Raw genomic sequence first — 144,179 nt, 5'->3', positions numbered from 1 at the left:
GTCAGCAATGTGTCTCGTGGTCTTAGCGTAGCGTGTCTATCTTCTGCCGTTAGGTCAGACGATAGAAATGCCACTTGCACACGTAGAGTAGCAGATTGACGGTGACCAACTTTAAATAGAACTTGATGAATTTTCACACAATATTTATTAAAATAATAGAGAGCATACACATTACGTAACTTGATTCTGGATGCTATTTACAATTGACAATCTGATATTCCTTTAGTCTTGGTACGTTGATCTTATTCTCACATATCTCTGATACTTGACAAAGTGTCTATACATTTATCTTTATGGCCATGTACAGGAATATGATAATATTGTTAGGCGCAGACTGAAACTTGACTATAGACTGGTACAGACTAATGCAGACTCGTACAGAGTTATGCAGACTGACTAATCGGAGGTCTGTACACTTGTTATAGTACCTCACGCGTTCAGGTATCACTGCGCGAGTGTGATCCGCAAGGAGAAAATGTTCTACGTTAGCAGCAATCTCATTGGCTGCGAACAAATTAATTCGCAAATCGGCGGAAGCAGACTTTGATCCGTCTCTAAGGCAGCGCCATCTCGTAGTGCGGAGACGGACGAGCGCAGCGCCTGCGCTGTTGTGCTTAGCGTGGCGCGTTCTAGTGGGAAAGTTTTGTACGCGCTGACTACGCGGAAGTATGTACACAACATCCCTCCCTTCCGGGGCAAGAAAGAAAGCTTTTGAAGTATGCTTGAAAATCCTTTTTTTTCTGCTTCATTGCTTTCCGGCGCGCGTATGTCTGTCGGTGCACACATGTTGTTCCCAGTGGCATTCGCCCGCGGTCTGCTAGGAAAACCCACTCAAAACCTGCGGAACAGGGAACTGGAGAAGCAAAAATTTTGTTACATAATTGCATTTCAACATCGGTACATTGGTAATAGCGTAAATCTAATTCTTCTTCGACGTCCATCTTCTCTGGGGATGTCGGCTGTGGACGGCTGGCGTAGTCGGCTGCCCATGAAGGTGCTGCGGCGGCGTCGGCTGCGGTGTCTGCGTTGGCTGCGGCGGCGGCGGCTGCCGGTGACGGCGTCTGGTATCCCTCGAGATGCTCGGGGTTGACGTCTGATTCTGAGTGTGCAAAATGAAACAGCCTAGGAGTTCTGCCTATATGTGGCTGCTGTCTTTGCTGCCGTAATTGATTAGTATGGCGAATAACTCTGCCGCTTTTCGTTCTTATTCTATGTATGACATTTCCATTGCATTCTACAATGATTCCTTGTGTCCAAGTACGCTTTCCTCGACGGTAGACAGTTACGAGGACTTTGTCGTTTACGTGGAATCGTTGTCCTTTCGACGTTCGTTGATCATTTTCTGGATGCATTGTGGGTTTTAGGATAGACATCAAAGTCCTGTGTTGTCGCCCATGCAGTTTTTCTGCTGGTGACTGTGCCTCGTGTGGAGTAGCTCTGTATTGTGACCGAAAAATTAATAAGGAAGTCTCTTTTTTTTGTACTGTTGCACCAACTTTGTCATGTGTGCCTTGAACGTTCGTACGAATCGTTTGGCGAGTCCATTAGCCTCAGGGTGAAATTGTGCCGTCCTGTAATGTGCAATTCCGTTCATCTGTCAGAATGACTGTAATTCTTGCGACGTAAATTGTGTGCCGTTATCGTTCACTATGATTTGAGGCAATCCTTCAATGGAAAACATCTTTGACAACGCTTGAATTGTTGTCGCTGAAGAAGTTGTACGCATTTGTAGCACAAAAGGGAATTTTGAAAATGCATCAATGACAATTAACCAAGAAGTTCCAAGAAAAGGACCTGCATAGTCAATATGCAATCTTGACCAAGGTTCTGTTGCCTGTGGCCACGGAAAATATTGTCTTGGTGGAGCTGATTGATGTGTCTGACATAATTTACAGTTAAAAAGCACTGTTTCAATATCTTTATCAATGTTCTTCCAGTAGCAATGTTCTCTGGCCATGCGTTTTGTGCGTACTATGCCCCAATGACATAGGTGTAACATTGTTAGCACTTTAGTCCTGAGAGCTTTGGGTATAACTACTCTTGTTTTTCCTGTTTCACTGTGAACTAATATGACGCCTTTGTGCACTGTGAGAGCATGTCTCATGTTCCAATAAGATTTCACTTCTGGCTGAGCGAACATGTTCTTATCGGTTGGCCATTCCTTAAGAATATGCTGCTTTATCTTTGGTAACACTGGATCTTTGGTCACTAACTTAGGTATTAAGGTGGCATTGACGGGGAAATTTTCCACTACGACCACACTGATTACGTCTATCTGAAAACATACGTTCTCTGATTTGTCAAAACGTTCATTTTGACCCGCCGGTAGACGTGAAAGAACATCGGCGTTGGCATGTTTTGCCGTCGATCTATATAAGATCTCGTAGTTGTAATTACACAGTAGCAATGCCCGACGTCGTAAACGCTTTGCTGTCGTAGTGGATACACTATTATGTGGTCCGAATATTGTCATCAATGGCTTATGGTCTGTGAGCAGAATAAATTTTCTTCCGTATATGTAGTCGTAAAACTTCTTCACTGCAAAGATAATTGCTAGAGCCTCTTTTTCTATAGTTTCGTTGACTTGAGTTTAAAGTTTTCGACGCGTGTGCAATCGGTCGTTCAATTACTTGATGTTTATGGGACATGACTGCACCGATCCAGTAATCTGACGAGTGCGCCGCAATAGTGATCAACTTTTGCGGGTCATATGTCGTAAGACATTTTGCGTCTACTAAACTTTGTTTCAGTTTTTCGAATGCGAGCTGGCATTCTTTGAACCAATTCCGTGTGACTCTTTTGCGAAGCAATCTGTGCAACGGTTCGGAAATTGCAGCTGCTTTTGGTATGAATTTCCGGTAATAATTAATTTGGCCTAATAAAGCTCTTAGTTGCTTTAAGTCTTTCGGAGCTGGTAATTTCTGTATTGCTTCTTTATGCTGTGGTGTCGGACTGATTCCGTTATTTGACAATATATGTCGTAAATACTGAATTTCTTTGACAAAAAATATACATTTGCCCTTGTTGCACCTGAGATTGTCCTTTCTGAGAACCTTGAACAGTTCATCCAGGTTATCTAGTAAATCTTGTGGAGATTTTGCCGAGACGATTATGTCATCGAGATAGTTAACTGCGTTAGGACAGTTTCTCATTAATTGTTCCAAGTAACGTTGAAAGATGCTTGGTGTGCTAGCGATACCAAATGGTAAGCGCTTGTATCTGTACAATCCAAACGGAGTATTTATTACCATAAACTTTTGTGTATCTTTGTCTAAAGGGATCTGCGGATATGCTTCCTTTAAATCCAGTTTGGCAAAATACACCCCTCCCTGCTAATTTATACATCAGTTCTTCCGGTTTCGGAACCGCGGGACTGCTACGGTCGCAGGTTAGAATCCTGCCTCGGGCATGGGTGTGTGTGGTGTCCTTAGGTTAGTTAGGTTTAAGTAGTTCTAAGTTCTAGGGGACTTATGACCTAAGATGTTGAGTCCCATAGTGCTCACAGCCATTTTTTTCTTCCGGTTTCGGAATCAGGTATGTATCTATAATGCACTGTGAATTGAAAGTATTCTTGAATTCTCCACAGATACGTAATGATTCATTGGGCTTTTCTATTACAACGATTGGTGTTGCCCAGGCGCTACATGTGACAGATTCGATAATACCATTGCCTTCTAAACGGTCACCTCGTCGCCAATGTGGTGTGCGCACTGTAAGGCCTTAGGTACACACACCATCAGATTATTGGACTTGTCGCTGTAACGAAGTAGGCGAGTGTCATCAAAGTGTCTCGTGGTCTTGTCGTGGCGTGTTTATCTTCTGCCGTTAAGTCAGACGCTAGAAATGCCACTTGCACGCTTAGAGTAGCAGATTGACGGTGACCAACTTTAAACAGAACTTGGTTAATTTTCACACACATTTATTAAAATAATAAAAAGATTATACATTACGTAACTTGATTCTGGATGCTGTTTACAACTGACATTCAGAAGTTCCTTTGGTCTTGGTACGTTAATCTTATTCACACATATCTCTGATACTTGACAAAGTGTCTACACATTTATCTTCATGGCTATGTACAGGAATATGATAATCTTATTAGGCGCAGACTGAAACTTGCTATAGATTGGTACCGACTAATGCAGACTCGTACAGACTAATGCAGACTGACTAATCGGAGGTCTGTACACTCGTTATAATACCTCATGCATTCAAGTATCACTGCGCAAGTGTCATGCGCGAGGAGAAAATGTTCTACATTAGCAGCAATCTCATTGGCTGCGTTACACATTAATACGCGGATCGACGGAAGTAGAATTTGGTCCGTCTCTAAGGCAGCGCCAAATCGTAGTGCAGAGAAGGACGAGCGCTGCGCCTGCGCTGTTGTGCTTAGTGGGGCGCGCTCTAGTGGGAAAATTGTGTACGAGCTGACTATGCGGAACTATGTACACAACACTGGCCTACCAACGCCTTTCTGCTGCATCGTCATTATGGCGGTGCCAGCCCCTTTCCTGGAGCACAATGTGGAAATCTGACAGTGGCATTGCTGCATCTGACGGAATGGTGTTTGGTCGGCTCTGAGCTGGCCCACTCCTAAGATCTTTTGCAACAGCCATGGCAAAATCACAATTTTACTCAGTAGCGCTGAAAAATAGTGGTGGCACTGAAGATCGAATAACTGATAAGAAGATACTGTGTCGAACTGGGGAAAACAACGGATGTATGGCACAACTTCGTTTCATAGGGCATATCCTGAGGCATCAAAGAATTGATAGTTTGGTAATGGAGAAAAGTGTGTATATGTGGGTGTTGGGGAGGGGAGGGGTGTTAAAATTGTAGAGGGAGACAAAGTCATGAATACAGTTAGCAGGTCCACAATAATGTACATTGCATTAGCTGTGCAGTGCTGAAGAGGCTTGCACATAATAGACTAGCTTGGGCAGCTGCATCAAACCAGTCTTCAGGCTGAAGACCACAACAACAACATTTGGGAAGGGAGGGGAGAGAGATGTACGCTTCTGTTTCACAATTTTGCAAGTTCTTTACTGGGAGAACTCACGAGTAAGGTAGATCTCGTGTAATTCAGCGCCCTCGGCTGTAGACATGGCAAAAGACGTTTCTATATTGCTCTAAATTAACGGCGCTGCTTATTCTGGTATGAGAAAAGCTATTTATCTCATACTGTTGGCCGATACAACCAACCGATGTAGCGGTTCTTGTATTATTTTGTTGTTGTAAACAGAAGTGTCACTGGTATGACGTTAAACTGCAACCACACGTGGAGTACCCAGAGTATAAGTGGTCCCCGTCCAACAATAGCAACAACGTCTCAGGAAGGTGGATGAGCGAATGGAAGTTGTGACCTGTAACTGTTACCTTGCCTGCTTGCGAAGGTGGAAGGAAGATAGAGACTACAAAGAAAATAGTCGTGATCACCTACCACTTTCCAGCAGGTAGTCAGCTCAGTAACGTCTATTCCTATTACCCAGATTGGTGTTCGAGAGAAACGCAAAGTTACAAGTATGGCTCGAATGTAATTATCATAAGGGAAGTGCATAACATGATCGGTCAGTCGCATTATGCTGTATAGTTAATTGAGTATCGGACTTCGTTTCTGAAAGACTGCAGGTTCGTTGGAGCACCATAAAAGACCTGATAAATTGCTAATCTGAATTTGGATCACACTAATTGCGGACGGGCTCCACGTCATCACATTTGCATTTCTTTCACGAATAGCTGTACACAAAGCTGATAAAGACATTAATACAAAGAGATATGTTTAGTTTGTTAAATTAATGCATCTGGAAAGTATTAATTAAAATATACTTAAATATATTCATGGCTCTTAAGAGCAAACAAAATAGATGCTTACATAGCGAAAGCTGAAGAACAAAGGACGATACGAAACAGAAAGGCATCTCCTAGCTTGTCACAGACAGAATGTGAAGGCTTCTCTGTTCTTTATTATCATAGAAAATATTACATGTACTTATTAACATTTTTGGACTCTCTGGTAAACACATATTTCATAATCATAAAGAAAGAAAAATTTTCTTGGTGTCTTACGTTTGTCTACGATACATTTGACTACGACACTGGCCGTTACAAAAGTAGTCATTCAAGTCGTAAGTACAACAAAACCACAAGATTGGGGCATACAAGGAAAAAGAATACACAATTTCACATGTTTTAAATGAACTGTTTGACAAATCATTTTCATTGGCATGGGAGATATTTGTACAAGAGACACTAACTGAAAATTTGAGAGTTATCATTGTTCTGAGTATAAGAGGGTAAGTCAGTTCCGGGACGTGTCTGCCCATGGGAATTGATGCAGCCAATGCCGCAGTGGCATCGCAGTTGGGTTGTATGATGTCAATCGGTCGGTGACAACAGGCTGAGAGCGAGCTCTGGTTGCGCACTTTGTAGCAGAGGTGGGCATCGAGGTCGGCCCGTCCAGGAGCGCAGCCATGTCAGTCGTGCTTGCCTTGTCTCGCGCTACCGGTTCAACCGGAACAGCCGTATTGAGGTCCGATGGGCCGCAAAGTGCAGAGTCGTGCACAGAGGCCCGGCCCACGAGCTGCGGCCGCACTGGATACCAACACTCTCGGGCCGAGCGAGTCCCTGACGTCACCCCAAGGGTCGAGCTGTGCAGTTTCGAAAGCACCTGTATGTCACAGGCTCAGCAGAGTTGCAAATGGAGACGCAGCCCACGGACCGCGGCCTCAATGCTCCATACTGAGCGAGCCCTTGACGTCACTGTACCAGTGCTGGGGCCTACGGCCTGTTGGTAGTGTTGACCGCAGTTGCAAGATATTGGCTACGAGCGGTGAGTAGAGCAGTGTTTAGTGGGGTGGTGGGATGATGATCGATGGCTGCTCATAGAAACTTCACTATTTGTCATACATTTTATTGTACTACAAACTAGAACATTCTGTGGTCTCAAACAACTGCCTTCTATGGCCAAAGGCTGGTTGCAACTGGTAGTTGGCGCACAGGCTGGAAGATGCGAAGCTCACAGCACTCATCTTAAAACCAGCAGCAAGGGCCTACAGTTTGTGGAGCCAAATCCCATGGTAGCTGCTTGCAGCCTCATGTCGCCTCGTGGAGTGGCAACACCGCTCCCCTTAAATAATAGCTACCAGACTGGGACAACTTTGACTGAAAATAATGGTAATTTATGTTGCGACTGAGCATTCTTGCTTTGAAAATCTCAGCTTGTATCCATGTAGACCATAAGTAGTCTTCTCGCTTCCCTCGCCCGGGTTCCCGAGTTCAATTTCCGGCGGGGTCAGGGATTTTCTCTGCCTCGTGATGACTGGGTGTTGTGTGCTGTCCTTAGGTTAGTTAGGTTTAAGTAGTTGTAAGTTCTAGGGGACTGATGACCATAGATGTTAAGTCCCATAGTGCTCAGAGCCATTTGAACCATAAGAAGTCTGTTGCTTGGATGTGTAGTTACTGGCGTACCAACGCCTTTCTGCTGTGTCGTCGTTATGGCGCTGCCAGCCCCTTTCCTGGAGCACAATGTGGGAATCTGTGGCCACATGGGCACAAGTGATGCTGAACGTTCTGGACGCCCTGTGAATGTTACAACTCCAGAAATCATTGATAAAATCCATGATATGGTGATGGATGACAGAAGAGTTGATGTGCGTGGGATTGCTAGTGCTGTGGGCATCTCGAATGAACGGGTACATAATATTGTGCATCAACATTTGGACACGAGAAAGCTATCCGCAAGTTGCGTTCCGCGATTGCTCACGCTTGACCAAAAACGGAATTGTGCGAAGTGTTGTAAGGATGGTTTTGCAGCTGTTCAGCAGAATCCGCAGGACTTTGAGCGTCGTTTCGTCACTGTGGATGAAACATGGATACATTTCTATACTCCTGAGACCAAACAACAATCTACACAATAGGTTACCAAAGGAGAATCTGCACCAAAAAAAGGGAAGACCATTCCTTCGGTCGGAAAGGTTATGGAGACTGTCTTTTGAGATTCGCAAGGGATAATCCTTATCTACTATCTGGAAAAGGGTAAAACTATTACAGGTGAATATTATTCATCGATATTGGACCGTCCTTTCCCATCTCGACAATGCATCAGCACACATATCAGCAGTTGTGGTCACAAAATTAATGGAAATAGGATTCCAACTCGATTCACATCCCCCACCCCCCATATTCTCGAGTCCAGGCTCCCTCAGACTACTTTTTGTTCCCCAATTTGAAGAAATGGCTGTTGGGACAAAGATTTTATTCAAAAAGACGATACGAAACAGGAAGGCATCTTCTACCTGATTGCAGAAAAAATGTGAAGGCATTTCTGTTCTTCATTATCGGTCCGTATTACATGTACTTATTAACATTTGTGGACTTCCTGGTACACACATATTTCATTAACATAAAGATAAAAAAAATTTATTGGTGCCTAACGTTTTCCTACGATATATTTGAATACGATTCTGGCAGTTACATGAGCAGGCATTCAAGTTGTGTACAACAAGGATAAGTCACTTCAGGGACGTGTCCGCCCTAGGGAATTGATGTAACCACTGCTGGAGTGACGTTGCAGTTGGCTTGTATGATGCCAATCGGACGGTGACAACCGACTGCGAGCAAGCTCTGGTTGTGCAGATTGTAGCAGAGGTAGGCATCGAGGCGCAGCCTGTCCAGTAGCGTAGTCATGACAGCCGTGCGAACCTTGCGTAGCACTGTCAGTTCAGCCAGAGCAGTCGCATGGAGGTCCGACAGGCTGCACGGTGCAGAGTCGTGCGGCCACACTCGGCTACAGCAGTCTCCGGCCGAGCATGTCCCTGACATCACCCCAAGGGCCGAGCAGTGCTGTTGCGAAACAACTTGTATGCCAGGGGCTAGGCAGAGTCGCGCATGGAGATGCAGCCCACATGCCGATGCCTCACTGCTCCACACTGAGTGAGCCCGTGACGTCACTGCACCGGTGCCGTGCGCAAGCGCTGGCGTGCTGCAGCCTACAGGCTGTTGGTAGCACTGAGCACAGTTGTGAGCTACGGTCTGCGAGCGGTGAGTAGAGCAGAGTTTAGTTCACATGTGTGTGAAATGTTATGGGACTTAACTGCTAAGGACATCAGACCCTAAGCTTACACACTACTTTACCTAAATTATCTGAAGGACAAACACACACCCATGCCTGAGGGAGGACTCGAACCTCTACTGGGGCCAGCAGCACAGTCCATGACTGCAGCAACTTAGACCGCCAGAGTTTACTGGAGTGGTGGGATTTCTTCATTTTTTTTCGTAGCGAACAAAATGAGCGCGGTCACTAAACGTGGTTTGCAGAAGAAGGTGCGCATGCCAATAAAAAGGGAAGTAAAAGGAAAACTAATCAGTGGTGAGTGGAGCCTGAAGCGAATTTTAAAGGTTCACTTTGGACCGTGTTAAAACCTGTCGTGGATGACGTTACGAAATGCGTTCATTTTGTTTGCTGTTCGCTGTGCGGTGAAATTTACTCTCTTGCTGAAGGGTCAAGTGGCACTTCGCACATTTCTCGCCATCCATGCGTGTCTAATAAAAAAGGGTCTTATGTGGACGAGAAAGGACATTCTAAACCAACTGAGGAGATGACTGTCGATAAATGCGTGGCTATGTGTGCACGAGACGTAAGGTCGTACGGGACTATAAGAGGTGAAGGTCTTATGGATCTTGTTCAGACGTTAATCGACACTGAAAAGGCCAATATGTCTCTCCCCACAAATGTGTCGCGATACATGGCAGAAGGTGCTAAAAGCCACGACATATATTTATGCCTGAGGTAATTGCTCATATAACAGAAGATTAATACTCAACAACTACAGACATGTGCGCATCCAGCGCGAGACGAAACAATTATCTGACATGTACTGTCTCCTGTTTCATTGACTGGACTCTCAGATCTTGCATTTTGCTTACAACTTAGTTTCCAGATGAGCCAAAAACGGGCAGTAACATTCTAAGAGAATTGTTTAGACGATTTATGTCTCTTGGTATCCACCACTCTACTTTGAAGGAAATGCAGCACACGACTGATCAAGGTACCAACTCAGTCGTTGCACTGCATGATTATTCACGATTGAATTGCTCCAGCCATATGCTAAATACAGGGCTACGAAGAAAATTTAATGCGGACTATCTATGCGTCAATTGTCCATAAGGTCATGGTCTTTTGACTGTGGCGAAAGAACGCGTCACCTACGAAAAGAAAAGTCGTCTTTTTAATTCTCTTTATAGATACTCGCTGGAATAAGCAGCTGACAACGTTAGAATGTCTTTGTGCAAAACGCTCTCTGAGAAGGGAGAAATAGCCCAAAATGAAGGAACTGATAATACGCTGATGAAAGAACTTTTTACGTTATGTATGCTATTCGATTACCGTAGCTCTTTTCCGCAATCGTTTATTTTATAGCTTTTGAAACATTAGGGCTTTTGTAGCTGTCCAAAGCGGCGTCCAAGGGATTAGAACTGGGGAAATCACCTACACTGCACCTTCTTTAGATATTCAAAATGACAGTATTAAAGCATTTGAGTCAGGCGTCCCAGGACAGAGAAGCTTCTGAAATGGGAGATGCTGTGAGGTAGGAACTTTCCTCTGGCCACCATTCGTCATTTAATAATGATATCCGAAGATAAGAGGCGTAAAGTCATGAAAAGGATACATTAGTTTTCCTTCCTCATCCTTCTCGAATCCCACAATACACTCTAACGACATTTCCCTTTACTGCATCTCCAACCGTTTTTTCTCTTTGTTCTCGCTAGTGTGTTCGAACGGAACTGACTTACCTTTCGATCTAGAAATAGTTATCTCAATGTACTCTGCTCTTCTGCAAGTTACAAAAATAACATTTTGTGTTCGGAAATAGAAGAAACGCTCATTCCTACATGTTCCTCTACAATTGGTAACACGTGGATTCTTGGGAATCAGTGTTGTCCTAAATGAAAGTTTGTATTTTTGCTGTACATGTACTGAAATACGAATTTTGCTGTTCTCCCGTAAAGAGAAGAGAGGAGTAAGGAGACTGGACATGTATTTCAGAGGCCCACCCCATAAAAGAACCAATCTTGTAGAAGTACATAAATTCTGCTACTCCATCTGCTGGATTCCTAGTTGTGGAATTTGAAGATGAGAGTGAGACATTGGGGCAACCATTTTGAAGTTTACCGGTGACACTGCAATTCTGTCAGAGACAGTAAAGAACTTGGAATAACAGTTGAATGGAATAGATAGTGCCTTGGAAAGGGATTATAAAATAACCCTAAATGGAACTAAATAAAAAGTAATGGAACGTATTCAGATTAAACCTACTACAAAAGGAGGGCGTAATATATGACCAACACAAAGATATACGGATTTCGTTAATTTTCGTTGTCTTTATCGCACAACATGCTGTTTAAAGATATATTTATGCGTAAGAAGAGTTCTAAACCTGAAAATATGTATATGGCATATGTTCTGAATATTCACATCTCTTATAAGAGCCAACTTTTTGCTTTACGGAAAAATTTGAAACAATTACGGAATCTGGTAGAAGAAATCATTAAAAATCACAAATATATTTTTTTCAAAATTTTAAAATATAATGTACATGACTAGATTACAGTGTTCTGAAAAGGTAGGCATACAGCTCCCCTTCTCTCCCCATTTGTATTGTGAGGGTTAAATCAGGTAGTGTTAAGGGAATCTGATTACGAAATGAGACACTAAAAGGACTATTGGGTAGCAAAATATCTGATGATGGCCGAAGTAGAGAGGATATAAAATGAAGACTGACTATAGCAAGAAAAGTATTAATGAAAAAGAGGGATTGCTAGAATAGAATATAAATTTAAGTTTCGGAAGTATTTCTTGGTGGTATTTGTATGGTTTCCAAGATGCTACTCTAGGCGGGTTCTCGCGTCCATCGGCCGTCGTAATTTAATATGTTATTTACCACAAAAATTTGTTGGTGATTTTATTGTTGTTGACTTACGTGGTGGGCGTTAATAGAAAGGATATTTCTTTTTATTTTGATTTACCATAAAATACTTTTGTGAAGTTCTCTTTTTTAACAATATTAATCTTCAGTATAAACTATTTGTTACGTTAATGAACGTTCGACTCGCTGAGTCTTAAAACATGAGCATATAAGTTGAACAATGGAATAAACTTTTCATATTAATTTCCTCGGCTACTCAGTTCACTTTAAATCAAAAAATCTTTAGTTATTAATCACAATTGCGGCCCACACACGCACGACAGTATTTTTTCTTACCTCCGTTAACCATTGCATTGTAGACGGAGTCCTCGCTCTGGCCCTCGGCTGTTGTACTGAAAATAAGAATCTTAAAGCTGCGGATTTTCTGCAGCGTCGGTCGGCTGTGGAGAATAATGTATATTATGTCAATAGCGGGCGAGTTTTTCGCTTCCGCTAAAATTTTATTAGTTAATATTGCCACGTAATGACGTCGTTGGCTGCATCGGCCGCTGCGATTGTTGCACTGTAAATTACTCAAATGCAGGCTAATTTAAGGAAGGCTGACATGAAATCGGGATCACCTCTTACAAATTAAAAGCGAACAGTAATATTAAATCAATATATTATTTGCTTAATTAATACAAATATGCTTACATTTTCCAGCACTTGCAACATGTCCATCTACACGCAACCAAAACAAGAGAAGAAATGAAGACGACTAAAAAATTAACAAAAGATAACAAAAGAGCGTATCTTGTCGTCTCCTTAGATTATTACTTTGCCATCAAAACATACACAGAGAAATTATTATAATCCCGGTTCATGATAAAAATGTATATTATTCAATTTTTAAATGTCTCTCCTTTATAAATACCGTTTTTAAGTCTTTTCATATTATTTCACTGGGGACGCTATAGGGTATAAAAATGAATGTGCGCAATGGAAAATACTGAACGCGAAAATGAAGATTTGGCTCCTGAATCAGATCTTAGGATCTCTTAACGGTGATATTGTTTCCTCCTTGCTGCTCTTTAACATATAAATTACAACATAAAAATAAATCAAAGATTAAGGGAACTAGTAAGTACTAAATATTAATGTTGTTTCTGCTTATACATTTATTGCAGATTAAAAGTTCTTTGTCCTCAGCTCGTGGTCGTGCGGTAGCGTTCTCACTTCCCACAACCGGGTTCCCGGGTCCGATTCCCGGGGGGTCAGGAATTTTCTCTGCCTCGTGATGACTGGGTGTTGTGTGATGTCCTTAGGTTAGTTAGGTTTAAGTAGTTCTAAGTTCTAGGGGACTGATGACCATAGATATTAAGTCCCATAATGCTCAAAGCCATTAAAAGTTCTTTATACATTTCAAATGTTTATATGTCGATGTGCAATGGACATAAAGAGATACAAATGAATTTCCTGACTAATATTGTTGATCAACTGCTCAAATGTGCCCCTTATGGTGGCTACGTGTTCTAATATAAATAATACGAGATGACTGATATCATCTACATCCCAAACACTAGAAGACACTACTTTCAAAGGTGACCTCCAGTGGTGTGAAACGTCAGTGGAAATGAAACTTAAATGATCACAGCCGTTTAGCTTTATAGCCCTAATAAGCCGAAGGAATTACCAATATCAGAGTATGTACTTCTTCCAGTGCGTCGGAGTGATGGTTCTCGTGCACGTCTACGACGATGGAAGAACACCAGCCACAAAATAAAAAACTCGTTCAAACACTAGGAAGGCAGAAGGCGGTCCTCTGACTAGTTTAATCTAATACCATCTTCTCATCTCTGTATTCTACAGATAAGAAACGCGAACTCACATTCACAAACGGAATTTAGATGTCTCAACGTGAGTATAGACAGAAGAAGTGCTCTCAAACACAGAACGTTGCGTACTCAACGATGACTCCGTACCCGGAGGCGAAGGCCAGAATAGTGTAAATTAGCAACGCCTTCGGTCACCTAAAGCAACTTCCTAGTGCCTTGCGGCACTATATCATGCAAATTAAGGCTTAGTGATTTTGCCGCATTTGTCGTATCATGTTAAACGAAGAAAGAAACAAAGCCAAACAGATAATTGCAGCATCCAAGAAGAAATCGTGGGAAAACTTTGGAAACAGGTTGGAGACTATGGGTCAAGCTGCTGGAAAACCATTCTGGAGTGTAATTAGCAGTCTTCGGAAGGGAGGTAAGAAGGAAATAACAAGTATTTTGGACAGGTCAGGAAAACTGCTGGTGAATCCTGTGGATGCCTTGGGCAGATGGAGGGAATATTTTGAAGAGTTGCTCAATGTAGGTGAAAATGCGATCAGTAATGTTTCAGATTTCGAGGTAGAATGGGATAGGAATGATGATGGAAATAGGATCACATTTGAGGAAGTGGAAAAAATGGTCAATAGATTGCAGTGCAATAAAGCGGCTGGGGTGGATGAAATTAAGTCGGAACCCATCAAATACAGTGGAATGTCAGGTCTTAAATGGCTACACAGGATAATTGAAATGGCCTGGGAGTCGGGACAGGTTCCATCAGACTGGAAAAAAGCAGTAATCACACCAATCTTTAAACATGGAAACAGAAAAGATTGTAACAACTACAGAGGTATCTCTTTAATCAGCGTTGTGGGTAAAATCTTCTCAGGTATTGTTGAAAGGAAAGTGCGAGTATTAGTTGAGGACCAATTGGATGAAAATCAGTGTGGATTTAGGCCTCTTAGAGGTTGTCAGGACCAGATCTTTAGCTTACGGCAAATAATGGAGAAGTGCTATGAGTGGAACAGGTAATTGTATCTATGCTTTATAGATCTAGAAAAGGCATATGACCGGGTTCCTAGGAGGAAGTTATTGTCTGTTCTACAAGATTATGGAATAGGAGGCAAACTTTTGCAAGCAATTAAAGGTCTTTACATGGATAGTCAGGCAGCAGTTAGAGTTGACGGTAAATTGAGTTCATGGTTCAGAGTAGTTTCAGGGGTAAGACAAGGCTGCAACCTGACTCCACTGTTGTTCATATTATTTATGGATCATATGTTGAAAACAATAGACTGGCTGGGTGAGATTAAGATATGTGAACACAAAATAAGCAGTCTTGCATATGCGGATGACTTAGTTGTGATGGCAGATTCGATTGAAAGTTTGCAAAGTAATATTTCAGAGCTAGATCAGAAATGTAAGGACTATGGTATGAAGATTATTATCTCCAAAACGAAAGTAATGTCAGTGGGAAAGAAATATAAACGGATTGAATGCCAAATAGGAGGAACAAAGTTAGAACAGGTGGACAGTTTCAAGTACTTAGGATGCATATTCTCACAGGACAGCAACATAGTGAAAGAACTGGAAGCGAGGTGCAGCAAAGCTAATGCAGTGAGCGCTCAGCTACGATCTACTCTCTTCTGCAAGAAGGAAGTCAGTACCAAGACTAAGTTATCTGTGCACCGTTCAATCTTTCGACCAACTTTGTTGTATGGGAGCGAAAGCTGGGTGGATTCAGGTTACCTTATCAACAAGGTTGAGGTTACGGATATGAAAGTAGCTAGGATGATTGCAGGTACTAGTAGATGGGAACAATGGCAGGAGGGTGTCCACAATGAGGAAATCAAAGAAAAACTGGGAATGAACTCTATAGATGTAGCAGTCAGGGCGAACAGACTTAGATGGTGTTGTCATGTTACACGCATGGGAGAAGCAAGGTTACCCAAGAGACTCATGGATTCAGCAGTAGAGGGTAGGAGGAGTCGGGGCAGACCGAGGAGTAGGTACCTGGTTTCGGTTAAGAATGATTTTGAAGTAATAGGTTTAACATCAGAAGAGGCACCAATGGTAGCACTGAATAGGGGATCATGGAGAAACTGTATAAGGGGGGCTATGCTCCAGACTGAACGCTGAAAGGCATAATCAGTCTTAAATGATGATGATGATGATGTTAAACGAACCATGCGACAGTATTTCACTGGTGACACCTTCCCCGAGCTTGAACATTATCCTCTGAGTCCCACCGCGAGTCATCGGATGTCGGTTTCGGCATGATGCTTGATGAGAAAGTCTAGCCCTGGGATTGCACAGCATCCTTCGCCTGCATCACGCATTACGCTTTTGTCAATCTCCTGATCCACTGGCACAAGCCTTGTCGGACTGATCATATACCTTACAAACACATTTCCTCTTTCTTCTCCTCCCACCTTCTGAGGAGGCAGGGCTGTCACAATGGAGGCGAATCTGCGTCCTTAGGAAATACTAAATGTGTCTGTAACATTTTAGTGCCCAAAACATCTGCGATACAATCATCCTTATCGATAGCTTTCTGTGTCACCTCCTAAGTATCTGCAATAAAATTACTGCCATCAGTTGCACTCTGCAAGACACAAAAATCATCGTCACATGCACTTCCCTGCACATCTGGTCCAGGCTGCAAAAATTCGCAACCTCTCCGCCATGGTATATCTCACTAATTATGCAAACAACAAACGAGGAGAACAAAACAGTACGACGAAAAGGATACTTAATCTAATTCTCTCCTAACACTTACTGTATCTTAACTTCACCACTTAAGCGGCTACTCATGACTACTACTTTAAGCGCTTAAACGCAGTGAGCCACATTTATTGCTCAAAATGAAATACATTGCTCATTGAAAACTGCGAAAACTACCACAAAACTCCGACTTCTCGACAAAACTCATCTTCTCTCCTTGGAAAGCTACGCATGATTAACACCTTACACACTTCCAGACAATGAGCAACACCCATTCATGATAGACAAAAATAACGTTCATATTTACACATACTTTGAACACAGTCTGAGTTTACTTGCCACATGTCACACAAGGAAGCAGAACTGAAAAGCTGCTAAAAGGTGCAATGACTCGACAAGATAGTCGCATGGGAAAAAAAGTACAGTCATTCCACTCACCCACTGCACATTGATGTTGTGTGTCGACGAAACTGCAACACTGAGGTAGTCGAGAGTCATAGTCTCCAGGGAGAGTGGCTGGTAAGGTTCCCTTGTCACTGAAATTTAGACATAACTCACACTTCTGACATCAAAATGTAGAGGTCCAGGATGGATGACCTCTACATGCGGGGGTCTGAGTTGTGGTGGTGGATTGTTGTCGGGATGATGAACGATGGCTGCTCACAAAAACTTCACTATTAGTCATACATTTTACTGAAGAACAAACTAGAACATTCTGTGGTGCAAGTCCTCCATAGTGTGTGCTGAAGACATCTAGTGTTAAGGAACTGACTCAACAGCTGGGCATGGCCTCAAACCCTAGCGGTCACGCGGTTCCAGACTGAAGCGCCTAGAACCGCACAGCCACATCGGTCAGCATAAAAGATCTGACAAATTGCTAATCAATATTTGGATCACACCAGTGTCAGACGGGCACCATGTAAACAGTTTTGCATTTCTTTCACGAGTAGCTGATCACAAAACTGAAAGGTGTTATTTTAAATATCATCATTATCATCATCAGCCAATTCAATCATTAGATGATGTGGCCTCTTCGAGTCGTGGATTCAGGTAGGCTTTCAGCAGTCTTCTCCAAGTGGGACGGTCTTGGGCAGTTCTCTGCCAGGTGTTACCAGCGATCTTCTTGATGTCTTTGTCCCATCTGTCTGGTGGTCTTCCTCTAGGCCTCCGGTGCTCTCTCGGACTCCACTCCAGTACTAGCTTCGTCCACCTGTTGTCTTTTCTTCTTGCGACGTGGCCAGCCCACTGCCATTTCAAGGAACCTACTCTCTCTAAGATGTCATTAACCTTCATCCCAGACCGGAAGTCATCTGCCCTTTTCCTGTCCTTTCTTGTATAGCCCAGCATTGATCTCTCCATGGCTCTCTGTGCTGTCCTAAGTTTCCCTTTTGTGAATGAGTTCAGTGTCCATGTCTCGCATCCGTACGTCATCACAGGAAGAATGCATTGATCAAATACTGCTTTCTTCAGATTTACTGGCATTTTTGATCTGAATACTTTTGAATTCTTCCCAAATGCTTGCCAACCAAGCTTGATGCGTCGATAGATTTCTGGTCTTATGTCTCCCTTCATATTTATAATCTGGCCAAGGTAGACATATTCACTGTCCTTGACTTTCACATCTCCAGCTGGGACCCATTTGTTGGATATTACTTTTGTTTTGGAAAGGTTCAAGTTATGTTGTGTGACATTTTAAATATACTTAAATATATTCATTATTTTTAAGAGCTAACAAGATAGATTCAAACATAGCAAAAGCTGAAGAATAAAGGACGATACGAAACAGGAAGGCTTCTCCTAGTTGATGGCAGAAAAAAATGTGAAGGCTTCTCCATTCTTTATCATCATACAAAGTATTTCATGTAGTAATTAACATTTGTGGACTCTCTGCTACAAACACATTTTATTAACATAAAGAAAGAAAAATATCCTGGTGTCTTACGTTTGTCTACGATACATTTGACTACGATACTGGCTGTTATTTGAGGACTTATTCATGTCCTGTACAACAAAATTACAAGATTGGTGTTAACAAGAAAAAACAATAAATTACTGGACATGTTTTAAGTAAAGAGTTTGAAAAATCATTTGCAATGGCATGGGAGATATGTGTAGAAGATACACTAACTAAAAGTTTGAGAGGTATCAATGTTCTGCGGATAAGAGGTTAAGTCAGTTCAGTCATGTGTCTGCCTGTGGGAATTGATGCAGCCACTGCTGGAGTGACGTCGCAGTTTTCTTCTATGATGTCAATCGGTCGGTGACAATAGGCTGAGTGTGGGCTCTGGTTGAGCACTTCGCAGCGGAGGTGGGCACCGAGGCGCGGCCCCATCCAGGACCGTAGCTTATGACAACCGTGCGAGCCTTGCCTCGCACTGCCAGTTCAGGCGGGGCAGTCACATCGAGATCCGACGGGCCACACAGTGCAGAGTCGTGCGGCCGCACTCGACCACAGTGGTCTTGGGCCGAGCGAGTCCTTGACGTCACCCCAAGAGCCGAGCAGAGCTGTTGCGAAAGCACCTGTATGTCACGGGCTCAGCAGAGTTGGGCATGGAGATGAAGCCCACGGGCCATGGTCTCACTGCTCCGCACTGAGCGAGACTGTGACGTCACTGCACCAGTCCCTTGCGCAAGCACTGGAGTGCTGTCGCCTACTGGCTGTTGGTAGCACTGACCGCAATTGTGAGCTACGGGCTACGAGTGGTGGGTAGAACTATGAAACTGATATGCTGTGTTGGTGTACGTTTCATTTCCACTGAGGTTGCACACCACTGTAGATCATCTTTGAAAGAGTGTCTTCTAGTGTTTGGGACGTAGATGATAATAGTCATCTCCCGTTATTCATATGAGACCACGTAGCCGTAAAAAGCCGCACATTTGGGCACTTTATCAATAATATTAGTCGGGAAATTCATTTGTATCTCTCTGTGTCCATTGCACATCGACTTAAAACATTTCTAATATATAAATGGGTTTTAATCTACAACAAAGGCGTAAGCAGAAACAACATTAATATTTAGTAGATACTAGTTCCCTTAATCAATCATTTATTTTTATGTTTTAATTTATATGTTAAAGAGCAAGAAGGAGGAAATAATATCACCATTAAGAAATACTAAGATGTGCTTCAGAGGGTAGTAAGACAGAGCCAAATCTTTATATTTGCGTTCAGTATTTTCCATTGCGCACATTCATTTTTACACCCACCTGGAGCAGCATCTTGGAAACCATACAAATACCTTCCAGTATTCCTTCCTAACACTTAAATTTATATTCGATGTTAGCAAATACCTCTTTTTATTAATACTTTTCTTGCTATAGTTAGTCTTCATTTTATATCCTCTCTACTTCGGCCATCATCCTTTAGTTTGCTGCCCAATAATCCTTTTAGTGTCTTATTTTGTAATCAGATTCCATTAATACTACCTGATTTAACCCTCGCAATACCAAGGGAGAGGGAAGGGGTTCTTTATGCCTACCTTCTCAGAATACTGTAATCTAGTCATGGCCGGCCAGGGTGGCCTAGCGGTTCTAGGCGCTACAGTCTGGAACTGCGTGACCGCTACGGTTGCAGGTTCGAATCCTGCCTCGGGCATGGATGTGTGTGATGTCCTTAGGTTAGTTCGGTTTAAGTAGTTGTAAGTTCTAGGGTACTGATGACATCAGATGTTAAGTCCCATAGTGCTCAGAGTCATTTGAACCATTTAATCTAGTCATGTACATTATATTTTTAAAATATTGATAACAATATATTTGTGATTTTTATGATTTCTTCTACCAGATTACGTTGTTGTTTTTCATTTTTCACTAATGTTTAGCGCAAAAATTTAGGTCTTGTCTGTGGATGTGAGTTTTCATATTTACTGCTTGTTAGGAGTAGATGTTGAATGACATCGAGTGTTGGCTACCGGAATGTGTTACTCCCATCTTCAAATTGCACAACTAGAAATCCAGCAGATGGAGTAGTAGAAATTATGTGCTTCAACAAGTTTTGTTGTTTGATGGGGTGGGACTGTGAAATACATGTCCAGCCTCATTACTCCTCTCTTCAATCTACCACACGAAAGCAAAATTCGTACTTCAGTGCATATACGGCAAAAATTCAGACTCTGATTTAGGACAACATGAACTCCCAAGGATCCACATGTTACGAGTATTGGAGAAACATGTAGGAATGAGCGTCTCTAATATTTCTGATTATTAAATGTTATTTTTGTAAGTTCCAGAAGAGTAGAGTACATTGAGTTAACTATTTCTAGATCGAAAGGTAACCGAGTTCCGTTGTAACCCACTAGCGAGTATACATCGAAAAGACGGTTGGAGGTGCAGTAATGGGAAATGTCGTTAGAGTGCTTTGTGGGATTGGAGAAGTATGAAGAAGGAAAACTATTGTATCCATTTCATGTCTTTACGCCTCTTATCTTCAGATATCATTTATAAATGACGAATGGAGGCCAGAGGAAAGTTGCTACCTAACAGTATCTATGGACAGTTAGCTTTTCATCTTAGTATAATTTGAAGCGTAAATGTAAAAGCCCGATATCAGAAACTTCTCTGTCCTGGGGCGCCTGACTCAAATGCTTTAACATTGTCATTGTCCATGTCAACAGAATGAGCAGTGTAGCTGATTTCTCCAGTTCTAATTGCTTGGACGCCGCTTTCAAGAGCTACAGAAACTCTTATCTTATTTAAAGCATAAAATAAACGATTACGTATAAGAATTACAGTAATGGAATAGCAAACATACCGTGAAAAGTTCTTTCATCAGCGTGATATCAGTTCCTTCATTTCGAGGTATTTCTCCCTTCTCAGAGAGCTTCTCGCACAAAGACATTCTAAGATTGTCAGCTGCTTATTCCAGCGACTATCGTTAGACTAGCTCATTTATCTAACAAGAGCATTAAGAAGACCACTTTTCTATAGGTAAGTACCGCGTTCTTTCACCGCAACCAAAAGACCATGACTTATGGACCAATAACGCATATATACTCCGCATTAAAATTATTTCGTAGCCCTGTATTTGACTTATGGCAGGAACAGTTCAATATATCGCGCATTGCAACGACAATGTTGGTATCTTGATCAGTCGTGTGCTGCATGTCTTTCAAAGTACTGTGGTGGATACCAAGAGACATAAATCGTCGAAACATTTCTCTTAGAATGTTACCGCCCGTTTTTGGTTGTTGTTGTAAACAAAATGCGAGATCTGAGAGTCCAGTCAATGAAACAGGAGACAGTACATGTCAGATAATTGTTTCTTCTCTCGCTGGATGTCCACATTTCTGTAGTTGCTGAGTATTCACCTTCTGTTACATGAGCTATTACCTCAGGCATAAATATATGTCGTAGGCTTTTAGCACTTTTTGCCATGTACCTCGACACAGTTGTGTGGTTAAATATAACGGCCATTACAATGTCAACTAACGTATGAACAAGATCCCTAAGACCTTCATCTCTCATAGTTCCATACGACCTTACGTCTCGTGCACACATAGCCACACTTTTACCGACAGTTATCTCCTGAGCAAGTTTAGGAAGTCGTTTCTGCTCCACATAAGACCCTTGTTTATTATACACGCATGGATGGCGAGAAATGTGCGTAGTGCCACTTGGGCCTTCAGCATGAGAGTAAATGCCATTGAACAGCGAATAGCAAACAAAATGAACGCTTATCCTAACGCCATCCACAATAGGCTTTAACAGAGTCCCAACTAAACTTTTAAGATTCGATTTACGCTGTGTGGTTCTCTGCTCACCACTGATTCGTTTTTCTTTTACATCCCTTTTTCGTGACATGTGCTCCTTCCTCTGCAAGCCATTTTTAGTTTCCACCCTCATTTTTGAATAGCCGAAGTAATTAGCAATATCACCGAATGTACTGCGTCCCGTTCGTCGCAGTGATGGTTCTAGTGCACGTCTGCCTCAATGGAAGAACTCCAGCCACAAAATAAAAAACTCATTAAACACTAGGATGGCAGAAGGCGGTCCTCTGACTAGTACAATCTATTAATATCTTCTCCTCTCTGTATTCTACAGACAAGAAACGCGAACTCCCAGCCGCAAAGATGGAATTCAGACAACGTTTCAACGTGAATATAGACAGGAGAAGTGCTCCCAATCACTGAACGCTGGGTACCCAACGACGATTCCCTACCCGGAGGCGAAGTCCAGAATCGTATAAATTAGTAACACCTTCGGTCACATAACGCAACTTCCCAGCGCCTTGTGCCCATATATCACGCAAATTAGCGATACTGTGAAGTAGCAACATTCTTTTGGCCACCATTCGTCATTAAAAAATGTTATCTGAAGATAAGCGGCGTAGCGTCATGAAAAGGACACAATAGTTTCCCTTCCTCATACTCCTCCAATCCCACAATACACTCTAACGACATTTCTATTCACTGCATTTCCAACCGTTCTTTCTCTTTGTTCTCGCTATTGGGTTTGAAAGGAACTTTCTTACCTTTTGATCTAGAAATACTTATCTCAATGTAATCTTCTCTTCCGGAAGTTGCAAAAATAACATTTAATGTTCGGAAATGGGAGAGACGCCGATTCCGACATGTTCCTCCACAACTGGTAACATGTGAATGCTTGGGAATCCATGTTGTCCTATATCAAAGTCTGAATTTTTGCCGTATATGCACTGAAATATGAATTTTGCTGTCCTCAGGTAAAAAGAAGATAGGAGTAATGAGGCTGGACATATATTTCACAGCCCCGCCCCATCAAAGAACAAATCTTGTTGATGCACATAAATTCTGCTACTCCATCTGCTGGATATTTAGTTGTGCAATTTGAAGATGGGACTGAGACATTCGGTTAGCCTACACTCGATGTCATTCAATATCTATACTGAACAAGCAGTAAAGCATACAAGGATAAATTTGTAAACAGAATTGAATATCAGGGAGAGGCAATAAACATTTTGAAGTTTAGCAGTGACACTGAAATTCAGTCAGAGACAGCAAAGAACTTGCAATAACAGTTGAATGGAATAGATAGTGCCCTGAAAAGGGATTGTAAGATAACCCTCAAAGGAACTAAATGAAAGGTAATGGAACGTAATCAAATTAAACCTAGCAGTAACAACGGATTTTTTATAACCTGTACTACAAAAGGGAGCGTAATATATGACCAACACAAAGATATACGGATTTCGTTAATATTCGTTGTCTTTTACGGACAACACACTGCATCCTGTGCGTCGGAAAGATGGTTCTCGTACACGTCTACGACGATGGAAGAACTCCAGCCACAATATAAAGAAATCATTAAACACTAAGATAGCAGAATGCGGTCCGCCGGCCGCAGTGGCCGTGCGCTTGTAGGCGCTTCAGTCCGGAACCGCGCGACTGCTAGGGTCGCAGGTTCGAATCCTGTGTGGAGCATCGATGTGTGTGATGTCCTTAGGTTAGTTAGGTTTAAGTAGTTCTAAGTTCAAGGGGACTGATGACCTAAGATGTTAAGTCCCATAGTGCTCAGTGCAATTTTTTGAAGAATGCGGTCCTCTGACGAGTATAAACGAATACTATCTTATCCTCTCTGTATTCTACAGACAAGAAACGTGAACTCCCAGCCACAGGGACGGAATTCAGATATTGTCTCAATGTGATTATAGACAGGAGAAGCGCTCTCAATCACTGAACGCTGCGTACTCAACGCCGTCCAGAATCGTGTAAGTTAGCAACATCTTCGGTCACCTAAAGCAACTTCCCAGTGACTTGTGGCACTATATCATGCCAGTTAAGCCTTAGTGATGTATCCCGCATTTGTCTTATCATTATATACAAACCCTGGGACAGTATTTCACTGGTGACAGCTTCCCCCAGCTTGAACATTATATACCTGGTATCCACCGTGCGTCATCGAAAGTCAGTTTCGGCATGATGCTTGATGACAATGTCTAGCCCTGGGATTGCACAGCAGCCTTCGCCTGCATCACGCATTACACTGCAAGTGTTGTCACTTCTGCCAATCTCCTGATCCACTGGCACAAGCCTTGTCGGCCCGATCAAAAACACAGATGGTGCTGAATCTGCGGCCTTCGAAAACACTAAATGCGTGAGGTACCATTTCAGTACCCAAAACATCTGCAATTCAATCAGCATTATTTATAGCTTTCTGTGTCACTTCCTAAGTACCTACAACAAAATTACTGTCGAAAGTTGCAATCTGCAAGACACAAAAATCATCGGCACCTGCATTCCCTCCACATCTGGTCCAGTCTGCAGAAATTCGCAACCTCTCTGCCAGGATATACCTCATTAATTATGCAAACAAAGAACGAGGAGAACAAAACAGTATGACGACAGGGGCACTTAATCTAATTCTATCCAAACAATAACCCTGAGGTTCCCTTATCACTGAAATTTATACGTGACACACACCTCTGACATCAAAATGTGGAGTTCCAGGATGGATGACCTCTACACGTGGATGTTTGAGTTGAGGTGGTGGATTGTTGACAGTATGATGATAGATGGCTGCTCATAAAAACTTCACTATTAGCACCTGGTAGTTGGCCCACAGGGTGCAAGATGCTAAGCTCACAACACTGATCTTAAAACCAGCACCGGGGGCCCACAGTTAGTGGAGGTCAAATCCCACGGTGGCTGCTGGTAGCCTCATCTCGCCTCGTGGAGCGGCAGCACCTCTCCTCTTAAATAGTAGCTACCAGACTGAGACACCTTTGACGGAAAATATTGGTAATTTATGTTGGGACAGAACGTTCTTGCTTTGCAAATCACAGCTTGTACAGTTACCGGCGTACCAACGCCTTTCTACTGTGTCGTCGTTATGGCGGTGCCAGCCCTCTTCCTGGAGCACAATGTGGGAATCTTCCAGTGGCATTGCTGCATCTGACGTAATGGTGTTTTGTCGGCTGTCAGCTGGCGCACTCCCAAGATCTTTTCCAACAGCCATGGCAACATCTCAATTTTACTCAGCAGCGCCAAAAATAGTGGTGGCACTGCACATCGAATAACTGAATATAAGATACTGGGTCGATCTGGGGAAATCAAGAATTTTATGCCACAAATTCGTTTCACAAGGTAAATCCTGAGGCCTCAAGGACTTGTCAGTTTGGTAATGGAGAGAAGTATGTATATGTGGGTGCAGGTGGGGGGAGGGGTGATAAAATTGCAGAGGGAGGCAAACTCTTGAATACTAATTGCAGGTTCAAACTGATGCACATTGCATTATCTGAGCAGCGCTGAAGAGGCTTGCACAGAATAGGCTAGCTTGGGCAGCTGCATCAAACCAATCTTCAGACTAAAGACTACAACAACAACATTGAGGAAGTGGGCAGGAGGAAGAGGTAGGCTTCTGATCCACAATTTTGCAAGTTATTTACTGGCAGAACTCGCGAGTAAGGTAGATCTCGTGTGATTCAGCGCCCTCGGTAGTTGACATGGCAAAAGACGTATCTATATTGCTCTAAATTAACGGCGGTGCTCATTCTGGTATGAGAAAAGGTATTTATCTCACACTATTTTCCGATGCAATGAACTGATGTAGCGGTTTTTGTATATTTTATAGTTGTGGACCTATGGTGGACTTCCTCCACGTCAGCAGTTTTGCATTTCTTTTACGAATAACTGTATACAAAGCTGATAAAGACATTAATACAAAGACGTATGTTTAGTTTGTTAAATTAATACATATGAAAGTTATTAATTTAAATATACGTAAATACGAGGATCGTTTGAAAAATTGGTGCGAAGTCCGAGAGGTGCCACCACCGGCGCCTAACGAGGTCATGTTTAGTTAGTAGCATGTTTGGAAAGAACGCACACCAAGTTTCAGTAATATTGGTCTATTTCTGTGTGTTATGCATTCGTGTGAGTCAAGGAAGTAGAGTGATTGTCAAAAAATGGACGAAAAAGAATCTCGTGTGGTGATCAAACTTTACTTCATGAAAGGCAAAACGCCTCAGGAGACTAAACAGAAGCATAATAAACATTACGGTGACTATGAGCCTTCGATTAGAACACTTTATTAGTGATTTCAAAATTTTAGGAGCGGCCATATGGACACAAGTGATGGTGAACAGGCAGGCCGAGTGGTTCTAGGCCCTACAGTCTGGATCCGCGCGACCGTTACGGTCCTGGTTCGAATCCTGCTTTGGGCATGGATGTGTGTGATGTCCTTAGGTTAGTTATGTTTAAGTAGTTGTAAGTTCTAGGGGACTGATGACCTCAGATGTTAAGTCCCATAGTGCTGAGAGCCATTTGATGCTTAAAGTTCACGATACCCTGTTGAGGTTACGACTCCAGAAATCATTGATAAAACCCATGATATGGTGATGGATGACAGAAGAGTTAATGTGCGTTAGATTGCTAATGCTGCGGGCATCTCGAATGAACGGGTGCATAATATTTTGCTTGAACATTTGTAGATGAGAAAGCTATCAGCATGATGCGTTCTGCGATTGCTCACGCTTGACTAGAAACGGAATTGCGCGAAATGTTGCAAGGATGGTTTGCAGCTGTTCAGAAGAATCCGTAGGACTTTGAGCGTCGTTTCGTCACTGTGGATGAACCATGGATACATTACTATACTACTGAGACGAAACAACAATCTAAACAATGGGTTACCAAGGGAGAATCTGCACCTAAAAAGCATTCCTTCCGCCAGAGAGCTTATGGCGATTGTCTTTTGGGATGCGCAAGGGATAATCCTCATCGACTATTTGAAAAAGGGGAAAACTATTACAGATGAATATTATTCATCGTTATTTGACCGTCCTTTTCCATCACGACAATGCACCAGCACACATCTCAGCAGCTGTGGTCGTAAAATTAATGGAAATAGGATTCCAACTCGTTTCACATCCCCTTCCCCCCTATTCTCAAGACTTGGCTCCCTCAGACTACTGTTTGTTCCCCGATTTGAAGAAATGGCTGGTGGGACAAATATTTTATTCAAACAAGGAGCTCATTGCAGCAACTATTAGCTATTTTGCAGACTTTGACAATTCCTATTATTTGGAAGGGATCAACAAATTAGAACAGCGTTGGACGAAGTTTAGAAGTTTATAACGAGACTTTGTTGAAAAATAAAAAAGTTTTACCCCAAATACATAAGCAATTTTTTTTGCACGGACTTTTTAAACGCCCCTCGTATATTCATTGTTCTAAATAGCTAACAAGATGGATGCATACATAGCGAAAGCTGAAGAACAAAGGACGATACGAAACTGGAAGGCGTTTCCTAGCTGATCGCAGAAAAAAATGTGAATGCTTCTCTGTTCTTCATTATCGTAGAAAGTATTGCATGTACTTATTAACATTTGTGGTCTTTCTTGTACACAGATATTTCATAAATATAGAGAAAGAAAATTTTTTTGGTGTCTTACATTTTCCTACGATATATTTGAATACGATACTGGCTGTTACATGAGTAGTCATTCAAGTAGTGTACAACAAGGTTAAGTCAGTCATCAGTACAACAAAATTACAAGATTGGTGTACACAAGAATAAACAATACACAATTTGACATGTTTTAAATAAACAGTTTGACAAATCATTTTCATTGACTCAGGAGATATTTGTACAAGAGTAGCTTAAAATTTCAGAGGAATCATTGTTCTGAGGATAAGAGGTTAAGTAATTTCAGGAACGTTTTTGCCCATGGGAATTGATGCTGCCACTTCTGAAGTGACGTCGCGGTTGGCTTGAATGATGTCAATCGGTCGGTGATGACCGGATCAGTGTGAGCTCTGGTTGTGCACTTTGTAGCAGAGGTGCGGCCGCACTGGACTACAGCAGTCTCGGGCCGAGCGAGTACCTGACGTCACCCCAAGGGCCGTGCAGTGCTGTTGCGAAAGAACCTGTATGCCTCGGGCTCAGCAGAGTTGCGTATGGAGACGCAACCCACGGGCCGCGCCCCCACTGCTCCGCACTAAGAGAGCCCGTGACGTCACTGTACCAATGCTGTTGGTAGTACTGACCGCAGTTGCGAGCAACGGGCTACGAGCCTTGAGTAGAGCAGTGGTTAGTGGGATGGTGGGATTTCTATATTTCCGTCGTAACGCAATAAAAGAGCTCGGAAAATAACCGGGGTCTACAGTGTAAGGAGCGTATGGTAGTAAAAGAAAAGTTAATCAGTAATGAGTAGAGAACCACACAGCTTGAAGCGAATCTTAAAAGTTCAGTTTGGACTGTGTTAAAGCCAATTTAAGATGGCGTTAGGATAATTGTTCATTTTGTTTGCAGTTCGCTATGCTGTGAAATTTACTCTCATGCTGAAGGGTCAAGTGGCACTTCGCACATTTCTCGCTATCCATGCGTGTCTAATAAGTAAGGGTGTCGTGTGGACGAGGAACGACTTCCTAAACCTGCTCAGGAGGTAATTGTTGATAAATGGGTGGCTATGTGTGTACGAGATGTCAGGTCATTTAGAACTACAAGAGGTGAAGGTCTTAGGGATCTCGTTCAGACGTTAATTGACACTGCAAAGTCCCTTATGTCTCACCCCACAGCTGTGTCGCGGTACATGGCAGAAAGTGCTAAAAGCCTGCGACATATATTTATGCCTGAGGTAATTGCTCATATAACAGAAGGTGAATACTCAGCAGCTACAGACATGTGGACATCCAGTGCGCGAAGAAACAAATGTCTGACGCATACTGTCTCCTGTTTCATTGACTGGACTCTCGGATCTCGCATTTTGTTTGCAACTCCGTTTCCAGATGAATCAAAAACAGGCGGTAACATTTTAATAGAAATGTTTCAACGATTTATGTCTCTTGGTATCCACGACTCTATTTTGAAAAAGATGCAGCATACAATTGATCAAGATACCAACATCGTCGTTGCACTGCGTGATTATTCACGATTGAATTGTTCCTGCCATATCAGAAATAAAAGGCTACGAAATAATTTTGATGCGGAGAATATATGCGTCATTTGTCCATAAGTTCATGGTCATTTGATTGTGTCTAAAGTACGCGTCAATAACGTAAACAAAACTAATCTTCTTAATTCTGTTGTTAGGTCACTGAGCAAGTCTAACGATACTCGCTGGAATAAGACGCTGATAATGTTAGAATGTTTTTGTGCTAAAAACTCTCTGAGAAGAGAGGAAGAGCATGATATTAAGGAACTGATATCACGCTGATGAAAGAACTTTTCATTATATTTATGCTATCTTATTGCTGTAATTCTTATACGCAATGGTTAATTTTAAAGCTTTTAAAATTATGGGTTTTTGTAGCTCTTCAAAGCAGCGTCCAAGGAATTAGAACTGGAGGAATCACTTACACTGCACCTTCTGTTGACATGGACAATGACAATGTTGAAGCATTTGAGACAGGCGCCCCAGGGCAGAGAAACTTCTGACATCGAACTTTCACATAAACGCCTCAAATTACACTTAGATGAAAAGCTATTTGTCCAGATATACTGTGAGGTAGCAAATTTCCTCTGGCTACCATTCGTCATTTAAAAATGATATCTGAAGATAACAGGCGTAAATTCATGAAAAGGATGCAATAGTTTTTCTTCCTCATACTTCTCCAATCCCAGAATACACTCTAACGACATTTCCCATTACTGCATCTCCAACCGTCTTTTCTTTTTGTTCTCTTTTGTGGGTTTTAACGGAACTGGTTTACCTTTCGATCTATAAATAGTTATCTCAATGTACTCTGCTCTTCTGGAAGTTACAAAAATAACATTTAATTTTCAGAAATAGGATAAACGCTCATTCCTACAAGTTCCTCCACAACTGGTAACACGTGAATTCTTGGGAATCCATGTTGTCCTAAATGAAATTTTGAATTTTTGCCATATACTCATTGAAATATGAATTTTGCTGTCCTCAGGTATAAGGAAGAGAGGTATAAAGTCGCTGGACATGTATCTCAGATTCCACCCCACCCCCCCCCCCAAAAAAAAAAATCAAGTTGAAGCCCATAAATTCTGCTACACACATATTTCATAAACATGATGAAAGAAAAATTTCTTGATGTCTTACATTTGTCTACGATACATTTGACTACGATACTGGCTGTTACATGAGAACTCATTCATGTCGTGTACAAGAAAATTACAAGATTGGTGTATACAGGAAAAACAATACATTGTTTGACATATTTTAAATAAACATTTTGACAAATCATTTTCATTGTCACGTGACATATTTGTACAAGATACACTAACTTAAAATTTGAAAGGTATCAATGTTCTGAGGATTAGAGGTTAAGTCAGTTCATGGACGTGTCTGCCCCTGGTAATTGATGCAGCCACTGCTGGAGTGACTTCGAAGTTGGCTTTTATGATGTCAATCGGTCGGTGACGACCGGCTGAGTGTGAGCTCTGTTTGTGCAGTTTGCCGCAGAGGAGATCATCGCAGTACGGCCCGTCCAGGACCGTGGCCATGACAGCCGTGCGAGCCTCGTCTCTTGCTACCGGTTCGGGCAGGGCAGCAGCATTGAGGTCCGATGGGCAGCACGGTGCAGAGTCGTGCACAGAGGACCAGCCCGCGAGCTGCGGCCGCAATTGACTACAGCAGTCTCGGGCCGAGCGTGTCCCTGACGTCACCTCAAGGGCCGAGCAGTGCTGTTGCGAAAGAACCTGTATGTAACGGCCTCAGCCGAGTTGCAAATAAAGACACAGCCCAAGGGCCGCGGCCTCACTGCTGCGCACTGACCGAGACTGTGACGTCACTGCACCAGTGCCGTGCGCAAACACTGGTGTGCTGCACCTACGAACTGTTGGTAGCACTCACCGCAGTTGCGAGCTCCGCGCTACGAGCGGTGAAAAGAGCAGTGTTTAGTGGGGTTATGGGATTTCTTCACTTTTTTGGTTCAAATGGCTCTGAGCACTATGGGACTCAACATCTTAGGTCATAAGTCCCCTAGAACTTAGAACTACTTAACCCTAACTAACCTAAGGACATCACACACACCCATGCCCGAGGCAGGATTCGAACCTGCGACTGTAGCAGTCCCGCGGTTCCGGACTGCAGCGCCAGAACCGCTAGACCACCGCGGCCGGCACTTTTTTCGTAACACTCAAAATGAGAGCGTGAATCTAAACGTGGTTTGCAGAAGAAGGAGCACACGTCAAGAAAAAGGAAAGTAAAAGAAAGACTAATCAGTAGTGAGTAGAGAACCACACAGCCTGGAGCGAATTTTATAAGTTGTGTTTGGACCTTGTTAAGGTCTATTGTGGATGGCGTTAGGAAAGGTGTTCATTTTGTTTGCTGTTCGCTGTGCTGTGAAATTTACTCTCATGCTGAAGGGTAAAGTGGCACTTCGTACATTTCTCGCCATCCATGTGTGTCTAATAAACAAAGGTCTTATGTGGACGAGAAACGACTTCCAAAACCATCTCAGGAGCTATCTGTCGATAAATGCGTTGCTATGTGTGCACAAGACATAAGGTCGTACGGAACTGTAAGAGATGAGGACTTATGGATCTTTTTCAGACATCATTCGGCACCGCAAAGGCCAATATATCTCACCCCCCAAACTGTGTCGCGGTACATGGCAGAAAGAGCTAAAACATAATTATGCCTGAGGTAATTGCTCATGTAACAGAAGGTACATATTCAGCAAATACGGACATGTGCACGTCCAGTGCAAGAACAAACCATTAGCTGACATGTACTGTCTCCTGTTTCATTGACTGGACTCTCAGATTTCGCATATTGTTTACAACCCAATTTCCTGAAGAACCACAAACGGTCGCTAATATTCTAAGATAATTGTTTAGACGATTAATGTCTCTTGGTATCCACGATTCTACTTTGAAAGACATACAGCACATGCCGGCCAGTGTGGCCGAGCGGTTCTTGACGCTTCAGTCTGGAACCACGCTACTGCTACAGTTGCAGGTTCGAATCCCGCCTGAGACATGGATGTGTGAGATGTCCTTAGGTTAGTTAGGTTTAAGTAGTTCTACGTTCTAGGGGACTGATGACCTCAGAAGTTAAGTCCCATAATGCTCAGAGCCATTTGAACCACGCAGCACACGGCTGATCAAGGTACCAACGTGGTCGTGGCACTGCGCGATTATTCACGATTGAATTGTTCCTGCCATACGTTAAATACAGGGCTATGAAATAATTTTGATGCCGAGTATATATGCGTTAATTGTCCGCACGTTCATGGTCTTTTGACTGCGGCGAAAGAACACATCACTTACGTAAAGAAAAGTGGTCTTCTTAATGCTCTTGGTAGATCACTGAGCCAGGCTTACGATACTCGCTGGAATAAGCAGCTGACAATGTTAGAATGTATTCGTGCAAGAAGCTCTGTGAGAAGGAAGAAATTACCCAAAATGAAGGAACTGATAATACGCTGTTGAAAGAACTTTTTACGTTATGTATGCTATTCGATTACTGTAATTCTTATACGCAATCGTTTATTTTACAGCTTCAAAAACATTTTGTGCGAAAAGCTCACTGAGAAGGGAGAAATATCCCGAACTAAAGGAACTGATACCATGCTGATGAAAGAACTTTTTACGGTATGTATGCTATTCTATTACTGTAATTCTTATTCGCAATCATTTATTTTATAACTTTTAAAAGATAATGGTTTTTGTTGCAGTTCAATGCGGCGTCCAAGCAATTACAACTCGAGAAATTACCTACACTGCACCTTCTCTTGACATGGACGATGGCAATATTAAAGCATTTGAGTCAGGCGCCCCAGGACAGAGGAACGTCTGAAATTGGACTTTTACATAAACGTCTCAAATTGTAGTTATATGAAAGCTATTTGTCCAGAGATACTGTGAGGTGGCAACTTTCCTCTGGCCACCATTCGTCATTTAAAAATGATATCTGAAGATAAGAGGCGTAAAGTCATGAAAAGGATACAATAGTTGCCCTTCCTCATACTTCTGCAATCCCACAATACACTCTAACGACATTTCCCTTTACTGCATCTCCTACCGTCTTCTCTGTTTTTCTCGCGAGTGGGTTCGAACGGAAGTGGCTTACCTTTCGATCTAGAAATAGTTTTCTCAATGTACTCTGCTCATCTGGGAGTTACGAAAATAACGTTTCATGTCCTGAAATAGGAGAGACGCTCGTTCCTAAATGTTCCTTCACAACTGGTAACATGGGAATCCTTCGGAATCTATGTTGTCCTAAATCAGAGTTTGAATGTTGACCGTATATGCATGGGAATCCTTCGGAATCTATGTTGTCCTAAATCAGAGTTTGAATGTTGACCGTATATGCACTGAAATATGAATTTTGCTGTTCTCCCTTAAAAAGAAGTGAGGAGTAATGAGACTGGATAAGGATTTCATAGCCCCACCCCAGCAAAGAATAAATCTTGTGGAAGCACATAAATTCTGCTTCTCCATTTCCTGGATTTATAGTTGTGCGATGGGATGATGGGAGTGAGCCATTCGAGTAGCCTACACTCGATATTATTCAACATTAACACTGAACAAGCAGTGAAGCTGGCAAGGATAAATTTGTAAACAGAATTAAATATCAGGGAGAAGCAATAAACATTTTGCAGTTCTGTCAGAGACAGCAAAGAACTTGGAATAACAGTTGACTGGAATAGACAGAGCCCTGAAAAGGGATTATAAGATAACCCTCTATGGAACTAAATGTAAGGAAATGGAACGTATTTGAATTAAACCTACCAGTATCAACGGATTTTCCATAACGTGCACTACAAAAGGGGGTGTAATATATGACCAAACTAAAAAAATACGGATTTCGTTATTTTACGTTGTCTTTTACGCACAACATACTTTTTAAAGATATATTTATGCGTAAGAAGTGTCCCAAACCTGAAAATATGAATATGAGACATGTACTGAAAATTCACATCCACTGACAAGACCTAACTTTTTACGTTAAGCTTTACTGAAAAATTTAAAACAATTACGGAATCTGGTAGAAAAATTCATTAAAAATCACAAATATATTGTTCTGAGAATTTTAAAATATAACGTACATGACTAGATTACAGTATTCTGAAAAGGCAGGCATAAAGTACCCCTTCCCTCTCAGATGGTATTGCGAGGGTTAAACTAGGTAGTGCTAAGGGCATCTGATTACGAAATGCGACACTAAAATGACTATTTGGCAGCAAAATAACTAATGATGGCCGAAGTAGAGAGGATACAAAATGAAGACTGACTATAGCTAGAAAAGTATTAATGAAAAAGACGGACTTGCTAGCATCTAATATAAATTTAAGTGTTAGGAAGCATTTCTTGAAGGTATTTGTATGGTTTCCAAGCTGCTGCTCCAGGCGCGTGAAAAATTAATGTGCGCACTGGAAAATACTGAACGCGAAAATGAAGATTTGGCCTTGTCTGACTACGCACTGAAGCATATCATAGTATCTCTTAACGGTGATATTATTTCCTCCTTCTTGCTCTTTAACATATAAATTACAACATAAAAATAAATGAATGATAAACAGAACTAGTACTTACTAAATAATGAATGTTGTTTCTGCTTATACATTTATTGTAGATTAAACGCCCTATATATTGAAAGGGTTATTCCTGATGTAACAACATATTTTTTTCTAATAATAACTCAATTTCAATTAATACAGGGAAGCTGGATACCAGTGTAGGAAAGAATGACAATTTATTTATTTAATTGATTACATGTGCACTCCCACAAAATCAATACCTACATCCAATTTGGTGAGATCTGTGAAATGAATGAATGTATGGTCGTCTGCTAACCGCAGCTAGTGAATGTGAATATATGATCATCTTTGAGACGGTCCATTGGTCACCTTTGGTTGAACCAAAGAGATGAAATTTACCTGAGCTTTTAGCGCCTGAAATGTGGCTGACCAATGGGTAGCATGGTCTTCCCCCACCTCGACGGAGGTGCGAGCTGACCTGAAGAACGGCCATGTTTTGGGCATTCTGGCGCTGGATCTTGTGTTGGTAGGACCTGTCTTAGGTGTGCTTCGTAAAGACAAAAGAGTGGATAGAATGGTATGCATGTGGAATACTTAAGAGTAGTTTGGAATAATTATTTCTCTATTTCAGGAACTTTTGTGGGGAGAATTAAACGTCGGGCAGGTAATATTAAGGGGATCATAGTAATCTTCGGAAGTGACCAACGTTCTCAATGAAACCACGTGTAGCAATAAGTTGAAATACTTCCGAGTGTGTAAGTTAAGCTGAATTACTACAGTGTGTACTATGAGTTGGAAATATTTAAGAAATGGCATGTGCAGGACTTGAAATTAGAGACGAGTACTTCCACGTGGTGAATACTGTGTGAGTCTCAATCTGTGTATGAGACAAAGGATAAAGAGAAGTACTCGTCCATGGTATCAGTTGAGGACTCGCGTGTGTGATGAATATGTTCTTAGTATTACTTTGCGTGTTATGTTTCAGTGTGACGCTTGATTCAAACTATAATGCTCTGAGAGAGAAGCAAGGTGATTCAGTCGTCTATCCAGCAACGCCACTTGGCTTGCATTGCACAGGAAGACGTGCACATATCCTCCAGAGTTCATAGTAGGAAAGAAAAGTTACGAAGTGGGGCAGTGTCGTGTGAAACTGGGATAAATACTAATTGAAGTGGGAGAGCTGAAAGTGATATGATTATAACTTTGTGACTATTCTTTGTATTGTATGTTGTTATGTCTGATGTATTTCATGAAATTTAAGTATGTGTGGTTGGCATGGGGAGTAACAAGATAGTTTCAGAGGCAGTGGGTTATGCATGTTCCTTTTTGTACCACTCGGTATGGAGGATATTTTCGTGATGATGGGTGTGAGAGTCGAAGTGTGAGATACAGCACAAGATACACCATCCTATCCAGAAAGTGCGCTGTAGCGTTATATAATTACGACACCATAGGATAGAGAATCACCAATGTAAAGCCATGCCCACTGGGTGGAATTTCTAATGTGTTATTGTTGTAGGTTATAGAATTTGTGTGTTTAGGTTATAGAATTTATCGGAATAAATAAGATAGTGAAAAGAAAAAGATTGGTGGCCTTTTCCTTCGAATAGTATGTTGTCATGATACCCAGGATTTATAATGTGTGCGCCAATCATATTCAGTGCGATGGCCACGTGTTGATAAAAGCCATTAAATAAGAAAGAAAATGTGGTATTGCCAGTGCGTAGTGAACGGTCAGAGTTGTGTAAATTACTAATAGTCAGATGTGCGTTTCCGTTTCCGTTGCGTAATATTCAAACAGGAGAATAACTTGTAACTTAATTGTGAGTACTAGAGTTCATGTTACTCGATAAATAAGAATGAGTCCACTCGCTTGGCAGACCACTCATCTTGCAGCCCTGACTGCTTGATGCCACAGTATGAGCAAGGCATGTGGATGCCTCTCATGCTTTCGACCCTGCCAGGGTTGTGCTGTTAGGGTTTGGTGCTAAGATTTTTTTTATGGGATTTGTTAAGATTTTTACGTACATTGTGATAGCACTAAGAAGTAAAATTCTTTGTTTGCAGTTTCTTTCTGGATTGGTGAGGATCTTTTATTTTTTTATGTAATTCATTGCTACGTCGTCCAAGGCTGGAAGATCGTTGTATAAGTTTTTTTTGCGCAATGTCCGTAGTAACTAGGTCGCAGTCGAAAAGTGTAGTCACCATGGAGGAGAGTGATTCTGGAGTGAACATAGCAGGCGGCATAGTGGAGCAGGAAATAGATGTCGACCTTCCGTTAATTAGCGAGATTGGCAAACATTCAGAAGAGGCTGAATGGTTCGGCAGACCGCGACTTGGTGATCCGTTAGGCGGCAGGCCTTGTCCACAAACGGGGGCTTTTCCCGACGACGCGGGCGAGCCGGGACTAGGTCAGGTATGCAGTGAAAGTGTAGCTATCCTTAGCGAAGCTACGGTTTCTCAGGCGTATGAGGTAAGCGCACCGAAAGTAGCAAATGACAATGTGCTACTGCAGTTTTTACAGAGGAAGGATAGAGACAATAAGGAAAGATTGGAAGCGATGAATAGAGATAATAAGGAGAGAGATAGGGAGAATAATGGAAGATTGGAAACATATACGGAAAGATTGGAAGCATATACGGAAAGATTGGAAGTGATGGATAAAGATAATAAGGGAAGATTGGAAGTGATGGATAAAGATAATAAGGGAAGATTGGAGGCAATGGATAAAGATACTGCGGAAAGATTGAAGGCAATGGATAAGGAAATAAAGAGGCTATGAGGAAGCTACACTCAGTTATCGATGAGGCACTGTCCACAGTTAATAATCCGTTAGATTAGGGGGAGAAGAATCTGGGTGGGTTGAAGCAAGTATGTGACGCCGTGAAAGAAAAAGCCAATAATTTGGAGGTACGAATAATTGCGATAGAGAGTGATATTACAAAACCTAGGGACGTGTTGCCAGATGAGCGACTCAAAGAGGTAGTGGAGGACTTACTTGCTGATAAAAAAGGGGCATTAGACAGCGTGGAAGCTCAAGCCACCCGGCAGGAAGTGGCGCTAAATAAACACAGGGATGGAGTTGCGGAGGTGGTGGTCAGAATGAATACGATTAGCGCAGATGTAGAAAAGATCAGTATAAGAGGCGAGACAGGTTCTGACAGTACGCAGCGAGAGGTTTATGCCGACCAGGAGGAGATACAATCACTATTCCAGTTTAAAGAGCCACAATTAGAAACAAATAGGAAACATAGGGAAGAACTAGCACAGTTGCAAATAACGTGCAGTAGCGAAGGTGACACACCACCAGGTAGATTGCAGATGGAGAGTGAGATAAATTCAAAAAAGGAAAATAGGCAGAAAGAGGAAGACTAATTCCGAGAGTCAGAAGAACGGTTGTGTCGGATAAAACAGGTGGCAAACCCAACTGGGTATAGTCCAAGGCTGTCTCAATTTCAAGATTCATTACCTTCATCGTGGGGACCGCTCCTCAAAATGAAGTTTGTGTGTAACCATTTGAGGGACGAGGCTAGAGCGAAAATGCAGGAAGTTATTAAAGACTGTAGTAGCTACAAGATATTTTGTGACAAGTTTTTAAATGAATTCTGGTCGAAAAGTAAGTCGGACCAGGTTAAGCAAAGAATATTGATGATGCCAAATTGTAACGAAGGCGGTATAAGAGATCCAGTGGTGTGCTATCAGGAAATGCTGAGACGAAATAGGTATTTGGATGTGTCATACGAACCTTGGGAGCTCATTAGGATCTGTATATCGAAGTTGCCAGTGAAATTGCGCAGAGATATAGCGTTAGCAGGAGGAGGCTTAGACGATTCTGCGTCACTTAAGCACTTGTTACAGGAACTGGGTAATGAGAGCAACATAGTAAACGGAGACATGATTCATAGGTCAGACAGAGTCGAGGATAGGAACGGCAGAAACTATCAGAATGACAGGAGAGCGTGGAATCCTGGCATTTCATTCTTGTCATAATGGATTGATGGATAGGAGAAACTAATCCAACATATTAGCCCTTAGCATATTGCCATAAAACACATGCCACTGTCTATGTAGCAGACATACTCTACTGATATGTAGCAACGCAAATACCATACTTCTGATCATAGAATAAAAACACCAGTAATAGCATCGGTTAGGTAAGTAGTATGGTCAGTATTGGCTCACGTGTTCCAATATTTCTACGGAATCCAAACTGAGCTTCCCCAAGGTCGGCTTCTAACAGTTCACCCATTCGTCTGTAAAGAATTCGTGTTAGTATTTTGCAGCCGTGGTTTATTAAACTGATAGTTCGGTGATTTTCACATCTGTCAACACCTGCTTTTGTTAGGCCTGGCTCTCCCAAAGCTGTCATTAGTTCTAATTAGATGTTTTCTACTCCTGGGACTTTGTTTCGACTTAGGTCTTTCAGTGCTCTGTTAAACTCTTCAAGCACTATCATATCTGCTATTTCACCTTCATCTACATTCTCTTCCATTTCAATAAAATTGTCCTCAAGAACATCGCCCTTGTAAAGACCCTCTATATACTCCTTCCACCTTTCTGCTTTCCAATCTTTGCTTATTACTGGAATTCCATCTGAGCTTTTGATATTCATGCAAGTCGTTCTCTTTTCTCCAAAGATCTCTATAATTTTCCTGTAGGCAGTATCTAACTTACCCCTAGTCATATGCGCCTCTACATCCTTACATTTGTCCTCTAGCCATCCCTGCTTAGCCATTTTGCACTCCCTGTCGATCTCATTCTTTAGACGTATGTATTCTTTTTTGCCTGCTCCATGTAATGCGTTTTTGTATTTTCACCTGTCATCAATTAAATTACATTCAAAACAGACGAGTCCTTGATGATTCAGGATATGTCCTATTAAACGAAGTTGTGCCACATATTTCTTGTCTTCCACAGTTCGGCTCAGTATCTTATTATCAGTTATTCGATCTGCAGTGCCACCACTAATTTTCGGCCCTACTGAGTAAAATTGTGATGTTTCCATCGCTGTTGCAAAAAATCTTGTGAGTGGACCAGCTCAGAGCCGACCATACACCATTACGTCATATGCAGCAATGCCACTGGCAGATTCCCACATTGTGCGAAAGGAAAGGCCATAACAACGACGCAGCAGTAAGGCGTTGGTAAGCCAGTAACTACACATCGAATCAACAGACTTCTTATGGTCTACATGGTTACACGCTATGATTTGCAAAGCAAGAACGCTCTGTCCCAACATAAATTACCATTATTTTCAGTCAAAGGTATCTCAGTCTCGTAGTTACTATTTAAAAGGACAGGTGTATGCCGCTCCACGAGGCGACATAAGGCTACAATCAGCCACCACGACATTTGGCCTCCACTAACTGTGGGCCCCTGCTGCTGGTTTTAAGGTCAGTGCTGTGAGTTTAGCATCTTACATCCTGAGGGCCAACTACTAGGTGCAACCAGCTTCCGCCATAGAAGGCAGTCGTTTGAGGCCATGACCACCTGTTGCGTCAGTTCCGTAACACTCGCAGTCTTCAGCACACGTTATGGAGGTTGTTGCACCACAAAATGTTCTAGTTTGTTCTTCAGTAAAATGTATGACTAACAGAGAAGTTTTTATGAGCAGCCACGGATCATCATACCGGAAACAATACACCAGCTCAACTCTGACCTCCACGTGTACAGGTCATAAATCCTGGACCTCCACATTTTGATGTCAGCTTTACCAGCCACCCTCCCTGGAGACGATAACTCTCCACTACCTCAGGGCTGCAGTTTGGTCGACACACAGCATCAGTGTGCTGTAGGTGAGTGCACTGTCTGTTCTATTTTTTTCTCCTGCGAGTATCACGCCGAGTCAGTGCACTTGTAGCATCTTTTCAGTTCTGTTTCCATGTGTGACATGTGTCAAGTAAACTCAGACTATGTTCGGAGGATGTGTAAGGATGAGCGCTATTTTATCCTATTATCAATCAGTGTGGCTCATTGTCTGGAAGTGTATAAGGTGTTAGGCATGCGTAACTTCTTAGGAGGGGAAGATAAGTTTTGTCGAGAGGTCGGAGTTTTGTGGTAGTTTTTAATTGGCAACGTATTTCATTTTGAGCAATAATTGTGGCTCACTACTTTTAAGCATGACTAGCCGCTCAGGTGAAGAAGCTAAGTTACAGTAAGCGTCAGGGTGGAATTAGATTATGTGTCCTTGTTGTCGTACTGTTTTGTTCTCCTCGTTTGTTGTTTGCATAATTAGTGAGGTATACCCTGGCGGAGAGGTTGCGAATTTCTACAGCCTGGACCAGATGTGCAGGGAAGTGCATGCGCCGATGATCTTTGTGTCATGCAGAGTGCAAATGACGACAGTAATTTTGTTGTAGATATTTGAGAGGTGATGCAAAAAGCTATCAATAAGGCTGATTGTATTGCAGATGGATGCTGAAATGGTACAGATGCATTTAGTGTCTCCGAAGGCCGCAGTTTCGGCACCATATTTGACGGCACTGCCTCCTCAGAATGTAGGAGAAGAACAACAGGAAATGTGTTTGTGAGGGTTATGATCGGGCCGACAAGGCTTGTGCCAGTGAATCTGGAGATTTACGAAAGTGACAACACTTGCAGTGTACTGCGTGATGCAGGCAAACTCTGTCGTACAATCCCAGGGCTAGACATTTTCATCAAGCGTCATGCCGAAACTGACTTTCGACGACGAGCGGTGGAACCCAAGGGGATAATGTTCAAGCTGGTGGAAGCTGTCACCAGTGAAATACTGTCGCAGGGTTCGTTTATCATGATAGGACAAATGCGAGCAAAGTCACTAATGCCTAAATATCATGTTATAGGGCACAAGGCACTGGGAAGGTGCTTTAGGTGACCGAAGGTGTTGCTAACTTACAGGATTCTGGACTTCGCGTCCGAGAAGGGAATCGTCGTTGAGTACGCAGCGGGTGTGGAAGTTCGCATTTTTTGTCTGTAGAATACAGAGAGAAGAAGATAGTATTAGATTTTACTAGTCAGAGGACCGCCTTCTGCCGTCCTAGTGTTTAATGAGTTTTTTATTTTTTGGCTGGAGTTTGTATCTCTTTATGTCCATTACACATCGACATATAAAGATCTGTAATATATAAAGGGGTTAATCTACAATAAATGTATAAGCAGAAACGAGATTAATATTTAGTAGTCACTAGCTCCCTTAATCATTCATTTATTTTTATGTTGTTATTTACATGTTAAAAAGCAAGAAGGAGGAAACAATTTCACCGCCAAGAGATCCTAAGATCTGCTTCGCGGGGTAGTCAGACAGGGCAAAATCTCTATTTTCGCTTTCAGTATTTTCCATTGCGCACATTCATTTCTACACCCGCATTTCAGCACCCAAAACATCTTCAATACAATCAGCCTTATTGAAAGCTTTCTTCGTCACCTCCTAAGTATCTACAACAAAATTACAGTCGGCAGTTGCTCTCTGCTAGACACCAAAATCATCGGCACACGCACTTCCCTCCACTTCTGGTCCAGGGTGCAGAAATTCGAGACTTCTCTGCCAGGGAATCCCTCCACCAATCATGCAAACAATAAACGAGGAGAACAAAACAATACGACGACAAGGACACTTAATCTAAATCTGTCCTAACACTTACTGTTTCTTAACTTCTACACTTGACCGGTTACTCATGAGCCACATTTATTGCTCCAAATGAAATACATTGCCCATTAAAAACGGCGAAAACTACCACAAAACTCCAATTTCCCGATAACAATCACCTTCCGCTCCTAAGAAGCTATGCATGGTTAACACGTTATACACTACCAGACAATGAGCCCCACTCATTGATGATAGGCAAAAATAACGCTCATATTTACACATCCTCAGAACACAGTCTGAGTTTACTTGACACATGTCACACATGAAAACAAAACTGAAAAGCTGCTAAAAGGTGCACTGACGCGACGTGATACTCGAAGGGGAAAAAAAATAAAACAAGCAGTGTAATCACCCACTGCGCAATGATGCTGTGTGTCGAAGAAACTGCAACCATGAGAAAATCGGGAGGCATCTTCTCCACGTAGGTTGACTGGTAAGGTTCCTCTCTCACTGAAATATACAGGTGACACACACTTCTGACATCAAAATGTAGAGGTTTAGGATGGATGACCTCTACACGTGGAGGTCTGAGTTGAGGTGGTGGATTGTTGTCGCAATGATGATCCATGGCTGTTCATAAAAACTTCACTGTTTATCATACATTTTACTGAAGAACGAACTAGAACATTCTGTGGTGCAATGTCCTCCATAATGTGTGCTGAAGACGGCGGGTTTTAAGGAACTGACGCAACAGGTGGCCATGGTCGCAAACGACTGCCCTCTATAGCGGAAGGCTGGTTGCACCTGGTAGTTGGCCCACTGGCTGGAAGATGCTAGGCCCACACAACTAACCTTAAAAAAGCAGCAGGGGCCCACAGGTAGTAGAGGCCACATCCCGTGGTGGTTGCTTGAAGCATCATGTCGCCTCGAGGAGTGGCATACACATCTTTTCGTAAATAGTAGCTACTAGACTGAGACACCTTTGACTGAAAGTAATGGTAATTTATGTTGGGACAGATTGCTCTTGCTTCGCGAATCACAGCATCCAACCATGTAGACCAGAAGAAGTCTGTTGATTGGATGTGTAATAACTGGCCTAACAATGCCTTTCTGCTGTGTCGTCGGTACGGCAGTGCCACCCTCTTTCCTGGAGCACAATGTGGGAATCTGCATCGGACGAAATGGTGTTTGGTCTGATGAAGTCCCAAAAGATTTCACAAACATTTCAACATTGACTTAAACTCTACTCTAGTCACCACTCGCAGCCTGTAGCTCACAGCTGCCGTCAGTGCTACTAACAGCACATAGGCCGCAGCACGCCACCGCTTGCGCAAGGCATTGATGCAGTGACGTCAGAGCCTCGCACAGTGCGGAGCAGTGAGTCCGCGGCCCGCGGGCTGCATCTCCATACGCGACTCTGCTTAGCCCGTGGCATACAAGTTGTTTCGCAACAGCACTGCTCGGCCCTTGGGGTGACGTCAGGGACTCGCTCGGTCGGAGACTGCTGTAGCCCAGTGCGGCTGCGTGACTCTGCACCGTGCGGCGCGTCGTACCTCCATGTGACTGCCCCAGCTGAACCGGTTGCGTTAGGCAAGGCTAGCACGGCTGTGATGGCTACAATCCTGGACGGCCCGCGATTCGATGCCAACCTCTGTAGCAAACTGCACAACCAGAGCTCACTCTCAGCCGGTTGTCACCGTCCGATTGACATCATACACGCCAACTACGACGTCACTCAAGCAGTGGCTGCATCAATTCCCACAGGCACACCCATCCCTGCACTGACATAACCTTGTTCTACACGACTTGAATGACTACTCAGGTAACAGCCAGTATCGAAGTCATATATATCTCAGGAAAATATAAGACACCAAGAAAATTTTTCTTTATTTATGTTTATGAAATATGTGTGTCCCAGAAAGTCCACAAATGTTAATAAGTACATGTAATATTTTCTACGACAATGAAGAAGAGTGAAGCCTTCACTTTTTTCTGCGATCAGCTAGGAAATGCCTTCCTGTTTCGTATCGTCCTTTGTTCTTCAGCTTTCGCTATGTATGCATCCATCTTGTTAGCTCTTAAGTACCACGAATATACGAGGGGCGTTTGAAAAGTCCATGCAAAAATAAAAAGTGCTTAGATGTTAGTGGTAAACCTTTTTTTTTTCAACATAATCTCCATTTAGACTTATACACTTCGTCCAACGCTGTTCTACTTTGTAGATACCTTCCAAATAATAGCAATTGTCCAAGTCTTCAATATAGCTAATAGTTGCTGCAATCACCCCCGTGTTCGAAAAAATCTTTGTCTCGCCAGAAATTTCTTCAAATAGTGGAACAAATAGTGGTCCGAGGGAGCCAAGTCTGGAGAATAGGGTGGTATGGGCAACGAGCTGGAGTACTATTTCCATTAATTTTGCCACCAGAACTGCTTAGGTTTGTGCTGGTGCAATTTCATGATGGAAAAGGATGGTCCTATAATAATGAATAATATTCACATGCAATAGTTTTACTCTTTTCAAGATTGTCGATGAGGATTATCCCTTGCGAATCCTAAAAGACAGTCGTCATAACCTTTCTGGCCGAAGGAATGGTCTTCACCTTTTTTGGTGCAGATTCTGCCTTGGTAACCTATTGTTTAGATTATTGTTTGGTCTCAGGAGTATAGTAACGTATCCATGTTTCATCCACAGTGACGAAACGACGATCAAAGTCCTGCGGATTCTTCTGAACAGCTGCAAAACATCCTTGCAACACTTCTCACGATTACGTTTTTGGTCAAGCGCGAGCAATCGCGGAACGCATCTTGTGGATAGCTTTTTCATGTCCAAATGTTCACGCAAAATATTATGTACCCGTTCATTCGAGATGCCCACAGAACTTGCAGTCTCACGCACCTCAACCCTTCTGTCATCCATTACCATATTATGGATTTTATCAATGATTTCTAGAGTGGTAACCTAAACATGGCGTCCAGAACGTTCAACATCACTTGTGCCCATATGGCCACTCCTAAAATTTTGAAATCACTTACAAACTGTTCTAATCGAAGGCGCAGAGTCACCGCAAACTTTATTAAACTCCTCTGTAGTTTCCTAAGGCGTTTTGCCTTTCATAAAGTAATGTTTAATCAATACGCGAAATTATTTTTCGTCCATTTTTTGACAATTACTCGACTTCCTTGGTTCACACGGATGCCAAACACAGAGAAATAGACCAATATAACGGAAACTTGGTGTACGTTCTTTCCAAAGATGCTACTAACTAAACATGTCCTCTAAAGGCGACGGTGGTGAAATCTCTCGGACTTTGCACAGACTTTTCAAGTATATTTAAATTAATACCTTTCAGATGTATTAATTTAACAAACTAAACATATCTCTTTGTATTAATGTCTTTATCAGCGTCGTATATAGCTATTCGTGAAAGAAATGCAAAACTGCTGAGGCCGTCCGTGGTGGCCGAGCGTTTCTAGGCGCTTCAGTCCGGGACTGCCAGCTGCTACGGTCGCAAGTTGGAACCCTGCCTCGGGTATGGGTGTGTGTGATGTCCTTAGGGTAGTTAGGTTTAAGTAGTTCTCAGTTCTAGGGGACTGATGACCTCAGATGTTAAGTCCCATAGTGCTCAGAGCCATTTGAACCAATTTAAAACTGCTGACGTGGAGCCCGTCAGCCATTGGAGTGATCCAAATACTGATTAGTAATTTATCAAATCTTTTATGGTGCACCAAACAACCTACAGTCTTTATTAAGCGAAGTCCGATACTCATTTAACTATACAGCATAATTCGATAGACCGACCGCGTTATGCACTTGCCTTATGAAAATAACATTGGAGCCACATCTGTAGGTTTGCGTTTCTCACGGACACAAACCTGGAGTAACAGTAAATCACAACAGCAATCAACAAGCACTGCTCAGTTAATTTCAATTGACAATACTGAGCTGACTACCTGCTGGTAAGTGGTAGGTATAACGACAATTTTCTTTACATTCTCTATCTTCCTTCAACCTTCCAGCTCTTGGTAGATCGCTGAGCCAGTCTAACGATACTGCCTGGAATAAGCAGTTGACAATTTTAGAATGTCTTTGTGCAAGAAGCTCTCTGAGAAGGGAAAAATAGCATAAAATGAAAAAACTGATAATACGCTGATGAAAGAACTTCTTACGTTATGTATGCTATTCGATTACTGTAATCCTTATACCATATCGTTTCTTTTATAGCATTTAAGACATAAGGGTTTTTGTAGCTCTTCCAAGCGGTGTCCAGGGAACTAGAACTAGAGAAATCACCTACACTGCATCTTATGTTGGCATGGACAACGACTATGTTAAAGCATTTGTGTCAGGCCCACCAGGACAGAGAGGTTTGTGAAATTGGACTTTTACATAAACTCCTTCGCTTAGAACAATTTATAAGTGATTTCAAAATTTTAGTAGTGGTCACATGGGCACAAGTGATGCTGAACGTTCTGGACGCCCTGTGGATATTACCACTCCAGAAATCACTGATAAAATCCATGATATGGTGATGGATGACAGAAGAGTTAAGGTGAGTGAGATTGGTAGTGCTGTGGGCATCGCGAATGAACGGTTACATAATATTTTGCATGAACATTTGGACATCAGAAAGCTATCCGTTAGATGCGTTCCGCGATTTTTCACGTTTGACCAAAATAGAACTGTGCGAAGCGTTGCAAGGATGGTTTACAGCTGTTCTGAAGAATCCGCAGGACTTTGAGTGTCGTTTCGACACTGTGGATGAGACACGGATACATTACTATACTCCTGAGTCCAAACAAGAATCTAAACAATGGGTACCGAGGGAGAATCTGCACCAAAAAAGGCGAAGACAATTCCTTTGGCCGGAAAGGTTATGGAGACTGTCTTTGAGGAATCTCAAGGGATAATCCTCATCTACTATGTGGAAAAGGGTAAAACTATTACTGGTGAATATTATTCATCGTTATTGGTCCGTGATTTTTGATCAAGAAAATGCACCAGCACTCACCTCAGCAGTTGTGGTCGCAAAACTAATGGAAATAGGATCCCAACTCGTTTCACATCCCCCACCCCCCATACTCTCCAGACCTGGCTCGTTCGCACTACTACTTGTTCCCCAAATTGAAGAAATGGCTGGCGGGACAAAGATTTTATTTAAAAGAGGAGGTGATTGCAGCAACTATTAGCTATTTTGCAAACTTGGACAATTCCTATTATTCGGAAGGGATCAACAAATTAGAACAGCGTTGGACGAAGCGTATAAGTCTAAAAGGAGACAATGTTGAAAATAAAAATTGTTTACCCCAAACATGTAAGCAGTATTTATTTTTGCACGGATTTTTCAATGGCCCCTCGTACAATCATGATTCTTAAGAGGTAACACGACAGATGCATAGATGCTTACGTAGTGAAACTGAAGAACAAAGGACGATACGAAACAGGAAGGCATCTCCTAGATGATCGCAGAAAAAATGTGAAGACTTCTCTGTTTTTCATTATTGGCCCGTATTACACGTACATATTATCATTTCTGGACTTTCTAGTGCACACATATTTCATAAACATAAAGAAAGAACAATTTTCTTGATGTCTTATATTTTCCTACGATATATTTGACTACGATACTGTCTGATACATGAGTAGTCATTCAATTCGTGTACAACAAGGTTAATTTAGTTTAGGGACATGTCTGCCCGTGGGAACTGATGCAGCCATTGACGGAGTCACGGCGCCGTTGGCTTGTATGATGTCAATCGGTCGGTGATAACTGGCTAAGAGCGAGTTCTAGTTTTGCAGTTTGCAATAGAGGTGGGCATCGAGGCGCGGCCCGTCCAGGACCGTAACCATGACAACCGTGCGAGCCTTGCGTAGTGCTGCCCGTTCAGCAAGGGCAACCGCATGGTTGTCAGACGGGCCGCACGGTGCAGAGTCGTGCGCCCGCACTGGGGTACAGCAGTCGCGGGCCGAGCGAGTCCCTGACGTCATCCCAAGGGCCGAGCAGTGTTGTTGCGAAATCACCTGTATACCACGGGCTCAGCAGAGTCGCTTATGGAGACGCAGCCCACGGGCCGCGACCTCACTGCTACACACTGAGCGAGCCCGTGACGTCACTGCAACAGTGCCTTGCGCAAGCGCTGGCGTGCTGAGGCCTATGGTCTGTTCATACCACTGACCGCAGTTGTGAGCTACGGGCTGCGAGAGGTGAGTAGATCAGAGTTATTTCAAATGTTTAAATGTGTGTGAAATCTTATGGGACTTAACTGCTTAGGTCATCAGACAAAATGAGCGCGGAAACCAAGTGTGGTACGCAGAAGAAGGTGCACGTGTCAATAAAAAGGGAAATAAAAGAAAAACTAATGAGTGGTGAGTGGAGAACCACACGGCCTGAAGCGAATTTTAAAGGTTCAGTTTGGACCGTGGTGAAGACTGTCGTGGATGGTGCTAGGAAAACCGTTCATTTTGTTTGCTGTTCGCTGTGCAGTGAATTTTGCTCTCATGCTGAAGGGTCAAGTAGATCTTCGCACATTTCTCCCCATCCAGGCACGTCTAATAAACAATGGTCTTGTGTAGACGAGAAACGACTTCCTAAACCTGCTCAGGACATAAGTGCCGATTAATGCGTAGCTATGTGTGCACGAGATGTAAGGTCTTATGGAACTATAAGAGGTGAAGGTCTTATGGATCTTGTTCACACTTTAGTTGACATTGCAAAGGCCATTATGTCTCACCCCTAAATGTGTCGCGATACATGGCATAAAGTGCTAAAAGCCTACGACTTATAATTATGCCTTAGGTAATTGCTCATATAAGAGAAGGTGAATACTCAGCAACTACAGACTTGTGGACATCCAGTGCGAGAAGAAACAATTATCTGACATGTACTGTCTCCTGTTCTATTGACTACACTCTCAGATCTCGCATTTTATTTACAACCCAGTTTCCAGGGCCGGCCGGTGTGGCCGTGCGGTTAAAGGCGCTTCAGTCTGGAACAGCGTGACCGCTACAGTCGCTGGTTCGAATCCTGCCCCGGGCATGGATGTGTGTGATGTCCTTAGGTTAGTTAGGTTTAATTAGTTCTAAGTTCTAGGTGACTGATGACCTCAGAAGTTAAGTCGCATAGTACTCAGAGACATTTGAGAGCCCAGTTTCCACATGAACCAAAAATGGACGGTAACATTCTAAGAGAATTGCTTAGACGATTTATGTTTCTTGGGATCCACCACTCCACTTTGAAAGACATGCAGCACACTACTGATCAAGGTACCAACATTGTCGCTGCACTGCATGATAATTCACGATTGAATTGCTCCTTCCATATGCTAAATATGGGACTACGAAATAAATTTTAATGCGGAGTGCATATGCGTCAGTTGTCCATAACCTCATGGTCTTTTGACTGTGGCGAAAGAACACGTCACATACGTAAAGAAAAGTGGTCTAATTAATTATCTTGGTAGATAACTGAGCCAGTCTAACTATGCTCGCTGGAATAAGCAGCTGACAATGTTAGAATGTCTTCGTGCAAGAAGCTCTCTGGGAAGGGAGAAATAGCCCAAAATGAAGTAACTGATAATACGCTGATGAAAGAACTTTTTACGTTATGTATACTATTCGATTACTGTTATTCTTATACGTAATCATTTATTTCACAGCTTCTAAAACACTAGAGTTTCTTTAGCTCTTCAATGCGGCGTCCTAGGAATTAGAAGTGGGGATATCACCTACACTGCACCATCTGTGTACATGGACAATGACGATGTTAAAGCATTTGAGTCAGGCGCCCCTGAACAGAGAAGTTTCTGATATCGTACTTTTACATAAACGCCTCAAATATTAATTACATAAAAAGATATTTGTCCAGAGATACTGTGAGGTAGCAACTTTCCTCTGGTCACCATTCGTCATTTAATAATGATATCTGAAAATAAGATGCATAAAGTCATGAAATGGATACAATAGTTTTCCTACTTCATACTTCTCCAATCACACAATACACTCTAACGACATTTCCCATTACTGCATCTCCAACCGTCTTTCTATTTGTTCTCGCTAGTGGGTTCGAACGGAAGTGGCTTACCTTTCGATCTAGAAATAGTTATCTCAATGTAGTCTGCTCATCTGGAAGTTACAAAAACAACATTTAATGTTCGGAAATAGGAGAGATACTCATTCCTACATGTTCCTCCAGAACTGGTTACATGTGAATCCATGTTGTCCTAAATGAAAGTTTGAATTTTTGCCGTAATGCACAGAAATATGAATTCTAAAACCTCAGGTAAAAAGAAGAGAGGAGTAATAAGGCTGGACATGCAATGCACATCCCCACCCCACCAAAGAACAAATCATGTTGAAGCACATAAATTCTGCTACTCCATCTGCTGGATTTCTAGTTGTGCAATTTGAAGATGGGAGTGAGACATTCGGGTAGACTACACTCGATGTCCTCCCCCCATGAACCATCGACCTTGCAATTGGTGGGGAAGCTTGCGTGCCTCAGCAATGCAGATGGCCGTACCGTAGGAGCAACCACAACGGAGGGGTATCTGTTGAGAGGCCAGATAAACGTGTGGTTCCTGAAGAGGGGCATCAGTTTTTTCAGTATTTGCAGGGGCAACAGTCTGGATGATTGACTGATCTGGCCTTGTAACACTAACCAAAACGGCCTTGCTGTGCTGGTACTGCGAACTGCTAAAAGCAAGGGGAAACTGCAGCCGTAATTTTTCCCGAGGGCATGCAGCTTTACTGTATGGTTAAATGATGATTGCGTCCTCTTGGGTAAAATATTCCTGAGTTAAAATAGTCCCCCATTCGGATCTCCAGGCGGATAGTACTCAAGAGGACGTGGTTATCAGGGGAAAGAAAACTGGCGTTCCACGGATCTGAGTGTGGAATGTCAGATCCCTTAATCGGGCAGGTAGGTTAGAACATTTAAAAAGGGAAATGGATAGGTTAAAGTTAGATGTAGTGGGAATTAGTGAAGTTCAGTGGTAGGAGGAACAAGACTTTTGCTCAGGTGAATACAGGGTTATAAATACAAAATCAAATAGAGGTAATGCAGGAGTAGGTTTAATAATGAATAAAAACATAGGAGTGCGGGTTAGCTACTACAAACAGCATAGTGAACGCATTATTGTGGCCAAGATAGACACGAAGCCCACGCCTACTACAGTAGTACAAGTTTATATGCCAACTAGCTGTGCAGATGATGAAGAAATTGATGAAATGTATGATGAGATAATAGAAATTATTCAGGTAGTGAAGGGAGACTGGGTGACTGGAATTCGAGAGTAGGAAAAGAAAGAGAAGGAAACATAGTAGTTGAATATGGATTGGGGTAAGAAATGAAAGAGGAATCTGTCTGGTAGAATTTTGCACAGGTCATAACTTAATCATAGCTAAAACTTGGTTCAAGAATCTTAATAGAAGGTTGTAAACATGGAAGAATCCTGCAGGTACTAGAAGGTATCAGATAAATTATATAATGGTAAGACAGAGATTTAGCAACCAGGTTTTAAACTGTAATACATTTCCAGGGGCAGATGTGGACTCTGACCACTATCTATTGGTTATGAACTGTAGGTTAGAACTGAAGAAACTGCAAAAAGGTGGGAATGTAAGGAGATTGGACCAGGATAAACTGACTAAACCAGAGGTTGTACAGAGTTTCAGGGAGAGCAAAAGAGAATAATTGACAGGAATGGGGGAAAGAAATACAGTAGAAGAAGAATGAGAAGCTCTGAGGGATGAAGTAGTGTAGGCAGAAGAGGATCAAGTAGGTAAAAAGACGAGGGCTAGTGGATATCCTTGGGTAACAGAATAAATATTGAATTTAATTGATGAAAGAAGAAAATATAAAAACACAGTAAATGAAGCAGGCAAAAAGGAATACAAACGTCTCAAAAATGAGATTGACAGGAAGTGCAAAATGACTAAGCAGGGAAGGCTAGAGGACAAATGCAAGGATGTAGAGGCTTATCTCACTAGGTGTAAGACAGATACTGCCTACAAGAAAATTAAAGAGATCTTAGGAGAAAAGAGAGCCACTTGTATGAATATCAGGAGCTCAGATGGAAACAAAATTCTAAGCAAAGAAGGGAAAGCAGAAAGGTGGAATGAGTATATAGAGGGTTTATACAAGGGCGATGTACTTGGGGACAATGTTATGGAAATGGAAGAGAATGTAAATGAAGATGAAATACGTATATGATACTCCGTGAAGAGTTTGACAGAGCACTGAAACACCTGACTCGAAACAGGGCCCTGGGAGTAAACAAAATTCTATTAGAACTACTGATGGCTTTGGGAGAGCTAGTCCTGACGAAACTCTACCATCTGGTGAGTATGATGTATGAGACAGGCGAAATACCCTCAGACTTCAAGAAGAATGTAATAATTCCAATCCCAAAGAAAGCAGGTGTTGACAGATGTGAAAATTACCGAACTATCAGTTTAATAAGTCACGGCTGCAAGATACTAACACGAATTCATTACAGACGAATGGAAAAACTGGTAGAAGCCGACCTCGGGGAAGATCAGTTTGGATTGCGTAGAAATATTGGAACACGTGAGGCAATACTGACCTTACGACTTATCTTAGACGAAAGATTATGGAAAGGCAAACCTACGTTTCTAGTATGTGAAGACTTAGAGAAAGCTTTTGACAATGTTGACTGGAATACTCTCTTTCAAATTCTAAAGGTGGCAGAGGTTAAATACAAGGAGCGATAGGCTATTTACAATTTGTACAGAAACCAGATGACAGTTATAGGAGTCGAGGGACATGAAAGGGAAGCAGTGGTTGGGAAGGGAATGAGATAGGGTTGTAGCCTCTCCTCGATGTTATTCAATTTGTATATTGAGCAAGCAGTAAAGGAAACAAAAGAAAAATACGGAGTAGGTAGTAAAATCCATGGAGAAGAAATAAAAACTTTGAGGTTCGCCGATGAGATTGTAATTCTGTCAGAGACAGCAGAGGACCTGGAAGAGCAGTTGAACGTAATGGACAATGTCTTGAAAGGAGGATATAAGATGAACATCAACAAAAGCAAAATGAAGATAATGGAATGTATGGAAGTGAAACATGGACGATAAATAGTTTGGACAAGAAAATAATAGAAGCTTTCGAAATGTGGTGCTACAGAAGAATGCTGAAGATTATATGGATAGATCACATAACTAATGAGGGGGTATTGAATGAAATTGGGGAGAAGAGGAGTCTGTGGAACGACTTGACAAGAAGAAGGGACCGGTTGGTAGGACATGTTCTGAGGCATCAGGGAATCACAAATGTAGCATTGGAGGGCAGCGTGGAGGGTGAAAATCGCTGAGGGAGACTAAGAGAATAATACACTAAGCAGATTCAGATGGATGTAGGTTCCAGTAAGTACTGCGAGATGAAGAAGCTTGCACAGGATAGGGTAGCATGGAGAGCTGCATCAAACCAGTCTCAGGACTGAAGACCACAATAACAAGAACAACAATCGATCTTATTAAACATCTACTCGGAACGAGCAGTAAAATATACAAGGATAAATTTGTAAACAGACTTAAATATCAGGGAGAAGCAATAAACATATTGAAGTTAACCGGTGACACTGCAATTCTGTCAGAGACAGCAAAGAACTTGGAATAACAGTTTAATGGAATAGACAGTGGCTTGGAAAGGGATTATAGGATAACCCTCAATGCAACTAAGTGAAAGGCAATGTAACCTATTCGAAATGAACCTAGCAGTACCAACGGATTTACCATAACGTGTACTACAAAACGGGGGGTGTAATATATGGCCAACACAAAGATATACGGACTTAACCTTCGTTGTCTTTTAGGCACAGCATACTTTTGAAAGATATATTTATGTGTAAGAAGAGTCATAAACCTGAAAATATGAATATGACATATGTTCTGAAAATTCACATCCACTGACAAGACCTAAATTTTTGCGTTAATTTTTACTCAAAACTTAAAACGTAATCTGGTAGAAGAAATCATTAAAAATCACAAATACATTTTTTCAAAATTTTAAAATATAATTTACATGACTAGATTGCAGCATTCTGAAAAGGTAGGCAAAAAGTACCTTTCCCTCTCCATTGGTATTCCGAGGGTTAAATCAGTTAGTGTTAAGGGAATCTAATTACAGAATGAGATACTAAAAGCACTATTGTGCAGCAAAGTAACTGATGATGGCCGAAGTAGAGAGGATATAAATTGAATAGTGACTACATCAAGAAAAGTATTAATGAAAACGAGGGATTTGCTAACGTCGAATATAAATTTAAGTGCTAGGAAGTATTTCTGGAAGGTATTTGTATGGTTTCCAAGATGCTGCTCCAGGTGGGTGGTAAAATGAATGTGCGCAGTGGAAAATACTGGACGCAAATATACAGATTTGGCCCTGTCTGACTATCCCCTGAAAAAGATCTTAGAATCTCTTAACGGCGATATTATTTCCTGCTTCTTGCTCTTTAACATATACATTACAACATAAAAATAAATGAATGATTAAGGGAACTAGTAATTACTAAATATTAATGTTGTTTCTGATTATACATTTATTGTAGATTTAAACCTCTTTATATGTTACAAATGTCTATATGTCGATGTGCAATGGACATAAAGAGATACAAATGAATTTCCTGACTAATATTATTGATAAACTACCCAAATTTGCCCCTTCTTATGGCTACGCGATCTAAGATAAATAACACGAGATGACTGATATCATCTACGTCCCAAACACTAAAAGACACTACTTTCAAAGATGATCTATAGCGGTTTGCAACCTCATTGGAAATGAAACTTCCGTGATCACAGCTGTTCAGCTTTATAGCCCTAATAAGCCGAAGCAATTAGCAATATCAGAGAATGTACTGCGTTAGTGTCTCGGAATGATGCTTCTCGTGCACGGCTGCGACGATGGAAGAACTCCAGCCACAAAATAAAAAACTCATTAAACGCTAGGACGGCAGAAGGCGGTCCTCAGACTAGTATAATCTAATACTGTCTTCTCCTCTCTGTATTCTACAGACAACAAACGCGAAATCCCAGCCGGAAGGACGGAATTCAGATAACGTCTCAATGTGAGTATAGGCAGGAGAAGTGCTCTCAATCACTGAACGCTGCGTACTCAACGACGATTCGCTACCCGGAGGCGAAGTCCAGAATCGTGTAAGTTAGCAACACCTTCGGTCACCTAAATCAAATTCCCAGTGCCTCGGGGCAATATATCACGCAGATTAATGCTTAGTTATTTTGCCCGCATTTGTTCTATCATGAAATACGAACCTTGCGACAGTATTTCACTGTTGGCAGCTTCCACAGCTTGAACATTAACCCCCATGAGTTCCACTGCACGTCATCGAAATTCAGTTTCGGCATGATGCTTGATGAGAAAGTCTAGCCCTGGGATTGCACAGCAGCCTTCGCCTGTATCACCCATTACCCTACAAGTGTTTTCACTTTTGTCAATCTCCTGATCCACTGGCACAAGCCTTGTCGGCCCGATCATAAACCTTACAAACACATTTCCTCTTTCTTCTCCTCCCACCTTCTGAGGAGGCAGTGCCATAACAGATGGTGCTGAATATGCGTCTTCCGGAAATACTAAATGCGTCTGTACCATTTCAGTACCCAAAACACCTGCAATGCAATAAGTCCTATTAGTAGCTTTATGTGTCACTTCCCAAGTAACTACAACAAAATTACTGTCAACAGTGGCACTCTGCAAGACTCCAAAATCATAGGCACATCCACTTCGCTCCACATCTGGTCCAGGCTGCAGAAATTCGCAACCTCTCCGCCAGGGTATACCTCGAGCCAAATAATTTGCTCAAAATCAAATACATTGTTCATTAAAAACGGCAAAAACTACCACAAAACTACGACTTCTCGACAAAACTCATCTTCCCCTTCTAAGAGTCTACGTATAGTTAACACCTTATACACTTCCAGTCAAGGAGCCACACACATTCATGATAGGCAGAAATAACGTTCATCTTTACACATCCTCAGAACACAGTCGGAGTGTACTTGCCACATGTCACACATGGAAACAGAACTGAAAAGCTGCTAAAAGTTGCAATGTCTCAATATGATAGTCGCAGGGAAAAAAATACAGTCAGTCCACTAGCCCACTGCACACTGATGATGTGTGCCGACGTAACTGCAATACTGAGGTAGTCGAGAGTCATCGTCTCCCTGGCGAGTGGCTGGTAAGGTTCCCCTGTCACTGAAATTTACACGTAACACACACTTCTGACATCAAAATGTGGAGGTCCAGGATGGATGACGTCTACATGTGGAGGTCTGAGTTGAGGTGGTGGATTGTTGTCGGGATGATGATCGATGGCTGCTTATAAAAATTTCACTATTAGTCATACATTTTACTGAAGAACAAACCAGAATATTCTGTGGTGCAACGTCCTCCATAGTGCGTGCTGAAGACAGTGAGTGTTAAGGAACTGACTCAACAGGTGGGCATGGCTCAAACGACTGCCTCCTATGGCCGATTGCTGGTTGCACCTGGTAGTTGGTCCAGAGGGTATAAGATGCTAAGCTGACAGCACTGATCTTAAAACCAGCAGCAGGGGCCCACAGTTAGTAGAGGCCAAGTAACATGGTGGCTGCTTGTAGCCTCATCTCGCCTCGTAGAGCGTCACCTCTCCTCTTAAATATTAGCTACCTGACTGATACATCTTTGACTGATAATTATGGTAATTCATGTTGGGACAAAGCGCACTTGCTTTGCAAATCACAGCTTTCAACCATGTAGACGATAAGAAGTCTGCTGATTGGATGTGTAGTTATTGGCCTACCAACGCCTTTCTGCTTTGTCGTCGTTATGGCGGTGCCAGACATTTACCTGAAGCACAATGCGCCCGCATCTCGTGGTCATGCGGTAGCGTTCTCGCTTCCCACGCCCGGGTTCCCGGGTTAGATTCCCGGCGGGGTCAGGGATTTTCTCTGCCTCGTGATGGCTGGGTGTTGTGTGCTGTTCTTAGGTTAGTTAGGTTTAAGTAGTCCTAAGTTCTAGGGGACTTATGACCACAGCAGTTGAGTCCCATAGTGCTCAGAGCCATTTTTTTGAAGTACAATGAGGGAATCTGCCAGTGGTATTGCTGCATCTGACGTAATGGTGTTTGGTCGGCGCTGATCTTTTGCAACAGCCATGGCAATGTCACAATTTTACTCAGTAGCGCCGAAAAATAGTGGTGGCACTGCAGATAGAATAACTGATAAGAAGATACTGAGTCAAATTGGGGAAAACAAGAAATTTAGGGCACAACTTCGTTTCATTGGCATATCCTAAGGCATCCAGGACTTCTCAGTTTGGTAATGGAGAGGTGTGTGTATATGTGAGTGTTGGGGGGGGGGGGGGTGTTGAGATTGTAGAGGGAGACGAAGTCTTGAATACAGTTAGCAGGCTCAAACTGATGTACATTGCGTTAGCTGTGCAGCGCTGAAGAGGCTTTCACAGAATAGACTAGCTTCGGCAGCTGCATCAAACCAGTCTTCAGACTAAAGACCACAACAACAACATTGGGGAAGGAGATGGGAGGGAAAGGTAGGTTTCTGGTCCATAATTTTGCAAGTTCTTTCCTGGGAGAACTACTGGGTAATGTAAATCTCGTGTGATTCACCACCTTCGGCTGTTGACATGGCAAAAGACGTTTCTACATTACTCTAAAATAACGGTGCCATTCATTCCCGTATGTGTAAAGTTCTTTAGCTCACACTATTCACCGATGCAGCGAACTGAAGTAGCGGTTCTTGTATATTTTGTTGTTGTAAACAGAAATGTCTCTGGTATGACGTTAACCTGCAACCATACATGGAGTGACCACAGTATAAGTGGTCCCCATCCAACAACAGCAACAACCTCTCTGGTAGGTGGATGAGCGAGTAAAATTTCTGAGCTGTAACTGTTACCTTGCCTGCTTGCGAAGGTGGAAGGATGATAGAGAATGTAAAGAAAATAGTCATGATCTCCTACCACGTACCACCAGGTAGTCAGCTCAGTAATGTCAATTGAAATTAACCGAGCATTGCTTCTTGATTCCTGTTGTGATTTCCTATTACTCCAGGTTGGTGTTCGAGAGAAATGCAAAGTTACAGATGTGCCTCCAATGTAAATTTCATAAGGCAAGTGCACAACACGATCGGTTAATCGCATTATGCTGTATAATTAATAGAGTATCGGACTTCGTTTCTGAAAGACTGCAGTTTCGTTGCTGCACCATAAATATCTTATAAATTGCTAATCAGTATTTGGATCACACCAAAGGCGGACGGGCTCCAAGTCAGCAGTTTTGCATTTCTTTCACGAATAGCTGAACACAGATCTGATAAAGACATTATACTAAGGCTAGGCGCAAATTGAGACGCGTAAACCGCGTGTGACGCGGCGCAGCACAGCGCGTGTTTTTGTAACATCACAGGTTGAAATGGGACCACGCAAATTGCGACGCGACGCGACTGGGACGCGACACGCGCCTGCGCCAGGTCGCGCGGCGTTGTGGTCGCGGCACAGTTTCTCGCGCCGCGCGTCGCGCGTGCCTCGCTAGCACCGTGGGAAATTTGAGGCGGTGAGCGGAAAGTGCTCCGGCCATATGCTCACATCGGCACGGCGCATATGAGCAGTGGTAGTATTGCCCGTACGATAAATATTGCCTTACTGTATACTAAATTTTATTCCCTTTGGGTAGTGTTTCATTTTTCGCCAATTAAACGCTCCAGCTTTCTTCGTTAGTACATTATGCTTTTCTGTTATTTATATAATCTTTCTTCTAAGATAAGTCGTAATGTCAGTATTGCCTCACGTGTTCCAGTATTTCTACGGAATCCAAACTGATCTTCCCCGAGGTCGGCTTCTACTAGTTTTTCCATTCGTCTGTAAAGAATTCGTGTTACTATTTTGCAGCTGTGGCTTATTAAACTGATTGTTCGGTAATTTTCACATCTGTCAACACCTGCTTTCTTTGAGATTGGAATTATTATATTCTTCTTGAAGTCTGAGGGCACTTCGCCTGTTTCATACATCTTGCTCACCAGATGGTAGAGTTTTGTCAGGGCTGGCTCTCCCAAGGCCGTCAGTAGTTCCAATGGAATGTTGTCTACTCCGGGGGCCTTGTTTCGACTCAGGTCTTTCAGTGCTCTGTCAAACTCTTCACGCAGTATCGTATCTCCCATTTCATCTTCATCTACATCCTCTTCCATTTCCATAATATTGTCCTCAAGTACATCGCCCTTGTATAGACCCTCTATATACTCCTTCTACCTTTCTGCTTTCCCTTCTTTGCTTAGAACTGGGTTTCCCTCTGAGCTCTTGATGTTCATACAAGTGGTTCTCTTATCTCCAAAGGTGTCTTTAATTTTCCTGTAGGCAGTAACTATCTTACCCCTAGTGAGATAAGCCTCTACATCCTTACATTTGTCCTCTAGCCATCCCTGCTTAGCCATTTTGCACTTCCTGTCAATCTCATTTTTGAGACGTTTGTATTCCTTTTTGCCTGCTTCATTTACTGCATTTTTATATTTTCTCCTTTCATCAATTAAATTCATTATTTCTTCTGTTACCCAAGGATTTCTACTAGATCTCGTCTTTTTACCTACTTGATCCTCTGCTGCCTTCACTACTTCATCCCCCAAAGCTACCCATTCTTCTTCTACTGTATTTCTTTCCCCCATTCCTGTCAATTGTTCCCTTATGCTCTCCCTGAAACTCTGTACAACCTCTGGTTCTTTCAGTTTTTCCAGGTCCCATCTCCTTAAATTCCCACCTTTTTGCAGTTTCTTCAGTTTTAATCTACAGGTCATAACCAATAGATTGTGGTCAGAGTCCACATCTGCCCCTGGAAATGTCTTACAATTTAAAACCTGGTTCCTAAATCTCTGTCTTACCATTATATAATCTATCTGATACCTTTTAGTATCTCCAGGGTTCTTCCATGTATACAACCTTCTATCATGATTCTTAAACCAAGTGTTAGCTATGATTAAGTTGTGCTCTGTGCAAAATTCTACCAGGCGGCTTCCTCTTTCATTTCTTAGCCCCAATCCATATTCACCTACTACGTTTCCTTCTCTCCCTTTTCCTACACTCGAATTCCAGTCTCCCTTCACTATCTGAATAATTTCTTTTATTTCATCATACATTTCTTCAATTTCTTCATCATCTGCAGAGCTAGTTGACATATAAACTTGTACTACTGTAGTAGGTGTGGGCTTCGTATCTATCTTGGCCACAATAATGCGTTCACTATGCTGTTTGTAGTAGTTTACCCGCATTCCTATTTTCCTATTCATTATTAAACCCACTCCTGAATTACCCCTATTTGACTTTGTGTATATAACCCTGTAGTCACCTGACCAAAAGTCTTGTTCCTCCTGCCACCGAACTTCACTAATTCCCACTATATCTAACTTTAACCTATCCATTTCCCTTTTTAAATTTTCTAACCTACCTGCCCTATTAAGGGATCTGACATTCTACGCTCCGATCCGTAGAACGCCAGTTTTCTTTCTCCTGATAACGACATCCTCTTGAGTAGTCCCCGCCCGGAGATCCGAATGGGGGACTATTTTACCTCCGGAATATTTTACCCAAGAGGACGCCATCATCATTTAATCATACAGTAAAGCTGCATGCCCTCGGGAAAAATTATGGCTGTAGTTTCCCCTTGCTTTCAGCCGTTCGCAGTACCAGCACAGCAAGGCCGTTTTGGTTATTGTTACAAGGCCAGATCAGTCAATCATCCAGACTGTTGCCCTTGCAACTACTGAAAAGGCTGCTGCCCCTCTTCAGGAACCACACGTTTGTCTGGCATCTCAACAGATACCCCACCGTTGTGGTTGTACCTACGGTACGGCTATCTGTATCGCTGAGGCACGCAAGCCTCTCCACCAACGGCAAGGTCCATGGTTCATGGGGGGAAGAGTTAATACATCTGGAAGTTATTAATTTAAATACACTTAAATATATTCATGGTTCTTAAAAGCTAATAAGATACACTACTGGCCATTAAAATTGCTGCCCCAAGAATAAATGCAGATGATAAACGTGTTTCACTGGACAAGTATAGTCTACTAGAACTGACATGTGATTACATTTTCAGGTAATTTGGGTATATAGATCGCGAGAAATCAGTACCCAGAACAACCACCTCTGTCTGTAATTACGGCCTTGATACGCCTGGGCATTGAGTCAAACGGAGCTTGCACGGCGTGTACAGGTACAGCCGGCCATACAGCTTCAACACGATACCACAGTTAATCAAGAGTAGTGACTAGCGTATTGTGACGAGCCAGTTGCTCGGCCACCATTGAACATACGTTTTCAGATGGTGAGTGATCTGCATGATGTGGTGGCCAGGGCAGCAGCCGAACATTTTCTGTATCCAGAACGGCCCGTACATGTACTGCAACATGCAGTCGTGCATTATCCTGCTGAAATGCATGGGATCGAATGAAGTGTAGAGCCACGGGTCGTAACACATCTCACATGTAACGTCCACTGTTCAAAGTGCGAACAACAGGTGACTGAGACGTGTAACCAATGACACCCCATACCATCACGCCGGGTGATACGCCAGTATGGCGATGACGAATACATGCTTCCAATGTGCATTCACCGCGATGTCGCCAAACACAGATGCGACCATCACGATGCTGTAAACAGAATCTGGATTCATCGGAAAAAATTCGTGCACCCAAATTCGTCGTTGAGTTTACCATCGCAGGCGCTCCTGTCTGTGATGCAGCGTCAAGGGTAACTGCAGCCATGGTCTCCGAGCTGATGGTCTATGCTGCTGCAAACGTCGTCGAACTGTTCGTGTAGATGGTTGTTGTCTTGCAAACGTCCCCATCTGTTGACTCAGGGATCGAGACGTGACTGGACGATCCGTTACAGCCAAGCGGATAAGAGGCCTCTCATCTCGACTGCTAGTGATACGAGGCCGTTGGGATGCAGCACGGCGTTCCGTGTTACCCTCCTGAACCCAACGCTTCCATATTCTGCTAACAGTCATTAGATCTCGAACAACGCGAGCAGCAATGTCGCGATATGATAATCCGCAATCGCGATAGGCTACAATCCTACTTTTATCAAAGTCAGAAACGTGATGGTACGCATTTCTCCTCCTTACACGAGGCATCACAACAACGTTTCACCAGGCAACGCCGGTCAACAGTTGTTTGTGTATGAGATATCGGTTGGAAACCTTCCTCATGTCAGAATGTTGTAGGTGTCGCCACCGGCGGCAACATTGCGTGAATGCTCTGAAAAGCTAATCATTTGCATATCACAGCATCTTCTTCCTGTCGTTTCGCGTCTGTAGCACGTCGTATTCGTGGTGTCCTAATTTTAATAGCCTGTAGTGTAGATGCTTACACTGCAAAAGCGGAAGAACAAAGGACGGTACGAAACAGGAAGGCATCCCCTAACGGATCGCAGAAAAAATGTGGAGGCTTCTCTGTTCTTTATCATCATAGAAAGTATTACATGTACTTTTTAACACTTGTGGATTCTCTGGTAAACACATATTTCATAACCGTAAGGAAAAAAAATTTTTCTTGGTGTCTACGATACATTTGACTACGATACTGTCTGATACATGAGTACTCATTCAAGTCGTGTACAACAAAATTACGAGATTGGTGTATACAACAAAAACAATACAGTATTTGACATGTTTTAAATAAACCGTTTGACAAATCATTTACATAGACATGTGAGATATTTGTACAAGATACACTAACTTAAAATTTGAGAGGTATGAATGTTCTGAGTATAAGAGATTAAGTCAGTTCAGTGGCGTGTCTGCCCATAGGAATTGATGCAGCCACTGCAGGAGTGACTACGCAGTTGGCTTGTATGACGTCAATCGGTCGGTGACAACCGGCTGAGTGTGAGCTCTGGTTGTGCAGTTTGCAGTAGCGGTGATCATCGAAGCGCGGCCCGTCCAGGAACATAGCCATGACAGCAGTGCGAGCCTGGCCTTGCGTTGCCGGTTCAGGACGGGCACCCGCATCTTGGTCCGCTGGGAGAGTCGTGCGAAGAGTCTCGGCCCATGAGCTGCGACCGCACTGGACTACAACAGTATCGGGCTTAGCGAGACCCTGACGTCATCCTAAGGGCCGAGCAGTGCTGTTGCGAAATCACCTGTATGCCACGGGCTAAGAAGAGTTGCGCATGGAGACGCAGCCCGTGGGCTGCTCCACACTGAGCGAGCCCATGACGTCACTGTAACAGTGCCTTGCGCAAGCACTGGTGTGCTGCACCTACGAACTGTTGGTAGCACTGGCCCCAGTTGCGAGCTACGGTTTACGAGCAGTGTTTAGTGGAGTGATGGGATTTCTTCATTTTTTTCGTAACACACAAAATGAGAGCGGGAAACTAAACGTGGTTTGGAGAAGAAGGAGCACATGTCAAGACAAATGGAAGTAAAAGAAAAACTAATCAGTGGTGAGTAGGGAACCACTCTGCCTGGAGTAGTTTGAAGGTGCACTTTGGACCCTGGTAAAGTCTATTGTGGATGGATTTAGGAAAAGCGTTCTTATTCTTTGCTGTTCGCTGCACTGTCAAATTTAAGCTCATGCTGAAGGGTCAAGTGGCACTTCGTTCATTTCTCGCCATCCATGCGTGTCTAACGAACAAAGGTCTTATGTGGACAAGAATCGACTTCCTAAACCAGCTCAGGAGCTAACTGTCGATAATTGCGTTCCTATGTGTGCACGAGACGTAAGGTCGTACGGAACTATAAGAGGTGAGGGTCTTATGGATCTAGTTCAGACGTTAATCGACACTGCAAAGGCCATTATATCTCACACCACTACTGCGTCGCGGTACGTGGCAGAAAGTGTTAAAATCCGACGAATTATATTTATGCCTGAGGTAATTGCTCATATAACAAAAGGCGAATACTCAGCAACTACGGACGTGTGCACGTCCAGTGCGAGCGCGAGAAGACACCATTATCTGACGTACACTGTCTCTTGTTTTATTGACTGAACTATCAGATCTCGCGTTTTCTTTACAACCCAGTTTCCAGATGAACCAAAAACGGGCGGTAATATTCTAAGAGAATTGTTTACACGATTTAAGTCCCTTGGTATCCAATAACTTTAATGCGGAGTATATATGCGTTAGTTGTCCATAAGTTCATGGTCTTTTGATTGCGGCGAAAGAACGCTTCCTCTACGTAAAGAAAAGAGGTCTTCCTAATGCTCTTTATAGATAACTGAGCCATTTTGTGCGGGAAGTTCTCAGAGATGGGAGAAATACCCCAAGATGAAGGAACTGATATCACGCTGATGAAATAACTTTTCACGATATTTATGCTATTCTATTACTGTAATTCTTATACGCAATCGTTTATTTTATAGTTTTAAAACATATGGCTTTTTGTAGCGCTTCAAAGCGGCTTCCAAGGAATTATAACTGCAGAAATCAGCTGCACTGCACCTGCTCTTGACATGGGCAATGACAGTGTTAAAGCATTTGAGTCAGGCGCCCCAGGTCAGAGAAACTCCTCAAATTGGAGTTTTACATTTGCACCTCAAATTATACTTAGATGAAAAGCAATTTGTCCAGACATACTGTGAGGTAGCAACTTTCCTCTGGCCTCCATTCGTCATTTAAAAATGATATCTGAAGATAAGAGGCGTAAAGTCATGAATACGATACCCTCACAATTCTCCAATCTCACAGTACACTCTAACGACATTTCCCTTTACCGCATCTCCAACCGTCTTTTTTCTTTGTTCTCGCTAGTGGGTTCGAAGGGAACTGGCTTACCTTTCGATCTAGAAGTAGTTATCTCAATGTACTCTGCTCTTCTGGAAGTTACAAAAATTACATTTATTGTTCTGAAATAGGAGAGATGCTCTTTCCTACATGTTCCTCCACAACTGGTAGCACGTGAATCCTTGGGAATCCATGTTGTCCTAAAGGAAAATTTGAATGTTTGCCATATATGCATTGAAATATGAATTTTGCTGTCCTCAGGTAAAAAGAAGAGAGGTTTAATGAGGCTGGGCATGTATTTCACAGCCCCACCCCATCAAAGAACAAATCTTGTTGTAGCACATAAATTCTGCTACTCCATCTGTTAGATTTCTAGTTGTGCAATTTGAAGATGGGAGTGAGACGTTCCGGTACCCTACACTCGATGTCATTCAACATCTACACCGAACAAGCAGTAAAGCATACAAGGATAAATTTGTAAACAGAATATTAGGGAGACTATTAGGGAGAAGCTGAAAGGGTTCAGTACCGCCTGACATTGAAAATAGGTGCTAAATTCTTCGTTATTCTTTTCAGAACAACATATTTTTTTGTGGGTAATAACTCAATTTCATTTAATACACCGAAGCCGGATACCACTGTAGGAAAGAATGACAAATTATTCATTTAATTGATCACATGTCCACTCCGACAAAATAAATCCCTACATCCAATTTGGTGAGATCTGTGAACTGAATGAATGTACGGTTGTCTGCTAACCGCAGATAGTGAATGTGCAATATATGATCATCCTTGAGACGGTCCTTTGGTCACCTTCGCTTGAACCAAAGAGGAAATTTACCAGAACTTTGAGCGCCTGAAATGTGGCTGACCAATACGGTAACATGGTGCTCCCCCACCTCGACGTAGGTGCGAGCTGACCTGAAGAATGGCCATGTTTCAGCACTCTGGCGCTGGATCTTGTGTTGGTAAGATCTGTCTTAGGTGTGCTCCGTAAAAGACAAAAGAGTGGAGATATGGTATGCATGTGAAATACACTCCTGGAAATTGAAATAAGAACACCGTGAATTCATTGTCCCAGGAAGGGGAAACTTTATTGACACATTCCTGGGGTCAGATACATCACATGATCACACTGACAGAACCACAGGCACATAGACACAGGCAACAGAGCATGCACAATCTCGGCACTAGTACAGTGTATATCCACCTTTCGCAGCAATTCAGGCTGCTATTCTCCCATGGAGACGATCGTAGAGATGCTGGATGTAGTCCTGTGGAACGGCTTGCCATGCCATTTCCACCTGGCGCCTCAGTTGGACCAGCGTTCGTGCTGGACGTGCAGACCGCGTGAGACGACGCTTCATCCAGTCCCAAACATGCTCAATGGGGGACAGATCCGGAGATCTTGCTGGCCAGGGTAGTTGACTTACACCTTCTAGAGCACGTTGGGTGGCACGGGATAAATGCGGACGTGCATTGTCCTGTTGGAACAGCAAGTTCCCTTGCCGGTCTAGGAATGGTAGAACGATTGGTTCAATGACGGTTTGGATGTACCGTGCACTATTCAGTGTCCCCTCGACGATCACCAGTGGTGTACGGCCAGTGTAGGAGATCGCTCCCCACACCATGATGCCGGGTGTTGGCCCTGTGTGCCTCGGTCGTATGCAGTCCTGATTGTGGCGCTCACCTGCACGGCGCCAAACACGCATACGACCATCATTGGCACCAAGGCAGAAGCGACTCTCATCGCTGAAGACGACACGTCTCCATTCGTCCCTCCATTCACGCCTGTCGCGACACCACTGGAGGCGGGCTGCACGATGTTGGGGCGTGAGCGGAAGACGGCCTAACTGTGTGCGGGACCGTAGCCCAGCTTCATGGAGACGGTTGCGAATTGTCCTCGCCGATACCCCAGGAGCAACAGTGTCCCTAATTTGCTGGGAAGTGGCGGTGCGGTCCCCTACGGCACTGCGTAGGATCCTACGGTCTTGGCGTGCATCCGTGCGTCGCTGCGGTCCGGTCCCAGGTCGACGGGCACGTGCACCTTCCGCCGACCACTGGCGACAACATCGATGTACTGTGGGTACCTCACGCCCCACGTGTTGAGCAATTCGGCGGTACGTCCACCCGGCCTCCCGCATGCCCACTATACGCCCTCGCTCAAAGTCCGTCAACTGCACATACGGTTCACGTCCACGCTGTCGCGGCATGCTACCAGTGTTGAAGACTGCGATGGAGCTCCGTATGCCACGGCAAACTGGCTGACACTGACGGCGGCGGTGCACAAATGCTGCGCAGCTAGCGCCATTCGACGGCCAACACCGCGGTTCCTGGTGTGTCCGCTGTGCCGTGCGTGTGATCATTGCTTGTACAGTCCTCTCGCAGTGTCCGGAGCAAGTATGGTGGGTCTGACACACCGGTGTCAATGTGTTCTTTTTTCCATTTCCAGGAGTGTACTTAAGAGCAGTTTGGAATAATTATTTCTCTATTTCAGGATCTTATGTGGGGAGAATTAAATGTCAGGCAGGTAATATTAAGGGGATCGTAGTACTCTTCAGAAGTGACCAACGGTCACAATGAAACCACGTGTAGCAATAAGTTGAAATACTTCCGAGTGCTAAAGTTAAGCTGAATTATTGGCGTGTGTACTATAAGTTGGAAATATTTAAGAAATGACGTGCGCAGGACTTGAAATTAGAGACGAGTACTTCCACGTGGTGAGTACTGTGTGAGTCTCAGTCTGTGAATGACACTAAGGATAAGGAGAAGTGCTCGTCCAAGGTATCAGTTGAGGACTCGCGTGTGTGACGAATATGATCATAATATTACCTTTGTGAGCTTTGTTTCCGTGTGACGCTAGATTCAAACTCTAATACTCTGAGAGAGAAGTAAGGGGAGTCAGCCGTCTATCCAGCAACGCCACTTGGCTTGCATTGCACATAAAGGTATGCATATATCCTCCAGAGTTCATAGTAGGAAATAAAAGTTACGAAGTGGGGCAGTGTCGTGTGAAACTGGGACGAATACTAATTGAAGTGGGAAAACTGAAAGTGAAGTGATTCTAACGTTGTGACTATTCTTTGTGGTGTATTCTGTGTTGTCAGTGGGATGTATTTCATGTAATGTAAGTAAGTGTGGATTGCATGGGAGAGTAGCAAGATAGGTTCAGAGGCAGTGGGTAATTCATGTTCCTTTTTGTACCGCTCGGTCTGGAGGAAATTTTCGTGATGATGGGTGTGAGAGTTGAAGTGTGAGATATAGCAAAAGATCCACCATCCTATCCAGAAAGTGCACTGTAGCGTTAGATAATTACGAGACCATTAGATAGAGAATCACTAATGCAAAGCCATGCCCAATGGGCAGAGTTGCTCATGTGTAATTGTAGTATAAAATGTAATGGTGTGTTTAGGTTATCAGTGAATCATAATAGAATTTATCTGAATTAAAAAGATAGTTAAAAGAAAAAGATTGGTGGCCTTGTTCTTCGAATAGTGTGTAGTCATGATATCCAGAATTTATAACGTGTGCACCATTCATATTCAGTGCGATGGCTACGTGTTGTTCAAAGCCGTTGAGTGAGAAAGAAAATGTGGTATTGCCAATGCATAGTGAACAATAATGCTTTTTGTGTAAATTTTTAATAGTGAGACGTGCGTTATCCGTTTCCGTTGCGTAATATTCAAACAGGACATTAATTTGTAGCTTAATTGTGGGTACTTGAGCTCACAATCAGTCATTGATGTTTTGCGATAAATAATAAATCCACTCGCTTGGCAGACCGCTCATCTTGCAGGCCTGACTGCTTGATGCCACAGTATGAGCAAGGCATGTGGGTGCCTCTAATAATTTGGACCCTGCCAGGATTGTGCTGTTTGGGTTTGCTGTTAAGATTTTTTAAATTTTTTTTAATGGGGTTTGGCAAGATTTTTACGTATATTGTGACAGCGCTAAGAAGTAAAATTATTTGTTTGCAATTTCTTTCTGGATTGGTGAGGATCTTTTATTTTTTTATGTAATTGACTGAAGTTGGAAGATCGTTGTATAAATTTTTTTGCGAGATGTCCGTAGTAACTAGGTCGCAGTCGAAAAGTGTAGTCACCATGGAGAAGAGTGATTCTGGGGTGAACGTAGCAGTGGGGCAGGAAGTAGATGTCGACCTTGGGTTAATGAACGAGAACGGCAACATTCGGAAGGGGCTGAACTGGTCAGTGGACCGCTGCTAGGTGATCCTTTAGGCGGCGGGCTTTGTCCACAATCGGGAGCTTTTCCCGACGATGCTGGCGAACCGGTACTAGGTCAGGTATGCAGTGAAAGTGTAGCTACTCTTAGCGAAGCTACGGTTTCTCAGGCGAACGAGGTGAGCGTACCGAAAGTAGCAAATTACAATGTGCTACTGCAGTTTTTACAGAGGATGGAAGATGGAGGTAATAAGGAAAGCTTGGAAGCGATAGATAAAGATAATAAGGAAAGATGGGAAGCGTATAAGGAAAGATTGGAAGCGATGGATAAAGATAATAAGGAAAGATTGGAAGCGATGGATAAAGATAATAAGGAAAGATTGGAAACGATGGATAAAGAAGGTAAGGAAAGATTGGAGGCAGTGGATAAGGGAAATAAAGAGGCAATTAGGAAACTGCGTCTGTCCGCAGTTAATAATCGGTTAGATGAGGGGGAGAAGAATCTGGGTGCATTGAAGCAAGTATGTGACGCCGTGAAAGAAAAAGCCAATAATTTGGAGGTACGAATAATTGCAATAGCGAGTGATATTATAGAACCTAGGGGCATGTTGCCGGATGAGCGAATCAAAGAGGAAGACGAACTCAGAGAATTAGAAAAACGGTTGTGTCGGATAAAACAGGTGGCAAACCCAACTGGGTATAGTCCTAGGTCGGGAAACATAAATGCGGAAGAAGGGGCTTCGTGTCGGTACAAACGTAAACTTGTTTTCCGGATCCTAATAACTACCAACATCCATGCCTGTGGCTGTCTCAATTTCAAGATTCATTACCTTCATCGTGGGGACCACTCCTCAAAATGAAGTTTGTGTGTAACCGTTTGAGGGACGAGGCTAGAGCGAAAATCCAGAAGTTATTAAAGACAGCAGTAGCTACAAGACACTTTGTGACAAGTTTTTAAATGAATTCTGGTCGAAAAGTAAGCAGGACCAGGTTAAGCAAAGCATATTGATGATGTCAAATTGTAACGAAGGTGGTATATGAGATCCAGTGGTGTGCTACCAGGCATTGCTGAGACGAAATAGGAATTTGGATGTGCCATACTGACCTGGGGAGCTCATTAAGATCTGTATAACGAAGTTGCCAGTAAAATTGCGCAGAGATATAGCGATAGCAGGCATAGGATTAGACGATTCTGCATCACTTCAGCACTTGTTACAGGAACTGGGTTATGAGAGCAACATCGTGAACGGAGGCACGACTCATAGGTCAGACAGATTCGAGGACAGGAACGCCAGAAACTGTCATAATGACAGGAGGGCATGGAATCCTGGCATTTCATTCTCGTCATAATGGATAAATGGATAGGAGAAACTAATCCAACGTATCAGCCCTTAGCATATTGCCTTAAAACACATGTCGCTGGCACACAAAATTGTCCATGTAGCATACATACTCTACTGATATGTAGGAATGCAAATACCATACTTCTGATCATAGAATAAAACACCAGTAATGACATCTGTGAGGCTGGTCTCTCAGAGCAAATAGACAGTAAGGCTTACAAAAATTTGCAAATTTTGATTTGGAACACTAAAGTAAAAGGACTGTTTCCTCAAAAAAGAAAAAACCAGTTGCTGAAAATGTTATGTAGTAATGTCAATGAGTAAAGTTTAATTAGTGCGATTTGACTACTGCAGGTACTTAACACGTAATTTAAAAAGTCAACATTGTGATCTGAATGGCATGGGGTAGATTTAAAATGCTGTTACAGGTAACATCATCTATGTGATCGAAGTTTTTAGATTAGCTGCCATCCGATATATAGTATGTCATTGTCGTGGTGACAGTTATAATGAAGTGCTGCGTATGGTTGTTCGGAATCTGGTGTTAGGAAAAGAGGCCACTGGCACCAAAGTTTCTAGCCCTTGTGTTGTCCCTTTCTCCCAGCTTGTATATTCCCTGCACACATTTAATTTTCATGTAAGCACAGATTCCTTACTAGCAAATTCTTTACTGTGTATAGTGAACCATTCAGAGTGAGGCGGATTGTCCATGAAAATGCTGTACTGATTGAGACGATCAAGGGAAAACAATCGTGTGGTCTTCTTCACATTTCTAACATCAAATTATGCAATAGTTAAGGATAGATCGAAAGTAGGCGAGTTATTGTAGATAGTCAGTGTATTTATTTGTGGTGTGTAACGCTGTGCAGGGTCAAATCGAATATAAGAATTTTCAGGTGGGATGTCAGGAAGTATGACGGAATAGACTGGTCAAATGAGTCATGAACAGGAGTCGACAGAGTGGTGTATGTACGTATTTTTTGTCATATGAATAAGGATCAAGCAGAAACGACGTGATGATTAATGAGTGGATAAAGATGGTAGAGAGAGAGAGAAGCGACGTGATAAATAGTGGTGGATAAAGGTGATATTTAAGGAGAGAAGCGACGTGAAGCAGTGTGATTAATAAAGAGAGATTCGACGTGATGAAACAGTGGTAAATAAAGGTGAGTAGAATTGAATAATGTAGAGATGTCTTAGATGTATGTTACAGAGAGGCCTGTGTATGCTGCAATCGAGATTGATGCGAATGGAGAAGGAAGATCAGGAAATAATGATGGAGTAATGGACGGACAGAGAGCCGAAATACGAATGAAGAGATGAGGACAACTGCACAACGTGAAAGGATACAAAGGGAGTATGAGATCCAGATGGTGAACGTTGTGGAATACTGACGTAAGATGTAATACAAGTGTAAATCTAATTCTTACCATAACATTGGCAATATGGCAAAAATAATATTTTGTTGTTGTTGTTGTTGAAGCCTGGTACCAGTATAACTAATCAAAACGGTCCCAAGAATGTGTACAGTTATTTTGCAGGACGAATGATTTGTGTATTTATTGTTCTTAGATGAAATGTCGCAACTCTAAGTTGATATTTAGCAGCACGAATAATCGGTAAAGTGAATGCAGAGGTAAGCTGATGGAGAGAGGTGCCATAGTGAAAGGACGAAATCGGAGACTGTAATGCTATCTCCGAAACAACTCCATGTGTTATGTCGTTGAGTATAAGGGAGCAAAGGTATGTTATGTTGACGTGAGTGTGGTGGTGTTAAGGTTAGCTGACTGCTAGACCTATTCTGTTGCTGTATTAATGGATCGAATGAGAAGGACAATGTGATGTCAGTTGAGTGAGAGTCATAGAGTAGTGTGATCAAATGGTTCAAATGGCTCTGAGCACTATGGGTCTTAACTTCTGAGGTCATCAGTCCCTTAGAACTTAGAACTACTCTAACCTAACTAGCGTAACCAACCTAAGGACATCACACACATCCATGCCCGAGGCAGGATTCGAACCTGCGACCGTAGCGGTCACACGGTTCCAGACTGAAGCACCTAGAAACGCTCGGCCACACCGGCCGGCAGTAGTGTGATCAATGCGCACACCCCTGTTAAAGGGGATGCTACCTATAAATAAGTAAAACGTTATGTGCTTTATTGTTTGATTTGGATGAACCTCGATGGTAGGTCAGGATATGACATCATGTGGAAGGTACATACATGTCCTAGAAATGTTGCTATATATAATAAAAGGTAAAAATATGTAAAGAGATACTAATTTCTGTCTGTCACAAGCACAAAGGTGTGTTGTTCAAAATGGTTCAAATGGCTCTGAGCACTATGGGACTTAACTTCTGCGGTCATCAGTCCCCTAGAACTTAGAACTACTTAAACCTAACTAACCTAATGACGTCCCACACATCCATGTCTGAGGCAGGATTCGAACCTGCGACCGTAGCGGTCGCGCGGTTCTGGACTGAAGTGCCTAGAGCCGCTTGGCTACTCCGGCCGGCAAAGCTGTGTTGTATATTGTAGTTTTAGAATCAACAGTTTCTAATATGTTCACTGTGATAGGATGTTAAAGAAGACTACTATTTGATATTGTAATTATGAGCTGTATAGATTGTTTCTTATTCTTTTTTTTGTAACACTTTCATGTTTTGTATGAGGGACGACAGTTACAATCAATAGCACAAGTGTGGGCTGTATATAGAAAAGGGATAAATGTTGATGTTGTATGTGCATAAAACTAGGGTGTATGATTTTGTGTTTTTTAGAACAAAGATTCTTTTATTACCAATGTATCTAATAGATCATACATGTAATCAATGAGTAGTTAAATACTGTAAGAATATCCTTTTGTCTGTAATTTTGCAAGATGCACGGAAGGGTCTGACAGATTGGGTATCGTAGCGCTGAGGTGCCCATGCAGAACACGCCCGTACCTACATAAAAATGCGGGAGGCCAAGCTGACGTCGGCATGGGAGAGGCGACAGAGCTGCTGCGCTCCCCACTCCACTGTCGGTTGGGGTACACACCTCGCGCCCGCTACAACAGGTCAATGGCCTGGGGTGACACACACCTACCACTGCCATTCATAAGTTGCGCCACCCTTACGAATGGAGACAGTATTCCGCAGAGGCAACAGCGGGTGGTTCTTCTGCTCAACGGCTCTCCTGGCGGCGGCGCGACGGTGGAATGAACGACGCGCGGCAGAGTCCGGCGGGGATTTTTTAACAGCAGATATTAACTAGTACTGGACTGTGGAGCCGTGAAACAAGATGACTGCTCGTATGTCTCAATAAGTTGGGAAGTGAAGGACTAGGGTTTCCACGTTGTGAGTGGTGGAAAAGATTTTGTCTTCAGCAGACAGGACGATTGTTTTGTCTTGACCACTAAACGGTGGGATCCATAAACGTTTGGGAGTGACTTGTTAAGTGTGCTTTGTAAAATGCATGTGGGACGCTTGTTATACTTAAAGAGGACAGTTGTCGTTTGTTGACTAATTATTGTCTGAACACAAGAAACTAAAGTGGGACATTGACATTTGCATTTGTAGTAGGAGATATTCCTTTAATTGGTGCGGGAATAAGTTTTGTTTGTTGGAACATAAAGACTTTTAATCACACTATGAACTAAAAGGAAAGGACCGTTTGTAATAGTAGTTGTAGGGCCATTTCTGGACGACCAGATTCGTGTGGATGGTAATCTGAGAGTGACTATGACATTTGAGTTTAATGTGAGATACAGTTTACTGTTCAGTGCGTGTTGAAAATGCTGATTTCAGTGACCTAAAGACTTTCGTCCGGGTAACCATGGAAGAGCTTTGACACCGAGGCAGCAACTTTTTGACCCCAAGAAAAGCACAGAATGAAATGGTTCTGTGTGACTCACAAGATAGGGAATAATGTATTTGTATTTGTAATTGTGTAAATTTTTTTATATGTTTTATTCCTGAAGGGACAGCAAGTGTAACTGTATTTCAGTAACATATGTGTTTAGAATAGTTTTTTTTTGTTTCTTCTGGGTTATCAAGTTCATGTAGCATGTTTATTGGAATATTTGGTACAAGGATGCTTTAATTATTAGCCAGTGTTGTAATACTAACATAGCTGTTCTTGTTCCATTGGTCAGTAAGATTGTCACAGGGGACAAGAGTTTGCATTGCACAACAAATATAGGAATTAACTGATGCATTTTGATGTCGTGGACAGTAATAATTTAGTTGGTGTGTTGACTAAAGCCACTTCTTGGTATTATCACAGTGGTGATATTTCACATTGAAGTGTAATGGAGGCTAGTCGAAATGCAAGTTCTTGTCGTCTAAATATGTAACAACAGAGAAATGAGCAGTAGAGTAAAATACGAGAGCTACTGGTGGATTCAAGCACTTATTGCTAACTATTTACGGCGTGTATTGATCACAGTTGATGGACTGACTAGCTCAGCAAGAGGTATTTATACTGCTGGACAAGGATAAGGTTTAAACTCACAGTCGAGTAGTGGTGGCAATTGCTTAACTGATGATAGTTAATGAGGTATGACATTGTGACTTAGATTGACTTATTACGTAACCAGTATGTAACTTGTGTTATATTTCATTGTTTTTTTTTCTCAGTTTAATTTCTCTGTAGGTTTGATGTACATTTTAAAGTAATGGTACGGAGCCTGACATTCTACATGTAACTAGTGTACGCAATTTTTTTTCTTTTGTTAACTTTGTTTTGTATTTAGACATTGCTGTGTAAAGTTTATTACCCCGAAATTTATGTATGTCAGATTACTTGCTCTTTTGTGGACGTTAAGCTATTTAAAATTTCATGAGTACAATTAGTATTTTTTTTATTTGTTATAGAATTAGTAAAGTTTGGATTACTCCTAAGAACAACGGAGATCCAGGTAACTAAGCAAATTTTTATCTCGCCATTTTTTTTATTTGCATGATGTAATGTTTTATTTGTCTTTTGGATTGTTGTAAATTTGTATGTGTACGTTACTCCGGATTGTGGAGAGTACAATAATGTGACAACTGTGTCAGTAAGTTGGTAAAGTAACAGCATTTGGTCGTCTACTTGAGGTCACGAGGGGCTAAGATCTTCTTCTGGTTATTATCGTGACTTGCTACGTTTGTTCGAAAACAGCTTTCTTAAAAAAATGTTCGGGACTTCCCTCACATTGCAAGGATGGTACCATGAATTATTATTATTTTTTTTTTCTTTTTGCATGGGTAGCCGGTGGTGAAAGGGTACAGTACCGCCCAACATTGAAAATGGGTACAACATTCTTCTTTATTCTTGTCAGAACAACATATTTTTTGTGGGTAATAACTCAATTTCATTTAATACACCGAAGCCGGATACCACTGTAAGAAAGAATGACAAATTATTTATTTAATTGATCACATGCACACTCCCACAAAATAAATCATTAAATCCAATTTGGTGAGATCTGTGAAATGAATGAATGTATGGTCGTCTTCTAACCGCAGATAGTGAATGTGCAATATATGATCATCTTTGAGACGGTCCTTTGGTCACCTTTGGTGGAACCAAAGAGGTGAAATTTACCAGAGATTGGAGCGCCAGAAATGTGGCTGACCAATACGGTAACATGGTGCGCCTCCACCTTGACGGAGGTGTGAGCTGACCTGAAGAACGGCCACGTTTCAGCACTCTGGCGCTGCATCTTGTGTTGGTAAGACATGTCTTAGGTGTGCTCCGTAAAAGACAAAAGAGCGGAGAGATGGTATGCATGAGAAATACTTAAGATTAGTGTGGAATAATTATTTCTCTATTTCAGGAACTTTTGTGGGGAGAATTAAATGTCAGACAGATAATATTAAGGGGATTGTAGTACCCTTTGGAAGTGACGAACGGTCACAATGAAAACACGTGTAGCAACAAGTTGAAATACTTCCGAGTGCTAGTACTAAGTAGAAATACTTCCGAGTGCTAAAGTTAAGCTGAATTACTGGCGTGTGTGCTATAAGTTGGAAATATTTAAGAAATGGTGAGTGCAGGACTTGAAATTAGAGACGGGCATTTCCACGTTGTGGGTACTGTAAGAAAAGTGCACTGTAGCGTTAGACAATTACGAGACGCCCCTCTGGGCGGAGTTTCTCATGTGTAATTGTAGTATAAAATGTAATGGTGTGTTTAGGTTATCTGTGAACCATAATAGAATTTATCTGAATAAAAAAGATTGTTAAAAGGAAAAGATTGGTGGCCTTGTTCTTCGAATAGTGTGTAGTCATGATGTACAGAATTAATAACGTGAGCGCCATTCATATTCAGTGCATGGCTACGTGTTGATCAAAGCCGTTGGGTGAGAAAGAAAATGTGGTATTGCCAGTGCGTAGTGAACAATCAGAGTTGTATACATTTTTAATAGTCAGATGTGCGTTATCCGTTTCCGTTGCGTAATATTCAAACAGGGGATTAATTTGTAGCTTAATTGAGGTTACTAGAGCTCACAATCAGTCACTGATGTATTGCGATAAATAAGAATAAATCCACTCGCTTGGCAGACCACTCATCTTCCAGGCCTGACTGCTTGATGCCACAGTATGAGCAAGGCATATGGGTGCCTCTCAAAGCAATAAACATTTCGCAGTGTACGGGTGACACTGCAATTCTATCATAGACAGCAAAGAACTTGGAATAACACTTGAATGGAATAGACAGTGCCCTGGGAAGGGATTATGAGATAACCCTCAATGGAACTAAATGAAAGGTAATGGAACTTATTCGAATTAAACCTAGCAGTACCATCGGATTTTCCATAACGTGTTCACCAAACGGGAGGCGTAATCTATGATGAAGACAAAGATATACGGGTTTCGTTAATTTTAGTTGTCTTCTACGCACAACGTACGTTTTAAAGATGTATTTATGCGTAAGAAGTGTCCTAAACCTGAAAATATGAATAAGACACCCGTTCTGAAAATTCACATCCACTGTCAAGCCCTAAATTTTTCCTTTAATTTTTACTGAAATATTTAAAACAATTACGATATCTGGTAGAAGAAATAATTAAATATAACAAATATATATATATTTTAATTTTAAAATATAATGTACATGACTAGATTACAGTCTTCTGAGAAGGTAGGCAAATAGTACCCCTTCCCTCTCCCTTGGTATCACGTGGGTTAAATCAGGAAGTGTTATCGAATCTGATTAAGAAATGAGACACTGTGGGGCGGCTGGTGGATTTTATGCTGTTATATAATGTTTGGTATGTAATGTAATGTAGATGCATTTCCCGGCCGATTAACCGTATGCGGGGCGGCGGGTAGATTTTATGTTATATAAATGTTCCTATTATTTATGCTGTCTTTTGCCGTTCTCAACACTGGCTCTCTAACTACATTATTGGCAACCAGAAAGTCATTAGCAAAACGTGAAGTCTGTAATCAGAATTCCTAGTGCCCACTTCATCTGAGAAATACACTTATAGCTACAGCTTATAGCCCTGAGGAATTAGGAGATTGCCTGGGATTCATAATCAAAAACGATCGTGTAAAAACGTTCGATATATTCTGAAAGTCACAGATCAAAAAAAAAAAAAAAAAAAAAAAAAAAAAAGAAAAGAAAAGGATCCACACAATCCAACTACCAGAGCAGTTCAGAGTCTAATGCACTGATACAACTATAACTGTCCAAATTAAATGTTTAAGTGAATGCTCGTCATAATTTGATGATAATGTTCATCAAACGCCACGCTAAATAATGGTAGAATGTTTGTCCCGCGGCGGCACGTGAAAATACGACATACGCAAACTGAAGATAGATCATTAAAGACATCCCAGAATTAACACTTCACTCGAAAACGATTTCATGGTTACGCGTATCCCGAGTAACTTATTATGGCATCCGAGGCTGTGTATAGCAATGATACCGATGCGACGCGACTCCCGACACAGACGGTGTGCTATTCAGCATCTGGAGAGAACTGGGGCCTTGCTTCCTCGCGCAGCGTTCTTATATATAAAGCCGCGGTGCGGACGGCTAAGGGCACGCCTGATCAAATCGGCTCTCTCGACTAGCCGCTGGGCTAGTAATGCACCACTTTAAGTTATTGAATAAATAATCGCTTCCTTTGCTGATGGCCGATGAAGCTCTCAATTTAAATGTGCAATCAGCACACAGGTAAGTAATCATAATAAAAGTCTGACGCGGCTAAGTAAAATATTTTGGGCGAGAGAATTAATTTAATTACACTACACGCAGTAGACGAGCTCTGAACTTGCCCTTTGGAGATACGCTATCGCTATAGTTTTATAGTTATTCAATTGAAACTTCTCACATCTTTATGATCATAGAGGCTCTCTCTTTTACTTAAATTTAAACATCCTAGCCTTATTTATTCGCCAACTTAATATATCTTGCTTCCTTAATTTTTAAGACAAAAACCAGAAAATCATGAATTTCCACTAAAATTTTAATTTGTGAGATCCAAAATACTGTTTCTACTAAATTATTATGAAAAAGGAATCTAAATATAAATTTTTAAGTTTCTAGCTCTTTTCTGTTGCGCCAATGATTTTTACAGAAAAACGTCCAAATTTTGAAAATGGTTAAAGTTATTGAACTGATATTCAACAAATATTGATTTAGTATTACTCCTGACATGCTAGAAACGTTTCACGTTATTTACTTGATTTTAAAAGTATTGCGCAACATTTATGACGTCAGAGCTAGTTACAGCGGACTAGGCTGGCATACAATGGAAAGACTGATGAGAATTTTATACCGCGTGAGTAGGCTGCTTCCCTACATCACCCTCTACTTAATTTTTTTGTTTAGTTTAAATGGGAAAGAGAAAGAAAAAAAATTAATTACAAAAGGGAAGCAAGAGTACAGCTTAACTCCCTATGAAAAATTAAAATTTAAATGTAAACAAATAGAAATTTTAAAAAGAGACTGATTACCTACTTCAATTATTTAAATTTCTGGGATGTTCACTACTTCATAAGCAACATTATCACTCAAAATTTAAGCAAAATCAATGAAACACTTTGTCATACAAATTGTCTTAGACAGAAAAACACATAAAAATATGTAAAATTATGAAAATCTTAAATCCATTAAATACATTTTTACATACACAAATTCAAAGAAAATAACACAGTTATTCATGATACATAAACAGATGATTATATCTTAGTAGTCTTTTCTAAACCTGAAAGAAAATTTCACAAATCATGACAATTTCATTTTTACACACGTGGTTGTAGCCGCTTTGGCTTGCGTTCTACACTTCCATTCATAAGGGTAGAGGAGGGGAAGTTGCAATGGTGTGCGTCCTTCACGTCCACTCTAAATTACATGGGGAAAGGGGAGGGGTCACTGTGAGTTGTGTCCAAGTCACTCCACGCTTTCACGCAGCTACCAGGCTGCCATTATCTGGTTTGTCCTGTAGAACAAACAAAAAAGAGTGCCTCAGAGTCTGTTCACTTAATATCTAAGGGTGGGTCACAATGAACTGGGGAAATATACATTTTATCTTTCAATATGTTACTGAAACAAAGTTAACAGAACCTTTTCAATTTTACTCTCGCGGTTACTTAACTGTCAAATCGATAAACAAATGGCTCAAAACGCCATTAGTCACGTACTAGAGAAAATTTATGCTCAAGGAATACAATCATAAATCCTATGTAATCTCCATTTATTATTTCTGGGCCAGAACACTGAACCAATGCTCGGTACATTCCTGATACATTTGTATTTTATTTACTTAGCTGACTCATCTTCGATTACCTTATTCTTAGAGATAGTATATTTGATTAGTAGTTGTTTTCTCAGCTTCTTTGTACATGTGAGTAACTTGTGGAAATAGTACAGTCCTGAGTGTTCAAACCACACTACGTTTAGTTGACGACTAAATACACTTATTGGTCCTCTGCTGCTGTGTCAGTTCCACATCTGCAATTATGTACTTACTTCATCGAAGTGTATTTATGCTGAGCTATAAATAATGTTTCACGTCTGCCATTATGTTACGCAATTATGTTGCTTGTGTATATACTTATTTAACACCCACTCTATTAACAATTAACGCATAGGATAGCACATTTATTTCATATCTATAGTGTATTGCAGCTGATCAGTTTGCTCACGTGGCAATCCATTTCCACTCGATCGGACGCTAAAACCACAGGTTGTCTCTCTCGACCTACCACTAAAGTGCATTAAGTAATTATGGCCAAGCGTAATGCTAAATTCCTTAAACCCATAGGACACCATGAGCTGCTCTGTCTCATCTAACATAAGGGTACATATGGTCGCATTCACGCCTCCAACTCATAACCTCAATACATGTAGGTGTGTCCTGTCACACACTACACCAAATAACGGCCAGCTCCTACCTTATAAATATTTCAAAGACGTGTCCTTCACTTCTCAACCACAAACACTGTTCAGTTCTATTACACTGCCATTCCTTGCTACACAAGATGAGTTCATTCTTACAACTTATCTGCATATTTTTCATAACACTAAGCACTCTCTTTGACTATTAATTAGTTAGCTCTACAGCATATAATAGGTTTCACTGCCACTTCATATCCTGCTTCTACACGAATTTGTATATCTTTTTTTTATTATTGTGGGACCATTTCCATTAAAACAACACTTTGTACTTACAATATTACCATGGTTCTATACATACTTGTTACTCAAATACATTTGTATCTTAATTATGTCATACTTCTCTATTGTTTATGTCACAGTTAGGTTTGTCACATTAGGTATTTTCTTCACTAATCGGTGGATAGAATGGTTACAGAACTCATAGCTTGATAGCCATGACAGAAAATTTTAGTATTGCAAAGAAGGAGTCGAAATTTTTGTGGATAGGAAAGACGAAGAATGAGTGAGACCTGAAATGGGAAAGAAGATCTCACATAGCTCGGACTGCACAGCTGCTACACTGTGTAGAGGTTACAGAACAACCTCCTCCCTACAGATTTCATTGGTTTCAGAAAATTTTCATATTGAAAAGAAGGGATTGAAATTTTTGTGGATACGAAAGATGAAGAGAGTGAGACCTGAAAAGGAAAGAAGATCTCACACAGCTGGGACTGCACAGCTGACACACTGTGTAGAGGTTACAGAACAACCTCCTCCCTACAGCATTCACTGGTTTATTATTGGTTTGATAACCATAACGGAAAATTTAATGTGTTGGAAAGAAGAGGTCGAAATTTTAGGTGGATAGAAAAGATGAAGAGTGAGTGAGGTCTGAAATGGGAAAGAAGATCTCACACAGCTGGGACTGCACAGCTGCCGCACTGTGTAAAGGTTACAGAACAACCTCCTCCCTACAGCACTCATTCACTACCTATGAACTTCTTTAGGTCGATCACGTTCCTGAGACCTAATATCTTTTTACTTTTAGGGTACTGTAGCCTATATGCATTGGCATGTGGTTTTCCTATGATCCTGAAAGGTCCTTGGTATACGAACATGAATTTCTTTGTTTCTGCATTTATTTTCTTTGATTTTTCCTTGGTTTTTGCAAGGACTAACTGACCTATTTCAAAACTGGTGGATACAGCTTTTGCGTCATGACGCATTTTCCTTTCCAATGCTCTTTCTCTTATATTTGCCCTATCCATTAACTTCTTCTCGTCAGTGGATATTTGCGTTAGAATAGGAAATTATACCATATCTGCAATTACATTGTGCGGTCCTTGTCCAAACATCAATTCGCAAGGCGCAAAACCAGTTGCATCATGCCTTAAGTTGTTAATTACATTCTCAAAATACTTCATGTGCTCTGCCCAACTTGAGTGTTTCCGAGCACAATAAGTCCTGAAAAGCCTATTCAATTCTCTCATAATACGTTCACTCATATTTCCTTGTGGGAAATACGCAGATATTTTCAGATGTTTCACTCTGGCCTTATCTAGACATTCCTTAAATGTATCAGAAGTAAATTGAGGCCCATTGTCTGACAGCAAATTCTTCGGAACGCCAACGTTCACGAAGAAATCTTTTTCCAACTTTTCTACCAACGTTTTTGCATTTGCTCTTTTAATTGGGTATAGCTTAACATATTTACTGAATCCATCCACAACAACAAAAACATGGGTGCACCCATCTCTCGAAGCAGGAAGAGGGCCAAACAAATCACAAGCCAGTAATTCTAGGGTTTCAGTTGGCTCTACTGAATGCATATCTCCTTGTATTCTTGTGTTAGCAGCACGGACTTTCTGGCACACTACACAAGATGCTAGACGCTTGGCAACACGGCGGTACATATTGTCAAACACAACCTTCTCTTTTAATTCTGCAATGCACTTCCTTGCACCATAGTGTCCATACCTCAGGTGTACATAGTCGATTAGTAAGTCTACATGTTGTGAGGGAAAGCACAGCTTCCACTCAGAAACACGTACCTTTTTCCTCCTAAACAGAATACCTTTATGCATACAATAGTATTGCGAAACCTTAGGATAGTTCGCATTTCCTACATAAATCTTCACTAATTTCAGCTGGTCATCTGCATTCTGCTCACGTCTCAAGTTCTTAATCACTCTCTTTATGCATTTTCTTCCTTTCCTTCGTGCAACGCAAACATTCGTACTTCACTTAGGTCTGATGCTATAATTTCCGCGTCATCACAGAGCTCCGCACTTCTAGATAACCCATCAGTTACCAGGTTGTCTTTCCCTTGAATATATCTAACCTCAAGGTCAAACTGCTGGAGATACAATGACCGTCTTACCAAACGAGCATTCCTCAACTTACAGGTCTTTAAAAAGGTCAACGCCTTATGGTCACTATAAACAATTATCTTGTGACCTAATAGATACTGCTCAAACTTCTGTACCCCAAATACAATTGCCAATGCTTCCAGTTCTGAGATGCCATAATTTCTCTCTGCTGCCTGTAAAGATCGACTTGCGAAAGCTATAGTCTTGTGCACTTCTTGTTCGTTCTCTATTTCTACTTGGAATTCCTCCACAGCTATACCATAGCCACTAGCATCAACAGACATACAGAATGGTCTTTCAAAATCAGGATGATGTAAAATAGGACTATTAATTAAAGATTGTTTAAGCACCTCGAACGCCTGTTGACATTCCCAAGGGGTATGTTTTTTTCAGCAGGAGGTGAAGACAGGGCGCATTAAAAGCCTGATCACTACCAAAACGCCTATAGAAGCCGAAAAGACCGAACATCGATCTCAACTGCTTCTTGTTTCTGGGAGCCTCAAATTTTTCAATGACTGCTAGCTTGCCTGGGTCAGGCAGAATACCTTTTCCACTTATCATATATCCCAAGAAACCTATTTCCTCTTTAACGCACTCTGTCTTTTCAATCTTTAGTTTCATGCCACCTCTCTCAATAGCCTCTAACACTTCCTCTAATAGAACTATGTGTTCTCCCCAGATAGGAGTTGCTATTAACAGATCATCTACGTAGACTGTTATTTTATTAATTAAGGCTGGTCCTAAAACATGGCACATCACACGTACGAACGCACAAACAGAGATATTAAGTCCGAAAGGTACCACACGGTATTGGTAACAAACTCCTTCGTACAAGAAAGCTGTGTATTTCCTTGAACTTTCCGCCAGTGGCAAATTCCAATATCCACACGTTATGTCCATAGAAGTTAAGAATTTTACTCCCCGGAACTTTTGCAATAGCTCGTCCACGTTCTGCGGTCTATCACTTTCCCTAACCACTATTTCATTCAACCAACGAGCGTCCAAGACCAATCTGACACTCCCGTCTCTTTTTGGTACAACAAGAGGATTATTGTACTCACTGACCGCTTTTTCAATCACACCCCACTCTAGCATTCTCTGTATCTCCTTTCGAACTGCCTCCTTCCTAGCTACATGTATTTGGTATGGCTTCCTGAAAAACACTTGGCCAGGTTTCACCTTTAATTGACATTCATAACCTTTGACCACGCCATGTCTATTTGAAAATACCTTATGATGCCTTTTTAAAACCTGTCTCAGTTCTTCCTTCTGATTAGCTGAAATTTTATCGATTTCCTGCAATTTAGCTTCTACACTCCTGGAAATGGAAAAAAGAACACATTGCCACCGGTGTATCAGACCCACCATACTTGCTCCGGACACTGCGAGAGGGCTGTACAAGCAATGATCACACGCACGGCACAGCGGACACACCAGGAACCGCGGTGTTGGCCGTCGAATGGCGCTAGCTGCGCAGCATTTGTGCACCACCGCCGTCAGTGTCAGCCAGTTTGCCGTGGCATACGGAGCTCCATCGCAGTCTTCAACACTGGTAGCATGCCGCGACAGCGTGGACGTGAACCGTATGTGCAGTTGACGGACTTTGAGCGAGGGCGTATAGTGGGCATGCGGGAGGCTGGGTGGACGTACCGCCGAATTGCTCAACACGTGGGGTGTGAGGTCTCCACAGTACATCGATGTTGTCGCCAGTGGTCGGCGGAAGGTGCACGTGCCCGTCGACCTGGGACCGGACCGCAGCGACGCACGGATGCACGCCAAGACCGTAGGATCCTACGCAGTGCCGTAGGGGACCGCACCGCCACTTCCCAGCAAATTAGGGACACTGTTGCTCCTGGGGTATCGGCGAGGACCATTCGCAACCGTCTCCATGAAGCTGGGCTACGGTCCCGCACAGCGGTAGGCCGTCTTCCACTCACGCCCCAACATCGTGCAGCCCGCCTCCAGTGGTGTCGCGACAGGCGTGAATGGAGGGACGAATGGAGACGTGTCGTCTTCAGCGATGAGAATCGCTTCTGCCTTGGTGCCAATGATGGTCGTATGCGTGTTTGGCGCCGTGCAGGTGAGCGCCACAATCAGGACTGCATACGACCGAGGCACACAGGGCCAACACCCGGCATCATGGTGTGGGGAGCGATCTCCTACACTGGCCGCACACCACTGGTGATCGTCGAGGGGACACTGAATAGTGCACGGTACATCCAAACCGTCATTGAACCAATCGTTCTACCATTCCTAGACCGGCAAGGGAACTTGCTGTTCCAACAGGACAATGCACGTCCGCATTTATCCCGTGCCACCCAACGTGCTCTAGAAGGTGTAAGTCAACTACCCTGGCCAGCAAGATCTCCGGATCTGTCCCCCATTGAGCATGTTTGGGACTGGATGAAGCGTCGTCTCACGCGGTCTGCACGTCCAGCACGAACGCTGGTCCAACTGAGGCGCCAGGTGGAAATGGCATGGCAAGCCGTTCCACAGGACTACATCCAGCATCTCTACGATCGTCTCCATGGGAGAATAGCAGCCTGCATTGCTGCGAAAGGTGGATATACACTGTACTAGTGCCGACATTGTGCATGCTCTGTTGCCTGTGTCTATGTGCCTGTGGTTCTGTCAGTGTGATCATGTGATGTATCTGACCCCAGGAATGTGTCAATAAAGTTTCCCCTTCCTGGGACAATGAATTCATGGTGTTCTTATTTCAATTTCCAGGAGTGTATTTTGTCCAAAATAATTGCTTCTTCTTCTTCTTCTTCTGTGTTTAGCTTACTTTTACTAAAATTAACACCTTCGTCCCAATATCACCTATTTTTCAGAACTCGTATAGGCAGCTCCCAATTTTCATCATCAGTTACTACATTGTATCAATAAAAGGTACCGTAATTACTCCAGTTATCGGCAAGACCATTTTTAACTGGCATCTTTCAAAGTCAACAACACTCTGATATTTCGACAAGAAACCTATGCCAATTAAAACCTCAATACTGAGATGGTTTACAATTAAGCAGGGATCATCAATTAAATTACCATTAATGTTAAAGGGCAGCAAAGCTTCTTGCTTTACCGTTTTTGACACCTTGCCAGTAGCACCAATTATTCTTAGTCCTGATACCCTCATTACTGTAAGCTTGTCTTTACCACGTAACGCATCAAAGGAGGACTGAGATATCGCACTTACCTTGAAAGGGTACAGTACCACCCGACATTGGAAATAGGTACAACATACTTCATTATTTTTGTCAGAACAACACATTTTTTTTGTAAAATAACTCAATTTCAATTAATACAGTGAAGCCGAATACCAGTGTGGGAAAGAATGACAATTTATTTATTTAATTGATCACATGTGCACTCCCACAAAGTAAATCCCTACATCCAGTTTGGTGAGATCTGTGAAATGAATGAATGTACGGTCGTCTGCTAACCGCAGATAGTGAATGTGAATATATGATCATCTTTGAGACGATCCTTTGGTGGGACCAAAGAGATGAAACTTACCTGAGCTTTGAGTGCCTGAAATGTGGCTGACCTATACGGTAGCAAGGTGCTCGCCCACTTCAGCAGAGGTGCGAGAGGACCTCGAGAACGGCCATGTTTCAGCACTCTGCTGCTGGATCTTGTGCTGTTATGACCTGTTTTAGTTGTGCTCCGTAATGACGAAAGAGTGGAGACATGGTATGCATGTGGAATATTTAAGAGTAGTTTGAAATAATAATTTCTCTATTTCAGGAACTTTTGTGGGGAGAATTAAATGTCAGGCAGGTAATATTAATGGGATTGTAGTAATCTTCGGAAGTGACCAACGGTCACAATGAAACCACATGTAGCAATAAGTTGAAATACTTCCGTGTGCTTAAGTTAAGCTGAATTACTAGCGTGTGTACAATAAGTTGAAATATTTAAGAAATAGCGTGTGTACCATAAGTTGAAATATTTAAGAAATGACGTGTGCAGGACTTGAAATTAGAGACGAGTACTTCCACGTGGTGAGTACTGTGTGAGTCTCAAACTGTGTATGAGACAAAGGATAAAGAGAAGTACTCGTCCATGGTATCAGTTGAGGACTCGCATGTGTGATGAATACGTTCTTAATATTACTTTGCGTGATATGATTCCGTGTGACGCTAGATTCAAACTCTGAGAGAGAAGCTAGGTGAGTCGGCCGTCTATCCAGCAACGCCACTTGGCTTGCATTGCACAGGAAGACGTGCATATATCTCCAGAGTTCATAGTAGGAAAGTAGAATTACGAAGTGGGGCAGTGTCGTGTGAAACGGGTATGAATATAAATTGAAGTGGGAAAGCTGAAAGTGATAATGTTGTGACTATTACCTGTGTAGTATTTCATATAGTAGTGTGGTGTATGTCATGTAATTTGGGTATGTGTGGTTTGCATGGGAGAGTAGCGAGGTTGTTTCAAAAGATTTGTGGGTTATGCTTGTTCCTTCTGTACCGCTCGGTCTGGAGGAAAGTTTCGTGATGATGATTGTGAGAGTCGAAGTGTGAGAAATAATAAAAGATCCACCATCCTATCCAGAAAGTGCACGGTAGCGTTAAATAATTACGAGACCATTATATAGAGATTCACCAATGTAAAGCCATGACCACTGGACGGAATTTCTCATGTGTTATTGTTGTAGGTTATAGAATTTGTGTGTTTAGGTTATAGAATTTATCGGAATAAATAAGATAGTGAAAAGAAAAAGATTGGTGGACTTTTCCTTCGAATTGTATGTTGTCATGATGTCCCGAATTTATAATGTGTGCGCCATTCATATTCGGTGCGGTGGCCACGTGTTGATAAAAGCCGTTAAATAAAAGACATAAAGAAAATGTGGTATTGCCAGTGCGTAGTGAACAGTCTGAGTTCTGTAAATCACTGATAGTCAGATGTGCGTTTCCGTCGCGTATTATTCATACAGGAGGATAATTTGTAACTTAATTGTGAGTACGAGAGTTCATGTTACTCGATAAATAAGAATGAATCCATTCGCTTGGCAGACCACTCACCTTGCAGGCCTGACTGCTTGATGCCACAGTATGAGCAAGGCATGTGGGTGCCTCTCAACCTCACTTCCACTGTCTAAGAGACACCGTACATTGATACCCAACATATTCACTATTATTATAGGGTGGCTTATTCTAGTTTGTACAGGTGGTTCCTCAAATTCATCCAATAGTTCCTTTTGGATTTGTCTACAACTAAAGTGATCGACATCTGTCTTCATTACATTTAGGTCAAAGTGTGTAGGGGTTTCCTGAATTACATTTTCAGCTGCCTTTTCCAGTCGGTCTATTAATTTCAAATCGAAACACCGCACGACTTCATTACATTTAGTTTGCTGAACATGACCCAAATTACTGTAGTCTGAGCGATTCTGCGCCTCCAGACCGGGCATAACACTAGTTACAGCTAAACCACTTTCACCATTATTGTCGGGTTCCTTCTCAAGTGACAACTGGTCACAGCTACTGGGTTCATCGACCCCCAACAGGCTATTTTCTACACTCTCACTTACCTCCTGTCCTAAATCTATTAGTACAGTATCAACATCCTGCACAGGCACTTTAGATAAGAGCACATCATCCTCATCGTAAATATAAGCCTAAATTTCTTCTGCTTCTTCACCTGACAATTCAGTATTTTGTAGCTCTTCCCTACCGTTACACTGCTGCGCCTTTTCTTTCTCTTCCCACTTAGAAAGCGTCTCCAACGCGGTATCTATCAAATACTGTGAGTGATCTAATATTTCTGCTGTATCCTTAGATGCTACCGACCCTTCATCCACATGTTCAGTTTGAGTATTCTGATCTGTCTTACCAATTATTGTCATTACTGGCTTAGGAAAAGTAACCGCCTGGTGAGCGCCAGTGTCCTCATAGACGGGAACTAGTTTTCCTGCCTCGGCCTACTACTGCTTCCTTTATTTCCATTATAGTTAACTGGCACAGCATTGCTTTCCGCACTGTTGTTTACCTGCATAATTTTGTTTGGAACAAAATTACTATCATTTGGATGCCATTGTTGGTTCTTATAATTATTTCTCCAATTCCTACCTCTCTTAGGATGGCGAACACCTACTGTTCTGATGTTTACATTGCCGTTCTGCTCGTTCTTAAAATTACTACTAGTGTTATTACCACTTCTGTTATTGCGTGCTTGCTCCTCATTGGTAGCAACACGCTCTACGCGTTCCAAATACTCAATGAAATGATCAAGATTGTCTCTAGGGGCAGATGTAATTCTAGTTTACCAATACCATGGCAGTTTGGCTTCAAGGCCCAGTATTATCATTTCAGGTTTTAGCTTTTCGGCCAAATGTGACAAACGTGAGATCCATGACCTAGCAAATTCTTTGATAGATTCCTTGCCTACATTGAAGCGTTTTCCACTCCAAAATTCTCTCAACACTTCATTTTGCTTATTAATAGACCAATACTCATTAATGAAAGCTGTTTCAAATTCCGCTAATGTTTTACACTTCAACATATCATCAGCTGACCAACGCATGGCGTCACCTGCTAAATGGCTTCTAATAAATGAGATTTTCTCTCGTTCAGACCAAGTTGGTGGAATCACATCTTCAAAATCGTTCCAGAAATCTAGCGGGTGGATATTTTTACCTGGATCGAACCGCAAGATCTGCCGACACCTGATAAAAGCGGCGTTTCCATACTACCATTACCAGCAGTTACTGAAGCTACTTTACTCTCAGTGTTAGCAATGTTAGTACTAATATTTTCCACTCTCATTTCAACATTATCTACTCTTTGCACAATATGAGTATTATCAGTTTTGATTGCATCTACTTCTGCTTGACATATGTTTACTTTTATATTAACATCTTTAAACCTATCTGAGCACAGTTCAGATTCCGCCTCGATCTTTTCTGTTAACTTGTGCTCCAGCTTCGCATCTTCCATTTGGAAGTCTTTGCGAACCTCAGCAACTTCGGATTTTACTGTTTTATACATTTCAGAAAATTGTTGAGCAACCTTTTTCTTAATATCCTCATGGTTGTAATCAATTTTATGATTCAAACTGTCCAGATCCTCTTTCAACTTATTGCAACCAGCCTTGAAGGTATTGTCCATTCCCTCCAATCGTTTATTAAAATTAGTTTGGCTGGCCACAATCTCATATTTTACTTCAGCATTATTGGTTTCTAATTTATTGTCCATTACCTCTAACCGTTTATTAAAATTGGTTTGACTGGGCACAATCCTGTTATTTACCTCAATTATACCAGATTTTAACTCAACTGTCATTCTAGCATTACTGGATGACAATTTTGCATTACTGGCAGCTATTACTTGTAATATAACATTCAAATCAATAGCCCCAGTATCTTTGGGTTGCTCACTAGCTGGCATTTTATCACACTCAGGTGTAGAAAAACTAGCTCCAACACCAGAATCATCAAAACTAAATGAAACTTCAGATCGATCAGTCATATCTAACTTATCCTTTTTAAACTCTACCACCTCTGATGGCTGTTTCGTTTTTAACTCATCAGATAAACTATCATCCAATAAATTAACAATTTCTGATTTCTGCTTTACTACAGGGATCTCTATTATTGAATCACTGCCCCTTTTCACACTACTGTCAGGAGACAATACTTCATATTTCACTTTAACATTACTATTTCCATGCATATTTACACTTGAACCGTTGTCTGGATTTACAGTTCCCTCAACAGACATAGGTTCTGATTTAAGTTTAACCTCAGTTTCTTCTGGCGGTTCCATCGCCGACAGTCTTTTAGTGCAGGTTAGTAAAATTTTTAACAGCTTTTCACTTAGTTCCTTCTGCACGATGTATGGCGTTGCCGGCGCAGCGTACCAGGATTACTGATGCGACGCAGCGCGTTGAACTGCAGACGGAACTCCGACGGCTGTTGTGTGTTTGCGTGGCCCGCAACTGCATGCGCGACTCCGGTTGCTCCGGCGGACAACTGCGGTGAGGCGAAACTGGCTCCTCGCGATGCCGGCAGCGCCGCTAGACTCAGTGCCAGCTCCGTCAATTTAGATGCGTTGTTAATCCAATTGTGTCGTCCACGTGCCGCCGTAACACTATCACTGTTCTATTACTCAGCTGCGTGTCGCATTTCACTCCCGAATCTGAATATTTAAAAATCACTTTCACCTTTACTCAGTTTCTTTCCCGGCCGATGCACCAATTGTGGGGCGGCTGGTGGATTTTATGCTGTTATATAATGTTTCGTTTGTAATATAATGTAGATGCATTTCCCGGCTGATTAACCATATCTGGGGCAGCGGGTGGATTTTATGTTATATAAATGTTCCTATTATTTATGCTGTCTTTTGCCATTCTCAACACTGGCTCTCTAACTACACTCCAGGAAATTGAAATAAGAACACCGTGAATTCATTGTCCCAGGAAGGGGAAACTTTATTGACACATTCCTGGGGTCAGATACATCACATGATCACACTGACAGAACCACAGGCACATAGACACAGGCAACAGAGCATGCACAATGTCAGCACTAGTACAGTGTATATCCACCTTTCGCAGCAATGCAGGCTGCTATTCTCCCATGGAGACGATCGTAGAGATGCTGGATGTAGTCCTGTGGAACGGCTTGCCATGCCATTTCCACCTGGCGCCTCAGTTGGACCAGCGTTCGTGCTGGACGTGCAGACCGCGTGAGACGACGGTTCATCCAGTCCCAAACATGCTCAATGGGGGACTGATGCGGAGATCTTGCTGGCCAGGGTAGTTGACTTACACCTTCTAGAGCACGTTGGGTGGCACGGGATACATGCGGACGTGCATTGTCCTGTTGGAACAGCAAGTTCCCTTGCCGGTCTAGGAATGGTAGAACGATGGGTTCGATGACGGTTTGGATGTACCGTGCACTATTCAGTGTCCCCTCGACGATCACCAGTGGTGTACGGCCAGTGTAGGAGATCGCTCCCCACACCATGATGCTGGGTGTTGGCCCTGTGTGCCTCGGTCGTATGCAGTCCTGATTGTGGCGCTTACCTGCACGGCGCCAAACACGCATACGACCATCATTGGCACCAAGGCAGAAGCGACTCTCATCGCTGAAGTCGACACGTCTCCATTCGTCCCTCCATTCACGCCTGTCGCGACACCACTGGAGGCGGGCTGCACGATGTTGGGGCGTGAGCGGAAGATGGCATAACGCTGTGCGGGCCCGTAGCCCAGCTTCATGGAGACGGTTGCGAATGGTCCTCGCCGATACCCCAGGAGCAACAGTGTCCCTAATTTGCTGGGAAGTGGCGGTGCGGACCCCTATGGCACTGCGTAGGATCCTACGGTCTTGGCGTGCATCCATGCGTCGCTGCGGTCCGGTCCCAGGTCGACGGGCACGTGCACCTTCCGCCGACCACTGGCGACAACATCGATGTACTGTGGAGACCTCACGCCCCACGTGTTGAGCAATTCGGCGGTACGTCCACCCGGCCTCCTGCATGCCCACTATACGCCCTCGCTCAGAGTCCGTCAACTGCACATACGGTTCACGTCCAAGCTGTCGTGGCATGCTACCAGTGTTGCAGACTGCGATGGAGCTCCGTATGCCACGGCAAACTGGCTGAAACTGACGGCGGCGGTGCATAAATGCTGCGCAGCTAGCGCCATTCGACGGCCAACACCGCGGTTCCTGGTGTGTCCGCTGTGCCGTGCGTGTGATCATTGCTTGTACAGACCTCTCGCAGTGTCCGGAGCAAGTATGGTGGGTCTGACACACCGGTGTCAATGTGTTCTTTTTTCCATTTCCAGGAGTGTACATTATTGGCAACCAGAAAGTCATTAGCAAAACGCGAAGCCTGTAATCAGAATTCCTAGTGCCCACTTCATCTGAGAAATACACTTATAGCTACAGATTATAGCTCTGAGGAATTAGGAGATTGTCTGGGATTCATAATCAAAAACGATCGTGTAAAAACGTTCAGTACATTCTGAAAGTCAGAGATAAAAAAAAAATCCACACAATCCAGCTACCAGAGCAGTTCAGAGTCTAATGCACTGATACAACTATAACTGCCCAAATTAAATGTTTAAGTGAATGCTCGTCATAATTTGATGATAATGTTCATCAAACGCCACGCTAAATAATGGTAGAATGTTTGTCCCGCGGCGGCACGTGAAAATACGACATACGCAAACTGAAGATATATCATTAAAGACATCCCAGAGTTAACACTTCACTCGAAAACGATTTCATGGTTACGCGTATCCCGAGTAACTTATTATGGCATCCAAGGCTGTTTATAGCAATGATACCGATGCGACGCGACTCCCGACACAGACGGTGTGCTATTCAGCATCTGGTGAGAACTGGGGCCTTGCTTCCTCGCGCAGCGTTCTTATATATAAAGCCGCGGTGCGGACGGCTAAGGGCACGCCTGATCAAATCGGCTCTCTCGACTAGCCGCTGGGCTAGTAATGCACCACTTTAAGTTATTGAATAAATAATCGCTTCCTTTGCTGATGGCCGATGAAGCTCTCAATTTAAATGTGCAATCAGCACACAGGTAAGTAATCATAATAAAAGTCTGACGTGGCTAAGTAAAATATTTTGGGCGAGAGAATTAATTTAATTACACTACACGCAGTAGACGAGCTCTGAACTAGCCCTTTGGAGTTTCGCTATCGCTATAGTTTTATAGTTATTCAATTGAAACTTCTCACATCTTTATGACTGTGGCTGATCTCCATTCTATTTAAATTTAAACATCCTAGCCTTAATTATTCGCCTACTTAATCTATGTTGCCTCTTTAATTTCTAAGACAAAAATCAGAAAATTATGAATTTCAACTAAAATTTTAATTTGTGAGATCCAAAATACTGTATCAACTAAATAATTATGAAAAAGGAATCTAAATATAAATTTTTAAGTTTCTAGCTCTTTTCTGTTGCGCCAATGATTTTTACAGAAAAACGTCCACATTTCGAAAATGGTTAAAGTTATTGAAGTGATATTCAACACATATTGATTTAGTATTACTCCTGACATGCTAGAAACGTTTCACGTTATTTAATTGATTTTAAAAGTATTGCGCAACATTTATGACGTCAGAGCTAGTTACAGCGGACTAGGCTGGCATACAATGGAAAGACTGATGAGAATTTTATACGGCGTGAGTAGACTGCTTCCCTACAACACAAATCGGACTATTGGGCAGCAAAATAACTGATGATGACCGAAGTAGAGAGGATATAAAATGAAAACTGACTATTGCAAGAAAACTATTATTGAAAAAAGGGATCTGCTAACATCGAATATAAATTTTAATGTTAGGAAGTATTTACTAAAGGTATTTGTGTGGTATTTAAGATGCTGCTCCAGGCGGATGTAAAAATGAATGTGCGCAATGGAAAATACTGTACACGAAAATAAAGATTTGGCCCTGTCTGACTACCCCCTGAAGCAGGTCTTAGGATCTCTTAACGGTGATATTATCTCCTCCTCCTTGCTCTTAACATATAAATTACAACATAAAAATAAATGAATGATTAGGGAAACTAGCAACTACTAAATTATAAATGTTGTTTCTGCTTATACATTTATTGTTGATTAAAACACCTTTATATATTACAATAGTTTATGTGTGGATGTGCAATGGACATAAGGAGATACAAATGAATTTCCTGACTAATATTATTGATAAACTGCCCAAATCTGCCGCATTTTATGGCTACATGATCTAATATAAAGAACGCAAGATGACTGATATCATCTACGTCCCAAACACTAGAAGACACTAGTTTCAAAGATGATCGACAGTGGTCTGCAACCTCAGTGGAAATGAAACTTACACAATCTCAGCTGATCAGCTTTATAGCCCTAATAAACCGAAGCAATTAGCAATATCACCGAATGTAGTGCAGTGACGGATCTTGTGCACGTGTGCGACGATGGAAGAACTCCAGCCACAAAATAAAAACCTCATTAACACTAGGATGGGAGAAGGCGGCTCTCTGACTAGTATAATCTATTACTATCTTCTCCTCTATGTATTCTACAGACAAGAAACGCGAACTCCCAGCCGCAAGGACGGAATTCAGATAACGTTTCAACGTGACTATAGACAGGAGAAGTGCTCTCAATCACTGAACGCTGCGTACTCAACGACGATTATAAGTTAGCAACACCTTCGGTCACCTAAAGCAACTTCCCAGTGCCTTGTGCCGATATACCATGAAAATTAAGCTTTAGTGATTTTGCCCACATTTGTCCTAGCATGATAAACGAAATCTGCGACAGTATTTCACTGGTGACAGCTTCCCCGAGCTTGAACATTATCCCCCTGGGTTCGATAGCTACTCATGGTTAACACCTTATGGACTTCCAGACAATGAGCTACACTCATTGATGATAAGCAAAAATAACGTTCATATTTACACATACTCAGAACACAGTCAGAGTTTACTTGCCACATGTCACACATGAAAACAGAACCAAAAAGCTGCTAAAAGGTGCACTGACTCGACGTGATGCTCCCAAATTGGGAAAAATAGAACAGGCAGTGTACTCACCCACTACATACTGATGCTGTATGTCGACGAAACTGCAACCCTGAGGTAGTCGAGAGTAATTGTCTCCAGGGAGGGTGGCTGGTAAGATTCCCCTGTCACTGAAATTTAGATGTGACACACACTTATGACATCATAATGTCGAGGTCCACGATGGATTGGCTCTATACGTGGAGGTCTGAGTTGAGGAGGTGAATTGTTGGGATTAAGATCGATGGCTCCTCATAAAAACTTCACTATTAGTCGTACATTTTACTGAAGAAGAAACTAGAACATTCCGTGGTGCAACGTCCTCCATAGTGTGTGCTGAAGACAGCGAGTGTTAAGGAACTGGCGCAACAGGTGGCCATGGTCTCAAACGACTACCTTCTATGGCCGTAGGCTAATTGCACCTGGTAGTTGGCCGACAAGCTAGAAGATGCCAAGTTCACAGCACTGATCTTAAAACCGGCAGCAGGGGCCCACAGTTAGTGGAGGCCAAATCTCATGATGGCTGCTGGTAGCCTCATCTCGCCTAGTGGAGCGGCTACACCTCTCCTCTTAAATAGTAGCTACCAGACTGAGGCACCTTTTACTAAAAATAATGGCAATTTATTTTGGGATGGAGCGCACATGCTTTGCAAATCACAGATTGCAAACATGTAGACGATAAGAAGTTTGCTGATTGGATGTGTAGTTACTGGCTTACCAACGAATTTCTGCTGTGCCGTCGTTATGGCGGTGCCAGCTATTTTCCTGGAGCACAATGTGGGAATCTGCCAGTGGCATTGCTGCATCTGACGTAATTGTGTTACGTCGGCGCTCAGCTGGCCCATTCCCAAGATCTTTTGCAACAAAAATGGCTGAAATGGCTCTGAGCACTATGGGACTTAACTGCTGTGGTCATTAGTCCCCTAGAATTTAGAACTACTTAAACCTAACTAACCTAAGGACATCACACACATCCATGCCCGAGGCAGGATTCGAACCTGCGGCGTAGCGGTCGCGCGGTTCCAGACTGTAGCGCCTAGAACCGCTCGGCCACTCCGGCCGGCTCTTTTGCAACAGCCATGGCAACATCACAATTTTACTCAATAGTGCCGAAAACTAGTGGGCGCACTGCAGTTCGAATAACTGATACGAAGATACTGAGTCGAACCGGGGAAAACAAGAAATTTATGGCACAACTTCCTTTCATGGGGCATATCCTGAGGCATCAAGAACTTTTCAGGTTTGTAGGTAATGGAGAGAAGTGTGTATATGTGGGCGTTGGGGAGGGGGTGGGGGTGTTAAAATTGTAGAGGGAGACAAAGTCTTTAATACAGTTAGCAGAATAGACTAGCTTGGGCAGCTGCATCAAACCAGTCTTCAGACTGAAGACCACAATAACAACATTGCGGAAAGGGGCAGCAGGGAGAGGTAGGCTTCTGGTCCACAATTTTGTGACTTCTTTACTGGGACAAGTTGCGAGTAAGTTAGAACTAACGTGATTCAGCGTTCTCGGCTGTTGAAATGGCAAAATATGTATATATATATTGTTCTAAATTAACGGCGCTGCCCATACTCGAATGAGAATACATATTTATCTCACACTGTTACCCGATGCAACCAACTGATGTAGCGGTCCTTGTATAATTTGGTTGTTGTAAACAGAAGTATCTCTGGTATGACAAACTGCAACCACACATGGAGTGACCACAGTATAAGTGGTCCCTATCCAACAAAAGCATCAAGGTGGATGGGGGAGTGGAAGTTGTGAGCTGTAACTGTTACCTTGCCTGCTTGCGAAGTTGGAAGGAAGATACAAAATGTAAAGAAAATAGTCGTGATCACCTACCACTTACCAGCTGGTAGTCAGCTCAGTACTGTCAATTGAAATTAACCGAGCAGTGCTTGTTGATTCCTGTTGTAGTTTCTTATTACTCCAGGTTGGCGTTCGAGAGAAACGTAAAGTTACAGATGTGGATCTATTGTAATTTTCATAAGGCAAGTGCATAACGTGATCGGCCAATCGCATTATGCTGTGTAGTTAATTGACTATCGGACTTCGTTTCTGAAAGACTGCAGGTTCAGTGGTGCACCATAAAATAACTGATAATTGTTAATCAGTATTTGGATCACACCAATGGAAGACTGGCTCCACGTCAGCAGTTTTGCATTTCTCTCATGAATAGATGTACACAGAGCTGATAAAGTCATTAATACAAAGAGATATGTTTAGTTTGTTAAATTAATACATCTGAAAGGTATTAATTTAAATATACGTAAATACGAGGGTCATTTGAAAAGTCTGTGCAAAGTCCGAGAGATGCCACCACCTGCGCCTAACGAGGTCATGTTTAGTTAGTAGCATCTTTGGAAAGAACGCACACCAAGTTTCAGTAATATTGGTCTATTTCTTTGTGTTATACATTCGTGTGAGTCAAGGAAGTAGAGTGATTGTCAAAAAATGGACGAAAAAGAATCTCGTGTGGTGATCAAACTTTACTTTATGAAAGGCAAAACACCTCAGGAGACTAAACAGAAGCTTGATAAACCTTACGGTGACTCTGCGTCTTCGATTAGAACAGTTTATAAGTGATTTCCAAATTTTAGGAGTGGCCATATGGACAGAAGTGATGCTGAACGAGCCGGCCGGAGTGGCCGAGTGGTTCTAGGCGCTATAGTCTGGAACCGCGCGACCACTACAGTCGCAGGTTCGAATCCTGCTTCGGGCGTGGATGTGTGTGATGTCCTTAGGTTAGTTATGTTTAAGTAGTTGTAAGTTCTAGGGGACTGATGAACTCAGATGTTAAGTCGCATAGTGCTCAGAGCCATTTGATGCAGAAATTTCTGGATACCTTGTGGAAGTTACGACTTCAGAAATCATTGTTAAAGTCCATGATAAGGTGATGGATGACAGAAGAGTTACGGTGCGTTAGACTGCTAGTGCTGTGGGCATCTCGAAGGAACGAACGGTTACATAATATTTTGCGTGAACATTTGGACATGAGAAAGCTATCCGCAAGATGCGTTCCGCGATTGCTGCCGCTTGACCAAAAACATAATTTTGCGAAGTGTTGCAAGGATGGTTGCAGCTGTTCAGAAGAATCCGCAGGACTTTGAGCGTAGTTTCGCCACTGTGGATGAAACATGAATACCTTACTATGCTCCTGAGACCAAACAACAATCTAAACAATTGGTTACCAAGGGAGAATCTGCACCAAAATAGGCGAAGACCATTCCTTTGGCCGGAAAGGTTATGGCGACTGTCTTTTGGGATTCACGAGGGATAATCCTCTTCGACTATTTGGAAAAGGGTAAAACTATTACAGGTGAATATCATTCATTGTTATAGGACCGTCCTTTCCCATCATGACAATGTACCAGGACAAACCTAAGCAGTTCTGGTGGCAAAATTAATGGGAATATGATTCCAGCTCGTTTAGCATACCCCACTATTCTCCAGACTTGGCTCCCTCGGACTACTTTTTGTTCTCCAAATTGAAGAAATGGCTGGCGGAACAAATATTTTATTCAAACGAGGATGTGATTGCAGCAACTATCAGCTATTTTGCAGTGTTGGACAATTCCCATTATTTAGAAGGGAAGAACAAATTAGAACAGCATTGGGCTCTTGAAGGAACTTTTCAAACGCCCCTCGTATATTCATTGTTCTTAAGAGCTAAGAAGATAGATGCATTCATAAAGAAAGCTGATGAACAAAGGACAATACGAAACTAGAAGCTGACAGCAGAAAAAAATGTGAAAGCATCTCTGTTCTTCATTATCGTAGAAAATATTACATGTATTATTAACATTTGTGGTCCATCAGGTACACAAATATTTCATAAACATAAAGAAAGAAAATTTTTTTGTTGTCTTACATTTTCCTTCGATATATTTTACTACGATAATGGCTGTTACATGAGTAGTCATTTAAGTCGTCAGTACAACAAAATTACAAGATTGGTGTATACAAGAAAAAACAATACTCAATTTGAGATGTAAAGAAAAAAATCATTTTCATTGGCACAGGAGATATTTTTACAAGATAGAGTAACTTAAAATATCAGAGGAATCATTGTTCGGAGGATAAGAGGTAAGTCGATTCAGGGACGTTTCTGCCCATGGGAATTGATGCAGCCACTGCTGGAGTGACATCGCAGTTGGCTTGTATGATGTCAATCGGTCGGTGACAACAGGATGAGTGTGAGTTTGGTTGAGCTCTTCGTAGCAGAGGTGGGCATCGAGGCGCGGCCCCATCCAGGACCGTAGCTATGACAGCCGCGCTGCCTGTACAGGCGGGACAGCCGCATCAGGGTCCGACGGGCCGCACGGTGCAGATGCACGCGGCGACACTGGGCTACAGCAGTCTCGGGCCAAGCGAGTCCCTGACGTCACCCCAAGGGCCGAGCAGTGCTGTTGCGAAACAACTTGTATGCCACGGGTTAAGCAGAGTCACGTATGGAGACACAGCCCACGGGCCGCGGCCTCACTGCTCCGCACTGAGCGAGGCTGTGACGTCACTGCATCAGTGCCTTGCGCAAGCGCTGGCGTGCCTCTGCCTACGTGCTGTAGGTAGTACTGACCGCAGCTGTGAGCTACGGGTTGCGAGCCTTGAGTACAGCAGTGTTTTGTGGGATGGTGGGATTTCTTCATTTTTGTCGTAACGCACAAAATGAGGTTGGAAACTAACCGTGGTCTGGAGAGGAAGGGGCGCATGTCAAGAGAAAGGGTAGTAAAAGAAAAATTAATCAGTGATGAGTGGAGAACCACACAGCCTGAAGCGTATCTCAAAAGTTCAGTTTGGACTGTGTTAAAGCCTATTTTGGATGGCGTTAGGAAAAGTGTTCATTTTGTTTGCAGTTCGCTGTACTCTGAAATTTACTCTCATGCTAACCGAGCAAGTGGCACTTCGCACGTTACTCGCCATCCATGCGCGTCTAATAAACAAGGGTCTTATGTGGACGTAAACAAAAGTGGTCTTCTTAATGCTCTTGATAGATCACTGAGCCAGTCTAACGATACTCGCTGGAATAAACAGCTGACAATGTTAGAATGTCTTTGTGCTAAAAACTCTCTGAGAAGAATGGCCCGAAATGAAGGAACTGATATCACACTGATGATAGAACTTTTCACGGTATTTATGCTATTCTATTGCTGTTATTTGTATACGCCATCGTTTATTCTAAAGCTTTTAAAACATGAGGGTTTTTGTAGCTCTTCAAAGCGGCATCCTAGGAATTACAACTGGAGGAATCACCTACACTGAACCTTCTGTTGACATGGACAGTGACAATGTTAAAGCATTTGAGTCCAGCGCCCCAGGACAGAGTAGCTTCTGAAATCGGACTTTTACATAAACGCCTCAAATTATATTTAAATAAAAAGCTATTTGTTCAGATATACTGTGTGGTAGCAACTTTCCTCTGGCCACCATTCGTCATTTAAAAATGATATCTGAAAATAAGAGGCGTAAAGTCATGAACAGGATACAATATTTTTCCTTCCTCATACTTCTCCAATCCCACAATACACTCTAACGACATTTCCCTTTACTGCATCTCCAACCGTCTTTTTCTTTGTTCTCGCTTGTGGGTTCGAAAGGATCTGGCTTACCTTTCGATCTAGAAATAGTTATCTCAATGTACTCTGCTCCTCTGGAAGTTACAAAAATAACATTTAACGCACTGAAATAGAAGAGACGCTCATTCCTACATGTTCCTCCACAACTGGTAACACGTGAATTCTTGGGAATCCATACTGTCCTAAATGAAAGTTTGAATTTTCGCCATATTTGCACTGATATATGAATTTTGCTGTCCTCAGGTAAAAAGAAGAGATGTGTAATGAGGCCTACACTCGATGTTACTCAACATCTACACTGAACAAGCAGTAAAGAATACAATTACCAATTTGTGAACAGAATTAAATATGAGGGAGAAACAATAAACGTTTTGAAGTTTACTGGTGACCCTCAAGTTCTGTCAGAGACAGCAAAGAAATTGGAATAATAGTTGAATGGAATAGATAGTGCCCTGAGAAGGGATTATAAGATAACCCTCAATGGAACTAAATGAAAGGTAATGAAACGTATTTGAATTAAACCTAGCAGTACCAACGCGTTTCCCATAACGTGTACTGCAAAATGGGGGGGTAATGAATGACCAATACATAGATATACGGATTTCGTTAATTTTCGTTGTCTTTTCTCACAACATACTTTTTAAAGACATATTTATGTGTAAGAAAGGTCCTAAACTAGAAAATATGAATATGACACCTGTTCTAAAAATTCACATCCACTGACAAAACCTAAATTTTTGTGTTAAGTTTTACTGAAAAATTTAAAACAATTACGGAATCTGGCAGAAGAAATGAAATGGTTGGTTCAAATGCCTCTGAGCACTATGGGACTTAACATCTGTGGTCATCAATCCCCTAGAAATTAGAACTACTTAAACCTAACTAACCTACGGATATCACACACATCCATGCCCGAAGCAGGATTCGAACCTGCGACCGTAGCGGTCAAGAGGTTCCAAACTGAAGCGTCTAGAACCGCATGGCCACACCAGCCGTCTAGAAGGAATCACTAAAAATCATAAATATATGTTTTTTTCAAAATTTTAAAATATAATGCACATGACTAGATTACAGTGTTCTGGAAACGTAGGAATAAAGTACCCCTTCCCTCCCTCTTGGTAATGCGAGGTAGTGTTAAGAGAACAAGATTACGAAATGAGACACTAGGACTATTGGGGAGCAAAATAACTGATGATGGCGGAAGTAGAGAGGATATAAAATGAGGACTGTCTATACCAAAATAACTATTAATGAAAAGAGGGATTTCCTAACATCGAATATAAATTTAAGTGTTAGGAAGTATTTCCTGAAGGTATCTGTGTGGTTTCCTAGATCCTACTCCAGGCGGTTGTAAAAATGAATGTGCGCAATGGGAAATACTGAACGCAAAAATAAAGATTTGGCTGTGTCTGACTACCCCCTGAAGCAGATCTTAGGATCTCTTAACGGTGATATTATTTCCTCCATCTTGCTCTTTAACGTATAAATCACAACACAGAAGTAAAAGAATGATTAAGGGAACTAGTAACTACTAACTATTAATGTTTCTGCTTATACATTTACTGTAGATTAAAACCCCTTTATTTATTACAAAAGTTTATATGTCAATGTGCAACGGACATAAAAAGATACAAATGAATTTCCTGACCAATATTATTGATCAACTGCCCCACATCGGCACCTATTTATGGCTACGCGATCTGAAATAAATAACGAGAGATGACTAACTTCATCTACGTCCCAAACACTAGAAGACACTGCTTTCGAAGATGATCTACAGTGATGTGCAACCTCAGTGGAAATGAAACTCACGTGACCACAGCTGTTCAGCTTTATAGCCCTAATAAGCCGAAGCAATTAGCAATATCATCGAATGTACTGCGTCCGGTGCGTCGGAGTGATGGTTGTCGTACACGTCTGCGACGATGTAAGATCTCCAGCCACAAAATAAAAAACTGATTAAACTCTAGGACGGCAGAAGGCGGTCGTCTTTTTCTCTCTGTATTCTACAGACAAGAAACACGAACTCCCACCCACAAGGACGGAATTCAGAAAACGTCTCAATGTGAGTATTGACAGAAGAAGTGTTCTCAATCACTGAGCGCTGCGTACTCAACGACGATTCCCTACCCACAGGCGAAGTCCAGAATCGTATAAGTTAGCAACACCTTTGGTCACCTAAAGCAACTTCCCAGTGCTATGCGGCACTATCTCATGCACATTAAGCATTAGTGATTTTGCCCGCATTTGTCCTGTCATTACAAACGAACATTGCGACGGTATTTCACTGGTGACAGCTTTCCCCAGCTTTAACATTATCCTCCTGAGTTCCATCGCACGTCTTCGAAAGTCCGTTTCAGCATGATGCTTATGAGAAAATCTAGCCCTAGGATTGCACAGCAGCCTTCGCCTGCATCACGTATTACACTGCAAGTGTTGTCTGTTATGTCAATCTCCTGATCCACTGGCACAATCCTTGTCGGCCCGATCATTAACATTAGAACCCATTTCGTCATTCTTCCCATCCGACGTTTTGAGGAGGCAGTGCCGTCCCAGATGGCGCTGAATCTGCGTCCTTCGGAAATACTAAATGCGTCTGTAGCATTTCAGTACCCAAAACATCTGCAATACAATCAGCCTTACTAATAGCTTTCTGTGCAACAACCGAAGTATCTACAAGAAAATTACTGACGGCAGTTGCACTCTGCAAGACACAAAAATCATCGGCCCATGCACTTCCCTCCACATCTGGTCCAGGCTGCAGAAATTCGCAACCTCTCTGAAAGGGTATACCTCACTAATTACGCAAACAACATACGAGGAGAACAAAACAGTACGACGACAAGGACACTGTATGCTACCGCTTCTGCCGGCCGTAGTGGCCGAGCGGTTCTAGGCGCTTCAGTCTGCAACCGCGCGACCGCTACGGTCGCAGGTTCGAATCCTGCCTCGCGCATGGATGTGTGTGCTGTCCTTAGGTATGTTAGGTTTAAGTAGTTCTAAGTTCTAGGGGACTGATGACCTCCGATGTTAAGTCCCATAGTGCTCAGAGCCATTGGATCCATTTTGCTACCGCTTCTGTTTTGCTCTTTTCTGCTGATGGGTAAGCCTGCGAGCGGAACGTATTAGTGAAAAATTTTGCACAACGGATTTTATAATGCTAATTAGTTGCCCTGACACTCATAAGCTCTGCAGAAGTTTTGCAATCGACCAAAGCTTCTAGAAGTTTCCAGACTGTTCCAGAAGCTTCTGCTCCGGCCGTTCGGAAAACCACCTACACGCCGCCACGCGTTTTATGAGCGAACCCCTATGTCTTCTCCTTGTCCTCGGTCACGTGGCTCCCGCTAAGCCGCGGTCCACCCGCCTGGGTTTTCCAGGAGCTTGCGTTCGATGTTGTCTACAGCTCTCAGGCCTGCCAGCCTCGCTTGTGTCTTTCCCGTTCTCCTGCCAGCCCCCCGTCTCCGTCCGCTTCACTATCGCCCAACGTGCAGGTATTCTGCTACAATTAAGATCCCTAGCCGATGTCAGTATCGTTAATGGTTTCCTGTATCGAAGATTATACTATTAAAGGGTCTTCTTTCCGGAGTGGTAGTTGTAATGTGGCTCAAAATCATGCCACCTTACAACACTTAATGTAATTCTATCCTAACACTTACTGTAACTTAACTTCTCCGCTTGAGCGGCTACTCATGACTACTACTTTATGTGCTTCAACGTAGTGAGCCACATCTACTGCTCGAAATGAAATACACTCCTGGAAATGGAAAAAAGAACACATTGACACCGGTGTGTCAGACCCACCATACTTGCTCCGGACACTGCGAGAGGGCTGTACAAGCAATGATCACACGCACGGCACAGCGGACACACCAGGAACCGCGGTGTTGGCCGTCGAATGGCGCTAGCTGCGCAGCATTTGTGCACCGCCGCCGTCAGTGTCAGCCAGTTTGCCGTGGCATACGGAGCTCCATCGCAGTCTTTAACACTGGTAGCATGCCGCGACAGCGTGGACATGAACCGTATGTGCAGTTGACGGACTTTGAGCGAGGGCGTGTAGTGGGCATGCGGGATGCCGGGTGGACGTACCGCCGAATTGCTCAACACGTGGGGCGTGAGGTCTCCACAGTACATCGATGTTGTCGCCAGTGGTCGGCGGAAGGTGCACGTGCCCGTCGACCTGGGACCGGACCGCAGCGACGCACGGATGCACGCCAAGACCGTAGGATCCTACGCAGTGCCGTAGGGGACCGCACCGCCACTTCCCAGCAAATTAGGGACCCTGTTGCTCCTGGGGTATCGGCGAGGACCATTCGCAACCGTCTCCAAGAAGCTGGGCTACGGTCCCGCACACCGTTAGGCCGTCTTCCGCTCACGCCCCAACATCGTGCAGCCCGCCTCCAGTGGTGTCGCGACAGGCGTGAATGGAGGGACGAATGGAGACGTGTCGTCTTCAGCGATGAGAGTCGCTTCTGCCTTGGTGCCAATGATGGTCGTATGCGTGTTTGGCGCCGTGCAGGTGAGCGCCACAATCAGGACTGCATACGACCGAGGCACACAGGGCCAACACCCGGCATCATGGTGTGGGGAGCGATCTCCTACACTGACCGTACACCACTGGTGATCGTCGAGGGAACACTGAATAGTGCACGGTACATCCAAACCGTCATCGAACCCATCGTTCTACCATTCCTAGACCGGCAAGGGAACTTGCTGTTCCAACAGGACAATGCACGTCCGCATGTATCCCGTGCCACCCAACGTGCTCTAGAAGGTGTAAGTCAACTACCCTGGCCAGCAAGATCTCCGCATCTATCCCCCATTGAGCATGTTTGGGACTGGATGAAGCGTCGTCTCACGCGGTCTGCACGTCCAGCACGAACGCTGGTCCAACTGAGGCGCCAGGTGGAAATGGCATGGCAAGCCGTTCCACAGGACTACATCCAGCATCTCTACGATCGTCTCCATGGGAGAATAGCAGCCTGCATTGCTGCGAAAGGTGGATATACACTGTACTAGTGCCGAGATTGTGCATGCTCTGTTGCCTGTGTCTATGTGCCTGTGGTTCTGTCAGTGTGATCATGTGATGTATCTGACCCCAGGAATGTGTCAATAAAGTTTCCCCTTCCTGGGACAATGAATTCACGGTGTTCTTATTTCAATTTCCAGGAGTGTACATTCCCCATTCAAAACAGCGTAAACTACCACAAAACTCCGACTTCTAAACAAAACTCATCTTCCCCTCCTAAGAATCTTCACATGATTAAAACCTTATACCATTCCGGATAATGAGCCACACCCATTGATGACAGAGAAAAATAACGTTCATATTTACACATCCTCAGAACCCAGTGTGAGTTTACTTGCCGCATGTGACACATGAAAACAGAACTGAAAAGCTGTTAAAAGGTGGACTGATTCGACGAGACACTCGCAGTGTGAAAGCAGACCTGACCATTTGCAGCATAGTCGACGGGACCGATTGCGGACCTCTGCTACAGAGCCGAGAGGTGGGACTGAATCAGAGGCTCAGACAGTTCTGTGGCTGTGTAGGCTGCTGATTCCTAGACTTACGCCAACTGGTGTTTAGGTTTCGGGTTCCGCTGAATAGGTCAGGTGTCCACTATACGCAGGAGACGGCTACACGGGTAGCAGGGACTGTGTGTAGACGATTCTTGTCTGTTGGTATAAACGACACTACTTTGAAAAACATTCAGCACACAACTGATAAATATACCAAAATTGTCGTTGCACTGCGCGATTATTCATGATTGAATATTTCCTGCCATATTCTAAATACAGGGCTACGAAATAATTTTGATGCGTAGTATATATGCGTCAATTGTCCATATCTTCATGAACTTTTGGCTAAGGCGAAAGGACGCGTCACTTACGTAAAGAGAAGTGGTCTTCTTAATGCTCTTGACAGATCACTGAGCCAGTCTAACGATATAATGGAGAATAGCACAAACAGAAGGAACTGATATCATGCTGATGAAAGAACTGTTTACGGTATGTTGTTGTTGTTGTTGTGGTCTTCAGTCCTGAGACTGGTTTGATGCAGCTCTCCATGCTACTCTATCCTGTGCAAGCTTCTTCATCTCCCAGTACCTACTGCAACCTACATCCTTCTGAATCTGCTTAGTGTATTGATCTCTTGGTCTCCCTCTACGATTTTTACCCTCCACGCTGCCCTCCAATGCTAAATTTGTGATCCCTCGATGCCTCAGAACATGTCCTACCAACCGATCCCTTCTTCTAGTCAAGTTGTGCCACAAACTTCTCTTCTCCCCATACGGTATGTATGCTATACTATTACTGTAATTTTTATACACAGTAGTTTATTTTATAGCTTTTAAAACATAATGATTTTTGTAGCTCTTCAAAGCTGCGTCCAAGGAATTAGAACTGGAGAATCACCTACACTGCTCCTTCTGTTGGCATGGAAAATGACAATGTTAATGTATTTGAGTGGGGCGCCCCAGGGCTGAGGAGCTTCTGAAATCGGACTTCCACATAAACGCCTAAAATTATACTTAGATGAAAAGCTATTTGTCCAGAGATACTGTGAGGTAGCAACTTTCCTCTGGCCACTAATCTTCAGATATCATTTTTAAGTGACGAAAAGAGGCGTAAAGTCATGAAAAGGATTTTCCTTTACTGCATCTCCAACCGTCTTTTCTCTTTGTTCTCGCTAATGGGTTCGAACGGATGTGGATTACCTTTCGATCTAGAAATAGATATCTCAGTGTCCTCTGCTCTTCTGGAAGTTACAAGAAAAACATTTAATGTTCGGAAATAGAAGAGACGCTCATCCCTAAATGTTCCTCCACAACTGGTAACACGTGAATCCTTGGGAATCCATGTTTTCCTAAATGAAAGCTTGAATTTTAGTCGTATAAGCACTGAAATATGAATTTTGCCGTCCTCAGGTGAAGAGAAGGGAGTTGTAATGTGGCTGGGAATGTACTTCACAGCCCCACCCCATCAAAGGACAAATCTTGTTGAAGCACATAACTTCTGCTACTCCATCCGCAGGATTTCTAGTTGTACAATTTGAAGATGAGTGAGACATTTGGGTAGCCTACACTCGATGTCATTCGACATCTACACCGAACAAGCAGTAAAGCATACAAGGATAAATTTGTAAACAGAACTAAATACTTGGGAGATGCAATAAACATTCTGAAGTTTACTGGTGACACTGCAGTTCTGTCAGAGTCAGCAAAGAACTTGGAATTACAGCTGAACAGAATAGATAGTGCCCTGGAAAGGGATTGTAAGATACCGCTCAATGGAACTAAATGAAAAGTAATGGAACGTATTCGAATTAAACATAGCAGTACCAACAGATTTTTCATAACGTGTACAACAAAAGGGGGGCGTAATATACGACCAACACTAAGATATACTGCTTTCGTTAATTTTCGTTCTCTTTTAAGCACAACATACTTTTAAAAGATATATTTATCTGTAAGAAGGGTCCTAAACCTGAAAATACGAATATAACACCCGTTCTGAAAATTCGCATCCACTGACAAGACCTAAATTTAAACGTTATGTTTTACTGAAAATTTTAAAACAATTACAAAATCTGGTAGAAGAAATCTCTAAAAATCACAAATATATTTTTTCAAAATTTTAAAATATAATGTTCATGACTAGATTACAGTATTCTAAAAAGGTAGGCATAAAGTACCCCTTCCATCTCCCTTGGTATTGCGAGGGTTAAATCAGGTAGTGTTAAGGAATCTGATTACGAAATGAGACACTAAACGGACTATTGGGCAGCAAAATAACTAATGATGACCGAAGTAGAGAGGATATAAAATGAAGACTGACTATAGCAAGAAAAGTATTAACGAAAAGAGGGGTTTGCTAACATCAGACATAAATTTTAAGTGTTAGGGAGTATTCCTTGAAGGTATTTGTATGGTTTCCAAGATGCTGCCAGAGGTGGATGTAAAAATGAATGTGCGCAGTATAAAATACTGAACGCAAATATAAAGATTTGGTCTTGTCTTGTAGGGAAGCAGCCTACTCACGCCTTATAAAATTCGCATCAGTCTTTTCATTGTGTGCCAGCCTAGTCCGCTGTAACTAGCTCTGACGTCATAAATGTTGCACAATACTTTTAAAATCAAGTAAATAACGTGAAACGTTTCTAGCATGTCAGGAGTAATACTAAATCAACATGTGTTGAATGTCAGTTCAATAACTTTAACCATTTTCGAAATTTGGATTTATTTCTGTAAAAATCATTGGCGCAACAGAAAAGAGCTAGAAACTTAAAAATTTATATTTAGATTCCTTTTTCATAATAATTTAATAGAAACAGTACTTTGGATCTCACAAATTAAAATTTTAGTGGAAATTCATGATTTTCTGGTTTTTGTCTTAAAAATTAAGGAAGCAAGATATATTAAGTTGGCGAATAAATAAGGCTAGGATGTTTAAATTTAAGTAGAAGGGAGATCCGCTATAATCATAAAGATGTGAGAAGTTTCAATTGAATAACTATAAAACTATAGCGATAGCGTATCTCCAAAGGGCAACTTCTGAGCTCGTCTACTGCGTGTAGTGTAATTAAATTAATTCTCTCGCCCAAAATATTTTACTTAGCCACGACACACTTTTATTATGATTACTTACCTGTGTGCTGAATGCACATTTAAATTGAGAGCTTCATCGACCATCAGCAAAGGAAGCGATGATTTATTAAATAACTTAAAGTGGTGCATTACTAGCCCAGCGGCTAGTCGGGAGAGCCGATTTGATCAGGCGTTCCCTTAGCCGTCCGCACCGCGGCTATATATACTGTATAAGAACGCTGCGCGAGGAGTAGGCCCCAGTTCTCTCCAGACGCTGAATAGCACACCATCTGTGTCGGGAGTCGCGTCGCGTCGGTATCATTGCTATAAACAGCCTCGGATGCCGTATTAAGTTACTCGGGATACGCGTAACCATGAAATCGTTTTCGAGTGTAGTGTTAATTCTGGGATGTCTTTAATGATCTATCTTCAGTTTGCGTATGTCGTATTTTCACGTACCGCCGCGGGACAAACATTCTACCATTATTTATCGTGGCGTTTGATGAGCATATTCATCAAATTATGGCGAGCATTCACTTAAACATTTAATTTGGACAGTTATAGTTGTATCAGTGCATTAGACTCTGAACTGCTCTGGTAGTTGGATTGTGTGGTTCCTTTTTTTTTCATCAGTGACTTTCAGAATATAGCGAACGTTTTTATGGCATCGTTATTTGATTATGAATCCCAGACAATCTCCTAATTCCTCAGAGCTCTAAGCTGTAGCTATAAGTGTATTTCTCAGATGAAGTGGGCACTAGGAATTCTAATTACCGGCTTCACGTTTTGCTAATGACTTTCTGGTTGCCAATAATGTAGTTAGAGAGCCAGTGTTGAGAACGGCAAAAGACAGCATAAATAATAGAAACATTTATATAACATAAAATCCACCCGCCGCCCCACATATGGTTAATCGGCCGGGAAATGCATTCTTTTTCTACATTGCATTCTACAACATTTAAATAACAACAATAATAAAATCCACCCGCCGCCACACAGTCTGACTACCCCCTGAAGCAGATCTTATGATCTCTAAACGGTGATATTTTTCCTCCTTCTTGCTCTTTAACATATAAATTGCAACATAAAAATAAATAAATGTTTAAGGGAACTAGTAACGACTAAATATTAATGTTGTTTCTGCTTATACATTTATTGTAGATTGAAATCCCTTTATATATTACAAATGTTTATGTGTCGATGTGCAATGGACATAAAGAGATACAAATGAATTTCCTGACTAACATTATCGGTCAATTGCTCAAATCTGCCCCTTTTTATGGCTACGCTATCTAATATAAATAACGTGAGATGACTGGCATCATTTACGTCCCAAACACTAGAAGACACTATTATCAAAGATGATCTACAGTGGTGTGCAATCTCAGTGGAAATGAAACTTACATTATCACAGTTGTTCACCTATATAGCCCTAATAAGCCGAATCAATTAGCAATATCACCGAATGTACTGCGTTCCTTCGTCGGAGTGATGGTTCTCGTACACGGTAGCGACGATGGAAGAACTCCAGCCACAAAATAAATATCTCATTAAACACTAGGATGGCAGAAGGCGGTCCTTTGACTGGTATAATCTAATATTATCTTCTGCTCTCTGTAGTCTACCGACAAGAAACGTGAACTCCCAGCCACAAGGACGGGACTCAGATAACGTCTCAACGTGAGTATTGACTGGAGAAGTGCTCACAATCACTGACCGCTGCGTACTTAACGACGATTCCCTACCCGAAGGCGATGTTCAGAGACGTATTAGTTAGCAACACCATCGGCCACCTAAAGCAACTTCCCAGTGCCTTGTGGCATTATCTCATGCAAATTAAGCCTTAGTGATTTTGCCCGCATTTGTCTTATCATGATAAACGAACCTTGCGACAGTATTTCACCGGTGACAGCTCCCCCCAGCTTAGACATTATCCCCCTGAGTTCCACCGCGCGTCATCACAAGTCAGTTTTGGTATGATGCTTGATGAGAAAGTCTAGCCCTGGGATTGCACAGCAGCCTTCGCCTGCATCACCCATTAAACTGCAAGTGTTGTCACTTTTATCAATCCCCTAACCCTCTGGCACAAGCCTTGTCGGCCCAATCATAAACCTTACAAACACATTTCCTCTTTCCTCTCCTCCCACCTTCTGAGGAGGCAGTGCCGTCACAGATGGTGCCGAATCTGCGTTCTTCGGAAATACTAAATGCGTCTGTACCATTTCAGTACCCAAAACATCTGCAACGCAATCAGCCTTATTGATAGCTTTCTGTGTCACCTCCTAAGTATCTACAATAAAATTACTGTCGGCAGTTGCACTCTGCAAGACACAATCATCGGCACATGCGCTTCCCTGCACATCTTGTCCAGGCTGCTGAAATTCGCAACCTCTGCACTAGGGTATCCCTACTAATTATGCAAACAACAAACGAGGAGAACGAAACAGTACAACGACAAGGACACTTAATCTAATTCCATTGTAACACTTACTGTAACTTAACTTTTCCGCTTGAGCATGTGTTCATGACTACTACTTTATGTGGTTAAACGTAGTGATCCACATTTATTACTCGAAATGAAATACATCGCCCAACTGCGTAAAGTAGCACAAAACTGCGACTTCTAAACAAAATTCATCTTCCCCTCCTAAGAAGCTACACATGGTTAACACCTCATCCTTCCAGACAATGAGCCACACCCATTGATGATAGGTAAAAATAACATTCTTATTTACACATCCTCAGTATAGAGTCTGAGTTTACTTGCCACATGTCATACATGAAAACAGAACAGAAAAGCAGGTAATAGGTGGAGTGTCTCTATGTGATACTCGCAGGGAAAAAAAAAGAACTGTCAATGCAATGACCCACTCCATAGTGATGCTGTCTGTCGACAAAACTGCAGCCCTGAGGTAGTCGAGAGTCATCGTCTCCAGAGAGGGTGGGTGGTAAGGTTCCTCCTTTCACTGAAATTTCGTGGTGACACACACTTCTGACATCAAAATGCACAGGTCACCTCATGGCGAAGCAGGCAGCAAAAGACGTCGCAAGCGGCCGCACATAAGGCCTCCCCGGTTTGTCTGACAATCAGGTTCCATGTGCTGTCTGTGGCTGACACTGTCGCTCAGCCGGATGCTGTCGCCTGTCCTGTTTCAGAGGAAACCACTCAGACTGTAAGATCCGGACAATCGCACTGGGTGGGATTATTGGCAGTTGGGAGCTCCAACGTTATGCGCGTTATAGGGCCCCTTAGGGTCTTGCTGACAAGGAGGGTAAGAAAATCAATGTGCATGTCGTGTGCATACCTGGTGGAGTCATCCCAGATGTGGAAAGGGTCCTCCCGGATGCCACGAAGAGCACAGGGTGCAGCAAACTGCAGGTGGTTGCTCACGTCGGTACCAATGATGTGTGTCACGCGATAGAACACTAAATCATGGCGGCGCCAAGCCAAAACGCGGCGAAGCAGCGGGAGCGCAAGGCGGTGGTCGCAATAGCTGCAGGAGCGACAGATGGGTGCGGACTTGTAGCAGTTCCACTGGGGAGCGGATGCTGAGCGGCTGCGAGCGATATGAAGCAAGGAAAGACCAGAGCGCGTGTTTGTGAGAGTGTGTGGCGCGCAACTTGCTCATCTGCGACTTAAACGTACGCACAAAGCATTCAGCCTCGCCTTTTGACTAGGGGTGGAACGGGCCTGAGGTCAGATGGCGAATGCCATTAGCAGCACAGAACGCTTCAAACTCTGAGGACACAAATTGGGGGCCATTGTCGGAGACAATAACTTCAGGAAAGCCCTCAATGCAGAATACAGTCGTCAAACCCCGAATAGTACTGGCAGATGTAGTAGAAGACATAGGTAGAACAAACGGAAAATTGCTGTACGCGTCAATGTCTGTCAAACGGCTGTCGCAGAAACGACCCACAAAATCAATATGAACGCGTTGCCAAGGCGCAATAGGAGTCGCCCACGAAAAGAACCCCTGGCGTGGAGCACATTGATGCTACACGGAATAGCGACAGTTAGCAAGCAAATTCTCAATACGTTTATCAATGCCGACCCAAGTGCAGTGACGACGCGCTAATTGCTTCATCCGCACTATAAACCAATGACCAGCGTGCAGCAAGCGGAGAATTTCCGACTGCAACGAACGAGGTAAAACCACACAAGGCTGATCATTGTCAGTTCGTAACAAATAACACCGTGGTGTACAGACAAGTTGTGACATTGCGCAAAGTAAGGTCGAACATGTGGATCACGAATCTGCGTAGCATATGGAGGCCATTGAGTACGAATATACTGCAAAAGAATCTGCAAAGAAGCAACGGCGGCTGTCGCGGAAGCAATGCGACGAAAATCCACTGGAAAACCATCAGCTAATTCCTTATCTTGTGAATCAATAAACATGCATGACAATTCGGAAGAATCAAACACTTCGTCAGGACCGATAGGCAGACGAGACAACGCATCAGCATTGCCATGCTAGACTGTGGACCGAAACAAAATTTCGTAAGTGCAGTTAGAGAAAAACAAAGACCAACGTTGCAACTTTTGTGCAGTAAGGTCCGGAGCTGGCTTTGACGGGTGGAACAACGACGTCAAAGGCTTATGGTCGGTGACCAAATAGAACTTGCGACCGTACAAAAAATCATGAAACTTTGTCACACCATATACAATAGCTAAAGCTTCTTTCTCGATTTGAGAATAGTTTTGCTGGGCAGAATTGAAAACTTAAAAGCAAAAGCTATCGGGCTATCGACAGACTTACCGCGGAGTGAGAGAGCCGCTCCGATGCCGTCAGAAGATGTGAGAGCGAGGGGTGGATACTCTGTTCGTTAATCATATGTTCTAAATACTGAATCTGAGTTTCAAAAAAATTGCACTTACCTCTGTTACACTTTAGTCCTGCCTGCAAAAGTACAATTAATAACTCACGCAAATTCTGCAAATGTTCGTCAGGGGTGCGGCCTGATACCACTATATCGTCCAGACAATTTGAGCAACCTGGGACAGTGGCCCACAACTGCTGCAAATAAGACTGAAAAATAGCAGGAGCCGAAGCACAACCGAACGGAAGGCGGCGAAACTTGAACAATCCAAGATGGGTGTTGATCAGAAAATAGCGCTGCAACTGTTCGTCGAGCGGAATCTGAAAGTATGCGTCCCGCAAGTCAATCGTGGAAAAGAATTTTCCCACATCAAGCTTATCAAAAATATCTTCAGGACGCAGTAAGGGAAATGTAGGTACCACTGTCTGGGGATTTACTGTAGACTTAAAGTCATCACATATACGGAGACGACCGTTTGGTTTCTTCACACACATAGGCGAAGTCTATGGCCAAGCAGAAACAGGTTCAATGACACCAATGGCTTTCAAATGCCTAAGTTTAAAAGCTACGGCGTCGGTCAGTGCGTGCAGTACTGGGCGCGCACGATGGAAAATAGACATGGCATTGTCTTTAATTACAACATGAGCTGCAAAGTCTGCGGCACAATCAAGGCCATCAGAAAAGAGTTCAGAAAAATCATCGCATAGTGCGGCAACACTGCCTGCATGGTCAATAGCGTTGATGCAAAGTACATTGTCCTGAATTGCGAGGCCAAAAAGTTCAAATGCGTCCATGCCAAAAATATTCGTACCATCACTAGAGCAGAGCACATGGAAAGACACTGTACGTGTCGTGGCACCATACGTTGCTAGCAAACTACATACGCCAAGCACTGAGATTTCCTGTCCAGTAAGTGTAGTCAGCGTGCAATGTGAAGGATAAAGCGGGATTGGATAAATCAAGTCTTACGTCGATTTCTTCAGTAAAGAAACTGACGCACCAGTGTCCAGCTGCATGCGAAGATAACGTCCACAAATGAGCAAAGTCACAAAAAGTTTCCTCGCATCGCGCTGAATGCGAGAGGAAGTGTCTGGCAAAACTTGATTCACACGACGAGCTGTCCAAGCACGCGAAGCAGAAGGCTTTGAATAAATTGCATAACACCCATAGGCTGATGTGAATCATGATCATGGCGGTTGCCGTTGCGGAGACGCCCACGCGAGACAATTCGTGAATTAGAGTTTCTCTTACTACACACAGCTTTCACATGTCCTTTCTTAATACAAAAATAACACAGTGCTTGGCGGGATGGGCAACTGTCCCGTGGGTGGGCACGAAAGCAGTTCGGACATGATTTCAGTTTCTTAGTGGCTACCTGAAGTGAAATTTGTTTCCTTGCGCGCGAGCGACGTGGCGTGGCTGGCCGTGCTGGCGGGTGGGAGGGCGCGTGTTGTGCCGCGCTAATAGTACACACACCCGGGGTCACGTCGAACGTGGAAGTATCCATGTCTAATGTATCTTGTCTGTCTAGCAAGTCAACTTCCTGCAAAGACGGGTTTTTAAATCTGAGGATTTGTTCGCGGATGCAGTGATACGCCACGTTCTGTTCAATAGTGCCTCTAATAATTATATCCGCATATGAGCGTCCACACGAGTAATTAAAGTCACAATCACAAGTTAGTCCCTGAAGGCCCACTAACCAATCTTTATTCGACCGATTAGAGCCACGCCGGAGGCGAAAGAATTTGTAGCGTGCATCTACCACATTTACACTATCACGAAAGTGGGACTTCAAAGCATCAATTACTTCATCGTAAGTTTTAGTTTCTGGGCGGGTGGTGGGAAACAATTTCACGAGCACACGGTACAACACAACACCCGCGTTGACAATGAAAAAAGCAAGCCGCTCTGTACCTGGTATGTTGTAGGCTGCGCAGTGTGCCTCGAGTTGTGCGATGTATTCTGGCCAGCGTTCAACGTCAGGATTGAAGGCACGAAATGGCGGTGCCGTCGGCGACGGCGTCGGTACAAGCGGTGGCGTATGAGGCACCGAGGTAGCTGCAGTTTGTAGTGTGACCAGTCCATTTATGGCAGCAAGCAGCTGCGTCAGTTGCTAAGCCGGAATACGTACAACATTGGACAGCGAAGCCTGTTCCTGTGGCGAAGCCATGGTTAACACAATTGAAAGTCTTAATAGCGAATGGTGGGAACACCTAAAGACAGTCACTCAGACACACGAGCATATCACAAAAAGCTAAACGAGTACCGAGTAAACATGGAAATGAGAGGAGAGGAAAAAAATTGTAATCCTTGTTCGTCTCTAAGTATTGTACCCCGCCTGGAAGGCGGCGAGTAGATCGGCTCCTGCAAACTGAAAGTTTGGCCGAATGAAGGAAGTGAGTAGAAGCAGGAAAAGGTGAAAATCTCTGGGTACTGCTTTTAGAAATGGTTTTACTTTATCACAATATTAACTTTGCACTGAAGTGGGAAACCTTAGACCAGTCGTAAGTAGTAGAAAGTCTCAATAGCAAGCGAAATGTCCTGGCCGTCTGCTCTTGATCAAAATGGGAAGAATCTGACGCGGAGCTCGTAGACCTCCACAGCACCGGCTAGAGGGAGCTGTCGTCGGTGTCTGTCATAGTGCCAACTTAAGAACTTCCACCTACGCCATGTCATCGTAGCTATCGATACCACAATCACAATTTTAATCAGTAGCCCGAAAATTAGTGGTGGCACTGCAGATCGAATAACTGATACGAAGATACTGAGTCGAACGGGGGAAGTAAGAAACTTATAGCACGACTTCGTTTCTTAGGGCATATCCTGAGGCACCAAGGAATTGCCAAATTGGCAATGGAGAGAAGTGTGTACGTTGAGGAGTAGTGTGAGTGTTGGGGAGGGGGTGGGGTATTAAAATTGTAGAGGGAGACAAAGCCTTGAATACAGGTAGCAGGTTCAAACTGATACACATTGCATTAGCTGTGCAGCGCTGAAGAGGCTTGCACAGAATAGACTAGCTTGAGCAGCTGCATCAAACCAGTCTTCAGACTGAACACCACAAGAACAATACTGGGGAAGGGGGCGGGAGGGAGAAGTAGGCTTCTGGTCCACAATTTTGCAAGTTCTTAATAGGAAAACTCATGAGAAAGGTAGGTCTCATGTGATTCAGCACCCTCAGATGTTGACATGGCAAAAGACGTTTCTCTATTGCTCTAAACTAACGGCGCTGCTCTTTCTCTTACGAGAAAAGCTATTTATCTCACACTGTTGGCCGATGCAACGAACTGAGGTAGCGGTTCTTGTATTCTTTTGTTGTTGTAAACGGATATGTCTCTGGTATGACGTTAAATCGTATACACATGTGCAGTGACGACTGTACAAGCAACAATAGCAGCAACCTCTCTGGAAGGTGGATGAGCGAGTGGAAGTTGTGAGCTCTGTTACCTTGCCTGCTTGCGAAGGTGGAAGGAAGATACAAAATGTAAAGAAAATAGTCGTGATCACCTACCACTTACCAGCTGGTAGTCAGCTCAGTACTGTCAATTGAAATTAACCGAGCAGTGCTTGTTGATTCCTGTTGTAGTTTCTTATTACTCCAGGTTGGCGTTCGAGAGAAACGTAAAGTTACAGATGTGGATCTATTGTAATTTTCATAAGGCAAGTGCATAACGTGATCGGCCAATCGCATTATGCTGTGTAGTTAATTGACTATCCGACTTCGTTTCTGAAAGACTGCAGGTTCAGTGGTGCACCATAAAATAACTGATAATTGTTAATCAGTATTTGGATCACACCAATGGAAGACTGGCTCCACGTCAGCAGTTTTGCATTTCTCTCATGAATAGATGTACACAGAGCTGATAAAGTCATTAATACAAAGAGATATGTTTAGTTTGTTAAATTAATACATCTGAAAGGTATTAATTTAAATAGACTTAAATATATTCATGGTTCTTACGAGCTAACAAGATAGATGCTTACATAGCGAAAGCTGAAGAACAGTGGACGATAAGAAACAGGAAGACATTTCCTAGCTGATCGCAGAAAAAATGTGAAGGCTTCTCTGTTCTTTATTATCATAGAAAGTATTACAAGTACTTATTAACATTTGTGGACTCTCTGCTACACACACATTTCATAAACATAAAGAAAGAAACATTTTCTTGGTGTCTTATATTTGCCTATGATACATTTAATTTTGACACTCGCAATTGCAAGAAAGGTCATTCAGGTAGTAAGTACAACAAAACTACAAGATTGTTGCATACAAGAAAAAGAATTCACAAATTGACATGTTTTAAATGAACAGTTTGACAAATCATTTTCATTGGCTCGGGAGATATTTGTACAAGATACACTAACTTAAAATTTGAGAGGTATCATTATTCTGAGGATAGGAGGGTAAGTCAGTGCAGCGACATGTCTGCCTGTGGGAATTGATGCTACCACTGCTGGAGAGACGTCGCAGTTGGCTTGTATGGTGTCAATTGGTCGGTGACAACAGGCTGAGAGCGAGCTTTGGTTGTGCAGTTTGCAGTAGAGATGGACATCGCGGCGCAGCCCATGCAGGAGCGTAGCCATGACATCTGTGTGAGCCTTACCTAGCGCTGCTGGTTCAGCCGCATCGACGTCCGACGGGGCGCACGGTGTACAGTCGTGCACAGAGATCCGGCCCGCGTGCTGCGGGCGCAATGGACTGCAGCAGTCTCTGGCCGAGCGAGTCCCTGACGTCACCCCAAGGACCGAGCAGAGCTGTTGCGAAAGAACCTGTATGCGACGGGCTCAGCAGAGCTGCACATGGAGACGCAGCACACGGGCCGCAGCTTCACTGCTCCACACTGAGCGAGCCCGTGACGTCACTGCAACAGTGCCGTGTGCATGCGCTGGTGTTCTTCGGCCTACGGGCTGTTGGTAGTACTGACCACAGATGTGAGCTACGGCCTAAGAGCGGTGAGCGGAGCAGTGTTTAGTGGAGTGGTGTCATTTCCTCATTTTTGTCATAACGCACAAAATGAGTGAGGAAACTAATATGGATTGCAGAAGAAGGAGCGCATGTCAATAAAAAGGGAACTAAAAGAAAAACTAATGAGTGGTGAGTAGAGAACCACTCATCCTGAATCGAATCTTAAAAGTTCAAATTGGACTGTGTTAAAGTCTATTGTGTATGCCGTTAGGAAAAACGTTCATTTTGTTTGCTGTTCGCTGTGCGGTGAAATTTACTCTCGTGCTGAAGGGTCAAGTATCACTTCACACATTTCTCGCCATCCATGCATGTCTAATAAACAAGGGTCTTGTGTGGACGAGAAATGACTTCCTAAATCTGCTCAGGAGATAACTGTCGATAAAAGTGTGGCTATGTGGCCACGAGACGTAAGGTCGTACAGAACTATAACAGATGAAGGTGTTACAGATCTTGTTCAGATGTTAGCTGACAATGCAAAGGCCATTATGTCTCACCCCACAACTGTGTCGTGGTACATGGCAGATAGTGCTAAAAGCCTACTACATATATTTATGCCTGAGGTAATTGCTCATATAACAGAAGGTGAAAACTCAGCAACTACAGACATATGGACATCCACTGCGAGAAGCAACAATTATCTGACATTTACTATCTCCTGTTTCATTGACTCGACTCTCAGATTTCGCATTTTTTTACAACTCAGTTTCAAGATGAACCAAAAACGGGCAGTAACATTCTAAGAGCATTATTTAGACGATTTATGTCTCTTGGTATCCACCACTCTACTTTGAAAGACATGCAGCACACGACTGATCCAGGTACCAACATTGCTGTGGCACTGCGCGATATATTCTCGATTGATTTGTTCCTGCCGTATGCTAAATACGGGGCTAGGAAATTATTTTAATGCGGAGTCTATATGCGTCAATTGCTCATACGTTCGTGGTCTTTTGATGCGGCGAAAAAACATTTCACTTACGTAAAGAAAAGTGGTCTTCTTAAGGCTCTTGTTAGATAAATGAGCCAGTTAACGATAGTCGCTGAAATAAGCAGTTGACAATGTTAGAATGTCTTTGTGCGAGAAGCTCTCTGAGAAGGGAGAAATAGCCCGAAATGAAGGAAGTGATATCACGCTGATGAAAGAACTTTTCGCGGTATGTTTGCTATTCTATTTCTGTAATTCTTATACGCAACCGTTTATTTTATTGCTGTTAAAACATAAGGATTTTTGTAGCTCTCCAAAGCGGCGTCCAAGTATTCAGAACATCAGAAATCATCTGCACTGCACCTTCTTTTGACATGGACAATGACAATGTTAATGGATTTGAGTCAGGCGCCCTAGGACAGAGAAGCTTCTGAAATTGGACTTTTACATGAACGCATCAAATTACACTTAGATGAAAAGCTATTCTCCAGAGATGCTGTGAGGTAGCAACTTTTCTCTGGCCACCATTCGTCATTTGAAAATGATATCTGAAGATAAGAAGCTTAAGTCATGAAAAGGATAGAATAGTTTCCCTTCTTCAATCCCAGAATACACTCTAATGGTCCGCAGCTCGTGGTCGTGCGGTAGCGTTCTCGCTTCCCACGCCCGGTTTCCCGGGTTCGATTCCCGGCGGGGTCGGGGATTTTCTCTGCCTCCTGATGACTGGGTGTTGTGTGATGTCCTTAGGTTAGTTAGGTCCTGCAACATGGGGTCGTGCATTATCCTGCTGAAATGTAAGGGATCGAATGAAGGGTAGAGCCACAGGTCGTATCACATAATAAATGTGACGTCCACTGTTCAAATTGCGAACAAGAGGTGACCGAGACGTGTAACCAATGGCACCCCATACCAACACGCTGGGTGATACGCCAGTATGGCGATTACGAATACACGCTTCCAATGTGCGTTCACCGCGATGTCGCCAAACACAGATGCGATCATCATGACGCTGTAAACAGAACCAGGATTCATCCGAAAAAATTACGTTTTGCCATTCGTACACCCAGGTTCGTCGTTGAGTACACCACCGCAGGCGCTCCTGTCTGTGATCCAGCGTCAAGGATAACTGCAGCCATGATCTCCGAGCTGATGGTCCATGCTGTTGCAAACGTCGTCGAACTGTTCGTGCAGATGGTTGTTGTCTTGCAAACGTCCCCATCTGTTGACTCAGGGATCGAGACGTGGGTGCACAATCCGTTACAGCCAAGTGGATTAGATGCCTGTCATTTTGACTGCTAGTTATACGAGGCCGTTAGGATCCACCACGGCGTTCCGTACTACCCTCCTGAAGCCACCGTATCCATATTCTGCTAACAGTTATTGGATCTCAACCAAAGAGACCAGCAACGTCGCGATACGTGAAACCGCAATCGCAATAGGGTACAATCCTACCTTTATCGAAGTCGTAAACGTGATGGTACGCATTTCTCCTCCTTACACGAGGAATCACAACAACGTTTCACCAGGCAACGCCGGTCAACTGCTGTTTGTGTATGAGAAAACGGTTGGAAACTTTCCTCATGTCAGCATGTTGTAGGTGTCGCCACCGGCAGCAACCTTGCGTGAATGCTCTGGAAAGGTAATCATTTGTATATGACAGCATCTTCTTCCTGTCGTTTAAATTTCGCGTCTTTAGCACGTTCGTGGTGTATTAATTTTAATGGCCTGTAGTGTAGATGCTTACACAACGAAAGCGGAAGAACAAAGGACGATACGAAACAGGAAGGCATCCCCTAACTGATTGCAGAAAAAATGTGAAGGCTTCTATGGTCTTTATAATCATAGCAAGTATTACAAGTACTTTTTAACACTTGTGGACTCTCTGGTAAACACATATCTTATAAACATAAAGAAAGCAAAACTTCTTGGTGTCTTACGTTTGTCTACGATACATTTGACTACGATACTGGCTGATACATGAGTACTCATTCAAGTCGTGTACAACAAAATTACAAGATTGGTATATACAAGAAAAAGCCGGCCGGTATGGCCGTGCGGTTCTAGGAGCTTCAGTCTGGAACCGCGTGACCGCTACGGTCGCAGGTTCAAATCCTGCCTCGGGCATGGATGTGTGTGATGTCCTTAGGTTAGTTAGGTTTAAGTAGTTCTAAGTTCTAGGGGACTGATGACCATAGATGTTAAGTCCCATAGTGCTCAGAGCCATTTGAACATTTATACAAGATAAACAATACACTATTTGACATGTTTTAAATAAACAGTTTGACAAATCATTTAGATTGGCACGTGAGATATTTGAACAAGATACACTAACTTAAAATTTAAGAGGTATCAATGTTCTGTGGCTAAAAGGATAAGTCAGTTCAGGGACGTGTCTGCCCGTGGCAATTGATGCAGCCACTGCTGAAGTAACTTCGCAGTTGGCTTGTATGATGTCAATCGGTCGGTGACAATCAGCTGAGTGTGAGGTCTGGTTGTGCAGTTTGCAGCAGAGGTGATAATCGAATCGCGGCCCGTCCAGTTCCGTAGCCATGACAGCCGTGCGGGCCTTGCCTAGCACTGCCGGTTCAGGCGGGGCAGCCGCATCGAGGTCCGCCGGGAGAGTCGTGCGAAGAGGCTCGGCACACGAGCTTCAGCCGCACTTGACTGCAGCAGTCTCGGGCCGAGCGAGTCCCTGACGTAATCCCAAGGGCCGAGCAGTGCTGTTGCGAAAGAACCTGTACGCCACGGCCTCAGCAGAGTCGCGCATGTAGACTCAGCCCACGGGCCGCGGCCTCACTGCTCGACACCGAGCGGGCCCATGACGTCACTGCACCAGTGCCTTGCGCAAGGACTGGTGTGCTGCCGCCTACGGGCTGTAAGTAGCACTGACCGCAGTTGCAAGCTACGGGATACGAGCGGTGAGAGAGGAGTATTTAGTGGAGTGATGGGATTTCTTCATTTCTTTCTTAACACGCAAAATGAGAGCGGGAAGCTAAACGTGGTTTGCAAAAGAAGGACCACGCGTCAAGGAAAAGGGAAGCAAAAGAAAAACTAAATAGTGGTGAGTAGAGAACCACACAGAATGGAGCAAATTTTAAAAGTACACTTTAGACCTTGTTGAAGTCTATTGTGGATAGCATTAGGAAAAGCGTTCAATTTCTGTGCTGTTCGCTCTACTGTCAAATTTACTCTCATGCTGAAGGGTCAAGTGGCACTTTGTACATTTCTCGCCATCCATGCGTGTCTAATAAACAATGGTCTTACGTGGACGAGAAACGACTTTCTCAACCAGCTGACGAGAGAACTGTCGATAAATGCGTGTCTGCAGCTCGTGGTCGTGCGGTAGCGTTCTCGCTTCCCACGCCCGGGTTCCCGGGTTCGATTCCCGGCGGGGTCAGGGATTTTCTCTGCCTCGTGATGACTGGGTGTTGTGTGATGTCCTTAGGTTAGTTAGGTTTAAGTAGTGCTAAGTTCTAGGGGACTGATGACCATAGTGCTCAGAGCCATTTGAACCATTTTGATAAATGCATGCCTAAGTGTGCCCGAGATGTAAGGTCATACGGAGCTATAAGATGTGAAGGTGTTATGGAACTTGTTCAGACGTTAATCGACACTGCAAAGGCCATTATGTCTCACCCCACAACTGGGACGCGGTGCATGGCAGAAAGGCGGTCGCTGTGGTCTCGCGGTTCTAGGCGCGCAGTCCGGAACCGCGCGACTGCTACGGTCGCAGGTTCGAATCCTGCCTCGGGCATGGATGTGTGTGATGTCCTTAGGTTAGTTAGGTTTAAGTAGTTCTAAGTTCTAGGGGAATGATGACCACAGCTGTTAAGTCCCATAGTGCTCAGAGCCATTTGAACCATTTTGATAAATGCATGCCTAAGTGTGCCCGAGATGTAAGGTCATACGGAGCTATAAGATGTGAAGGTGTTATGGAACTTGTTCAGACGTTAATCGACACTGCAAAGGCCATTATGTCTCACCCCACAACTGGGACGCGGTGCATGGCAGAAAGGCGGTCGCTGTGGTCTCGCGGTTCTAGGCGCGCAGTCCGGAACCGCGCGACTGCTACGGTCGCAGGTTCGAATCCTGCCTCGGGCATGGATGTGTGTGATGTCCTTAGGTTAGTTAGGTTTAAGTAGTTCTAAGTTCTAGGGGAATGATGACCACAGCTGTTAAGTCCCATAGTGCTCAGAGCCATTTGAACCATTTTGAACCATGGCAGAAAGTGCTTAAAGCCTACGACATATTTATGCGTGAGGTAACTGCTCATATAACTACTACAGACATGTGGACATTCAGCTCCACAAAGAGGAATTATCTGACATGTCCTGTCTGCTGTTTCATTGACTTGACTCTCAGATCTCGCATTTTATTTACAACTCAGTTTCTAGATGAACCAAAAATGGACGGTAACATTCTAAGAGAATTGATTAGACGACTTATGTCTCCTGGTATCCAACACTCTACTTTGAAAGACATGCAGTCCACGACTGATCAGGGATGTCATTGTCGTTGCACTGCATGATTATTCACGATTAAGAACGCGTCACTTACGTAAAGAATAGTGGTCTTCTTAATGCTCTTGATAGATAACTGAGCCCGTCTGACGATACTCGCTGGAATAAGCAGGTGACAGTGTTAGAATGTCTTTGTGCGAAGAGCTCTTTGAGAAGTTAGAAATAGCCCGAAATGAAGGAACTGATATCACGCTCATGTAAGAACATTTCACGGTATGTATGCTATTCTATTACTGTAATTCTAATACACAATAGTGTATTTCATAGCTTTTAAAAAAAGAGGGTTTTTGTAGCTCTTCAAAGCGGCGTTCAACCAATTAGAACTGGAGAAATCACCTGCACTGCACCTTCTTTTGACATGGACAATGACAATGTTAAAGCATTTTAATCAGGCGCCCCAGGACAGACAAGCTTCTCAAATATGACTTTACCTTAATGCCTCAAATTATACTAAGATTAAAAGCTATTTGTCCAGAGATACTGTGAAGTAGCAAATTTCTTTTGGCACCATTCGTCATTTAAAAATTATATCTGAATATGAGAGGCGTAAAGTCATGAAAATGATACAAGAGTTTTCCTTGTTCATACTTCCCCAATCCTACAATCCATTCTAACGTCATTTCCATTTACTGCATCTCCAACCGTCCTTTCTCTTTGTCCTCGCTAGTTGGTTCGAACGGAACTGGCTTACCTTTCGATCTAGAAGTAGTTATCTCAATGTAATCTTGTCTTCCGGAAGTTACAAAAGTAACAATTTATGTTCGGAAATAGGAGAGACGCCGATTCTTACATGTTCCTCCACAACTGGTAACATGTGAATCCTTCGGAATCCATGTTATCCTATATCAAAGTCTGAATTTTTGCGGTATATGCACTGAAATATCAATTTTGCTGTCCTCAGGTAAAAAGAAGAGAGAAATAATGAGACTCTACATGTATTTCACAGCCCCACCCCATCAAAGACCAAATCTTGTTGAAGCACATAAATTTTGCTACTCCATCTGCTGGATTTCTAGTTGTGCAATTTGAAGATGGGAGCGAGGCATTCGGGTAGGCTACACTCGATGTCATTCAACATCTACACCGAACAAGCAGTAACGCATACAAGGATAAATTTGTAAACAGAATTAAATATCAGGGAGAAGCAATAAACATTTTGAAGTTTACCCGTAACACTGCAATTCTGTCAGAGACAGCAAAGAACTTGGAATGACAGTTGAACGGAATTGATAGTGTCCTGAAAAGAGATTATAAGATAACCCTCAATGGAACTAAATGAATGGTAATGGAACGTATTCGAATTAAACCTAGCAGTACCAACGGAATATCTATAACGTTTACTACAAAAGGGGGGCGTAATGTATGACCAACACAAAGATATACGGATTTCGTTAATTTTCGTTGTCTTTTACGCGCAACATACTTTTTAAAGATATATTTTTGTGTAAGAATGGTCCTAAACTTGAAAATATGAATATAACACCTGCTCTGAAAACTTACATCCACTGACAAGACTAAATTTTTTCGTTAAGTTTTACTCAAAAATTTAAAATAACCACGGAATCTGGTAGAATAAGTCATTAAAAATCACAAATATGTTTTTTCAACATTTTAAAGTAATATGGACATGACTATATTACAGTGTTCTGAAAAGGTAGGCATAAAATACCCCTTCCCTCTCCCTTTGTGTTGCGAGGGTTACATCAGGAAGTGTTAAGGAATCTAATTACGAAATGAGACACTAAAAGGACTATTGGGCAGCAAAATTACTGATGGCTGAGGTAGGGAGGATATAAAATGAAGACTGACTATAGTAACAAGAGTATTAATGGAAAAAGAGTTATTTGCTTGAAAGGCGTCAGACAAATCCAACACCTTCCATGAAAACCCTGACATGATAAGCAAATCCAGTATTATGTCACATAGTTCCGAATAAATCGTGACATTAAATTAACCAAAGTAATACGAGTAACGAGTTAGCAAATGGAATACCTCAGATTAACACAAGAATGCCTAAATGCATGTCATACCTTCCCACCGTGAGACAGATGCAGTTCTCAGGGGAGAAACGGGAACAGAAGCCAAGAGCAGAACCGTGTTAAGCTAGAAGGCCCTACGATAAGGGACGGACACCCACGTCGCCAGCTAACCACCAGGACCACCCTCCAGCCCATGTTAAAAGCCAGAGCCCTCCAGAAGGACAGTATAGGTCTTACGATAACACTAAAAGGGCCACACCAGCCGCAAGTTTTAGCGTGAGACTTTTTCGCGTCTCTATTACGTTGCAAACTTTAAAAACATTGCCCCACCACGAAAAGTAACCACCAGGACCACCCCCCAGTCCATGTTAAAAGATAGAGCCCTTCAGAAGATCAGTATAGTTCTTACGATAACACTGAAAGGGCCACACCAGCCGCAAGTTTTAGCGTGAGACTTTTTCGCGTCTCCGTTACGTTGCAAACGTTAAAAACATTGCCCCACCACGAAAAGTAACCACCAGGACCACCCCCCAGTCCATGTTAAAAGATAGAGCCTTCCAGAAGAACAGTATAGATCTTACGATAACACTAAAATGGCCACACCAGCTGCAAGTTTTAGCGTGAGCCTTTTTCGCGTCTCTGTTTCGTTGCAAACGTTAAAAACATTGCCCCACCACGAAAAGTATAACGTTTCTCATTGGATGGACAGAATTTTTGTAGGCGGAGCTTAAGGTTAACATTGAGACCCTGACTGGTCAGATGAAAACACAGCCAGATAGTTTTTTTTTAAACCAACTTTGGTAAATTGTAGTAAGGAGAAGTTAGGACAGAGTTGCTTCCGAGACAGCGAGCTGTATGGAGCTGTGCCGGCCGGCGCCCCCTGACTAAAACCGACAAGGTAATGAACGTACGCGATGACGCAGTTTTGAGCGCATAAGGCTTCACTCAGAACTGCAGAAGTCTCATCTGTTACATCCCTTTTTTTTACGTAATACTAGTGTCAATCGTCAATTGAAGCTCATGGTATTCACATTTGCTACGTAAGTTAAAATCTGAAACGCGATGATTTTTCTGTTATATAATTACTGAGAAGCCACATCAGCCACTGTAATTTACGACAAGTTAGATAAGTAATTAAAGATAATTGAGGGTCACTGTAGACCATTTTGATAGTTTTCTCTTTTGTGAAACTTAATTTAAACCTAGATTATAGATGTGATATGGCATAGGTTATCCTTCGATCCATTGTAGAACTTGGCAACCCACTCAGCGAATATTCCTTCACATTTTTGTTGAACGCAGTCGGTTTTTATCATCCTGTATTAAAATATTTCCTTTTATCAATAGTGCAATTTATAAACAATGTTTTGTGAGTAGAATAGAATTTCCAATGGTAAACTTAACTGCTTTTTCGACGTTATTTTACCAGCTAACTAAAAATAGGAAAGCCTTGAACCCCTTCCACTAAATATAGTTAGTATTAAGATTCATTTACAGGGAGTGCAGTCGAGCTGACTCTGAAATCATTAAGTATTTTGTTATATCATCGCTAGTCTCACTGAACTCTTCTGAACTCTACATGTCATGTGTGGTCTGGCGTCTCCTTACCAGCAACAGGTCCCAGGTTCAAACTAATCAGTTCCCTATAAAACACGCTCAGAGAGTCGTTGCGCGAAAGTGGTAGGGAGACACGACTTAGAACAACAGACACCACGCAGAATGTTAGATGCTAACATCGATTATAAATTTAAGTGTTAGTATTTCTTGAAGGTATTTGTATGGTTTCCAAGATGCTGCTCCAGGTGGGTGTAAAAATAAATGTCCGCAATTGAAAATACTGAACGCAAATATAAAGATTCGACCCTCTCTCACTACCCCCTGAAGAAGATCTTAGGATCTCATAACGTTGATATTATTTCCTCCTTCTTACTCTTTAACATATAAATTACAACATAAAAATAATTGAATGTATAAGGGAACTAGTAACTACTAAATATTAATGTTCCTGCTTATACATTTATTGTAGATTAAAATCCCTTTATTTATTACAAATGTTTATATGTTGATGTGCAGTGGACATAAACAGATACAAATGAATTTCCTGACTGATATTATTGATCAACTGCCCCAGATCTGCCCCTATTTATGACTACGCGATGTAATATAAGTAACGCAATATGACTGATATCATCTACGTCCCAAACACTAGAAGACACTACTTTCAAAGATGATATACAGTGGTGTGCAACCTCAGTGGAAATGAAACTCACGTGATCACAGCTGTACAGCTTTATAGCCATAATAAGCCGAAGCAATTACCAATATCACGGAATGTACTGCGTCCCGTGCGTCGGAGTGATGATTCTCGTACACGTCTGCGACGGTATAAGAACTCCAACCACAAAATACAAAACTCGTACAAACACTAGGACGACAGAAGGCGGTCCTTCGACTAGTGTAATCTAGTACTATCTTCTCCTCTCAGTATTCTACAGACAATAAACACGAACTCCCAGCCACAAGGACGGAATTCAGTTAACATCTCAACGTGAGTATAGAAAGGAGAAGTGCTCTCAATCACTCTCTCTCCGGAGGCGAAGTCCACAATAGTATAAGTTAGCAACACCTTCGGTCACCTAAAGCAGCTTCCCAGTGCCTTCTGCCACTATATCATGCGAATTAAGCATTGCTGAATTTGCCCGCATTTGTCCTTCATGACAAACGAAGTTTGCGAGTGTACTTCACTGGTGACAGCTCCCCCCAGCTCGAACATTATCCCTCTGAGTTCCACCGCTCGTCATCGAAAGTCAGTTTTGGCATGGTACTTGATGAGAAAGTCTAGCCCAGGGGCTGTACAGCAGCCTTCGCCTGCATCACGCATTACACTGCAAGTGTTGTCTCTTTTGTCAATGTCCTGACCTACTGGCACAAGCCTTGTCGGCCCGATCATAAAGCTTACAAACACATTTCCTCTTTCTTCCCCTCCCACGTTATGAGGAGGCAGTGCCGTCACAGATGGTGCAGAATCTGCGTCCTTCGGAAATACTAAATGCGTCCGTACCATTTCAGTACCCAAAACATCTGCAATACAATCAGCGTCATTGATAGCTTTCTGTACAACCTCCTAAGTATCTAGAACAAAATTACTGTCGGCAGTTGCACTCTGAAAGACACAAAAATCATCCACATCCATCCACATCTGGTCCAGTCGGCAGGAATTCGCAACCTCTCCGCCAGGAAATACCTCATTACTTACGCAAATAACAAACGAGGAGAACAAAACACTACGACGACAAGGATACTGTATGCTACCGCTTCTGCCGGCCGTAGTGGCCGAGCGGTTCTAGGCGCTTCAGTCAGCAACCGCGCGACCGCTACGGTCGCAGGCTCGAATCCTGCCTCGGGCATGGATGTGTGTGCTGTGTTTAGGTTAGTTGGGTTTAAGTAGTTCTAAGTTCTAGGGAGCTGATGACCTCCGATGTTAAGTCCCATAGTGCTCAGAGCCATTTTGAACGTTCATTTAGATCAGTATGCATTCCGTAGAAATGCTACCGCTTCTGTTTTGCTCTTTTCTGCTGATGGGTAAGCCTGTGAGCCGAACGTATAAGTGAATAATTTTGCACAACGGATTTTATAACGCTAATTAGTCGCACTGACACTTATACGCTCCCCAGAAGGGAAAGCTTATCCTTTGCTCTACATGTGACATCAAGTAGACGTATGCAAATCTGGTTGGTTTCTAATCATATCCTCAGTATATGCTAGAGTGTTCAGATGTGCTGACCTGCAAACACTGCCTCCACCAGCTGGTTGCAAACATGAAATACAAAATACGGACATAATAAAATGACAAAGGAAAGTACTAGCTATGAAATGATACACTCAATAGTGTTAAGTTCTTTACTATTCTGCAATTTACCCTATACAAGATTACACAGTACGAGCAACATTTTAGTTCTGCCTATTCACATTTGGTAATCGTCTGTCCTATGATATATTCGCGGTTGTTAATTCAACGCGTAATACTGACATCAGCTATGGCAATTGCAATTACATTTAGAACTACACTCACGACTAGCAACATGAAGCCTCAGCATAGAACGAAAAAGACACGTGATCAGCAATTTACTTTACTTCCCTAACCGCCGTTGCGAATGCACGACCACTACAGTGATCTAACGCTTATCGCTGCAAAGGTTCTCGCCTCAGCGAGATAACATCAATTCTACCTCACCAAAAGCTTCCGTAGGCACCTCCACGGCTGCCATGGACCGCCAAACGATCCTCAGGCTCTCGCTACAAGTTCTGTGTCTCAGTAACGAGGTCGCACACCTCGCCAGGACCAACCTCTCTCCTCCACGCCCCAGGAACATGTGTTTCACAGTCGCAACGCTTTTTCGTAGCTCCTGTTCTTTTTCCTTCCCCCCTTTAAAGTGTGTGGCCAATCATGTGGTTGCAACACGTTTGTTTCCGAGCGCCGACCAATCTCAGTTTTGCAATCGACCGAAGCTTCTAGAAGTTTCCAGATTGTTCCATAAGCTTCTGCTACGGCCATACGGGAAACCACCTACACGCCGCCACGCGTTTTAAGAGCGAGCCACTGTGTCTTCTCCTTGTCCTCGGTCACGTGGCTCCCGCTAAGCCGCGATCTATCAGCCTGGGGTTCCCACGAGCTTACGTTCGATATTGTCTACAGCTCTCAGGCCTGCCTGCCTCGCTTGTGACTTTCCCGTTCTCCTGCCAGCCTCCCGTCTCCGTCCGCCTCACTATCGTCCATTGTGCAGATATTCTGCTACAAATTAAAATCCCTAGCCCATGTCAGTATCGTTAATGGTTTCGTGTCTCGATGTTTATACTATTAAAGGGTATTCTTTCCGGAGTAGTAGTTGTAATGTGGCTCAAAATCATGCCACCTTACAACACTTAATGTAATTCTAACCTAACACTTACTGTAACTTAACTTCTCCGCTTGAGCGGCTACTCATGACTTCTACTTTACGTTCTTAGACGTAGTGATCCACATCTATTACTCGAAATGAAATACATTCCCCATTCAAAACGGCGTAAAGTACCACAAAACTCCGACATCTAAACAAAACTCATCTTCCCCTCCTAAGAAGCTTCACATGGGTAACACCTTATACCATTTCAGACAATGAGCCACACTCATTCATTACAGATAAAAATAGCGTTCATATTAACACATCCTCAGAACACAGTCTGAGTTTACTTGCCGCATGTCACACATGAAAACGGAACTGAAAAGCTGGTAAAAGGTGGACTGACTTGACGTGACACTCGCAGTGGAAAAAAAGAACAGTCAGTGCAATCACCCACTGCATACTGATGCTGTCTGTCGAAGAAACTGCAACTCTCAGGTAGCTGAGAGTCATCGTGTCCAGGGAGGGTGGCTGGTAAGGTTCCCCTGTCACTGAAATTTTGTGGTGACACACACTTCTGACATCAAAATGTAGAGGTCGCCCCAGGGCGAAGCAGGCGGCAAAAGACTTCCCATGCGGCTGCACGTAAGGCCTCCTCAGTTTGTCTGACAAACAGGTTCCAGGCACTATCTGTGGCTGACGCTGTCGATGAGCCAGATGCTTTCGCCTGTCCTGTTTCAGAGGGAACCACTCAGCCTGCAAGGTCCGGGCAATCGCAGAGGGTGGGATTATTGGTAGTTGGGAGCTTCAGCCGGCCGCGGTGGCCGTGCGGTTCTGGCGCTGCAGTCCGGAACCGCGGGACTGCTACGGTCGCAGGTTCGAATCCTGCCTCGGGTATAGGTGTGTGTGATGTCCTTAGGTTATTTAGGTTTAAATAGTTCTAAGTTCTAGGGGACTTATGACCTAAGATGTTGAGTCCCATAGTGCTCAGAGCAATTAGAACCATTTTTTTTGGGGAGCTCCAACGTTAGGTGCGTTATGGGGCCCCTTAGGGACTTGGCTGACAAGAAGGGTAAGAAATCCAATGTGCACTCCGTGTGCATACCGGGTGGAGTCATTCCAGATGTGGAAAGGGTCCTCCTGGATGCCATGTAGAGCACAGGGTGCAGCCAACTGCAGGTGGTTGCTCACATCGGTACCAGTGATATGTGTCACTTTGGATCAGAAGAGATTCACTCTGGTTTAGAGCGGCTAACAGAAGTGGTAAAGGCTGCCAGTCTTGCTTTCAAGATGAAAGCAGAGCTGACCATTTGCAGCTTAGTCGACAGGACTGATTGCTTACCTCTGGTACAGAGACGAGTGGTGGGTCTGAATCAGAGGCTCAAACGGTTCTGCGAGCGTGTAGTCTGCAGATTCCTTGACTTGCGCCAACGGGTGGTTGGGTTTCGGGTTCCACTGAATAGTTCAGGTGTCCACTATACGCAGGAGGCGGCTAAACGGGTGGATGGGGTGTGTGGCGTGGATTGGACGGTTGTTTAGGTTAGAGGGTCTCGAGAAAACACAAGAAGGGCTTCAGTCACAAAGGGTGCAAGCTGAACACAGAAAGATCGTAGATGCAGGAATCATTGGTATAACAGTTGCAAATTGTCGTAGCTGTGTTGGGAACGAACCAGAGCTCCAAGTGCTAATAGAAAGCACTGATGCTCAAACCGTTATAGGCACTGAAAGCTGGCTAAAATCGGATATAAGCTCAGCCGAAATTTTTGCGAAGAACCTAACGGTGTGCCGGCCCCGGTGGTCGAGCGGTTTTAGGCATTTCAGTCCGGAACTGCGAGACTGCTATGGTCGCAGGTTCGAATCCTGCCTCGGGCATTGATGTGTGTGTCGTCCTTAGGTTGGTTAGGTTTAAGTAGCTCTAAGTTCTAGGGGACTGATGACCACTGATGTTAAGTCCCACAGTGCTCAGAGCCATTTTTGAACCTAACGGTGTTTCGAAAAGATAGGCTAAACACCGTTGGCGGTGGCGTGTTTGTTACTGTCAGAAGTAGTTTAATTTGTCGCGTAATTGAAGTAGATACTTCCTGTGAGCTAGTATGGGCAGATGTCATTGTTGGCAAACGGAATAAAATAATAATGGGATCCTTTTACTGACCTCACAGTTCAGGTGATACGGTTGCTGAAAGGTTCAAAAAACCTTGAGTTTGATTTCAAACATGTGCCCGACTTATACGCTAATAGTTGGTGGTCACTTTAATTTACCCTCGATATGTTGGCGAAAATACATGTTTAATTCCGGAAGTACGCATAAAAAATCATCCGAAATTTGGCCAAACGCATTCTTTGAAAATTATTTCGAGCAGTTCATGAGCCCACGCGAATAGTAAACGGTTGTGAAAACACAGTTTACCTCTTAGCAACAAATAATCCTGAGTTAATAACGAGCAGCAAACCCGATATAGGGATTAGTGAACACATGGTTGTCGTAGTGAGACTGAATATTGTAATCCCGAAATTCTCGAAAAACAAGCGAAAAATATACCTATTCAAAAAAGCAAATAAAAATTCACTTGACGCCGACCTGAGAGACAATCTCCACTTATTGCAAATTAATAATATAAATGTAGACCAAACGTGGTTTAAATTCAAAGAAATAGTATCGGCAGGAATTGAGAGATTTATACCAAATAAACAAACAAACAACGCAGCTGATCCTCCTTGGTACACCAAACGGGTTAGAACACTGTTGCAGAAACAACGAAACATACATGCCAAATTTAAACAGACGCAAAATCCCCAAGATTGGCGATCCTGTACAGGAGCTCGAAATTTAGCGCGGAGTTCAATGCGAAACGCCTATAACAGTTTCCACAAAGAAACTTTGTCTCGAAACCTGGCAGAAAATCCAAAAAGATTCTGATCGTATGTGAAGTTCGTTAGCGGCAAGAAACAATCAATGCCTTCTCTGCGCGATAACAATGGAGTTACTATCGAAGACAGTGCTGCCAAAGCAGAGTTACTAAATACAGCGCCTAACAAAAGAAGACGAAGTAAATAATCCAGAATTCGAATGGAGAACAGCTGCCAACCTGAGTAACGTAGAAGTAAATATCGGCCGGCGGCGGTGGTCTAGCGGTTCTAGGCGCTCCGTCCGGAACCGTGCGACTGCTACGGTCGCAGGTTCGAATCCTGCCTCGGGCATGAATGTATGTGATGTCCTTAGGTTAGTTAGGTTTAAGTAGTTCTAAGTTCTAGGGGACTGATCACCACAGGTCGTGCGGTAGCGTTCTGGCTACCCACGCCCGGGTTCCCGGGTTCGATTCCCGGCGGGGTCAGGGATTTTCTCTGCCTCGTGATGGCTGGGTGTTGTGTGCTGTCCTTAGGTTAGTTAGGTTTAAGTAGTTCTAAGTTCTAGGGGACTGATGACCATAGATGTTAAGTCCCATAGTGCTCAGAGCCATTTTTTGATCACCACAGATGTTAAGTCCCATAGTTCTTAGAGCCATTTGAAGTAAATATCCTCGAAGTAGTGATGCAACTCAAATCACTTAATAAAAGCATGACTTTTGGTCCAGACTGTATACCAATTGGATTCCTTTCCGAGTATGCTGATGCATTAGCTCCATACTTAACAATCATATACAACCGTTCGCTCCACGAAAGATCCGTACCCCATGACTGGAAAGTGGCACAGGTCACACCAATATTCAAGAAAGGCAGTAGGAGTAAACCACTAAATTACAGGCCCATACCGTTAACGTCGATATGCAGCAGGATTTTAGAACATATATTGTGATCGAACATTATGAATTACCTCGAAGGAAACGGTCTATTGACACACAGTCAACATGGGTTTAGAAAACATCGTTCCTGTGAAATAACTAGCTCTTTATTCACACGAAGTGCTGAGTGCTATTGACAAGGGATTTCAGATCGATTCCGTATTCCTGGAATACCGGAAGTCTTTTGACACTGTACCACACTAGCAGATCGTAGTGAAATTGCGTGCTTGTGGAATATCGTCTGACTTATGTGAGTGGACTTGCGATTTCCTGTCAGAGAGGTCACAGTGCGTAGTAATTGACAGAAAGTCATCGAGTAATACAGAAGTGATTTCAGATGTTCCCCAAGGTAGTGTTATAGGCCCTTTGCTGTTCCTTATCTATATAAACGATTTGGGAGAGAATCTGAGCAGCCGTCTTTGGTTGTTTGCAGATGACGCTGTCGTTTATCGTCTAATAAAGTCATCATAAGGTAAAAACAAATTGAAAAACTATTTAGAAAAAATATCTGAATGGTGCGAAAAGTGGCAGTTGACCCTAAATAACATAAAATGTGAGGTCATCCACATGAATGCTAAAATGAACTGTTTAAACATCGGTTACATGATAAATCAGTCTGATCTAAAAGCCGTATATTCAACTAAATGCCTAGGTATTACAATTACGAACAACTTAAATTGGAAAGAGCACATAGAAACTGCTGTGGGGAAGGCTAAAGAAAGGCTGCGTTTTATCGGCAGGACACTTACAAAATGTAACAAACCTACTAAGGAGGACACTACGCTACAAGAGGATACTTCGCTTGTCCCTCCTCTTTTAGAATACTGCTGCACAGTGTGACATCATTACCAGATAGGATTGACAGAGCACATCAAAAAAGTTCAAAGAAGAGCAGCACATTTTGTATTATCACGAAATATGGGAGAGAGTGTCACTGAAATGATATGGGATTTGGCGTGGAGATCATTAAAAAAAAGGCGTTTTTCGTTGTGATGTAATCTTCTCACCAAATTCCAATCACCTACTTTCTCCTCTGAATGCGAAAATATTTTGTTGACACCGACCTACATATGGAGGAACGATCACCACGATAAAATAGGGGAAATCATAGCTCGTACGGAAAGATATAGGTGCTCATTCTTTCCGCATGTTATACGACAGTATGGGGACAAGGTGGGTGTCAGGTCACTCTGCATTGTTGCCAAATTTATTCAAGATGGCGGAGTTGACGTCATCCAAGATGGCGGCATGGAGATTTGGCAGCATCGCCTGACGTCATCCAAGATGGCGGCTTTTGGTGGGAAAGTAGGTCAATTGTGCTATGTCCACTAACCTAACCTCAAGAAAAAATGGCGGCGATTTTGAATTTTGGCGGGAAAATAGCCCTATTGTGCTATGTCCACAAACCCAAGCCTCCAGAAGAAAAAAATGGCGGGAAGTTTGAATTCCAACACGATAATGCATGCAAAAACCGTACTTGTCTTTATTATTATTGATTATCATTTATTAACATTCATTATCATTTTTATTATTTATTATTATGTATATCATTCAAGTGTGTATGCAATCCAACTGTTGTAGTTCATACCCTTGCCGCCAGAGAGCGCCACCAAGACGTCATTAAAGATGGTTGATTTTGGTGGGAAGAAAGCCAATTGTGCTATCTCCACTGAACTACCATTACCGTTCTCCTGCACATTCAGTCTTCGCTGAGCTGTCGTTGCCATGTGTTCGATCATAGATATGGATGTGGGTGATAGAGCAGCCTTCAATAACTATATTTCATGTAGACATTCTAGGGAGGACTGTACCCACAGTTCACTACATGAGGTGTGGAAGCGTATGACAATGGAGGAGTGTCGGAGCAATAAGTACAAGAATTCTGTTCAGCAGATTTCGGCATGCAGAGGGATGGGGCGAGGATGCATCCCGTAACCAGCGTATGCTCATGCGCATGCGCAAACTGCAGGCTTATTTACCATCAAACATTCACTCTTCCAAAACGCAAGAGACGTTCAGTTGACACCAATTCGCTTCGGCGTAAGCATATTCGTATACTACGTATATACCATTGAAGACCATCCTGCAGAATGTGTTCAATCGATGAGTTATTGGTGTTTGACCGCGATGAGTTTAACAGCAGTGTAGTTTGCAAGCATACAGCCGAGGACTGCCCCCATAACCTCCTATATGCTGAATGGAAACGTGCAATAATCCTGGAACATATGAATAAGAACAAGAACACAGTCCTCCAAATAAATTCCCTCCTACGAAAAGTTTTCAAAATGCATTACCCATCGAACTCCAGAGCGCAGCTGATGTACGCGCGCATGGCTCAGCCCGCTTCGTGCCCCGCCTGTCGCGGACCCGCAGAGTTCCCAGCCAGCACGCCAGGTAGGCAGTCGCCAACTGGCGTCCCAGTCCCACCACAAACTGTCAGCCGCGCTCACCTCAGAGTCCGGCGACGTAAACATCCTCACTCGCCCGCGAGCACTTAATGCTGGACAGGACCACGTGCTGGACAAAGGACACGTTCCACCCCAATTTTTTTTTTTCTGAACAGGTTCCAACCTGCCGATACCTACCTCACACAACCGCCCGAGATGTTTGGAAAGTTCTGTCAAGTGACACACTAAAAGCTATATCGGTCCTAAAGTCCGCAAATTCCCAGCACCGACGGACAGGAACCGACACGCTTGCTTTGTCCAAACCACCATTACGCCACATGTCCCCGACTCCACGGCGCCACCAGCACATGTGATGATGGAGCACAAACTACGCTTTCGCCCCATAAACTCTGGAATTCCCTCACCGATAGACAGGAACCTACACACTCGAACTGGAATGTTTGCTACCGAGATGGAAACTTCCTTGACGTCACAACGCGCGATCGACCACGTGGCTCTGTGGGACAAAGAACGCTCTCACTAAGTTAACTGATCACCCGATTCTCATTATTCACCCCACATATCCCGATTACCTAATCTGAGATCTTCGCGGATACACACAAATACGCGTGATTCGTCGCTCCCGTCAAGATACGTACCTCCGCAAGTCAATTTAACACGAAGCTCTTAACTCAGATAAATAAAAAAAAAGTCAATATCATGCGCCCATGCGGGAGCCATCGCACGCTCCTAGCAAACATCTCAACTCACTCAGATTCTATATGGTCCCAAAATACTTAACCTCCCCGTTATTCATTCAAAATATATTCGCTCCCTACCATAAACTCCTCGCCAATAAAAAAGTAGCTAACAATATTCATCTCCAAAAACATTTCCTTACATGCCATTCTTAATACCATCAACCTCGAATTACGCCTATATAACATACTTGTAAATAATAATAATAATAAATCATTCATCCTTACACACACATAATGATCTCACTATAATCCTCTCTCTAATCAAATAAGATCTTCAACGATACTATGAATTATTTGTCTATAATTTTATAAATTATAAAATGCTCAGCCCTCACCATGTCCTGCAACCATCTGACTAGTTCAGATTTCAGCTACTAAGGGCGCTAGTGAACTCATTCACCACCCCCACAGAATTCTCAACAGCCATTCGTTCATCCTAAGATCACGTGATACTACGTCATCACATTTATATAAGGAGTCATCTTTCTCACTCGTCACTTGTATTCCATATCGTGCATTTGTGTGTCTGCTTTGTTGCTGTTAAAATGAAGAGATTCAACAGCCAGGAGTCTGCTGCTGCGAAGAGACTTAGACTCCACGATTCACCATTATCGAGTAAGTAAATAATTTTTATTTTTGATTATCATTTTTCCTTTATATCTTATATATTCCGGTCATTAAATATATATCTCATTGTTATAGCTGAACTCGTGGACATTATCCTCGAGTCTGAGGAGCGAGCAGATGGCGTCAATCAGCCTTGTCCTGAACAAGTTCCATTACCTGGTAAGTACATTTTTTCAATGTTCTTATATCTCTACCCTTTAACTCCGTGTACGAGCGCTACATCTGTTTTGGATAGCTCTATATAAAGATCCGCTTTTCACGTGGTGTGTGTGTGTGTGTGTGTGTGTGTGTGTGTGTGCTATACTCGCTCTTTATAAAGATTTCATTTTTATATATATATCTGCCTTCGTCCTCTCATTTCTGTATCACCAAACTTCTTCTACAAACATTTTTTTTTACTTTATATTATACTCGTTATATTCCATCTTTCTACATTACATCGGCCCAGCGCTAGAAGAGCTTGATCGCCAACTCGAAATGGAGAGAGCTCGTCGTGAATGTGAGTTCATCTCTAATAATAAAAAAAAATCATACTCGCTAAAAAATTAAATAATTTTTTCTTCTTGTTCTTTTAATATATATTCGCTTTTCCCTAGTGTATTGATCAAGCCTTAACATATATTTTGTTTCTAGATAATCCTAATTCCACGCAGAACGAGGGAGCCGAACACAGTAATAACTTTTTAGATGAGGACGAACTGGACATGCCTGACTGGCTCGAGGGGCTTGTCGAATGCGGCAATGAACTCCTGAAGCTGTGGAATGAGATCGGAGAAGGTGAATAGTTTTCATCATTAGTCCAAAATAATTACCATTATTTACTGTTATAATAATTATTATTATTTATCCCACTATTAAATCCAGATCATTAAACTTATATTTACGTTACAGATACATCTCACGGCATTGCCCATGTTCCGCAAGCAGCGGTTGCAGGCGCGGGGCTTGATGGTGGGCGAAGAGACGCCGCCCCACCTTCCATCGCACCGATCAACACAGCTTGACAGGCCGCGGCGGCAGCCCAAACTACCTGTCGTGCTTGTACATCACAACAAGCGGTTAGCAGCACTGCCAGGGGTCCCTCGCTGCGGCCTGGCTGCTCCACTGGTCTCTCCTCGCCACCTTCTCCGCCTCCGCAAGCTGACCATCCACGACACCGCCAGCGCAAGGTTCGTGTACCAACACGCATACCCCTCCCATTAAATGATGATGACACACCATCGCTAACACCGTCATCCACTGGTTGGACCCCCAGTATTATTAGCAGTAATAGTGATCATCCTGTGACTAGTGGCAGTTCTCTAACCCGCCCTTTTAGTCAAGTAGATCAGGTCGGTGACACCATACCGCAGTTACATTACTCGCCGATTGCCGGCGCCTTCGAGGATCTCGGTCGCTAGGATCGAAAACCCTGCAGGGGGATACCGCGATCCTGTTGGATTTTTAAACGCGAACTTCCCTGTCCTGGAAACCGAGCTCCTCAAGGTAGTCGATAATCCACGTTACCGCGATGTTAAGTGCAGTGCATTTCTATGCATTGAGTTACCGCACCCCCCCCCCCCTCCCCAAAGATCATTCTGGCGATGGAGAGACCAGCATCCATTATCTTTGGGGGGATAATGGCGTGATAGCGCAGAGCACATCGATCGCCGAGTGGTTTCGTAAATCCACCTTGAGTGTCATATTGGGCCGATTTTCCGAGATGGAAGTCAATGGCTCAGCTAAGGCACTCAGCAGAATTCTATACCTGGACATCCATATACATGTCCACGATCTGTTAAATGGAGGGTCTAGCTATATCAAGCTCTCTCAAGATATAGGTAACAAGAGGGCGTGCATTAATGTTCAAAATAGAAAAGATCACGCTTGTTTTGCATGGTCCATCCTGGCTTGCGAAAGAAACTATAATTATACAGATAACCCTCATCGTCCGGGTACATACAAGTCAGTGATATTAACGCACATTATAACTTTGACGCTATTGAGTTCCCCATCAAGATCCAGGACATACCTAAATTCGAGGCACAAAATACTGGAACATCGGTACACGTTTATGGCCTGGAGAAGAAGAAAAGCAAGTCAGACGAGCAAGACAAGCATGTTGTTATAGGACCTCTCCATTTCTCAAAATTTGCCAGTGAGCGTGAGCTGCATGTAAATATTCTGCTCTTCTCTGAAGGCGATAATTATCACTATGTCTGGATCAAGGACATGTCCCGCCTCCTTTATTCCCAGTTAAGTGACATACGGTGTAAAAAGCATATTTGTTTAAGGTGTCTCAATTATTTCTCCTCTGAACAATTATTAGCTACGCATCTGGTAGACTGTACTTCCAAGGATGCGGTACGTGTTATTATGCCTACCCAGGAAAACAAATTTATAAAGTTTAAGGAGAATGAAGATTTGTATAATAAAGCCACCGAGTGTCCTATTTGTGGGCTGCCGTTGGACAGAAAAGCGGAAACTCCTCGTAGGGACCACTGTCATCTTACAGGGAAATTACGTAGCGCTGCTCACAATGCGTGCAATTTGAAGTACCAATTACCTAGGCACATACCAGTTTTCTCTCATAATTTAAGTGGGTATGACGCTCATTTTCTAGTTGAGCACTTGGCAGATTTCGGTTTGGAGAAAGATCAGGTGAGTGTCCTACCTGAGAGCGTCGAGAAGTATACATCATTTTCCAAACGAATGATGGCAAGAATTACGCTGCACTTCCTCGATACACTACGTTTTATGCAGGCACAACTACAGAAACTTGTTGAAACTCTACCTCCGGCGGATATGCATATCACTCGAGCTGCATTTCCCGACGAGGGAAAGTTGCAACTTGTGACTAGGAAAGGGGTTTTCCCATTCGAGTATGTGAATAGTATGGCCAAACTCGACGAAACCAGGCTACTCGACGTAACTACATTCTCCAGTAACCTCACAGGCGACACGATAACGAATGCAGAGTATGAGCATGCCGTGAATGTCTGGCGGGAATTCAATATTTCTAATTTAGGAGAGTACGCACGTCTTTACATGGACACAGACGTGCGCTTGCTTGCGGACGTTTTCGAGAAGTTCCGGAGTCTATGTATGACCACATATTCTCTGGACCCTCCCTTTAGTTACACGGCACCTGGGTTGTCTTGGGACGCAATGCTCAAGAAAACGATGGGCAGTATCGAATTATTGACCGATCCTGACATGCTTCTTTTCTTTGAGAGAGGGATCCGTGGGGGGCTCTGCCAATATATTCATAGACACGCAAAAGCAAATAACCCATGGATGGGTGACAGGTGTAACGCATCCCTTGATTCAAGTTATATATTTTATCTCTATGTGAATAACTTATACGGACACGCTATTAAGCAATGTCTGCCCGTTAGCGAGTTTACATGGCTGTCTGAAGATGAATGCAAGGGATTAGGTGGAAAAATCAGGGGGGGTATGGCCGCCGATTCTGATGTAGGGTATGTTGTGGAGGCAGAACTCAAATACCCTATTAGTTTGCATGCCGATTTGCCGCTGTGTCCAGATCAACTAGTTCCGCGTGGAGGTTCCACACCGAAACTGATGACAACGCTGGGGGACAAGCAGAGGTACATCATTCACTATCTTAACCTCCAGCAATGCCTCAGCTTGAGTATGGAGGTGGTTAAAATCACTCGGGCCATCTCCTTCAAGCAGTCCCTCTGGTTGAAGGAATATATTGATATGAATGCGAGACAGAGAACTTCCGCGTCGTGTGACTTTGAGAAAGATTTTTATAAATTAATGAATAATTCAATTTTCGGAAAAACTATGGAGAATTTGAGGGAACGGCGTGAAATATTTATTAGAACGCAATGGGATGGGCGCTATGGCGTACGAAAATGCATTGCCAGACCAAATTTTAAGCGGGTCACTATTTTCAATAAGAATTTTGTTGCTGTGGAGATGGCTAAAACTGCAGTAGAGTTTACTAAACCTACCAATGTGGGGATGTGCATACTAGACCTATCCAAACTCCAAATGTACTGATTTCATCATGAGTTCGCGAAAACTCATTTCGCAGATCCTAAATTACTTTACATGGATACAGATAGTTTCATCTATTGGGTGAAGAACTGCGATCCAAATGAAGTAATTAGGTACGACGCCAATGAATTCGACACGTCTTCTTATGCGGCCGATAATCCTTATGGTATTGTTCTGCAAAACAAGAAGGTTATCGGTCTCACGAAAGACGAGTCGACTGGATTGCCGATTGCGGAGTTTGTACTTCTTCGGTCCAAGATGTATGCATATCGCACATTGGAAGGTCCCACTCAGAGACCGGCTAAGGGGTACGACGGATGGCATCACGAGCTCTGTCTATCGAAGACTATTTGCAGTGCCTACGTGGTGGTGTTCGCGGAGCTGAGCTGCAGCCGCCGCATATGGTCCGCCAAACTAGTATTCGATCGACAGCGCACGAGGTGTACACTGCACTGCAGTTTAAAATCGG

The sequence above is a fragment of the Schistocerca cancellata genome, chromosome 4 (genome assembly GCF_023864275.1).
Source record: "Schistocerca cancellata isolate TAMUIC-IGC-003103 chromosome 4, iqSchCanc2.1, whole genome shotgun sequence".
In the NCBI taxonomy this organism is placed as follows: domain Eukaryota; kingdom Metazoa; phylum Arthropoda; class Insecta; order Orthoptera; family Acrididae; genus Schistocerca; species Schistocerca cancellata.
The sequence above is the reverse complement of the archived record's forward strand: the minus strand, read 5'-3'. Positions refer to the sequence as shown.